The 143,161-nt window shown below is 38.2% G+C and overlaps 10 protein-coding genes and 4 long non-coding RNA genes across 26 annotated transcripts in view; 8 read left to right on the forward strand and 6 right to left on the reverse strand.

The window, feature by feature from the left end:
• Positions 1-6,741, reverse strand: part of LOC146455328 (uncharacterized) — a 13,448-nt gene extending 6,707 nt beyond the window's left edge. The window contains exons 1-10 of one of the 3 annotated variants that reach the window (XM_085094427.1): positions 6,349-6,741; positions 6,238-6,273; positions 4,621-4,727; positions 3,960-3,983; positions 3,089-3,212; positions 2,475-2,591; positions 1,666-1,786; positions 1,280-1,363; positions 411-687; positions 1-17 (exon numbers count right to left, since the gene is read on the reverse strand). The exon at positions 1-17 is cut by the window's left edge and continues 169 nt beyond it. In XM_085094427.1, coding sequence (XP_084950553.1) covers positions 1-17; positions 411-687; positions 1,280-1,363; positions 1,666-1,786; positions 2,475-2,591; positions 3,089-3,212; positions 3,960-3,983; positions 4,621-4,727; positions 6,238-6,273; positions 6,349-6,457 — 1,016 coding nt within the window. In that variant the 5' untranslated portion in view covers positions 6,458-6,741. Of the gene's footprint in view, positions 18-410; positions 697-1,279; positions 1,364-1,665; positions 1,787-2,474; positions 2,592-3,088; positions 3,213-3,959; positions 3,984-4,620; positions 4,728-6,237; positions 6,274-6,348 lie in introns of all 3 variants that reach the window. The other 2 variants (XM_085094426.1, XM_085094428.1) reach the window with 2 other exon arrangements.
• Positions 6,742-11,418: 4,677 nt separating this feature from the next.
• Positions 11,419-14,869, forward strand: LOC146455329 (uncharacterized). The gene is made up of 2 exons (XR_014859048.1): positions 11,419-11,797; positions 14,440-14,869. It is a non-coding gene; the product is annotated as an uncharacterized LOC146455329 (long non-coding RNA).
• On the reverse strand, positions 12,840-18,300 carry LOC146455330 (uncharacterized). The gene is made up of 3 exons (XR_014859049.1): positions 18,010-18,300; positions 17,950-17,970; positions 12,840-16,773 (listed from the first exon to the last, which is right to left on the reverse strand). It is a non-coding gene; the product is annotated as an uncharacterized LOC146455330 (long non-coding RNA).
• A 109-nt stretch (positions 18,301-18,409) lies between these two features.
• On the forward strand, positions 18,410-22,489 carry LOC146455331 (mitochondrial ribosome and complex I assembly factor AltMIEF1-like). The gene is made up of 2 exons (XM_085094432.1): positions 18,410-18,632; positions 21,472-22,489. The coding sequence occupies exons 1-2, from the start codon at positions 18,456-18,458 to the stop codon at positions 21,514-21,516; spliced, it is 222 nt and encodes a 73-aa protein (XP_084950558.1). The 5' UTR covers positions 18,410-18,455; the 3' UTR covers positions 21,517-22,489.
• Positions 22,490-25,087: 2,598 nt separating this feature from the next.
• LOC146455332 (uncharacterized) lies at positions 25,088-34,983 on the reverse strand. Its single transcript, XM_085094430.1, has 9 exons — positions 34,504-34,983; positions 33,874-34,177; positions 33,640-33,730; positions 31,842-32,063; positions 31,222-31,316; positions 30,735-30,866; positions 29,612-29,752; positions 26,677-26,955; positions 25,088-25,485 (listed from the first exon to the last, which is right to left on the reverse strand). The coding sequence occupies exons 2-9, from the start codon at positions 34,144-34,146 to the stop codon at positions 25,216-25,218; spliced, it is 1,503 nt and encodes a 500-aa protein (XP_084950556.1). The 5' UTR covers positions 34,147-34,177; positions 34,504-34,983; the 3' UTR covers positions 25,088-25,215.
• A 106-nt stretch (positions 34,984-35,089) lies between these two features.
• On the forward strand, positions 35,090-48,853 carry LOC146455333 (uncharacterized). Its single transcript, XM_085094445.1, has 8 exons — positions 35,090-35,425; positions 36,692-36,789; positions 37,072-37,195; positions 38,726-38,820; positions 40,232-40,363; positions 40,774-40,914; positions 47,586-47,873; positions 48,469-48,853. Exons 1-8 carry the CDS (start codon positions 35,173-35,175, stop codon positions 48,763-48,765), a joined length of 1,428 nt encoding a protein of 475 aa, XP_084950571.1. The 5' UTR covers positions 35,090-35,172; the 3' UTR covers positions 48,766-48,853.
• On the forward strand, positions 44,627-46,708 carry LOC146455334 (putative G-protein coupled receptor No18). The gene has a single exon (XM_085094446.1). The coding sequence runs from the start codon at positions 44,726-44,728 to the stop codon at positions 45,776-45,778; it is 1,053 nt and encodes a 350-aa protein (XP_084950572.1). The 5' UTR covers positions 44,627-44,725; the 3' UTR covers positions 45,779-46,708.
• Positions 48,854-50,117: 1,264 nt separating the features above from the next.
• LOC146455335 (uncharacterized) lies at positions 50,118-58,235 on the forward strand. The gene is made up of 3 exons (XM_085094421.1): positions 50,118-50,251; positions 52,300-52,662; positions 53,679-58,235. The coding sequence occupies exons 2-3, from the start codon at positions 52,329-52,331 to the stop codon at positions 53,741-53,743; spliced, it is 399 nt and encodes a 132-aa protein (XP_084950547.1). The 5' UTR covers positions 50,118-50,251; positions 52,300-52,328; the 3' UTR covers positions 53,744-58,235.
• A 101-nt stretch (positions 58,236-58,336) lies between these two features.
• On the forward strand, positions 58,337-70,523 carry LOC146455336 (uncharacterized). Of its 4 annotated transcripts, none has more exons than XR_014859044.1 (4): positions 58,337-59,181; positions 59,571-59,648; positions 61,009-61,068; positions 61,870-62,025. It is a non-coding gene; the product is annotated as an uncharacterized LOC146455336 (long non-coding RNA). The 4 variants fall into 4 exon arrangements; XR_014859046.1 differs by having other exon boundaries at positions 58,339-59,185; positions 59,578-59,648; XR_014859045.1 differs by lacking the exons at positions 59,571-59,648; positions 61,009-61,068; positions 61,870-62,025 and adding exons at positions 68,310-68,384; positions 69,434-69,493; positions 70,368-70,523 and having other exon boundaries at positions 58,356-59,181.
• Positions 70,524-75,471: 4,948 nt separating this feature from the next.
• On the forward strand, positions 75,472-78,195 carry LOC146455337 (uncharacterized). Its single transcript, XR_014859050.1, has 3 exons — positions 75,472-75,733; positions 76,513-76,587; positions 78,032-78,195. It is a non-coding gene; the product is annotated as an uncharacterized LOC146455337 (long non-coding RNA).
• Positions 78,196-92,288: 14,093 nt separating this feature from the next.
• LOC146455338 (BTB and MATH domain-containing protein 36-like) lies at positions 92,289-100,544 on the reverse strand. Of its 8 annotated transcripts, none has more exons than XM_085094408.1 (3): positions 100,409-100,531; positions 95,137-95,911; positions 92,289-94,303 (listed from the first exon to the last, which is right to left on the reverse strand). In XM_085094408.1, exon 3 carries the CDS (start codon positions 94,295-94,297, stop codon positions 93,509-93,511), a length of 789 nt encoding a protein of 262 aa, XP_084950534.1. In that variant the 5' UTR covers positions 94,298-94,303; positions 95,137-95,911; positions 100,409-100,531; the 3' UTR covers positions 92,289-93,508. The 8 variants fall into 8 exon arrangements, with proteins under 8 accessions (XP_084950534.1, XP_084950535.1, XP_084950537.1 ...); XM_085094409.1 differs by having other exon boundaries at positions 100,441-100,456; XM_085094411.1 differs by having other exon boundaries at positions 95,137-95,236; positions 100,409-100,424.
• Positions 100,545-102,864: 2,320 nt separating this feature from the next.
• On the reverse strand, positions 102,865-119,882 carry LOC146455339 (arginine kinase-like). Its single transcript, XM_085094459.1, has 7 exons — positions 119,729-119,882; positions 115,107-115,198; positions 113,451-114,605; positions 107,149-107,203; positions 105,658-105,717; positions 105,475-105,569; positions 102,865-104,670 (listed from the first exon to the last, which is right to left on the reverse strand). Exons 1-7 carry the CDS (start codon positions 119,730-119,732, stop codon positions 103,513-103,515), a joined length of 2,619 nt encoding a protein of 872 aa, XP_084950585.1. The 5' UTR covers positions 119,733-119,882; the 3' UTR covers positions 102,865-103,512.
• A 2,679-nt stretch (positions 119,883-122,561) lies between these two features.
• Positions 122,562-134,794, forward strand: LOC146455340 (uncharacterized). Its single transcript, XM_085094460.1, has 11 exons — positions 122,562-122,754; positions 124,797-127,465; positions 128,087-128,148; positions 128,300-128,442; positions 129,000-129,069; positions 129,683-129,726; positions 130,376-130,564; positions 131,240-131,357; positions 131,730-132,081; positions 132,948-132,994; positions 134,019-134,794. Coding segments are annotated over exons 1-11 (3,762 nt in total). The 5' UTR covers positions 122,562-122,687; the 3' UTR covers positions 134,020-134,794.
• Positions 134,795-136,174: 1,380 nt separating this feature from the next.
• LOC146455341 (cyclic AMP-dependent transcription factor ATF-2-like) overlaps positions 136,175-143,161 on the reverse strand; it is a 12,092-nt gene continuing 5,105 nt past the window's right edge. Inside the window, exons 5-10 of the mRNA XM_085094461.1 lie at positions 142,050-142,469; positions 140,486-140,682; positions 140,174-140,245; positions 139,623-139,719; positions 138,581-138,689; positions 136,175-137,972 (exon numbers count right to left, since the gene is read on the reverse strand). Of these exons, the coding sequence (XP_084950587.1) occupies positions 137,764-137,972; positions 138,581-138,689; positions 139,623-139,719; positions 140,174-140,245; positions 140,486-140,682; positions 142,050-142,469 (1,104 nt within the window). The 3' untranslated portion in view covers positions 136,175-137,763. The remainder of the gene's footprint in view (positions 137,973-138,580; positions 138,690-139,622; positions 139,720-140,173; positions 140,246-140,485; positions 140,683-142,049; positions 142,470-143,161) is intronic.

A 143,161-nucleotide genomic window follows, 5' to 3' on the forward strand; every position in this document is an offset into this window, starting at 1 on the left:
TCCACTATGCGCTGATCCTAAGATCAAATTGGATCACAGTAGTTTAATAACATGGTAAAAAAGAAGGCTCGCAGAGTACTTCAATCTCATACCCAGAGTCCTGCCAGGCTCTTTGGCCAGTGGTTGGTCACCAGCAGATGGTCTTAATTTGCGCCTTTTTCAAATACGGAAATGGTCTCTAATGTCCCCAGTTAATAAGAGGCATCTTAAAAGTAATTTATAAGAGCACTTCGTGTCTTCTGTAAGGCGCTACTATGGCACGCTTGTATATTAAAAAAAAAAAAAACACCAAATGGATGAATGAATGGCCCACTAAGTCGGGTCTACATGTATGTTTTAATGGACTAAATTTCTACAGAAAGACATACGATCAACTTAAACAACTACGTCGAATAATTAAAAACACCCACCTTCCCAGACAGAGCTTTTCTGTCTAAAGTACTCGGTACTGAATGCAAAGTACTCCCGCTATCCACAGAAGCAGTTCTCCTAATGCGCTGGGGGGCTGTTTTCCGAGAGGCACCTGCAGATAAGGGCTGCTTACTGGCCCTTGGAGAATGTCCCTCTTGTGAACGCCCGCTTCTTGAGGACCATGCCCTTATGTCCCCTCCCCCTCCCTCTGAGTCAGAGCTCTCACCATACGTCACAGGTCCTCCTCTGGGGCTGATGGGACTTCGGCTTTTCGTGCTTGTGTAACTATAACAAAGAAAGTGCTCAAAATAGGTACGGAGGTTTATACATCATGGAAGGTCCGACACATTTCAAGAATGAAATCTCAATGGCATAGAAGTAAACAAATTACATTACCAGTCACATTATGAAGACTCAAATGCAAAAAACTAAAACAAGTCAATTTTTAACCAGTCGTTTATAAAAGAGTATCAGAAAACTGCTTTGACTAAGTATTTCGTCAATGAAAAACGGCGCGCAGTTTTTTTTACTTCCTGCAAATAAACGTACGTCCACTGGTTATTTATGATAGCTTAACACTTGGGATATCCCTTTTACAAAACAGCAATTTGTGTGTACTCGGTTACTGGAACAATGGCTCCGGTAAAGTTAGGAACAAGTAACTTTTGCTTGGCAAATGGAAGAAGTTAAAATCCCTACGGCAAATGCGTGAAAATTTATAAAAATTCACTATATACAGATGAAACTTCACAACACTGTACACTACCATTGCAGGTGACACTAACGAGAATAAGTGAAGGGTTTGAAATTTTGTTACAAAAAATGCCATTGTCACATTTCAAGGCTGAAGGTAACATCTAAAACGAACCTGTATTTTGTTTTCCCAGTTAGAGGTTTACCGTCCATCACAAACATGTTCTCTTTTCCTCTGTCATCAAATGGACTTCCATTTCTAGAAGACATCCAATATTAACAGTCAATATTCTTTCAAGTGAAGTCCTGATGGTTTTCCCTGAAATCTTGCAACGTAGTAAGGAGTTATAAAATGTATAAAATTAACTTAGTGCTTGCACATTACACTGGTCATGCGTACTGTACAGTAAATGTAAGTACATGTTCCTGTATAATATTATTGATAAGTGCTACATGCAAATTAGTATTTTATTTCAGGCTATACATGCAGATGAAATGGATAACATTTAGAAATTGGGTTCAGCAGGTTTATATTTTAACCCTTTATTATCTCAGTCTAACCCGTTATACTTTTGTGCATCGGTGGGAGAAGACCTCCAACAACTCTGCTCTTCTTCTTCAAAGGAACTTCCCTTTCTTCTTCTGAAACTGCTTGTATCCCTCTCGGCAACATGTAAGTGATCTAAAAGATAGAGCAACTTCTCATGTTCATCTTAATTAAGGACTGGTCCCTATAAAAAGAGCCAGCAGTTCCACTCAAACTCAGAATTGTGGAAGTATGCATCTGACTCACAAATTACTGAAGTTAGTGGTTCCAAGCAAGGGAGAAACGCAACACAGCTGCACACATGGTAATTAATGTACATGTTTGTTTGAGATGACAATTACACTGTACAATTGTACACTATAATTTATGGATAAAGGGTCATTATTGTTGCACAATTAAGTTCATATCAACTTTCGTAGATCTTATAAAAAGTACTACACTGGGAATGTGCAGTTCCTAAAAAAATCCATCCCCACCCCATCAGGAAGGTCAATGGAAATTCCTTGGGGGAGGGGTGTCTTGGAAGCCAAAATCAAAGTATGAAGCAAAACTGGAATTTCCTGTGGGAACAGGGTGTTAAACAAAGCACCTTCCGTGGGGGGAGTATGGATATCTTCCGGAACTGCACAATCAGGAATTGTACACATAGTTGTATCTGTGGGACAATAAACAGGTTAGATTATCTAAATATACACGTCTGGCCAGTTAAAATTTATGAAGGAAGGTGGTTTATTGTTAAATTAAGGGCAATTTTGACTTTTAAGTGTACAGTCAGTTCAGTAATGGACCAATAACTAAAATATTAATTCAACATTTCTCCAACCTGGACTTGTTCTTGGTGACCTTGTTATGTGTTTTCTGTCTTCATCAATCAAACCAGCATCAGTATTCCTCTCTCTCATTATTCTCTCTCTTTCATCCCTGCAAAGCTTCAATTTTCCTGCAAATTATAATCAAAATAATGGAAGGACCCGGTTTAATAGTTGGTTCAGTTTTTGAGATTGACTTCATAAGTTTGCTGGGCGAATTCAAGCACTCAAATCACACAGCAAACATGGAACTATGACTGTTTCTATTACACAAGAACCAGTCTGTATGCAGGCCAAATTAGAGCAAATTCAGAGAAATTCATATGCCAAGGCCAAATCAATTCACTTAGGTTGGTTTTGCAAGTGGGCGGCCTTCAACTGTACTGCTGACTTTCCCTTAAAATAAGTTTTAATCATTGCATGCTAATTTAAGTGTAATGGTGTACAGAAATTACTTAGAAAAATTATACATGTAGTACTCTTCTGATAAGTCTGTGATAGAGGGTAAAAGCAGCTGCTATAATAAATACAAAACTTTTGTTTAGTGTGCAACTACACTTATGTAAGAATTAGGCCTTTTAGATTCCCAAATTTTACATGTTTTTAGTATACATACATATCAACTTACTCAGTCTCTGCCGTTCATGTTCTTGGAACACTTCACGGACAGCACGGTGAGAGTAGTCAGTATCATACAGAGACTTGAATTCTTCCACAAACTCCTCAAAGGACTTGTGCAACAATTCTACAGGCTAAACAACAACAACAACAAAATGATTGAGTTCTAAAAGCTGATTTAAAAAGTTCAATTGGGCTGTGTACTGTACATTTGTACAAAGAAAACTTGAGTTCACAGAAGTACAGTATTACAAAAAATGTACAGTTGCTGTAACTTACCGTGTACCTAAAGTTCCAGAGTAACTGTACATAAAATAGTAAAAAATTATTGAAATGTTCCAATTGAAGACCTGGCCCAGTGGATAGTATGCGACAGTGAACAGGATTGTAAGAAAAGTTGTTGAGAATTAATTTAAAGTTTTGATGACAATTTCATCAATCTTGACAAACAGAAGGTTGTGGCACATTTGTCTCTTACGCTTGTCAAACCACACCATTTCAATAAGAAATCCCTTACATGTACAATGTAGTTTTTTTGCACTTATAACTCTGATGCAGGCAAGCCCTTCTGAATTTACATGTATTTCAACCAATATTTGCAATGTCATGATGCACTACTAAGATCTGAGAAAAGCTACCTGTTATATTAATATGTTGTACAACTGTATTATTAAAATAACTGAGAAGTCAAATAATTTAACAAAGTTAATATCTTTGGAGAATTCTCGAAAAGAGCATCTTGCATTAATGGCCCCTTAACCCAAAACAGGTTGATTATTAAGAAAGTTTGTTGAACCTTCAGTTGAAGAACCTTTTTTACATTGGGTACTCCTGGACAAGCACAGATGTTAATTACATGTATGTCTGTTAGAGGCACATACCTTTATCCCAAACCGGCTGCAAGCCTAAAAAAAAGTTGGCCTTAATTAGAATTACATTTATTTTAATAGTGACTGCAAAAGTCATTGCACAAATGAAAAAGATATTGTCTCATATAAAGTTTTAACATTTAATTCTACATAACGCAAATTACATAACATTTAGCAGATCAGATTGCACATGCCGTCATTACTTAAAACCAGGTGTCAAGGGATTTTTAAGACAAATTTCACAGTACTGCTAGTAATTACACAACGGCGTAATAATGCCACTAAAAGCCGAATACATGTACACTGTACCAGCTTCAAATAAAAACTGAGGATATAATAAAAAATAAATTTAAGTAACATATTAGAATAAAGAATTTATTATGTTAATACCACCCAATATACATGTACATCACAAAATCCTTCAGTTTTATCTGACTGATGGTGACTTTTTTGAGAGAATCTGTACTTTTACAGACTGTGTATACAGTCAGATTATTTTGTGATTCTAGATCATACTGTATGAACAGTCGTGTACATGGGTCACACAGATAAAATTGTGTGGACCCAGTGCCTATTGAATGTCTCAAAACACACCTTTTAAGTAATTGTGCACGGTTAATAACAAATGTTATAAACTGTAGATTATGATAATGTTTAATAATCTTATGATTACCTCAAGAGACCGTGGACTTGTCAAAACATAGCGGCTTTGCTGAGCAGTAGGATCCTCGAAATTAAACAGATCAAGATGAAGATCTGATCCTTTAGATGAGGTTTTATCTGCAAGGGAATAATCATACATGTATGTCTCTGACAGTGTGATCACAACGAAATTAAACAATGAAAAAATTATCAAAAAAAAACAGTCACCAGTATTAGACTGCAGTCATATAACCAAATGAAGGCAGATTTCTTTCCTACCTACAGACTGTAACAGTCATTACCATCATTCTCAGGAAGTTCTGCTTAATGTAATGTAAATTTGACTGTTTATGTTCTGACTCTCACTGCTTTTTGCATAATGTGCATGTTATTGCATAGTGATTAACCTTGACAGGTATGCTCTACATGTTTCCCTTCTTTTAAAAAAATGATGCACATGTAATTAATGCTACCAAGAGATACATCTTAGCTAAGTGTAAAGAAATCAGTTTTATTGTACTTGACTAATTAAATTCTAACCTGAAACTCACCCAAAATTCAAATTTTGAATAAAGACATGTTTCGTTTAACCAAACTCAATCAAGCTCCAGTTGTTTGAGTTCAACTCATTTCAGTTTGATTTAAAATATTTGATCAGATACTCTACATGATATACAATGTTATGTACATGTACTGACTACCATTCTCAGAAAAATATTACAGTTGATTACATGTTAACCGCCACTCATGCACTGGGAAAGTGGTTTCTTAGGAGATATTATGGTCCCTCTCAAATATAGATATGATTTGAAAAAAATTTGACTGCAAATAATAATTATTTTTCAGACTTTGTTTGATGGTGAAATTAGCAATTCTTCTGCAAGCCTCAGGCATTTTCAGCCCTGCACAAGAAATGGAGACTCAGAGATAGCTTCGTCCCAAAAAAATCACACAGTGAGACCCATGAAATTTGACTGAAATTTTGCATTTGACACATTTTTTTTAAAGACCATTTGCCAGCCCTCATATTTTATATTAAATATTGGACAAGTGGTTGCTCAAGTAGGGACTTCTTGTTGGCAGGGCCTCTGCATGGTATTAACTGCTCAGAGAGGTTTTACTTATTTGGCAATTCGGCATCAGGTTCTAAAATTAAAGCACGGAATTAATGAGATGTGAATTTTCTGACTGTGAAAATAAGATGAGGTAAAAAAAGCCCGATGACCTCACTTATTTGGAATTACACTCGAAGACTAGTCTCACATGCAGGTTCCATTTTACTTTAGCTTTTAATTAGATGATTCACAATCTTTCAATCTACTGGAAAGAGGCAGAGTAAACATTTTATGCCAACATCTAGAAATAAGTGAATTCTCTTAATTAATAAAATAAGAAAGGCCGTGACCACCTTCAGTGCCAGCGTGTGGTCGGCCGCGGCTAAATGGGCTCTCTTGGCCTGATTCTCTGAGAGGCCTCTGAGCAAATGAGACGCCAACTATATGTAAGCGCTAGAAAGTCAGTGGGATGTTACCGAGGGCTGGGATTAACAGGATAAAATGATCAGGGACAGTTCTCAAATCGATCTACATGTATAAACTGATCACAAAATTCTAGATGTCAGCCTGACGTTAGCTTATTTCAATCTTACCTACGTCAAATCGAACTTGCCCAGATGATTTTTCTCCTGTTCAAAAATATGAAAAAGCTGTTATAATGAAAGCCCTGCACTTTTTCTACCAAGTGAACAATATCGATGTACCTTTTTCAGTTGATTCAAACAATGTTTTCCACTGATCGTCCGTTCTGTTGTCAAGACGCCGTTGGATGCTGACCGGGGAGGAGCGAGTTCTTCGAACTTCTCTGGACATTTCTTTCCAATTCTTACACCGCCTTGAACAAGAAGCTTACACCATCTCCCCGATCTGAAGTACTTTAAACTACCGGTACCTTAATATTACAAGATAAAGCTAATTTTACCCTTTTACACGTAATGTTTGTCTTTTCGATTGAACTTCCCTCGTTCGTTGAAAAACAACAATTGTTACCAGCTCTCCTCCAAAACGGTCATCGGCAAGTGCCAGGCTGCTAAGCATCCTCTTTTGAGCCAATACTCATCTTGAACAGCGGTATTTCTTAAAATTGAGGTCGAGTGGTCACTCAATCTCGTACCCAGAGTCTTCAGGCTTTTTGGTCAGCGGGGCAACGCCAGGAGAGACTCTGGGATAATGGAATTTCTTATCCCAGAAAACGTGGGATTCCGGTCTTTGTGCGCATGCTTAAGATTAAAGCGGAAGTCAAATGCCCCAAAATGGCAGCTGCGTTACTGTTATTGGGCCTGAAGGTTTTATCGGGCCTTGAAAGTGTTCGAGAAAGCCAAAATTGATTCTACACGCGATCAAAAGGAACTGGATTTTTTAACGTAAGAGCGGATCAAAGCAACTGGATTTTTTTTCATGTAAGAGTGAGCGAAAGGTGGACTTAATTCGACGTTGCCACAACAGACAAGTAACATATTTCTTTATTATTGTTTGTACTTACAAATAAAAAGGAACCATCACGTCTCCTCTCACAGAACTGAGCAGCTGACTGTGTATTAAATTTATGTTCAAATTACCTTCTCCCTTTCCCTTAACAGTTTATTTCCAAATGGGATTCAATGAACACATACATGTTACCATTTGAAAATAATTTAAATCACCCATTAATGTAAGTTATATTTACTGTTGTAAATTAAGTTTTTTTTCGTCTCAAAATTTTTTAATTTTATTGGACTGAATTGCGTGCACGCTTTTCTTAAAGTGCCGAATTTAAGAATGTCATATGTGTTCGAATGCAAGCTTAAGTACAATTTCAACATCAGCATATTTAATACGTACATGCCATGAATTCAAGAGCAGCTGTGAATTTTTTTTTCTGAATAAACATTCCCTTTGCCTAGCTTTTGGCAAAACTGATAGAGAGTGCTCACATCTTGCATGCTTCTAGTGCTGTAGAGTTGCTCCCAGGTATACTAATAATGTATCTAGAAATAAAATGAAGTAGTATAACAGAGATTGGATAATTGTGCCAACAGGCTTTGAAAATAAGCTAAGGATAGTGAGTTGTGTTGAGGTTTAATTTGTTAGCTATTCTGCCTAACCACAGAGTAATAATTATATATGAGAACTGTATGGAGCGTGGTAATCATGCTACCTCTCATGATTCGGTAAATTGCATTATAATGTGATTGTTGAGAGACTGTTGATATCCTCACTATGGTACTTCATTTAGTCAGCCAATTTCTATACCATGTATATAATCTCCTTAGTCTGTTCTTGTATACATGCAATCAAGGTAAAATAATTTAAAACTATCTTATGTGAGTTCTCTAATAAATTTGGGTGCAGTGTAGGAAGCACAGAGAAGGGGTCAATAGATTGGGGAAATTGGGTTTATATTAAATTGACATAAATTTTGGTGGGGCCTGACTTCATCTGGTTGTGGAGTGTACACTTTAACTAAGAGCTGAGTCAGATAGCTCAGATACTGACACACATTACCTAATGTATTCTGATTGATTAGGGCACATTACTGGTAAATTGATAATTTCTGAATGATTTGCCATTTCTTTTGAGTCGGCTCGATGGTGATGTGATCATTAGGTATCACACATTTACTTGACTTCAGGCAAGGGAAGTATTATACTCAACCAACACTCTGCAGCTGAATAGTATAATATAATCTCTTCTCTGATCTTGCAGCTCTTGCTTTGACGACAGATAATTACTATTGTCAAACTTCCCAATATCCTGAATGATTGGCACAGTGTTGTGAGACCTTTGCTGAAGTCTGTGTAAATTATACAGCGCTTGTGGGAATTTGTGGTCCCTTGACAATAAATTATGTTAGCTAAGAACTAAAACTGAAAATTGTCAAACGTGACTCTTAGTTCAAGCATTTCCTGGCCTCTGATTGTCTATTAGGCCACAATCTAAGTCATCCAGCATATTGCATAATGTTTGTGGGACTGGACCAAGCCTAGTGAACTGCATTGATCAAAGGTCTAGAACAATAGAAATACACATTCAAAATAATAATTCAAAATCATATAAATTTGTCATACCATCAGTTACAAAACTGTATCTAAAGATGTTTCAAATTTCTTTTAAGCTTGTTAACAGAATAAACAATAATGCTAGTGATGTTTCTTTAACCCATAAAATATAATGAATAGTAATTTATTAATTTTTTTTTTTTTGGGGGGGGGGGGGGGTCTAACAAGCATTGACTGTAAAACTTTATGTTTCATCTATAATCACTCTATAATTAACAGTTTTGTTAACAAATTATACTTAAAAATTCTATATACTTGATGAGATAATGGTTACACATAATTTTATTAGTTACCCCCAACAGGGAAGGGGAAGGGAGTAAAGGACCCATTGGAATCCTTGGAATGTTCAACATATATATTTTATAGACTTGTCATACTTTAGTAAATATTGAATGTAGTTTTTTTTGCAAGCTAGTATTGCAGTGTCTGAAAGTTTTTTCTTTTGTTTGGTTATCAGTGCAAAATAACAATAAACGATATGATTCACTAAGAAGTATAATTTCTATGCTAAAACCTGCTGGCTACCACAAATTTCTTGCTAATATTTACTAGCAATAATAATTACATGAATGAATATTACATGAAGAAATGATAGAAGGGGTTGTTTTCACCAAATTATTCAGTAAAATCCATCTACTGCCAAAATAATTATGTTAGTAAATTTGCCAATTACAAGTGGAGTGTTTGATAAGGATATAATTATGATGAAAGTGGTCACTTTCTGCACAAGGCTGTGCAAGCATTATCTACAGGTCATATGCCACACAAACTTGGGGTACTTGGCTTCCATGTTTATGTACAACAGGTACACTTGCAGTAGAATGAAATCGAACAGGGGCCTTCTCCTGTATCTCCTCAATAATAGCGTCCAATTAATTGAACCCTTCAAGGGAAAACTTGGTGTTCTTCCTTATAACATATAGCACAGAAAGTCACACCACCGCTCATCTATTTTTTTTAACAACAAATGGTACTTTAGACATGATTTCACACTTTGCAACAGCACAATTGCTTTGGCCTCTCAACAGGAATGTTTGTCTGCAAGGGAACCCACAGTTTTCTTGTCTCATACTTTGTCAATGGAGCATTTGCATGTTTTTTCAGATGAAGGGAAAAATAATATTTTAAAAAGGTTGGATTATTTTTACTTACATATATATTAATGTACAGCACATTAACAGAGTACAGTTAAACTATCATTACCTTCATCTTTATTTTAAACTCAGCTAGTGTACATTATTTGTTGAGTTATATAAAAACTCCAAGCAATATATTATGTTGTAACTTTTGTATATTTTAAGATTGAGAAAGCTTAATATTCATAAGCCTCATATTGATTTCTTTTATTGAGCCTCCACTCCACTACTTGAGTTTTTTCTTTTCATTGTTTGTCTGTGTACATGTGGGAAATAAATAAATGCAAAGATTTTAAGGTACTTCTGCATTTCGAAGTCCAGCTTCAGGCTTCAGTATTATCTACACCTGTTTTTTGACTTGTCAAGTTGGGTGGCTCTTCACTGTCACAGTGTGTTAATTGACTTTCTTGCAGAGAAGATGGTAGTAAGTAACGAACAACAAGTCTTTATTCTCAACTGCCCCTATACTGTAAAAGTAATCTTTAAATCTGTATGTACTATTACATTTGAGATTAAACTTTCATCTGAAGGTAACCTAACACCACGGCCCTTTACACTTTTTAGGACGTAATTGTTCTTATTTTGCATGGAACATGGAACAGTTAGAACAAAATCTGCCAAAATTCTCAAAACAAAATCTCTCAAAATTTAAGAAAAATGTTCAACACACCATTACCTCCGCCTCAAAGGGGCAATTTTTTCTGAATTATTTTTCTTTGGCAAGCTGGCCATGGGCCGTGACTGACAAAAGTGAAACCTTTGCTCTCGTGTGCGGTGTTTGATCATCGTAGAGATGTCTTCGGCGTTTCCCTTGTGGCAAAACCGAAAGGGAATTAATCGAAACGGCAACCTGAGATGGACTCCACTCCACACCAGATCAGTCATCTCCAAATTTTTATCCACGACAAGGTTTATAGATGTTGAAGAACTTCTCTATTTTTCCATGATAACCTTCACTAGTAAGTACTGTAAGTAACATGTTCGAAATATTTAGTACGTTGACGACACCAATGTCCTCCTCTAATACGTTTAATGTTTCCATACTTGCGAACGGCTTCACCAATTCGTTCTCCTACCGCTTTTCTCCCAAACTGACTGATATAATGATATTTTCCGAAAATAATTTTTTGCAGCAGCGACGGTAATCAGTTTAAACTGCTCGCATTTGGCCGTGTCATTTTACCGTCGTATGACAGTAGTGGCAAACTTCCTACGATAAAACGGCTAATGTTTAGTCGGCTCGAAATTGTTTCACTGACATAATTCAAAACCCGTCTTTGAATTGGAGTCCTTCTTATTTTAGGTATGAAAAAAATAACATAAAATAACCGTGACACACACATAAAAATTACAAAACAGCGAGTTTGACATTTCAAATCTCCCTCCAAAACAAGGAAGTTGGTTGGGGGGTTTCCGGTTTGGTTAACTTTCGCAAATGACCAACGGACTTCCTGTCGGTCTTCCATTGTTATGCAGACAACCAATCGAAAAAATTAAATTTTTCCATTATCCCAGAGTCTCTCCTGGCGCCGCCCCGCTGACCAAAAAGCCTGAGGACTCTGGGTACGAGATTGCTCCTGTCCCAGAGGGTTGAGAAAAGATAACATCGGCCTACGGGAGGTGACGTCATAGGGTGATTCTTCGGAGCAGCCACGATCCGAGATCCGATTATACCGGAAATTGACCTGTATTCACTCTCTTTTAGTAGTAATGGCGGACGACGTCGGTGAAATAAAGACTTCGAACGTTTGTTAGGATTCGTTATGGTAGAATACAGAGTTCTTTCTACTTTCGTTTCTCGGTGTCTGAACACTGATCTCAAGGATTTTACGCTCGATTTGTGGAAGAAACGTGGAACCATGAAAACAGTCAAGATTTGCTCAGGTAACATCGACCTACGGGAGGTTAACAGAGGTCTTAACATCGACCTAACGGAGGCTAACATCGGCCTACGGGAGGTTAACATCGGCCTAAGGGAGGTACGTTTTATAGCACCACGTTTGTATCGTATGTATTATACTGGCACAATCGTACACATGGAAAGCTTATTTGCAAGCATTAAAACTTACAATCTTGCAGGGGTTTTTCTAATCGTTGACCAGCTGAGTGTCATTTCATTTATTACCAACTCATAACATCCACCTACAGGAGGTTAACATCTACCTAAGGGAGGTAGAGTGGCCTACAGTGTACATTTTATAGTTTATGTTTTATAATAGTCAATTCATACGCATATAAGCTTACACTCTCGCAGGGAAACTTGGGATTATAAGGAGCTTTTCTATCGTTGACTTGAATTTCATAATTGTCATTTTTACCAACTCATAACATCCACCTACAGGACAGATGTACAGGAGGTAAACATCTACCTAAGGGAGGTTATGGTATTATAATAAGGAAGGATGGACTTGAAGAAAGCTTACGAATCTTAAGGGGCTTTTGCACTTCGTGTACATGCCGTTTTAGAATAAATTTAATATAAACATTTATTATTATTATTATTTTCATTATTTTTATTATTATTATAATTTTATTATTATTATTATTATTATTATTATTATTATTATTATTATTTGAAAAGCCTTTTAATCTCACTAGAATGAGAATAATGAGAGTTTTCTAATTTTTTTATTTACACTTATAACATGGAATATAATATATTATTATCAAAATTAGTTTGTGGCCAACAAAGACCTACGCTGGGCCATTTATATTCATCTAATGCAACACTTTTACAGCCGTAAAGATTTGCTGTGAGAGGTGTTATGGGTTAAAATAGAAAAATTGCAGGTGCATTAAAATAGCATAATAGCTGTTATGATGATTAAAGGCAATTGTTCTCTTGTTGTGGTTGTCATTTTTTCTTGGTTGACCCCATCAACCTGTAATTTCCACATTAAATTTTGCTAGAAGTGACTGTTTATGACTGTTGAAATGATAGATCATTTTTAAAAATATAACCCTTAATATGTCAGAATTTATTTTAATTTAATTTGTGATCTGACTTACAAGAGATTTGACTGTTTGACTGCTTCATTTTTTATTTGCCATTAACCAAAAAATACAACATAAATACATTAAAGATGATACACAATATTCCTACTAAACTATTTACAAGATGAAATGTGTTAAAGGCTAGGAAGCCTATATAGAAGCCTGGGGCTTATTAACTATCGGCTTCCTGGAACTATAGGATAAACCATAAAAGTTAATGGTACTGAATGAAAATTCCAATTAAATTTTTTTTAAAAGAAGAAAAAAAAAAGAAAAGGTGTGTAGCTCAGCAAAGAGTCAATTTAACTAAGAAAGAAGGAATTTTCTAAGTCTTTTGCCAAACAAACTGATACTTTCACTGTTTTGAATTTCATGACTAAGCGAGTTGAAAAACGTAGGACCTTGAAACCGAATTGAGAATTTTCAAAGATTAGTTCGACAATAAGGTATATAGAAGAGGTTGGAATTTCTTGTATTATAAGAATGTATCTGGCTTGCAAGAGTAAACATATCACGAAAATAATTTGAAAGTAAGCTTCTTTTAAAAAGATACATAAATCTACCTATTTGGTATTAATAAATGTCAGAGAATTTTAAAAATCTCCTGTTCTTTAAAAAGAACACCAGTATGCGCATCAAAAGAAACTTTATATAGTATTCTGATTATCTTCATTTGCAGAACAATAATCCAATTTAAATTAGACTGATATGTTGATCCCCACACAGAAACACAATAAATTAAGTACGGGTAAACTAGACTATAGTACAAGGAGTGTAAGAAGGTTTTGGGAAGGCAAAAACTAGACTTATAAAATTAATAATACCTACTGATTTTGATATTTTTCTAGAAACACTAAGAATGTGAGGTTTCCATGACAAATGCTCATCGAGGATAACGCCTAAAAATACTGTCTCTTTCACACGTTCAATTGCATTGTTGTCAATTGAATAGATATATCAAGTGTTTTCCTCCTTTGGGGTGGACTAAAAACCATAAAATTTGATCTTTTAAAGTTAATGGACCGCTTGTTTGCTCGACACCATTGAGTTAATTTAAGCATTTCAGAATTCAAGATTCCAGGAAGCAAGTTAAAATCTTTGTGGGAGAAAAATAATTTTGTTTGTATCATCTGCAAAAAGAATAAAATCCACGACCTTTGACACGTTACACAGATCATTTATAAAGAGTAGAAAGAGTAGGGGACCTAGTATAGAACCCTGAGTCACCCCGCACTTAATTTTGCAAGACTCCGAACTGACACCATTAAATTACACATATTGTTGTCTATTGCTTAGATAGCTTTCGAACCCTCTAAGTGAAGTGCCACGAACACCATAATGCTCTAATTTTGAAATCAAAATGTTATGATCAACGGTGTCAAAGGCCTTGGACAAGTCTATAAAAATACCAACTGTGCATTCCTTATTGTCAATGGCAGAAGAGATTTTGTCATATAAACAAGCAAGAGCATAAGCGCTAGCGGTGGAGTGATGCTTGGGAAAACCATACTGATTGTCAGAGAGAATGTTATGATTATTAAGACACCTTAAAAGACAATTGAACATTACTCTCTCGTTGCTTACTACAGTACATTAACAATATTGGTTTTATTTTATTTCTTTTCAGAATGCAATACTTAAACTGCACAGACCGCTGAAGAAACAGCTACTTCAAAGACACCTATGACTCATTAATTTCACAAAAGACATTGTGTACTCAATTCATAGGCATAGAAGCTTACTCTTCAGCAGGGAAACTTGGGATGATAAGGAGCTTTTTTATCATTGACTTGAATTTCATTTTATTTTTACCAAGTGATAACAATTCCACCTACGTATACAGTAGGCAAACATCTACCTGAGGGAGGTTATGATGTTTATAGCACCATGCAAGTATGTATTATAATAGGGAAGAATTGACTTGAAGAAAGCTTATGAATCTTAAGGGGCCTTTGCACTTTGTGCTCAAGGCCCTCAAATTTGGAATGACAACCCTCTTGATTTAGGCAATTCGCTTACTATCTCGAATTGTAGACAAAAACTTAGAGATTACTTCCATTACTTGAACTCTCGTATACATGGCTTAGCTTAATTTAATATTTTATTTGTTATTTATTTAATTGTTTTCATTTAAGTTATTATTATTATTATTATTATTATTATTATTACCACTATTATTAACATTAATATTTATCTATTTATTTATTTATTTGTAAACTGTAAAGTAATTGCACCATTTTCACCAATCTCCTGTATGAAGTGTGCCATATAAGCCCCCGGCTTCGGCATCTCAAATATCGATTTATTACTTATTACCATGCACTCTCTTGTACTATTATTATGAATAAAGAGCATTATTTATTATATTGTCTCAGTTGTTCAATAATTATTGTTGTCAAACAGAAGGAACAAAAAGAGAAAAGTCCAAATTCTCCCATGCCAAAGGTACAGTGTAAATTCAGTTCAATTTCTCTTCCCCAGCCAAATTAAATTCCCTTCTTCCCAGGCATGGTCCATGGTCAAATGCCATGTGGGGGGGGGGGGGGGGGGGAGAACAAATTTGACTTGTTCTCCAACTCATGACAAAGTTCCACTTGTATGTAGAAGCATAGAGCTTACTTGATAACAAATGACACGTCATGAGCTTAAAACATGAAAATGAAAACATTTAGGGGTGGTCATTTGGATCTTTTGAAAAGCACACTTAAAGGTTCATGGCATGGCTCAATTTCATTTTGACCTTTACTTGAGGTACAGATTTGTTGACTTACAAAATAATAGCTCTTTATGTCATATCTTTTTGACTCAGTAGCCATAAAGGTTAGCAACCATAACTGTAATTGAATATGGATATTTGAAAGATGCATTTCAATATCAGGATTAAGTAGAAGAAAGACCCTCAGTTATTTTTTGGGATTTCTTTTCACAACTGCTTAAGGACGGTGCCTACTAATAGCAAAGAATTTATGCACGGTTTATCACTATGCGGGAAATTAAGCAGATCTTGGTAGTGGGTATTGAAATCCAAAAAGGAAATTGGGGGTAACCACGCATTTTTTAGAGATAACTAAGCAACAATAATTATTCTAAAAAGCAGCAAAATACAAAGCAATGTATGGTGCTTTTTTCCAAATTGAAGCTTTATTATCTCTGAAAAATGCAGGGTTCCCCCCCAATTTTCTTTTTGGATACCAAAATCACTTGCTAAGTTCTGCTTTCTCCGCATAGTTTTAAAAAGCGCAAAAATATCCCTGTAATAGTAGGCACACCCATAGGAAACCCGAGTATCTCCAGATGCGCAGAACGTATGTGCAGTAACAATAGTAGGCACCGTCCTTAAGTTGTAGAAAGGACTAAGAATCTTTCTTCCAATTAAACATTACTAAAAAATGTTGGTCATTTTGTATCTTTCCACTCTAAGTGGTACATATATACCAATCTACACAATTTCCTGCCAGAGAGGAACAAAATTATGACCATTTGCATCCAATTCATCATTATATGGGAGATCCTCCATCAATTAACCCTACAAACTTCTCAAACTCATTAATAATTCAAAAGACAAAGGAAATCATGCACCGTGACGTGTTTGGAAAATCTGATGAAAAACTCCTTGTTTTTGCATCCTTAATTTCTCCTTGAAAATCAGTTTGTTTGAGAAGTCACATCAAACACTCGTCACAGTGTTTCATCACAATATCAAAAACCTCGAAGTTCGTCGCGTTGTATTTTCAACTCTCTTCTCGGTGTTTGATACGTGATGAAACACTGTGTCTCGTGTTTGATATATTACTTGAAATATCAAATTTTACATAATTTTGCCACATGACGAGAGGTCAAGCTTGACAATAACAGTTCAACAACATCTGTTGTACACAATGTCTTTTGAGGAATTAATGAGTCATAGGTGTCTTTGAAGTAGCAGTTTCTTCAGTGGTCTGCACAGTTTAAGTATTGCATTCTGAAAAGAAATAAAATAAAACCAATATTGTTTATGTACTGTAGTAAGCAGTCAAACAGTCAAACCTCTTGTAAGTGATCACAAATTAAATTGAAATAAATTCTGACATATTAAGGGTTATATTTTTAAAAAAATTATGATCTATCATTTCAACAGTCATAAACAGTCACTTCCAGCAAAATTTAATGTGGAAGTAGAGGTTAATGGGGTCAGCCAAGAAAAAATGACAACAACAACAACAAGAAAATAATTGCCTTTAATCATCATAACAGCTTTTATGCTATTTTAATGCACCTGCAATTTTTCTATTTTAACCCATCTCCCGTCTCACAGCAAATCTTTATGGCTGTGAAAGTGTTTCATTAGATGAATATAAATGGCCCAGCGTAGGTCAGTGTGTTGCCAAAAAATAATATTGATAATAATATATTTTATTAAAAACTGGATCATTGTATAATGCATTTGAGCGATTTGATTGGCTTAGCGGCCATGGTATATGAGCCATTATACCATGCCCGAGAAAAAGAGACCATTAAATTGTCTTCTAATTGTTACTTGCAAAGTGGAATCTGCAAAATCTAGCAATATTTTGTGATTGTTTTTAATAAAACAATTATTCCACTCATGCTTGTTGGATATGAGATGATTATAGCCAACTCAGTGCTACGCGCCTCGTTGGCTATCTATCATCTCATATCCAACACGCGCTCGTGGAATAATTGTTAAATATTCCATGTTATGAGTGTAAATAAAAAAATGAGAAAACTCTCATTAATCTCATTCTAGTGAGATTAAAAGGCTTTTCAAATAATAATAATGATAATAATAATAATAATAATAATAATAATAATAATTTTTTATAAATAAATTTATTCTAAAACGGCATGTATTCGAAATGCAAAAGCCCCTTAAGATTCGTAAGCTTTTTTCAAGTCAATCGTTCCTTATTATAATACCTACTTGCATGGTGCTATAAAAATCATAACCTCCCTTAGGTAGATGTTAACCTCCTGTAGGTGGATGTTATGAGTTGGTAATAAATGAAATGACACTCAGGTTAACGATCTGAAAAGCCCCTGAAAGATTGTAAGTTTTAATGCTTGCAAATAAGCTTTCCATGTGTACGATTGTGCCAGTATAATACATACGATACAAACATGGTGCTATAAAACGTACCTCCCTTAGGCCGATGTTAACCTCCCGTAGGCCGATAGGTCGATGTTAAGACCTGTTAACCTCCCGTAGGTCGATGTTACCTGAGCAAATCTTGACTGTTTTCATGGTTCCACGTTTCTTCCACAAATCGAGCGTAAAATCCTTGAGATCAGTGTTCAGACGCCGAGAAACGAAGGTAGAAAGAACTCTGTATTCTACCATAGCGAATCCTAACGAACGTTCGAAGTCTTCATTTCACCGACGTCGTCCGCCATTACTACTGAAAGAGAGTGAATGCAGGTCAATTTCCGGTATAATCGGATCTCGGATCGTGGCTGCTCCGAAGAATCATCCGATGACGTCACCTCCCTTAGGCCGATGTTATCTTTTCTCAACCGTCCCAGAGTCTCTCCTGGCGCCGCCCCGCTGACCAAAAAGCCTGAGGACTCTGGGTACGAGATTGGTGGTCACTAAGCTGATGTGCGCCTGGAGGAAATCGTGTTTTCTCTGTGTTCTTGGACGGCATTATGAAAATTCCATCCGCTGAATGGAGTAGCAGAGTTCTACGGCTGTACAGGCAGCTTCTGAAGGAAGGAAAGTCACTGCAGTACACAGATTATGACTTTTTTCGACGGACAATTAGGCGCGAGTTTGACCAACAGAGGGATGAATTGGAGATCAAAGTGATCAAGAAGCAATACGAGGTACTGTTGTCTGATTTTTAACGTTTCTTTTACGATTAGCTACGATATTTAAAACGAAATTCTTTCTTTAGCTTTTGGAGATAAGGGGGTCAAATCTATACAAACTGTGTGTAGTTTTGAAATAAAAGGAAATGTATGGGAATACCGTACGGTTTCACCATTTACATGAAATAACTGATTACACCGCAAATTGCCAGTTTCAGTGGTTGAGATAGCGGGGAGCGATAAGAGGTAAATTGTGATGCGAGTGAACAATAAAATGAAGCCTTTCTCATTTTTTTCCTGCTCGCAATATTATTCATTCGTGCACTGAATCTCACTGCTCCCGCCCAGGTGGAAATCTTATGAAGATCTTATAAGATCTTACAAGATCTTGTAAGAATCTTGTAAGATCTTGTGAGAATCTTGTGACAAGATCTTGTAAGATTCTTGTAAGATTCTTAAATAAGATTCTTAATAAGAATCTTGATAAGAAACTTAACAAGATCTTACTAAGATCTTAATAAGATTTCCACCTGGGCGGCCACTATCTCAATGCCTGCGTGCAACAGGCTATATTGCAAACTAACCTCAGTCATTGTGGTTTGCTGTCCAAATGTGGCTTTTGCAATTTAACAGGTTTTACAAGGTAAAATGAGTGCTTTAAGGTGATAAACCCATGAAATAAAAGTTGTCATGGAAATTTTCTCAAACTTTCTGTGGTTGTTAACTATTATGTATTATTTCAAGAAATGTTATAAAAAAGATAAGTCACAGTGACTGCGAAAGAGCTGCAATCCACTGAATTTTCTCCATAATCGCTTGCAGTATTCGCTTTCAAAAGTGAGTTTATTTGATCAGTTATTGTCATGTCTGGTGGTAACAGAACATACCTGCCAATCCCCAGAGTACAAAAATCCGGAGACTTCTTGAAATCTTCAGGGGCAGCCAGCAGAACTGTATCAGCAACAGCAAAGAGCCTCCGAGGACCGTGGCATCAAGGGTACATTTAGGGCTTCAGTGGGGGAGGGGGGTACCCTTGCACCGTGATTTCAACATTTCATTAGGTTCAACGGAAAAAAGAAAGGCACAATCGTTACACCATCCAACTGTTCCCAAAGAAAAAAGAAATCACGGTAGGTATTTCCCGGGAGATTTGGTGCTCTACCCGGGAGACCGGAAGATTTCATGAAAAACTTGGAGACTCGTGGGAAAACAGGGAGAGTTGGCAGGTCTGACAGCAGGTACATACAAGATGAAATAGAATTTAGAAAAACATTATACATAGAATGTATGAAGCATAATCGACAATTAAAGATATGTTTCTTGGCAGGGAGGCACAATGTGAAGCAGTATCAACCCAAAACTTTTCTTGTCTGCGAGTTGTCAGTATCACTATTAATTTTTATACCTGCGAGTGGTGGGCAAGTTCATGTTGCATATTGAAGTGTAAACAAACTCACCATGCAAACTCAAGCAAATGTAATTTTGATCAAAGATGCATTTAAAATAACCACCAAATCAACTAAATTTGATGTTAGAATGTAGTCTGACATAGTGAATTTGCATAACTATAGAAAATGTCTTGTGATGAAATTTGAAACTCAACCACCCAAGTTACAGAACACAAAAAAGGTCAAATATTCTGAGGAAACCTCAGGCAAATCCAAACTGTGCTTTCATGAGATTTTGCTTAACCTTATAAAAAATGGGAGGGGGTGCAGGGGAGGGGGATTGAGCCTGAATAACTGTTTTAATATTAGAGCAAACAGCATGAAACTTCACGACCTTTTCAGAAATGCATCTGGAAAAATAGTTTATGTGGTTTGTTAGTGTTTTTTGACTTTCATGTTATCATGGCAACCAATTTTTGACAGACAGTTTTTTTCTGAAAATGGAAAATCTCCTTTTAGAACGAGGAAAAATTACTTTTTCCAACTCTAACTTTGACGTTTTTAGCTCATATTAGTGTTCCTTTATTGGTTCTCATTACTTTTCATTCAATTTTGGTGCTTTCCTGAAATCCAGAAATCCAAGATAGCAGATCCCTCATTTAATAATAATAATAATAATAATAATAATAATAATAATAATAATAATAATAATAATAATAATAATAATAATAATATATAATTAAGCATTACACTTAGTCTCAATGCTTTACCATGACGTCATATAATATCATCATTTCCCTTTGCGGACCTCAAAGGAAACATATTTGGATGTACTATCTATCCTCCAAGGCCCATTGTCATAGCTTTTATACTTGCAAAGTTAAAGAGGGGGGTAAGGAATCCCCCCCCCCCGCCCCAGGCTACAGAAGACAAAAAAAACCTGGTCTAGATAGGGTAAAAGCACTGGAAAAAAGTACTGGAGTTGTCAACTCTCATTTCATGTTGCTTTGAAACAATGCTGCTTACATTTTCTTTACGAAATGCTTCAAAGGAAAAAATAGCTTTTTAAGAGGTATGAAAATTGTCTGGAACAAGTCTGACAGTTCTGCCATCCTTTCTCCCCTTGAGTGATGTAAAGCAGTCTCATTTTCTTGCCTATATAAAATGCATGATACTGTTGATTTGTTTTTCAAAAGCTGTGATAATTTAGGTCTGTCCCAATCAGATTTTCAGCCAATCAAATGCTGATCACTTGAGAATGGATTCCGTTTTTCTCCTGTACCAATACTTATTTTGTGCCCTGTTATCCCCCATAATATTGATTTATCAATTTATTTGATTGTTATCAAACACTATTGACTGATAAAATACATGAATTATGTCATTTCTATATATCATTCTGCAGTAATTCATTAGATGTTTGTAGATGCATGTTTGACATACTTTTGTAATTACCTTTACATTAGAAAGGAGCGTACTTTTTGGAATCAAAGCTGGGAGGACTGCAGTGATAGGATTATTTTACAAGTGAGGCAATGGATGCATCCCGTCTCACAGAAAGTCTCGCACAACAGAATTGTGGCCAAAGTTTGTTGTTGGAATTGTGCTGGCTAAGGATAACAAACAGTAACTGAAGTGGACACCATGGATTTGCAATGAAACAACATTACAGTATCACTCGAGGAATTTGAAGAAAAGAAGTGGCTTTTTGATGAGTGTGCGTCAAAGAAACTCCCAAAAAACAATATTTGTTTCAAATCTAAAATTTAAAAATGGTGCTGCTTTGTGTGTTGTATTACGGTAATCTCACTACTGGTGTACTTTGAAAAATAAGTGAAATTGTAAACACTGAAACGCCGAAAAATAAGCTAGATACGGAAGCAAATATCTGAACAAGGAACAAGTAGAAATAATGAAAACAAAAATTACTTGAAAAATCATTAATAAATCGTGATGTTAGGAGAGGAAAGCTATACAGGAACTATGTACTGTTTATCGAGATTGAAATGGAATTAATAAATGCAATGTTGATTTTTGAGGGAGTAAGTTGGAGCGGTCAGAAGCGCCCATACTAAACCCATATATGGGTTTCAGGGCTTTGAGATCTTTGAATTCCAGGCAGTTCTGGTGAATCCATTACCACCTCAACATTCCTGCCCCTGTTTGATAGCCTCTGCAGTTACCTGACGTTTACTGTTATTAGCGACAGCTTTTCCTATCTAAAGATTTAGCGAAACTCATTTTAGCGATTTTTTCAATCAGGAGTAACTTCGTGATTCCTGTGGGTTGAAAAACGCTTGCCAAGTTTAAAACTCTCATTAAAGAAAACTTTAAAGAACCATTCAGTGCGTAATACAACGTTGTAACACACATTTTGAAAACTCTCAGTATACTCTGAAGAACATTTAAGGGCCAGTTCTTAAAAGACAGTTTAGACGGTGTTTAATAAAACCACGTTCTAAGCCTTTTTCAATTTGCCAACAGTCATATCTAAACATTGTCTCCAGGTGATCTGGTGACGTAACTCAGGGGACTGGGGAGAGAAATTTTAATGCCGTATCCCACAAACGCGCGCGGCCTTCAGTGTTGTTTTCGAAGTTTATCATGGCGGAGTAACGCGGTCGGTTTCACTCAGTTTCATTTGAACGTCTACTCACCTCGCTTGACCACCTTTTGGTGTACATCGTTAAGTGTACCTGTAGTTTCTTGTAATAAATAGTCCACGGGTGTCACAATTTTGGCAATCCTTGGCAGTGCATACAGTTGAAGTTCTTCATCCGTAAGAAGTTTACACAATTCTTTAACACGAACGTTCCTAGAGTATGGGTTTTTTTCATCGTCAAGGAATTTTTCTGCACATTCCTTGGCAGTAATACGAACTCGAATCGTCACCAAAGAGTCTGGTTTATGCGATGGATTCAAGCGGAAGTGTTCATTTAAATTTTTCTTGTTCACGTAAAACTTGTCGCAGTTTTTATGAGGGCAGTGCAAGCGTACTAGGGCCGTCTCCGAATTGCAAGAGTTTTCCTTTGCTCGGAAAGCCATTTAAATGCCAAAGTACGAAACAAAACGACCTGACCGGGGTTGAATTGCCAAAAAAAAAAAGACAAACAAACCAACAAGCAACATAAATTTAAAGTCCTGAGTCACGGCAACACTGCCGACCGGCCGGCGTCTCAAAAGCCCGCCAAAACTGTGACACCCGCGTCTTCATCGAGTTCAGAATTCGAACATGGCAATCTAATTATAAGAACATTTAACAGATACCAGAATGGATCAAGACATTCTTTAGCAAATATCAATTTTAATAGTGACACAAAAGTAAATTAACACAGTTTAAAGTAATATTGGAAACCAAATTATTCAAATAAATCTTTCAGATTCATGCTCACGGTTCAATCCGTCCTCAATCGCTTATCGCTTCAGATGTCATTCTCCAATGACTCGAAGCTTTCAAGGCTTTACCTCCCAATTTCCTTCAGTAATTGCATTAGTCAAACATAGAGGATTATTCTGCATGCATTCTACATGTCATGTGTATCCTGCCAGGTGAGTTAACGTTCAAATGAGACCGACCTCACAAGGCTACAGGCCACCATGTTAAAATTCGAAAACAACACTGAAGGCCGCGCGCGTTTGTGGGATACGGCATTAAAATTTCTCTCCCCAGTCCCCCGAGTTACGTCACCAGATCACCTGGCTGCTGCTGACGGTAACAAGAAGGCTTGCATCCCAGACTAGAAAACTATTTATCTGCTTAAAATGAAACACTTTTAAACAGATTTGGAGGCCCACTGATTGTCTAAAGCCACGGCCTAAGTTAGACTTTGTTTAAATAATTGGCCCTAGAGGTTACTGACGAGATGGCTACCGACAAACAATCACTTTTCTTCTCCGTTATTTGTAGGTATGGTTCAGACACGTATCTCTTCGCGAAATAAAATGATATAGCGATGATTAAATTAGCGAGAAATAAAATTACCGATTCTGCATGAAATCGTTCAATTCGCTAAATAAATTAAGTTGCTAAGGCCTAAGGGTGCGTTTCATGGGCCGTATTCTGGAATAAGAATGAAAATAATGATTACTGAGAGCAATGGCTCATAAAAGGTTCTGGAGTAAGTAGAGTACAACATGGCTCTGGAATATATATAGTGTGCCAGCTAAAGTTTTGCAGATACATTTCCCAACTTTGCTTAAAACGAGAAATCTAGAGGCTATCCCGTTTCGGCGTTTTTATTCCAGAATAAGCTCAACCTAACGCCACTTAAAAATATTAACGTTATAATTAAGGTGATAGATTAAAGTACATGTACTCACCTGACTGGCTACGATTTTCAAGAATCATTAATCTACTTTATTGTCATATCAAGTACATCCTTTGTAATTTGGAATATCATTCATGTATCTTGCATGAAAAATTCGTCAAGATTGGTAGGTTTTTGTTGACAGCACAATACAACGCAAGATTTGAGATAATTTGCGAAAATAAAAATCTTAAGCTTGAAAAAAACGTCACCAGCCATTATGAAATATGAATTACTTTACCAAGACAGAAGAGCAGTACAAGAGATTTAAACCATGTACAGTGTGAGTGTTGTTAAGATTGGCTACTTTAGCTGGTTGCCTTTTATGATGCCCATGGATTAATATCAAGTAAAGTCAATATTTTTAATATGTGACCCATGTCATTAAACCTCCAGAAGCAATTCAAAAGTCTTGTAATAGTCCAGTTTCTCTTTTGATTTGTAGATGAAATCCTTGGCTCTGTAGAATGATAGAGTGATGGCATCGCTAGGAAATTATTTCATAACTTTCTGACTACCTTAGTCTACTGCTTCAAGATATATTACATCGAAACAGAGGCCTACAGAAAATGTGGACTCACTAGAGCCATAAACAGTTGAGGCACAAGTTATCAAAAGCTAAAACATTGCCATACAAATCTACACAAATGGGTCTTATTTTCATTGGCACATTGTGTCAGTAATAGATCAGTGGCAAAGTTGAAGACTGTGTTGAAGTTGGGAAAATTTCAAAAACTTTGTTATCTACAAATCAAGTGTCTAATCAAACGCGATCAGTCATTTCTAATATATTTATTTTTAATATTTTTCACAGATATTTTGTTTTATGAAAGTCTGAGAGCTTTAACCTAGACCTTCTAGGAATTTTGAAATGGCAAACTAAAAGTGTTATCCGTTTTGTTTTCAATCATATGATTCAAAGTAATGCTGATTGTCTGTTCGGACGACAACAGGTACATCATCAAACGTTGTGCAATGCGGCCTCCTTCGCCGTTTAATAATTTCATTCACTAGTTTCTTTTTGTAAATCTTCCAGTCTCTGTCCTCGATGTAGTACTTAAATGCCTCCTTCTGTGACAGAAATGCTTCACTCAGTTTTTGTTTCAGTCCTTCCAAAGCTTTTCCTCGGTCCTTTTTCACCACGATTAGTCTACTGATCAATACACAGTGCACCTGTCAAGAGTAAAGGGCACTCTGTTAAACTCATAAACCTTTTTTATCAGATTTTTTGCGAACCGGGACACCCAACCAGAAAATTGAACAAAAATGCTTCCAATAGTAGAGCAAATTCAAATAGTATTTTAGCACGGAACAGAAGCTGCTGTTGACTTTCCGAAAATGCTAGCTGAATTTATTTCGCACTAGAGACATTTTTGCTTCTTCGGAATTATTTCTTTCGTGTTTGAAAATGCGAGGTGACATTTCACCAAAGCCTAGAAAACATAAACTTTTCATCACAGATAATCCGAATTTCTGACATGATTATAAGGCCTTCAGTCAAATTGCTTATTTTTGTAACCTCAATTTAACCTCCGAAGACATATCCCCATAAAACTCCATTAATAAGCGTGCTAAAGAAAAACGTATTTTGGTAGGGTGTCTCTCAACACGTCCCTGTTTTACACGCATATCAGTGCCAATAAACCCTAATCTGATCGTTGATGTAGACCGGCGTGTAGTGTTGTTGTCCATGAAGCGCTTCCTAATCGTGACCTGTGACCAGGCCGGATTTAACCGAACAACGCTCTAAATATTTTCTTGATTGCGCCACTGATGGTGGTGCTTCAAGAAAATCTCACTCCAATAATTGATGGCCCTTGTAACATTAGCCCAAGAAGACAACTTTAATACCCGAAGGAGACTTTATCAGAAATAGATATTGCTATCTTCCGACCCTTCCAAGTTGGGCTGATCTGATCTTCCTAGGACCCAACGACGGAAATATAGTTTTTGGCTTATACGCGCGCGAAGCCATATTAAACGCTGGCGGGAATTTTACAGTAGCTTGATTCCACGAAACTTGAATCTCCTCGGAGGGTGGCCCTATAGCTACTTGGAACTTTAACATGGCTTAAACAAACAAAACAAAAAGTTGGCTCTCCTGGGAGGGTTATCCAAGGAAGCAGACAGGGTGGCCCTACCTCTCATGTAAACGAAAACGAAAATACAGTAGAGGAGGGTGACCCTCCTTGGAGGGACACCCTCCCTCCATGTTAACAGGCCCTATTCCCTAAACAGAAATACTGAAACTGGCAGTTTCAGCGTGAGAATACCTTATATCGGGGACCCGATCGACTTATTAGTGACTGGAAATGGATTGTTCTAGGGAGATCTTTTCCTTGGCTTAAGTTGTTCGAGACTCACCCTTCCAATTGAGATGATAAACGTTTTCTTTAAGTCTTCTCCAACTCCAAAGAAATCCCCTTTCTTAAGTACGTGAATGGTGAGGTATTTCTTTACAAGTCTTTTCTTGTTGTTACTCTCGGTGTCTTCCCCAGTGAAGTTGATGGGTGGAAGTTTAAGCTTGGTTTTACCACACGAGGATTCGCTATGGATCATTGTTATTTCTCTAACTACTCTACATTTCCCTGATTGGATGAAAAACACGTTGTCAGCTGGACCATCGATGTCGCCAATAATCAGCTGCAATCAGAGAAACGCGTGAAGAGTCAGTAAACGTGGATGTAGACACGAGGGGGACATGTGGCAGCGACAAAATAACGTGCCACGCACACGAAGGGACATGGCATCCCAGCACTAAAGGTTTTGTCCCTAGTGTGACTCCCTCGGGTGCGGGCTCATTTCCCGAACAGCGGCTGGTGACATGGCGTGGGAATAAAATCTCCCCAGAACAGGCCATTTCGATTCCGAGTTGCTGTTAACCTCGTTATGAAAGCGAGGGTAAATGCAAAGCTTTTCATATGAAAATTAGTTTTGTTTGCATATGAATGAAAACTAATTTTCATAATATAATATAATATAATATATTTTCATAATCTTCTCGGATAAGGACGATAAACCGTAGGCCCCGTCTCACAACACTTCAATGTTCATAACCCTGTGGGACGTTAAAGAACCCACACACTAATCGCAAAGAGTAGGGCATGGAGTTCCCGGTGTGCTGGTCTGGTCTTTGTGCTATTTCATGATTCATGGGTTGGGTGGGTTGGATGAGGTCGCTAATGGACATATGCTGATGTCCGATCTCACCCTTGCACTGTAGTAATGTAAACCGCATTTGAATATGCATATAGAAAATGCGGTATATAAATACCATTACCATTACCATTAATAAAAACTTTGCACGTAGCCTCGCGTTCATGATGAGGTTCAAAGTAAATCAGAAATGGCCTATCTTGTTGCACGGGTATATTAAAAAGGCTGGCTTTCATTAGGGATACAAGCATAAGGATAGGAAGCTACTCAGGACAGCAATGATATAAACATAAGTATAAGGAAATAAAGATTGATTTTTGTTATGCTGTTCTCACAAGGAAAAAAACACAACATAAGGAAAATCATAAGCCATGGGAAAACTAACAAATTTCTTTTTTCTGGTGCTCATTCTCAAGCGTTGTGTTAATTCCTAGTCAGAAACAACGCGTGAGAAAAATCACTCTGTTCTTATTCCTTGTGCTAATGCTTGGCTTATGTTGGCCTATGTCGTTGTTGCCATGTACAAAGAAATTTGTTAAGAGGTCTTTTAATTCCAAAAATAGAGGAAAAGTTCCCCGGGCTTTCCGGGAAATATTCTTCATCTGTATTTAACAAGTTAAGGTAACACCAGTCAAATGCAGTTATTTTTACTCTTTATGGAGCACATGCAGGGCTCGGTTCAGTCGAAACCTGTTGATTAAACGTTAATCTTCATCTCCCCTGTTAAAATGGTTTTGAAAGCTACTTTTAATCTGAAAGGTAAAGAAAAGTCTAAGTCAAAACTGGGAACAAAGTTCACGTTAACCCTGGGTTCGCTAAATCGCACTTCAGTTGAACAACTGGGCCCGGTTGTTCGAAAGCCGATTAACGTTACTCCACGCTTCGAAATTTAACCGAGGTTTTCTGCTCGCTCGTTAAAATTGTTTTTTAACTCTAATGTTAAGCTAGTGGTAAAGAAACGTCAACGTCAAAAGTGAGGGACAAAAATCTTTATTGTTGTGTAATTAAACTCGAACCAAAGTTGTTGTTAATCCAGGATTAGCTTAATCGGGCTATGAACAACTGGACCCAGGGCCCTGAAATAAAACTCCTTTATGTATAGTTAAATTGATCGAACTCTAAATAAATTAACTCCAAACGCTTTCAAGCCTTTTTTCAACTGTTTGGAAGCTATTATATTTACCGCGGGCTTGTGTTCGTGTCGTAGCGAACACTGGCCAGTCCAATTCGGCGGCCTTGTTACTCTTAAAATCAGTGTTAAATGCCTTTCAGTAGTCTGATAACTCATTCTTTGTCTCCCTGTTCACGTACGCTAATAAGATCGAACTTAATATGCTGATAAAAAAGAGAGACCAGCAACTGTTTCAGCTGGTTTTAAAAGTGGGGCTTCTGGACACACATAAATTTCAGTTTGCAATTAAAAAAAAAGCATTAGAAACACATAATTATGAGGAGGATTGGTGAAAGCTGATGACACTTCTGAAAAACGCTCGAGTCGTTTTTCATCTCTTGAATCAGGACGATGGTCGCAAACGTATCAAAGGCAATGGGCCTTTGACAAAAATACACGGTGATTAATTATGACAGGTTATTATTCGCGGACAAAAGTATTTGCTGGAATTTTTTTGTCAAATGAACTGACAAAGACCTCCAAAAACACAATGGAGTGGATGGCGTCATTTTTATAAGAACGCCAGGCCGAGATCAGTTAAAATTGTAAGAGCACAGTAGTTTTACACAATTATTTTGAATGGTGACAGTCTGGTCATCCTCTCTTGGTAGAGTACATGGTTTCTGGTCTCGTCTACATTTATTTACTGAAATACTTTGCCACGTAAACTCAGTTAAGAACTTATTTCAGACGAAAATCGCACCCCAAACGAAAAATCTCAAAAGGAAAATTCAGTTCCGGCTCAGGCCCTGCAAAAATTTCCGTCGGTGACAGGAAGTACGACCACTGGCTATCATTAATTTTACAAGTGGTGGGATTGATACTATAATAAATATCAGGGAGTGTCAGAAGTATTTAAAACTGAATTTAAACATTTCTGACACTTTTCGGTATTTGTTATAATCACGCAACTTTCCTTTCACCATTTATTGCTTATTTTTCCTACCATGAGGGACAAGTGTCACAACGTACCTCATTAGGTGGATACTCTCTCATCTTTGTATGTGTAACTATTGATCGAATCTCCGTATTGGCCCAGTCTTTTAGGGCTGGCTGTGAATTAAGTATCGTTAGCTTCCTCTCCCACTCGATTTGATGACTGTTACGCAACACCTGAAACAAGCAATCATGTGTACAAGGCTAATACTTAGAAACACTCCAAGCGATTGTCAACTGCCTTTGCCAAACCGTCTCCTTTTTCGAGTCTTGGACAATTATTTTAATCGAATAGGAACGCGTTTACGGACCTTTACGGGACACGGCAAACGTGAGATTCGCGTTTACTTTTTCTTGAAAAAATTAGTACACAGATGAGAATTCTGGCCTTTGATGCTAACGCAAAGCTACTCAATTTTACTGAGAAAAAGCGAGCGGCAAATATTCAGTCGATTTCCTGAACATAGAGTTCGAAAAGTTCTAAAATTCCCCGAAAATCCGAAAAAAAAGCTTTCCATAAAATCACGAAACCACCGAGCTTCAATCCAAAATCCAAATCTGTTTATTTTGCTCGCGCGACAGATACCCCTCGCCATCAATTTTAAAAGTTACAAATTAGCCAATGTGTGAAAGTAATTCTAAATCTTCCTATTAATGAATAACTAGAAGGGCTACTAGCTTACACATTTTAGGTTGTCAGTTATTATGTACATTAGAGGGGAGGGATAGCGCACTCCTTAGTGGAACTTGTTAGAGATGTCGATGCCTCTTAGTGCAGAGGTTTTCTTTGCACGTTTTATGATTATGCGGAAAAAGCAGATCTTAGAAAGGGCTGCAACAGAAAATTGGGAGTAACCGCGCATTTTTCAGAGAAAATTAAGCAAACAATACATAACTAAATTGGAGCTTAATTATCTCTGAAAAATACGTGGTTACCCCTAATTTTCTTTTGTATTCTAATAACCCATGCTGAGATCTTCATTTCCCGGACAGTCAAAAGCAAGCACCGTTCTTCAGAAACCCAAAGTCCTTGGACCACTTCGACTTCACGAGATGCGCAGAGTGTATGTGCAACAGCAAAAGGAGACATCACCCTTAGATGGAGCTCTAACCATCCTATAAACATTCATCTATTCAAGCTAACCATCTGTTTACTAACCTCGTCGAAGTCTGGTTTATCAACTCTCAGAAACTCTGCATCTTCTTTGCATATGATTGTTGCTGTTCTTCTGATGTTGTGAAGCAAAGCCAACTCGCCAAAAGCATCTCCTTCGGCCATTTCACCAATAACCTATAACAGTGGTGTGGCCAATCAGAATAGATAAGTCAGCTTTGCATTTAACTGTATCCGGCTGCTTAATGGCATTGCCGCGATCAGGGCTTTTCAAACATTCGCCAGCTATGCAAGATGGGACCAAGCTAGGGCAGCAATCAATAAGATAGTTTTTCGTATTCAGAGTAAGTGCGTCGAAAATCAGTACATTCGTGTAATAAGGAATTTCAAATCAACTTATCTTGATAGCATGTTTTTTTTAAATTTTTTTTTTATTGAAGTTCAGCAATGAAGTCGCGGCTTGTGGCTGACGTCGGTCGCATCATAGCTAGCGAATCGGCTTTGAAAATCCGTGCTATCTGCTGATATTGACCTGTTTATGCTGTTCACCAGTATTTCTATCTTGTTCCATCCGCTCCACAATCACTGAACCCGATACTATGAAGTAAAATGAAAGGCCAACGTGTCCTGAAAAATAAATAACAAGAGCGGATCAAGGAGACAACCTTTACGGTGGTTTAAGAGACTCTATATCAACACATCTAGAACCCAATACTCTGTATATTAAACGTGCTGTTGGTCACTACTCAAATCACAACCGTACCACTTTTAGCAAGTCAGCTGACCGGAAAACATAAAGCACACAGACAAGTGCAAAAAAAAAAAAAAAAAAAAAACCAAAAAGAATAAAGTAAAACAAAACTCAACATCAAATGTGCCTGCGCTTGAAAGAAATTAAGTATAGGTCGGCTCAAATGAAGACATTTTTAATTTTTTCCTTTTAGAATGATGTTTTTACCGTGTTAAAATAAAATAGTTATTGCTGATTACGTAAATTTAAACATTTTCTTCAATAGAACCTAGCTTGTTTGTCAATCAATAGAGCAGCAGGATATGATTATAATTCTATTACATTATTATGTTCGATAGGTAGTTGTACAGTTTCAGATGATCTATTTGTCAAGCGCAGCCTCACAGTACAGTGTAACATACCTTGCTTTATAACAACTCTTCCTGTCTCAAACATGTCGTAGTATAACACTTTTGCTAGTTCTCTCTTGACGTACATAGGATATCGGTCAAAACATTTTAGTTTCTTTACAACCTGCAGTACTACTTCAATTTCTTCGTCAGTTCTGTTCCAGGAAAGCTTTCTTAACGTTTTCTTGACATATGGCGACAGAAACCCACACGATTGGACGTGAGGTTTAAAGGCTAGAGAGAGAAAGATGGGAAAAGTAATTAGAAATACACCCTGATATTGTAAATGATTTGAACCCAGGAGACATGTCATAACTTGGCGTAAATTATCTGTGTGAGTGTAGTCTTCGGGAAGGACTGTTTGAAGTGACATTGATCATGACTAACGCTTCAACGGAAGTCATCTTCATAGTCAAGTAAATTGTGGAACGTCAGTAGATGGTTATCGACCTGATTGGTCAACGAAGTCGTGATGTTATTGGTTGTTTGTCAGTGAAGCCATGATGTTATTGGCTGTGAAGACTGAAAAAAGTGATTGGTTCGTTTCGATCAGTCTTTTGTAAGTCAAACGTCCGTTAGCCTATTGTTAGTAAAACTATGTATTGTTTGTCTGTTTTGTTGATGTTATCAATAAGTCGTTTGCAAGGTGCTAAGTTAGTAAACCAGTGAGTCGTTGATAATAATTTGTACTGTAGCCGGTAATGCACTTGGCAGAGTCCCATTCGATTCTGTGGATGATGATGTTTAAATGCAAAGTTTGAAAAAAGGTGGCTTTGAGCCCCTCCGGTAGAATTTGTTTAAACGTTGCAAAAAATTGTATCTAAACATTCTGATTAAAGTTCCATAATAAAAAAATGGAGGTCACCGAACTCGTTTTTGAGTTATAACCACATAAATGTAAAATTAGGGTTGGTTTTTTTTTACAGGTTTTACTGTTGCTATGGTAACCCATGATGTGGAGAAAATCACCATAACTTGTTCACCAATGTTTAAGCATTCTTTGGCCACCATTGTTGTTTTTTGCGCCATGTCGTCGCGTAGAATGCCCGGTCACATCCGGGAGTTTTGCAAGCATTGGTAACGCTTGAGCCACCTGGTGGTCTTTAAAACATGGCAGAATTGTAGGCTTTTGACAACTTTCAGTAGATCTTTGCCTCTTGTTGTGGCTGATCTGTAACGATTTCTAAATGGGTACCACCGGAATCGAAATGACAAGAAACATCATATTCAAGATCTTACCTTAGATTTTCACCAAGTTATCGCATCGCTGTGTTTTTTTCCGCTAAAAATCAAGCTGAATCTCGCCATTTTTGTATGAGAAGCACGTTTGAGGACTTTCACGGATGGCTTACGACCAAAGTTAGTGGAAAATGCGAAGGGTACCACTGGACATGTTGTCCTCTATAGCATACCATCAAAGCCATAACAGTCGTTTACACCAAGGAATATCATGCAATGTGTTTTTCTTCTTCCTTTGAATTTAGGCCAAACCCTTGAGGGGAGGTCCGCGCGAAGAAACTTTCGAGAAAACGTCTTGAAAACTCGTAAAGAAGATTTCACGGATCGAGCGGCCATATTTTTTGTTTATCATGGTGCGAACATCATGTAACACGTCATGTATTGTCCCTAACTTCATGTATGGTTCATACAGTGATGCAACGGTAAAAAACGGCAAAACACTGACCCCCACCCGGACGGGATATTTTTGGTTGACCGCGCCTGACTGGGAATTCTACGCGACGGTTCTAGCTTAGCAACGTATACCGATTCCTTGTTAACAGATTTAAGAATATGTAGTGTGCCTACGTACCGTTTACATTGAAACTCAACCTTCCCTTTCCGTCTTCTGATTTTGCAACAAATCCTCTGGCTCGGGTGTGGTCATCTGACTGCCGCACTTCCTACGAGGCAAGCGCATGGAACCAGCAGAGAAAAAAACATGAACCACTTCATTCAGTATAACAGTTCGTGACAGACATTCAATTCAGTTGTGCTAAATTACAAGGATGTGAGATTAATTATTTTTCTTAAAATTGGTTTTCACCTTGAGTACAGAAGACCATTTTCTTTGTTTAGTGATGGCCTTGGCGACCTTTTTGAAGCTCATAGCTCCCCCGGCTTGTTTCTGCCAAAGTGTAGGCACGGCTTTTGGGACTTCATTAGCACTCGGTGTTGGTGCGGCTGTAGGGTCGTAATTTTCCTCGTCAAATTCTGGTAAGAGGTATGGGTTTGTGATACTACTCGGTCTTCGACCACTCGGACGTACATCAGTAGCTGAAGGCTTCTTTCTCGATGATCCAGTTGTTCTGTCCTTCATTGTCGCTTTAAATTCCCTAACTTCCACTTTCCTGTGAAACAATGTGATATTTGAGAGCGTCTTTTCAGGACTGTTGTAAAAGAAAAAACTATCCCGTCGATTGTAATAGACGCAAATAGCGTACTCAGCTAATTTGAGCTTTACTAAGCAGAAGACAGTAGCTGGTACCAAGCTACGTGGTTGCGTAGCATTCGTTTTCGTTTGACATGTCGCTTTTATGTTTGTACTTGTGCCTGTGCTTGTGTGGCTAGTGAAAACCAGGCTTTATGGAGCTCAAAAAACAATTGTAGGATTTACAATTTCTCGCTTAAAATTTAGGATCTTGCTATATGGAAAGGCTAAATTAATCCGGCTCACCTGGAAAAGTTAATTGTCACTGGAGTGCCGAGTATTCTGTGCTCACAACGGCGTGCCGCAGTTCACTTGATTTAATACTAAATTATTGCGTTCCAAAGTTTTGTGACGAAGTTAATTAAAGCTGCGTACGCAATTTTCGTCGCTTAAATAAAAAAAGGACTTTTTGGGTATTTTATCACGAAGCTGTGGCGTTGGACCTTTTTAACAAAAAATAATTTGAAAGAGACCGGCTAGTTTATCAAGTCTCAAGTCGAGTTAATGAATGTTGTCTTAAACGTCAGTGAAATCGTATCAAAACTGAAACACTTGCAAGGAAACTCTTATCCTGCTCTTTAAACTAATGTGTCCTTGAAAATAGAACCAAATCAAGCGCTAGTACAACTTTATGCTGCCTTTGGTCATTGTTTTTCGTTAATACTCTGATAATTCGGAGCGTTTCTACACTGTCTAGTTTTATAGCCGCGTTCGAGAAGAGAAAATCCTGCGTACCTATTGCGCATCTGATGTGTCAGAACCTGAAGTATTCGTGCGCGCGCAATTACTGAATTGTGATGTAGTAACTGTCATTCTTTCATCCTGTGTCTACTCTTCACATACACATGTTTTGTTAAGATAACTCTAATTGACACTTAGCACTCTTTGAGCTAGGAAGAAGCGAAATTTGTCACTATGTATCAAAGTGAAGCTTTGTCTTCCTCTTCGAATGAAAATTGCAGTGAAAAAGAAGAGAAAGTTCAGGATCCCAAGGCAGAAAAGAAAGTGGGGCCTTTGGAGAGATTTCGAAGCCTTGCACGCTCGGTCCAGTCACAGGGTCGGTGGACAAAGGCTTTGCAATCAAAAATTGCAGAGGAACACAGTAAAGAATTCAACATCAGCCAGCAAAGCGGTGGACATACTGAAATTTTATCTTTCAATGTCAGCGGTAAGAAATTTCTTTCTCTTTTTGTGCATGGTTATACTCATTTTACTTTTAAAAGCTTTAGCAGACTTGGCACACTGTTTTTCAACCTACTATCTGAGGGCCTTTCTAAACTAGGAAACATTGCTGGATAAATATCATATCTTTAATGGGTAAACTGGCAAACCTGTGCCAAATTTACACACTGGAAGCGATGTTGTTTAGTTCAAGATGTAAAATTGTCTTTCCGTGGTATATTGTTCTTATGCAGTTAGACTAGCGAACGTTTGCGTGCGCACCATTGTTTTTTGCAAGGTTTCCTGGTTAAGCCAGGCCATTATCAAAAACTGCGGCGAATACAGTCCACCGCAGTCCAGGAACGCGTATCTTGAAATGAAAAGAAATATGCGTACGTAAGTTTGGATTGGGAAATCACTCGAGGTCACCGATATTGCTTTTTATTTTCCTGGCTTTAGAATTGCAATAATCGTTCAAAATTGACCGGTCAAACTTTCAAGGAAATTCAGTTTTTTTTTAAATAACTGATAAGTCACGTACAAGGCTTACAAACCTTTCGTTTCAAAATATATGTAGAATTTTATTGTCAACATCATAAGTAGTAACATATATACCATCGTGATACATTTGTGTTTTGGTTAGCAAGACAGTAATACGTTCTACATTTCCATTCTGTGAATTCCGCATTTTCTCGAACATTTCAAGACAATCTAAAGCAACTGACAAAAATAAAACCAACGCGAAAATAAAAGGCATAAAGAAATTTACTGCGATCTCCATCAAAGCTTTTTCTGTCGGTTATGAACATTAAATAAAATTACAGTAAAATTGCGAAAGTAAAAACCCGCCGAAAACAGGGAGCCCCAAAGGCTAGTTTCGAAAGTAACGAGGGTCGTTACTTTCAAAATTTTACGGTTATTACTTAGAGCGGTTTTCAATTGGGTGTCAAAAGTAATCTCGCGTTTGCTTTGGTTTTGCATTACTACGCTCTGTGATTGGTCAACAAAACTCGCGCCACTTTCTTAACCAATGGGAATCCAAACCAAAACCATTCGTGTTTTGGCCGCACGCGTTTTCCCGCGCTTGGCGCCGGTTACATGTATTTGCTTCGAATTCTGATTGGCTCGTAGTGTTGTTTACATCTGTTGCGATTGGCCAGAATAATTGCTTTGGTTTGGTTTTACGACACTCAATTAGAAACTGCTCTAATTTCAAAGCTAGATTCTTGCGATTCCTTCACGGCTCTTTGTAATCATGATCTTGTTTCCCTAGCATTCAAATCAGCTGTTCACTCCTGTGGAAGCCTGTCCAAGAAAGCCAAACTTATTTTGATGAAAAACCGATTGCAAAGAAAACCCGATGAACTGCAGGTATGATGCTTAAAGTAATCTGAACCCGTGTTTTTGCTACTCGCGTCCACGCTATCATGTCTTTCAAAAACTGTCACTGTCACAAGGAACCCCAGCGAAAAGGAAGACAGGAACTTGATGTATTTGACAATGGTGTCAACATGGGTCTCCGAACTTGAAAATTTTGGTCGAACTCTTTATCAGAATGTTAAATATCAATTGTAACCAAAACTGCTTTACTTGCTTTGGTGTACCTCTAGGCCTGATACTAGGATAATCATCTCACCTCCCGATTATTTTCAGATAATCTACAGCGTCGTGGATAAACTTAAATGCTTCAGTCGTTACACACCGCTGATTAGAAGAGAGCTAGCCGCGGTTGTGTATTATCAACAGTTTGAGGACGGGAGAGTGATAGTTCAACAAGGTTAGGAAAATAAGAAAGATAACTAATCAAAATGTAACGATTCTGGGACAAAGAACTTAAATAAAATATCACAGCTTCAATGAACGTATGAATGAGCTGAAAAATTGAGAGGGACTGGAACGGGCGATCTCGCTCAATTTCGTACCCAGAGTCCATGGGCCCTTTGGCCAGCGAAGGGTACAAATCATTGTTGCGCCGCTAGCACCAAGGAAATAAAATGAGATGATGGCCTCGTGTTGTCTTCCATTTCCTTACTAGCTAGGGCTAACGCTCAGTAGGATTTCCATAGGTTCACTTAGCACTTTAAGGTGGCTCCATACGATTTTCACTTATAATATGGCGCGCGATACGTTACACATCGAAAGCCAGTTTTCTCCAGTTTTGTTTCTACCTATTCATTGAAATCACTCAAAATGTAATTATTCAGAACAAAACTGTGTCCTCGAACCCTCGCTGGTAAAATAAGTTCTTTGAGTCTGGAGTTAAAACTACTCCAACACAGGCGTTTGTCAGCGTGTATTAGGCTTTGATTTTTAATTTTTTTCAATTTCCTTCGGTGAAATCTTCTAAAACTCTCACAGGGGATAAATCCTGACCAGGAAAATTTTTTAAGAGCAAAAAAGGCAGGGGTTACAAAGGCAGATTCCTTGCTTTTTGCAAATTTGTGGTTTTTACGATTGCGTAAAAACTTGTCTCATAAATTTTTGTAAAAATTAAGCCCTAATTAGAGCAAATTATTTGAAATCTCTGTGCCAGTTTTTAGGAAATTTCACCGAAGGAAACGCGAGAAAATCCAGATGGAAGTTTACATTTTCACGGACCATAATGACATCTTACAATAGAAATTCGCCAAGATCGCTAATTGGGCATGCGTGAACTTCACATCAATGGGCCTGTTTTCGTGAGCGAATTGGATGGAATTTGCGACTTCGGTTATCTTTGAAGGCACGAACAACATTACTTCGGTTTATAAAACTATGATAGAGAATACTTTCTTTGAAATGCTTTTGTTTTCTACGCTAGGCCTATAATTTGAGCAGTACAATTGACTTGTTCGCTGTTTTGCTTGAGCTTGCGGCAGCTAGCGCGCGCACATTACAAAAGCTCGCATAATCAAGTGCGCGCGCGAGCTTAAAACCCTAGGGAGACACCTTAAGGTACACAACAGAGTTAATTCTCTGATCCATCATCTTTTGGCCAGCGGTTGGACGCCTGCTGATTGGCTGCTCTGTTAACTGCTCTGTCGTTCAGTTGTATTACTTACCGTAGGATTTCTGCGGTGATAAACTTCCAGTTCACCCAGAGTCTTTCCAGGCGACTAACCGCTGGCCAAAGAGCCTGAGGACTTTGGATATGAGATTAGCGAGTGCTCCTATGGTGGCTCTCATATGATAATACATATAAATCGAATGAATGGTCAGTAAACCAAGTGAATAAAAGAGTGATACCATGCCGATAAAAACTTAACCTTTCAACTAACGCAATTGTCGTGATTCTCTTGAATTCTTGTGTCATTTTTTTCCAACGCAGGTCATCCTGGAAGGTCGATGTATTTCATCGTAAGTGGAACTGTTTTAGTTCAAGTAGCAGAGAAAGACAAATTCACAGGAATCACCAACAAACAGGTTACTGCCTCCATTATTTGTTTTGCTGCTAAGAACTTTTTCCAAGAAGATTGTCTCTTGATTTAGTTGCAGACTCAACACATGTGTCAGTGAATTGAAGGCTGTGTGAACAGTTATTGTCAAAGCAAGCCAGGATATTCGGATTTTCCTGCTAAATTGATCTCAGAATCGGAGATCGACAACTCAAAATGGATGAGACCAAGAAATCAATTAAATGTGGTCTCCAAACAGAACCTTTTCCGAGATTTCCAAAAATACTGTAGAAGATAAAAACCTAATCAAATTTTAGTTTACAAAATCTGACAGGCTGCAGCTCAGTATGGAAAATTTTTGTTTTGTGGAACAATCTCCATCGTTCATTAGTTGATTGTAATTCAGTGTATACCGTTAAAAAAGCCCTATGGAAGCCATTTTAAGTAGTGACTCATTTTTCTACAGATTTAATATGTTATGCTTTTGATTAGTGAATTATCAACTCCTTATATTGCTTGAGTATTTTATTGTATTTTATTCAGTTTTTATTTGTTTAGATAGTTTTTTTATTCTTATGTGACAGTGGCGGATCCAGAGGGAGGGTCCGGGGGTTCTGTTACACCTGTGGGGTTTTTTTTACTACTTGTTTGACACTAAAGTTCTTGCATCGACAGGATAGCATATCACTATTCAATTGGTTGATTTTTTAAAAATTGTTTTTCCATTAAATTAAATTCCAGGCATATTCAAAAATGTATTTTTTTTTGGGGGGGGGGGGGGGGTTGGGTACCCTCTGGTGGTCTGCTTGCCTCTGCTCGCAAAGCAGTATTGCCTGACCTGCGTTCACAGAAACATGTGCTCTACTCTACTGAAAAAAGCTGACATAGCGACAACTCGGCCCCGCCATAACCTCGTTCTTTCAACCGGTCAAATCCAGTGAAATTCGAAATGAAACAGTACACTCCCTGCTAGTTCTGCCGAAGCTGAGCGTTCATTCGCCGGCTTGTGAAGAATCAAATTATATCTCAGAAACAGGATGTCTGAGGAGCGGTTGACGGGACTTGCACTCATGCACTTGCATCATGACCTTAATATTGATATTGACGACATCTGTACAACCTTTGTTATCAAAGCACAAGAGGAGGATTCCAAGGGTGCATCCTTAACGAGTAGAATTCATTTACACGGTAAGGGGCTAGGAAACTGACGTTAAATTGATTATAACGTGTAACCGGGAGAGGGGGAGGGGGAGACTATGGGGTGTGGGGGTTAAGTTATTTGCTGCAAAAAAGTTTCAACAGTGTTTCTGAATCAAAGTTTGGACCCCCACCCCCTATCAAAAATTCCTGGATCCGCCCATGCGTAAACAGTTATAAACCTTATCATAAAGATGTAAATATGTCGCAAGGTTTGGTCATAGGTTTTCTTGTATTTTCAGATCGTAGCGGAGATGTTTGCTGGTGACTCGTTTGGGGAACTGGCACTACTTCATGACATCAAAAGAGCGGCCACTATTATCTGTAAAGGACAGGCTGAGTTCCTGACAGTAGACAAACCAGATTTTGACATGGTACTTTCTTGTTAAATATAAGCGGCAATGTCTCGTTATTGTGGCTTTGGTTAAACATTTAAAGAATAAAATTAGCGAAAATATTTTATTTAGATTTCGCTGATTTCTATAAGCTTTTACTGTAAGATGATTCAAGGTGAGAAGTAACTTCGTGAAAGATGATCTCGGCTTCAATTGACTTATTGACAGTTCGTTTAATAACTGCGCATGCGTAGCGTCGGTTTAGAAGAAGATGAAAATATTCTCATTGAATTATCATACACGCGGCTATTCCATATTCCACTAAAACTGTGCTTTGGTGCTCCTGTTTATACAAGATATCCTTTTCCCGGGAGCTAAGCACTGTGGGCAAGAAGAACCAGTACGCAACTCTCCTGTGTCACTAACCACATTGTACTTTTTCTGCCCAGGTTTTGAAAAAAGGACATCAACAGGAATGGGAGACAAGAATTTCGTTATTGAAGTCACTGCCTCAGTTCAAAGACTACTCTTCAAAAGAGCTACAACAAGTTAATAACACAGCTAGGCTTGTGGAGTATCCCCACAACACAGTGAGTCTTCTTACTCATTGCTCTTTCACGTTCACTTTAAATTAAATTATTTTTATGCCAGTCCTCTTCTGACCTGAGCGCTGTCAAACAGCCTTCCTATTTGAGAAAGATGTGTCATTCAGTCAGTGAAACAGGTATACTCGGTAAAAAGAAATTCGAGCGCTCCTTTCAGGAGTCGAACCTAAGACCTTCCGATTACTAGTTCGGATGCTCTACCACTGAGTTTTAAGGAGACTCGTGGGAAATAACCCATTAAACTAGGTTCATGTATCAAACACCCTGCCTACTGATGGGATTTTAAATGATATAATGTCACATTTTTTTCAGCCTTCCTCTTTATTTTTCACGACCTTAATCAGGATGAAAATGCTAAATAGAGTAGTTTTCAATTAAGTTTAAAAACGCCAAACACAAAGTTTGACTCTAACCAGGAGCTGCTCTAACTGAATCAAAACAAAAGTAACAACACAATGGACCAAGTAGAACTGGAACCAAACTCAATTAAATTGCGTCAAGCTCAAAGGACGTGTGAGAGCAAGTCACGAACAAACAAACACAAACAGCCAAAAACACAAGTTACGATTGAGTGCGTAGTTCGACTTCTGATTGGAGAGAAAATGGCGCGAGTCTCCTTAACCAATGACAAACTATAGTAAAGAAAAATAAACAAATGGACATTAATCTTCGAAGGTAGATTGAAAACCGCTGTAAATTTTAAATGACAACGGTAAAGACCAAGACAGTGGATGATATGCTATTCACTTCCCGATAGTCCTCAGGCAGTGATTTCGAACGAGATTTTTTTCATCATTTTTTTTTTTCAGAAATTTAAGTGACTTATTTGGCTGGCTATCATAGAATGCAAAGCAGTCAGTAGATCTTGCGTTGTTCGTCGTATTAACGCGCGGTCTTTGAAAGGACTGGAGCGAGCGAAGAAATAGAAAGTGAGACTGAATTCCGTCACGTGTGTGAACAGTTCTCCCCTTAAGTTTTCGGCTCTTTACGGCTCTCCAGTTCGCGCCTTCTGCTATTCGCTTTTCCCCTCCGTGAATTTCAAGAGAAATACCTAATAGTTTTACAGTCTAGTCTATAAATAAATGTTATCAACTCAGTGAACTCCCCTTAGTTATTAGTCTACTAAGCCTTATATGAAGCCTATTCGAATAAGATATATAGGAAAATATTTCGTATTGTTCATATTAGCTACAAAAAGAACGAATGCTAATGAAGGTTGTTTTATCAGTATTCAGAATAACGTATACAAATGTGACATATCAGTGATTATTGCATTTCTCCGTCTATGTACGAAACTAATCTATTAAATCTTAAAGGTTTATCCAGACTCACAAGTTAGCCCCCGTGACCTTTTATAACAATTTTTGTTGAATTAATTATATTGCAGTTTACCTAATTCAACTGATAAGATTGTGCATTTTCTGATAGTGGATTTCTAGTTATTTATACTAGTATTCAAACAATAATTAATACATCAACCCGTTTAATTTGATTATTATCACTGTTATTGTTATTTTGATTATTACTGAATTTTTTTTGAAACGCCAACTCTTTTAATTTTTTCCGCGTTATGCATTGCCTTTGCAATACCATATTAAACAATCTGCTAATATTTCCTGTGAAGCTGATTTGCTCTCGGTAAATTTGAAATTAAAATGCAATTTTGTTTGCTCCAAAGTAAGAAGACAGTCGATTAAATTGGTATGAAACAGGAAATTTAAATAATAGATAACATAATTAAATAAAGGAAAAGATTGCACTTCACCAGTCTGACCTCCAACACGCGACATTTAGTACTACATTTTGCTTTTAGCTTAACTGTCCTTCTGTATTTACAGTAACCCAGTGCGAGCAACACTGCTCGTAAGCGACCACCTCTGTTATTAATTTTTAATCACCATAAAATCTTAATTTCTTCAATTTTTCCACAAATTATTCGCCTTTATGACCATTCTGAGAACCACAAAAGGAGTTCTGAAATATTTGTGGGACTTTGTACTAAAAGGCGTTGCTGGATTGCTCAAGTTTGTGAAGAAATTATATTCAGTCAAAATAATTAAAAATTTTAAAAACCATAACATTCAGACAGATTACTCCCTGCCCCCATCAGAATGTAAGGACTGAAAACATAAGGCATCAGTTGAAAAACAGAGTAATTTCTACCGTGAACCACCGACTTAGTTTACCATTTACCAATGGCTTAAGTCAGAGACCAAATTTATACCCCGGTTATGAACATCGAGCTACTTCATGTCGGCGAAGTTTTCACATCCACGAGTGTTTTTGTTTCAAAACGGGAAAAACAACCCAACTTTCGCTTTATTTATTAAAAAAAACTAATAATAATCAATGCCATATGGCAAGTTGTATTCAGGGCATTTATTTTCACGAATAATACTCAAAACGTACAGAGATACACTTCATATCGAGTCAAGTATCGACCATGTCAACTCCGAGGGGAAGAAAGTCGAAGAGTAAATTCAAATCATATTACGTTTTCAGACATAATTTTTAATGTTTTCAATATTTATTTTATTTTCTTATGGAGAGAGCAATTCGTGGTTAAGACTGTTTTTGTAATGTTTGTACAGAAGGCGGAAAAATCTTAGTTCTTCACGCGGATAAAGCTCAGTGTAAGTTATAGACGCCACCGCAAAATAAACCTTTAGATATTCACAGATTCGGCTGCAGTTTCTTGGCTTTTGCCAAACGTTGTTTCAGTAATGTCAGGCAAAATGTCTGCTTTGCATACGAGCAAACAATATTCGGGTTATGAGTAACATGATGCCTTTGAACATGGCCGACTCTAAACGCGTTTCTTTTGAAATTTAGTAAGTCTATAGATTAATATAAAAATCATCGAAAAGTGAGAATCGGGGAGTTTCCTTAATCATGTTTAATTCAAATTTGATTTTGTGTTTACTTACAAATTTTATACATATTTATTTCATTTCCTTTGCCTGTATTTTCTCAGCAATTTAACAGATGCAAATCGCGATTTTACGTTTGTATTCAAAGATATTTTCGTAGTGAGATTATGCGATATTTTGTCTTTGCACGATATAATTGCCATATTTGGATAAAACCATGCCGTCTTATTAACTTTGCGAAAAATGATTGATAACTTTGTCTTTAAATGTGACAATACTTCATTTCAAGTCAATAAACTGTACGGCTTTGCGTGGTATTTGTGTGTCGGACACCATCTGAACAAACTAAAAATCATGTTCAAAATACATGTGGCGATCGGCAGTATTTGAAGGGTTAATTAAATTTTTATATCAGAAAAATCCAAAACAGGTTAATAGAAATTACGAAAAATATTTTCATTGGAAACCTATTTCGTTCGATCTACGGTTTCTCTCCTTAACTTTCGTCTCACGGAATGAAGGCTGTAACTGCACCACTTTAGAAAATATTCTTATTTGTTTTACACCTGTCTTTCAAAACACACAATGGCTTGCCGTATTAGTTGCCGCCTCAATGGTAGTTTATTTTCTCTAGTTTTCTGAAGCCATTATCTACTCCGTCCTAAGTTAGGCTACTTTAGGGCCACTCAATTTTCACGCGGAAAGCGTTGAAAAGGATTTAATGCGATCGACATCGATAACACGATGAAAAAGGACTTACTATCACCGACGATCACATAATTAGATTCACAGTGCCATAATATAAATGAACGAAAAAACGTCAATAATTTAACAAAGGCGATCAACTTTGGCCGACGGCTTGAAGGCACGTGTACATATATGAGTGGGCTCCTATCGCCGCAAGCTCTTTAGGAAAAGTCACATCTATGGCCAACGTTACCGCAAGTGCAGCCGACTTGTGTCGACAACCGACCTATACGTCTTTTGTCGCCCAGGCATGCTTCCTTATCGTCATTGCCATCACAACTCTTTTGGGGAATCTTTCGGTGTGCCTGACTGTATTCTTTAACAGCAGCCTTCACACGTTCACCAGTTATCTTGTCGCGTCATTGGCTTGCTCGGATCTGATGGTAGCCACATTCTCGCTGCCTTTTCGCATCCATCAGACTTTACACAACACCAGATGGTGCCTCAGTGAAAAAACTTGTGTATTCTGGATATGGGCTGATCTATTCTGTTGCTGCGCTTCCATCGGGAACTTAGCTTTGATAAGTATCGATCGGTTTCTCGCCACAAAATATCCCCTGAGATATCAGCTGATAATGACTCGGAGGACATCTTGGTTTATGCTGTCCTTCGTTTGGATTTACTCCCTCATCGTGTCGTCCTCTGGTTTAACGAACTGGACTTTTCCGGGTGGCGCGCTCGTTGGAATCAATGACGGCTGTTACAAGCCTGATCCTTACTTTTATACGTTTGCTGCGGTTGTAGGATTTTTCTTCCCGCTTCTGGTCATAATTTGTGCTTACTGCTATATTTTCAAAATCGCCATGCACCATTTCCGCGCGATATCAAGATTAACAACATCTGCTTTACCCAATGTACCCCAAAGCACCGAAACCCAACAAACGATCTACAAACAGCAACTGAAAGCTACTAAAACTCTAGCTATAGTCGTGGGTGCTTTTGTAATCTGCTGGCTACCGACTTTCATAATTATCTTGGTTAAAATGTGGTGTCAAACGTGTTTAAAAAATCAACCTGATAATCCTGAAATGCATGGTTTATTTTATTTTATTAATATTGCGTTTGTCTACACGTTACCAAACATCAACTCTGCGATAAACCCTTTTATTTATGTTATTTTTAGCAAGGATCTGCGACAAGCTTTTATCAAGACCTTTAGAAGTCTATATCAAGAATTATGTGATATTAGAGCGCGAACAAACTTGGAAACTACAAGTCTACGAAGCACGTAGGATTCATGCGATCACAAATTTGTGCGGAAAGCTTGTAAAGCTGTTTTCAATTCCATAACTCTTACGCCCGAAGTTACTGGCCTGCTACAAACCCATGCAATCAAAACAATTCATCGAGGAATTCTGAAGTCTTTATAAATTAAGACTTGTGTGATAAGGAAGAAATTAAGGAAACCCTAAAAATTTAAGAGCTTGTCGTTTAATCCACATGAGCTGGTTTTGATCACGGATTCGAGAGCCTAATAATCAGCGTATAAGTACGTTTGGCAACTGAGAAGTGTCCCTTTTGAAATATTATTGAGTATTTTTATTAGTTCAGTAACAAAAGCCCATATAACAAAGGTACCACCCTCACAACTAATAAAGTAAGATTATAAGTTTTTACTACCAGAGTTTGGCTTTGCAGTGCATCTAGAACATTTGCAAGTTAATTTCAGAGAGGAGTATTGCTTTGACGGGAATGATTCGAACTTGTGACGGCTATTTTATTTGCACTCCACCGCAGCTGAGCTATCAAGCCCTGTCAGTGGATCCACTTACGTCTTATATATATACGGATTATCCCATTAAGTTAAGTAAAATTAACTTTACTGACGCACACATTTGGCAAATAGAAAGCGCTTTGTGTTTCAAAAGTGGACCAGCTGTTATCAGCTACCTTCTTGTCACCAGTCCTCTAATAGCTACAGTGTAACTGAACACGCGGGGGATGATGGGAAGAAGGGAATAGTTGAATAGACGCCCGTATCAGATACTTCAACCTCTGCTTTTTTTATGTTTTACATTGGAAACGTGGCCGTGATCTAGCTTTATTTCCCTTCAAGCAGGAACATATTGTCGAATGCTGTCGTACCGCTTTCTTATTAAGCGGTTGGTAACGATATTGCTTATCTAATTAGTCGCTAAGTTTAAACTCCGTTGAAAAAAACAAACAAACAAACAATAAAATAAAATAGTTAAAATTAATTAAGATCAAGAGAGCCAAAAAATACTTACCTTCAAGCGTTAATATTTTTACGTTTCTTACGATTGTGCTTACTTGAGTATGTTATACCCAGTTTCCTAAAACGTAAACTATTTTCTACTGATAAGTAGTCAAAGCTGTGATTTATCAAGACAAGTTGAGCCGAAAATGAAAATTGAGATGCTTTCATTATTGGAAATTAATATTTGAGTCGGGGCAACTGAAAAATTGACATATGGTCCGGAGATATATTATCAGTTTAAAAGTTTAATAACTTTAATCGCCATTTGGTTACTGGTACAATACTCACAAGGCTATGTGTATCAGTTCATGAAGATCCAGGAAATAGAATCGCTATTTCGAATCTAGCACTTGCCTTCCCGAACTATCTGACAGTTGCTACACCGAGTGGAGTTATAGCACCAATTTGGCACTGAATTCATGTGCAAAGAGAGTGAGTGAGATCATTGTTTCAGTAATATACTCAATCACTTTACGTATGGCAGAGGTCATGGGTTTGAATCCCGATCAAATCTGATCTTCTTCAGGCTTTGTTTTCGCAACTGCTTTAAAAGTTGCGTACCGTAATTAACTGCGATGGTCTGTCGTTGTCATCCGCAGCGTCAATTTGAGAATTCAAGTGTATGGATCTTATATATTTCCCTTCCAATATACTCAACCATATAAACAAGAGATGAACAGGATAATTTTCCTATCCATTTTGAAAGTGCAGAATTTCAAACCAAGGTTGTCTCACTATCTCGTGCAGGGAACCAACGAGGCTGCTGTTATCTTACGGTGAGTCAGTTATTCAGACCGTGATTACGTTTTCCTGTCCAACAGGTGATTCTTCGAGACACTCGCATCCCTGGCGAGTTTACTTACTTCATAAGATCCGGAGAATGCCAAGTTGTACGAGAAATGACGCTAGTCAGAAGGAGGCCTGCAGTAGGGAAAAGAAGACTTATCCTACCCCCCATGAGAGCTGATGACAGTATTCATCCTACGTTCAAAATAAAAACCTACGATCACGTCAAAAAGTACTTCCTCGTTGTTTCTCGTCTTGGTGAAGGAGACTGCTTTGGAGTTGGGGAGGACTTGACTAAAATGAGCATTATTACTGTTAAAAAGGTAGGAGTGCTTTTGTGAGTTAAAAAGAGCCTTTTACATAAATTGTCCCGTGGACAACTTTGTGGATAATTCTTGGCTCATTCCGTCATTCCTCATTCCTGGGCCAATCAGATCCCTCGGTCGTCCTAATTTGACTCAGAATTTTTTGAGTGCACTCTACCAGTAAATAAATTTGTGTCCGACGTCTGGGTGATACCGAAGCAGTAATTTATCTCTTGGAAATGACGAAAAGTCCATTGTACTTGTTGTATACTTAGTGACTTAGCTCTTGTATGGAAGCGAGGCTAGCGTTAACTTTGTTTTGGTATTCACTCAAAGGTCTGGCCCCAGTTGTTCAAAGAACGGATTTTATCCACTGGATAATTCGCTATGTGCAAGATTTTCCCGATAGCCGTATAATTTGTGGTTAAAGTAGAAGCATATGTCAAATTTAAGTATGGGATCATGTGGAAAGCTTGCCAAAAGTGTTAGTCGGAGTACATTTGCTGCGCTGGATAGTGACTTATCCAGTGGATAAAGTCAATATCCGCTCTTTGAACAACCGGGCCCTGGTCAATAAACACATAGCTGTAACATGATCAACTACGTTTTTCAGGTTGAGATCGTTTTGGTGCCAAGAAGTGTTTTAATTAAACATGACCGAGGACGCAGCTTAGAGGAAATGAGGCAACAGCTCGATCGAGAGCTCCCCTCACGGAGCCAAGCTTTCCAGAGTTTTGTGACAGGCGAGAGATGGCGGCATTACAAGCTAGACGTGTTAGATAAATTGCGGACCAAAAAATGGGTCTTAAACCCAACGACATTAGAGGACGTTCCTCAGTCGGTTAGGAAACTACATTCTTATCAGCATGAATTTTATAGGAAGAAAAATCACTTACCACCAGTTCGGTAAATTACTAAAGCGGAAAAAAAAGGAACGTCTCATTTTCTAAAAAAGGAATGCTTGTTTAGTCAAGCAATGAACATTTCAATAAAACGTTCTTACTTGCTAATCACATTGTTTGTTAATGTATTAACCTTAACACAAATGGAATATGGTTGATCTTCGTATTTTTGTTTCCTCGTCGATCGCAGCCTTATCCCAGATACCGCCGGCGTTCCTACTGGTCAGCACCTGGGCCAGAGCTCGCGTGAGCGTTAGGTCACCACTAAGAATGTCCCCGCTCACTCTGGGAAGGAGGTTGCATTGTTCACGGTAGAACTAAAATGAACTCTTGTTATCAGTACGTTGTCTTTTTACCAGTCTACTCGGCCTTTTCTCTGTTTCTCTTCCTGTTTTACGAAGTTAAGTATTTTTTCCCTGACAATACCGTAACGATTCGATTGATTTACCCTCCGGGGCGCTAATTTACTTTTGGTAGCTCAAGGGAAGGCGCTTATAGGAGAAGAGTAACATGACCGCAGTGCTTATCATCCAAGGGTGAATAAAAACAATTAGTAAACGATAACAGGAAATGTTACACTGAGAGCTGTAACGACACGAGTTCGCATACTGTAGCCAGAGTAGCATTTTCTGTTCTTTTCTTTGTCAATGTCTTCAACAATTATAATGTTACTTCCTGATAGTAGAATACTGATAGAATTCAATTCAGTTAAAATAAGGAAAGCTAAATGAAAGCAGTTATTCTTGTGATATCATACTATGGGTGGGTGGGGGGGGGGGGGAGCACCTATTATTGGAACAGGGGGCGTTTATAGGAAGAGGGGGGCTTATTGGGAAATGTGGTGGGCTATTAACAAAACGACACTCGACCAAAGGGGAGTGCTTATTGGAAGAAGGACGCTAAATCGAATCATCACGGTAGCCATATAGTTACAGTAGCCATATAGCTAATTGCTGAGTGCTGAGTGCTGACTGTTGTTATCTTAAATTTACCTTGGGTTATCCCTTCCACGGGTACCTGCGAATCGTCCCTATTCAATTTTTACCCTGTCAGTGAATCATTATGCTACGAAAAAATCATTCTTATGAAAACTCATGGGCAATGCTTTCGTCAATTGGTGTCTGTCCTGCGGAATTTCACAAAACATAGTTCACGGCCAGTTTTTAGATTTTGGGCCATCATGGAAGTGAAAGAATTCAGTAGTTTCCAATCGGAGTATTTTCGGGATGTAAAATTCCCTGACCATTCATAAAGTGAATTTTTTCACAAGTGTTAGAATGTATTTGACAAATTTAAAGAATTTAGTATCTGTTTGATCCCAAACTTGGATCGGATGTTCAACCCGGAATTGTGAATAACTCGGCGAGTTAATTATAGCAATGACATCATCACAGCACGTGTCTACGGAAACTTAAAATCTCTCGCTATTGTATAGAGTTTGCAAGCGAGGAAATTGAACATCACAGTCATCGCGTTATCAAGCAATTTACCAAGGTGAGTGCAGTTTACTTGGTGTTATGTCTACATCAGCTAATTTGTTAAGTCATAATAAATAAACTCAAAACAGCGTGAAAATTATTTGGGGCGAATCGAAGAATGTTTGGCAAAGTAGCAACAGGTGTTAGGTGAGACGCACCAGTAATTTACCTGCTAAGCTTTTTGGATTTCTTTCAGTTGTGTTAAAACTTAAAAATTGAGAAAAAAGAATAAATAATAATTTTCTCAAATTATAAACAAAAATAATTGAGAAACAATCCACACAAAGAGAAAACCTTATTAGGAAGAATCTTTTAGAAGTATTGCAAATTTACTGTCATGATTTATATAGCTATAGAACGCTACACAACATGCTTCTTGGTATTTGCAAAGCCAACAAACGGATTTAGGAGCTCATAACACAGTTTTATTAATTAGTGTGTGTATCAGCCGCAGGTAGAAACTGTACAGGCATAAAGGTTTTGAGATTATTCCATACAGTTCGTGGATCATGTCTGCAGATTTGGGGAAAGCGTTTACCAAGGCGCGTAATCAGCGGCGACTGAAAAGCCAACAAACACTAACACAGAATACGGCCATTCAATTGAACCAACAGGGATCTGAGTCCAACTTAGCAGAAAAGACTATACAGCTGTTTGTGACACAAACTGTCATTAATGAAAGGGGTACGCGGCTTTTTCCATGTCCTTGTTGGCTGTGATCTGCGGCCAGGTTGTTTTTTCGTTTCGCTTGACGAACCATTTCCGCGGGAAACGCGAAACAAAACCTAGAGCGACCAAATAAGAGGAAATAAGAGGGCTGATAAAATTAGGCATAGTTACAGGGTATGTTAGCTGTTTCTCGATCGTAGTTCAAGTTTGATTATTTTAAATATTTCGTCTCTCTGTTTTCACTACAGAAGAAATAATTTATCTACTTGTACTAAATCCCTGTTATCGTTTTGTTTCGTTGCACCCCAGTATGCTCATTGATCAAATTTCACAAAAATATCCTTTCCTCATTACCCGGTAAATTAAAATTCAACGAAACTAACCTTTATCAGCTCTCGTCGCTTATATCAAAGACATCCCGAAATTTTAATATTTATTACAACTCAGTATTGTTCGAAAATCTTGTCCCTAATCTGGGAAAAATCTCCGAATTTTCTTTGTTCTCGTTTCGTTGTCAAGCCAGTTAACAAATTTAACAACTGAGTTAACAAATTAAATATTTCTCGTTTAGACATCGTTTAACATTGTTGGATACAACATGCTGGAATTACATTTGCCCGCTTTGTTGGACGGAGTTAGCTGTTAAAAATCATCCAATACGCTCTAACATCACCCAACATGGCGCTCAATAAGGGTGCATGAGTTAATAGCAGTTTTCACATTCATCCGAGATAAAAATAGGATATCTACCAATATTTTACACTTCGGATATGGAAACAATGACATCATCGTCCATGATTTGTATCCTATAAAAAACGCACCCTCTGATTAAAGGAATATAAAAAGTTTGTAGTATATAAAAAGACTAAATTTCTCTAAGATGTTTTCTAAAGGAAACAAAAACCTTTTATTACTCGTTTCGGACACACGAGTTGAAGAGAACTCCATTCTCGTCCCCAAACCACTACAGTTCAACCTGTGACCAAAACATCGTCGGCACTGGGGAGATGTTTGGTAAAAGTTCTTGCCTTCCAAAGCTTGCACTTGTGTTCCGTTCATTTAGACACACGGACATTCTTTCTCTTTCCCAAAGGTCGAATGAAGTTTAATCGCTGTCCGGCTGGTCACCTCACGATATTAATGATCTGATTTCAATTTGAAAACACTCAATCTACCATTTACGTTCCAATAATGGCATTCTACTCGTCTTTCCCGAGGTAAAATGCTGCGATCGTTCAGTGACAGGCCTTTTGCTGTCACAGCGCCTACATTGTGGAATGCCTTTTCAGCCACAATACGCAAATCAGGAACCCTTTAAACATTTTAAAACGGCTCTTAAAACTTTTTTTTAAATAAGCTTTTAATGAATAGTATAGTATATATTTTTTTTTGCAGATGATAGCTATAACAAACTGAGAAGAATCATGAATCACTGGATTGTCATTCCTTTACTTGCTTGCACCGTTTTCGTAATCGCTCGTTCAGCACCACAATGGGGTCACATGCCATACGAATATTTTCACGAGTTCTACGACCATTATGGCGAAGACATCCAAAATAACATCGACCACATACAGCGGGTACATGAAGAACACCATGAAAACCAACACAGGGTGCACGAGAAATTCCAAGAGCATTATTATGACATCAGAGAAAAACTGCAAGAAGGAGATGAGAATTACCACGAGTCACTTGAAAGGACAAAAGAGGATCAACGGTCAGCGACTGGGGAAAAGAAAAGTGCTGTTCCTTTGAAAGGTAAGTGGCTTGAAAGCATTACACTTATACAGTTTATGCGTTTAGTATAAAGATGAGATGACGCGTACAGAATAGTTTGCTTTCAAACAAAGGGTGTGCGTGTTCACTTCAGGTTTTTGTTACAGCTGGATCTCAACAACCGGGTGACATGAGACATGAGCCCTATCTAGAAGCGGGAAGCGGGGGTGGGGGCGTCGAATTCTTCCAGAAATTGGAATTTTCCCCTTCTCCATGAACTTTGTTACGAAAACTTTTACATTTTTAGCACATTTTAGTGTTCTTCTCTTTGTTTGGATTACGGTTTGTCCTTTCTGGGCGAATTCAGTGAAGTCTCGGGGAAATCCTGAAATCCAAGATGGCCACTGTTTGGAGATTATGCCATAGCCCCTACATCACATGTATTAGCCAATCATTTTTTTCCATGTGTTTTTTTAAACTTTAATTTTAGGAGCCGTTTCTATATTTTTGTTATCTCATATTTACAAGTACGCTGTCTTCATATCATGTATTAGCCAATCATTTTTTTCCATGTATTTTTCAAACTTTAATTTAAGGAGCCGTCACTATATTTTCTTTCAGTATAGCTCTGGCCCTGAGGAAGACTAATTCTATTAGTCGCAATATTGGCCACTAATAAATCTGCCCTTTGCCGTAGTGCCAGTCTGCATTCAGTTTTGTATTTTCATAGCCCCTACGTCATATGGCGTCATCACTTTCCGTTGTGGACTTCAAAGGAAACATCCCTAGACTTAATATTCAATCTCCAAGTTTCATCGTCATATCTCTTAAACTCTCGGAGTTTTGGAGAGAAGGAAGAATCTGCCCTTCCCCGAAGACGAAATAAAGCCCGGTCTGGTAACGGTTCACTTTGACTGCAACGTTTGGCTGAGACAGTTTCTATAGCAGTAAGTAAATGAAGCAGAAAGGAAACACCTCTAGCTCAAGCAAAAGAGTAAAAGGATCTTTACCTGACGTTAGATTAAATATAACACATCTTTAATTTTTTCTGTTTTCAGTTAAACCACAGATTAGTAAGAGAGAAGCCACATCATTTCTGCGAAAAATAAATGTGTTTCGTTGAACGGAAAATACCAAAAGGAGCAGAAACATACTGTGGACACGAATCACAAATTTAGCTGACTCTTACATCTCGCCGAACAACGTAGGATTCATGCGGCATTGCGATGGTTGCGTTTGATCGATTTTAGGTAGTTTAAGAAGCTATACAACGGCAACGGCAACGAGAACCGGAGAACGTCACAAAACAGTAGGATTTAATGAGATAAACAATGGCCCTGGACGTGCGTTATAAAGTTTGGTACAGTTTTTCGCCGTCCTCAGCAAACAACAACGTGAAATCCCTAAATTCAAGGTTTTGTGGAGAAGGTGAACACATGATGACAAATGTTTCATTCACTGTCTTATTTTGAACGCGGTTCCTGGACAGTTCAGCCACACTGTACAAATTGAACGAACTGGAATAATCGTTAAGAAGTGCAAGTAACGCAAACTTATTATTCAAGTGACGATTTCGCTGGCGTTCCATCGTGGTTGTTTAAAGTTCCTTTTGAGTGACGCATTCTGCACTTAGTTGATCATGTTGACACAATAGTGTGGCATGGTGTGACAACTTATACCGACTAAGATGGATTTCAAGCGATGGAAAAGCGATTTAATTGTTACACATTCAAGTTCAGAGTCTCATGGAATTTTAAGAGGAATTTCGGTAGCTGAGGTTGTTGGTAATATGTTGCATAAAATTCCACTCAGAAAGTAGTATTGTGGGTCGGCAAAAAAATCGAGACGGGGTAGGGGAGTTACTCCTCGGATTCTTTGGTGGGGATGTACTACGCTGTTCACTAAATTCTGACGCTACTTAAACCAAAATATGTCATTTCTGTATCTCTTTTCATACCAGGGGCTCTTTCCATTTGGCAAACATCTTCGGTTAGAAATTACAGAAACTTTCCGTGTTGTGGAAAGTTTTCTGAGCGCCCCTGGTCTCTAAAGTTCACTAGCGCGGTACTGGAAAATTAATACCACGTGATATGAAGCTTTTGTTGTTGTTGTTGTTGTTTTTTTATTATATCTCTTGTTGTTGTTGTTTGACAACAAAACATGTTAATACGTTCTAGTCGTTCAACTGTTTTCAAACTCCGTCAAATCAAAATGTTTTGTTGTAATAAATTAAATCGTGAGCACAATGTTTGACTCGCTTACTTTGCGCTACATGGTAAAACTACGGACAGATAATGAGCTGTACTAACGTTTTTTTCGACGGAAAAATGAAATTACTTTTTACTCAATGTTTTACCGAAAATCTCCCTCACGGAGTATTTTCAAACACACCCGTTCTGGATTAAACACTTATAACGGTGGTGGTTCTTGGGAATGGACCCGGGGAACCCTCCCCTTTTTTTAGACCAAAAACGAGGCCCACAGAGCCGAGTTGCCGAGGGAATCTTTCGTTTCACCGAGCGCAGCGTGAACACCGTTCGAGATCAGGGTCCGTACTCACCGCACCTCTCTCAGGCTACAAAATGAAAAATTAAAAGGATTCGAATTTCAAGATGATTTCATAGTTCAATTGTTGTAGTTAGCTCTTCTGAAGAAGCCTTGAAGTCCAGCTATATGTTAAAGAAATTGAAGAAAAGAGAACAACCACACATAGATGTTGCTGAACAATCCCTGATTCAGACAGGGATTACTAACAACAACAACGACAACACCATCTTCATTTTATCCCAACCGAGCGCTACAGCTGAAATGACATAAGGCGGTAATTGCTTCATGAGATGTATATTTTATGCAAATTTCGGCAAAGATGTGAACATTAGTATCATCAACAACTGTTACACCCAGTTCGACTAACTAATGAAAAAAAAAAAAAAAAAAAGAAAAGGAAAAAAAAAAAGACGTTTTAGATAGGTTCAAATTACGGTCATATCAACAGAAAGCTAGAAACTTCATCAGGGGCGTAGGAGTTTCAATATTATTATCCCCGTATATCAAATCAAACATTCGGAAATCGAAAGTCACGGTGAACGACGCCATCTTGGATTGATAAGCGATGAACTGGAGGCAATTAAGGTTTCCAGTTACCATATATTTCCTTACAATTGTCTTGCAAAATAGATGGGAGTTCGTCCTCAAAGTCTGATAATTCGCGTCCGTGTATTTTTTCTCTTTTCCTGCAAAATTGCAAGTTTTAGCTTGAGGTATTCGATAAAATGTACAAATTTAACGTTCACAAATGCACGAAGAAATTTACAGATAAATGTATGGAAAAATTAAAACGCGACTGGGCGCTTTCATCTTTAGTTAAATCCCAATCCATAAATTCGCTTCCTAATTTTGAGTTTCACCGCAGCGTTTTCGATACGCCAAAATTTCAGTTTATGAAACATAATTTGTGGAATAATTCAACACGATTTGATCCCACAAACTAGAACTAAGGGTGCGTTTCTTTGGGAAAACCCGAATCCGGATTTTTGATCCAAGATCACTAGGATCATAGTGCATCAAAGGAACCGACGAATCCTTACCCAGAGTGGATTCGTCGGTTCCTTTTCACGGTCGAGCATAGAATGATCTTTTTCATTTGGTCTCATAATCAAACTCACTAAAACTGATTCTGATGTTTTCGAATTCCACCGAAAAGAACCTTTATCGCGTTTTATTGTTACGAGTTAATAAAGCCAACATTCTAGAAAGCTTGATTCAGTCGAAATTTTTAAAAGAACCGTATTTTAGAGGATGTTAATGAAGCTATGGATTTGACAGTAATGATGATTCATACAAAAAAAGAGAAAGAAAGAAAAAAAGGAAAAGAAAAATTCGCGGTGACAGTGAAATTTCAATAGCTGAATCTCAAACTGCAACACTCATTCAGTGAAACATTTTCATAATCTTCACCCTAATTGGACGCTGACGGCTAGTATATTGTTTCGTTGAAGATTCACAGGAAATTAACCAGCTGGTCCATTTTAGGATTGATGTTTAGCTGAATGTCCTTCAAATGAGTCCCTAAGTTTTCGCATTGGGTAAGAAATCTCGAAAAACTCAAGTAACACATATCACAAAAACTTCTTATACAAAGGTTAATATATTTCGATGATGATCTTGTCTATCAAATCTTTGCTTTTCTCATCTGAATAACTGGTTTATTAATATATTTGGGAAGGAACGTGGAATGAGATACTTATGCAATGCTTCTCGTGGTAGATCGTCAATATCCCAGCCGTGGTTCGTGTATATGCTTTAAGAATCAGGTCATCCATGGGAAATTTTACGGTATAACATTCGAATGCAATCCATGAAAACTGGTATCTATCCGGCGGGTAATTATAAGAGCACAACATAACAAATACATGAATACGAGACCATTCGACTCAACGGTTTTCTCGGTTCATATTTACTCACTTAAACTAGGAGTCAATATTTAAAATTACGATAAAAAGTTCTTCGGAATAAAACTTTTGTCCAATTGTTTTCATTCATCCGGTTTACAAGTTTCAGCGCGGGGCGATGTAATAACATATAGCACAAAATGTATCTCAAAACACCGTTTCCTAATTATGTTTTATCATCATTAACGTTATGCACAGACAAGAGATAATTTAAGCGGCTTTTGATAATAGTTAGTTGCCTGATTAGCGTCTGTCTCGGCTGAATCAGCCAATCCTGTGACGTCGGTCTCTCTTACAAGCTGATGACGGGGAAGACAGCTAGGCTAAGTGAGCTGAGCAAACGTTACTCAAAGTGTGCAGCTGGCGCTCTTTCTTTCACTGTCTGCTCTTTTTTCCCACATCACCGATCTTTTCTCCTCGGCCCTTAAATCTCTCTTCCTATACATCCGGCCTCCAAATCGCTATAAATGTCCGTAGCATTGCTTTCCCAGTAGTCTGCATGGATGTGTGCAGTTTTCTTACCACTTTCTGCAAGCGGTCGTTTGCCACAGAAGTAAATTACACATAAAGTTAAAATGAACTACAGATAAGCTTTGGTGTTAAAAATTGAAAAACAAAATTATAGGAAAGTAACTTGGAGAAAACTGAGTGAGTTAGTTTATTTGATACGTTTTCTGGTATCATCGTTTACATGTTGTTATGGTTAACAATTATTCACCAAAGTGGAGGTGAATAGTAATGGATATTTACCCAGCTGCGAAGCGACATTGAGATAAATAATTGTTTTAGTCGTTTTCATCGTTTATATTGTAATTATAGTGCTCGACAGTTTTCGTAAACAATACATTGTATTTTAATTAATTTTTCGCCTTAGAATATGAGGTTTGAAAGATTAAATAACTTACCATGCAATGCCGTCAAACCAAAATTTGTTGCCATATATTTTTGTATGTTTTGTAATAGCCGTCTCTTTAATCGAAATATTTTCCTCTTAAGTGACCGTGGCGAAACGGGAAGCCATCTTGTTTCTCTTCGGCTGCTCGGAGGTGAATAGTACTTGCCTAATCACCTTCGAGCTAGCCAATCAGCACGCGCGAAAAGCACTATTCACTTGTGTGGTATACACTAAGTATAGATAACATGTTATTAGGAGAACTATAATTCATTTTCTTCACTGATGCACCTGTCATTGTGATGCCTTTTCCCCCGTGTTTAGCGTTTTAGGAAAATCAATTATATAATCAATTATCTTCCGTTTGTTCCGTTCTACCAGTGAGGTGCGATGCTGATGATACCATATGACAAAACATGTGTCTTTACACATTTCCTGATCGCTGTCATCGTTATTCGGCGCTATGTTTCAAAGGATAATTTGAGCGCCTTTGAATAGTTATCAGTGTGCAAAGCGACATTAACATCTGAATTATCCGATTCTGTACTAGCGGTCTCTGTTACAAGCTACACCGCTGGGGAGCCAGGTGCGGTACTTGCCAATAAACCCAACTCTCTGTTTCGCTGTCTCTTCACCTTCCATTCATAGCTCAGATCACTACTCCTGGGTCTTCAGTGTTGTACAGCCTATCTCCAGATATCATCTTTTTCGGTAGCAGTGGTTTCCCAGCATTCACGAAGAAGAAGCTAAAAAAGATCTACAGACCTCCTTGTCTCACATTTATAACAAGCGTCCTTTGAAGCCGCTAAGATGACTGATTATAGATAAATTAGGCCAAAAATTGAGGGCAATGCATACAACAAATGCAACTTAAAGAAGTATTAGTCAATTTATTTAACACAAATTTTTCTGCGCCTTATGATCTGAAATGACCAAATAAATTTGTTGTTAAAGGAAACTGAAGTCACTCTTTGTCATATTTGAGAACTCACCGAACTTGCTACAAATACTCATCTACGTTCATCTTGTTACGCCAAGCATAAAAAGGTTTGAAGAGGTAATACCATGTACAAGCAGAGGATTTCGTTTTTCGTGTTCGTTTTTGCGTTGTTGCTGCTACTTAACCAGATCAGCTGCACAAGGTGTGCACGACGACGGCGGTTTCGACAAACACTTAATTATGGTAAAAGAAGCTTTACTCTTGGTAGATTCTTAAAGGTGTGTAATGGATGTTGCCTTTCTGCTTAACAGATTTTCATTTTTCTTAGCTAGTAACATTCTATCATTTATGGTGTGTTTTAGTTTTTATTCGACTCTATTTTATATCAAATAGCACAGCGTTATGTCCAGATATTTTGTCCAACGTGTTCCGCAATATTGCTATACCTAGGGGTAGAGCGAGAATGTAGCATATCTTGTCCAAGGAAACAACAGGATGAACTGGTGACCAGCTTCGTCCGACTCGCTATGAACCAACAAACAACTGCGCCTATTAATATCTCTTTCCAACTTTTATTTTGTTTTGTAGGGTTGTTGGCCGTTTGAAAATTTTGAAATTTGAAGCTGAACACGATATGATTCAGTGTATGTTCTTTATATCCCTGCAGAATGAAGATCAGCCTGGAAATGTCGGTGGTTATGACGAAAATCCTCGTATTGAGAGAGAAATGTTTCGTCAAGAAGAGGTGAGAGGAAATTGTTAGAGAGATGAACTTGCCTAGCTATCGAATGAGACTTTACTCAGTAGTAGGCGCAGAGGTATAGCGTGAGGTCTATAGTTTTGATATATGCTTGGCCCCGGTTGTTCAAAGAGCGCATAACTTTATCCACTGGGTAAGTTGCTATCCAGCGGAGCAAATGTACTCCAACCAAAGCTTTTGGCAAGTTTTCCACACAATGCCATTCATAAATTTGACTTATGTTTCTACTCTATTCTCAAATTATAGGATTATCGGGAAAATCTTGCACACATTTTATCTGCCGGATAGCGAACTATCCAGTGGATAAAATTATCCGCCCTTTGAATAACTGGGGCCTGGAGGATAATCAACAGCTGTCCGGCACTGAAAACATTTTACCTACAGTGTTCCCTTCTCGGTCTACATTAACATCATTTTAATTAACATTTTTGCTGGTTTCAAGAAGACGTCAGTCTCTATCCTGGTCTGAATGAAAGTCCTTGCGAAACTAGTAACAAACTGATCAAATTCAGTCATGTTCGTCCAAATCATTAGATTTCCAAATTTTAGTTAGCGTTGCTCTTTGGCACTTGAGATCTAAATTTGTGAGAAAGCGTGCCTTTCGATTTTATATTAACTTCCATTCCATTTAGTTATTTTACTTGCTACCGACTTTCAGATATGTCCAACTCCTTACTTCATTGCTTTTCGCTTTTAATATTGTGAATATAATTCCTTCAGGATAAATAAAAATGTCCCTTGTTTTAATTCGCTAGGTGTTTATTGCAGAACGAGTATAAACGCACACAAAATAATTAATAAACAAAACTACATTCAGAGGGTCTGAAAAATGACCCAGTTTAATCCCAATGAATGCAAATAAACCTTCGTTAGGCAAAACTCTGGGACTGAAATCTGAATTTTCTTTTCTCTTAGTCTTTATTCCCCTTTTTACGAGCTTACGAGAAACTTCGAGTGATTTATAGAGCCACGAAAAAGTCATTTAATTACTAAATCCTTTGTAGTTTGTTTTCTTTTGTCCTTCCCGTTTGGGTCCGATTCAGGGAATGGCTACAAACATTCAGAGGTTTTGCTGACCGAAACATTTCTATTTTTGATCAAGGAGAATTAAAAAAAGTCTTCATCTTGAAGTCTTGCAATTCAGTGTGGGGCCCCGTAATGGAAGACGCATCTCTGTAGCAAGTCCATGCCAATTGTGTGTTGATTTGCATTGGCGAATCTCAAAATAAATAAATTAAAAATAAATAGATAAATAAATAAATAAATAAATAAATAATCTCATTGCACCATCTTAAGCACAACACTGAATAAGGATGCGTGTTGTTGATTCCTTTTTTGTACAAAGGTGATGGATACGGATGGCAGTGATTACCAACAGCGTCCCAATTTCCCAAGTAATGAATAGGTGAGTAGAGGATACCATCGAGCAAGCCTACTGTTGTCATTTTTTGTGAGTTCGTCCGTCGTAGTTTTTCGTGAATTTAATGCTAATAATATAACCTTCTAAAAAAAGGCATGGCATGTCTCGTAGTAAATTAAAGCCTTCAGTTATTTAACGCATTTCTAGCCGACCGCTTACACCACAGCCTCAATATAATCACCCTGAAACTCATAGGATCGTTGAGTAATAAATAGTTGTAGTCAGAAGTTGTACTCAGTAAATTGCATCACAGAAACTGATTGAGTTGTCGGACATATTCAAATTTCACTTTGACAAATGAGAGCCAACCTTGGAAGCTGGAAAACGGTGGCAAGTTTAAAACCGTGTTACTGCAGGCCGACTCAATGCTAGAGACTACATTACCCCTAATGAAGCTATGAGATCGTGGCATAATACGCTCAATTTATTGTTTATATCGCACAAGGGACAGTCGCATATAACAAAACTTGCGCTTCAACAATTTATGGTTTATTTTGTGTATTGGAATACCATCGTGTCGACGCTTTTTGGTAGGTGTGTTGGAGCAGTACTAATGCATGTTTTGTACGCCTTATTTAGGGTTAGTATAGATCACAAGTTAGGGGCAGTTTGTTACCTAAATCAACAAATATAAATAAATAAATAAATAAATTTAAAATAATATCTAAACACAATCCTTCTCTCCGAATTTTTTTTCTATTAAACTTGTGTGAATTTCGAAAAACTAAAAAGTGGCATTGGCTGTCTCAGAAGTATCCTAAAGAGTTATTACGTTTTTTGTTCTAGATTTAAAACTGCAGTCATCAAAACTGACTTCTCAGGAGCAGACACGTGACGATTAACGGATGTAGTGTGTTACAAAGTTAACTTTCATGGGAAAATATAATATTTTCTCTTTTCATTAGATAATGTTGCTTTAATAAACCTCTCTTTTGGCTTGCAGTTATTTGTGTCTGGTTTTTCTAAATTCTGTTTCAAATAATAGCGAAAGAAAGACTGTAAAATTTTAAAGCTTGATGGTGGAAATGGTAAACTGTTGAATCGAGACCAGTACTTCCCGTCCACCAGTCGGAAGTACTGTGTTCGATTCCTGTCAGGCGTGCCTGACATGAACATTCATCTTTCTCATTTTACTGGCTCTATATCTAGCTGTACGACCCCACTTGTGTCATCTTTCTCATTTTACTGGCTCTAAATCTAGCCGTACGACCCCACTTCAAAATTTCAGGATTTGGAAAGTGGGCAAAAATAAGTATTTACAGGAAAGAACACGAAATTCTGTCAGGTTGAAATTTGGGATATGACAAAATTGGAAAATTTTTGTCTTATTGAAAATTCCTAAAAAAATGTCTGACAGATTTTCTTAAAAAAAAAATGTTCGCGTTTCCGTTTTAGTGTTTTCCGGCAAAAGCAAAAATTTGAATGTAGGTTGTACGGCTAGATTTGGAGAAGTTAAGTGAGAAAATATGGTTTTCGCGACCTTCCCCCGGTGAGTAAGGCATTGCGCATGCTTGTTTCAGGGAAAACCCGGGTTCCAGCGCGCACGCGCTCCAACTGGTGAGCGCATGCTGCCTTCGTCTTCAGGCGTTTTCCGCAAAATCACAGCTCTGCAAAGGCTTCAAGGCTGTTAAGGACCGGCAACCATAACAAGACATTTTTATTTCAGTTTCAAGCCCAAACGCAATTTAACTACTTTAGCACACTTCTGGAACCTACCCGAAATACGGGGAAATTTTCTTTCCGAGAGCCGCCACTTAGTTTTTGAACACAGTTTGCGCGCGCTTTACAGGTTCAATTACTGACGGACGCTATTGAGCGCGCGCTTTAAGCAATAGCAGGCTCCTGGCAATAGAGCAATTTTCAGTGTTTACATAGCCTCATCTAAACACGAGGGGGGTTGAGAGAATTCGAGACAGTTATGCAAGCTCTCGACTGCGCCTCGGGTTTGCATAACTTTCGAGAATTTCCCAACTCCCCGAGTGTTTATATGAGGCTATGTAAACACGGAAAAAAGGCCTCTACTGCTTTTGTAAAATATTTTCAAAAATAATACGACAAATGAAGGGAAATTTTGTTTATTTATTCCTTGATTGAAATAGATTTTCGCAATACAGGTTCTGGACAATCATATTTGCTTCTAGCCAATAAAAAAGGCGCATCTGACAACACACGAACCAATCAAAATTCGCGTTACAAAAGTCAAAATCAAGTTGAAATTTCTCAGTGGCAAGCGCTAGCGATTTCAGCTTTGAATCCTCGTTAATCTTGCAGAAAAATACCGGAAGTCCGGTGAAAAATAGAAGAAATGTTCAAAACATACGATTCCGTAAGGAAATAACTTCAAGATGGGGAGTTTATTTGGGCTGAAATTAAATAAATGCCACTGGGCTTGTTCGCTCTTGAAAGTGACGTGATCTTGCCCGATTTCGCAGCCTGAGAACATGATTGAGGAGTTGAATCGCTCATCGTACCTTGCACGAGTAGCGGATCTAGATTGTTGAATTTTTTTGCTGGTAATAGTAATAGTGAAAGTAGATTTCTACGCTGAGAACGTCTCAGGGAAAATACAATTTAAGGAAATTTGACAGCCAAACACGGCAACCGGCCGTACGAAGTTTTATGTAAAACATTTATAGTCTGTAGTATATAGTTTTGTGTTCGTTTTCGTGTACATTTTTTGAATAAAGAATGTCCTTTAGAGTATTTTATTGTAGTATTCAAATGCAAAATTAACTTGAAAAACGTTTACTGCGTATTTTGTTGCATATTTTGTCGTCTTCGCTTGCGCTTCACAGGCTCGACAAAGTCGTCTAGCTAATGATCAATGCGGAGACAGGCAAAGCACTTCTTCCATTTACTTTTTTTCCTCGAGTTCAATGGGGAAGAGATAGGCAAAGCCCAATCAAAATTTGGGAAATTTTTCTCCATTTCGTTAACAGTTGTACTTGACATTATTTTGCGAGTCTTGCAAAAGCTTTGAAATGTTTTCAAATTGTGCCGGGAGACAAAGAGAGCGTGACGTCACAACCGTGTTTACATACTAGGCTGATGTAGCAACAGAATGGAAACGTCAGTTGACAACGGCGCGCGCATAAAGAATGCCCATGTATAGTCGAAATAGACTCGCGTCCAAACTATTCCGCGCGCTCTTGCGTCCTCAAATGACGTTTCCGTTCTGTTGCTATATCAGCCCAGTAACTCTCATCTAAACACAACTATCGACCAATGAGAGCGCGCGTACCATCTTAAATATTTTATAAAAGGTTGTGGTAAGCAAATACGGCGACGATAAAGCCATCCCTCAGTTTATTGTCAAATGGATCACAAAGTTGTGTTTTGTTCTTAAAATAACTCAGTTTCTCATTTATCAACCTTTTTTTCAGTATCACCGAGCAGTGCAACCGACCCAAAGGCCATGCATGCGCGTGCGCATTTGGCCCAAAAATTGTGACTTTTTGTTTCAGTAAAAATGAACTGTTTTCTAAGGAATCGCTCATTAGAATTGTAGGAAATTTTGACAAAACAGTAGTTCTCTAAAAGCGTTACTCGCATACAAACCAAGGGCCAAATCTGACAAAGGGTATCTTTACAAAGCAATAAAATGCAAAACCAACTGTTACAGGAGATCTTTCTGTCAAAATTACATGAAAGCAGCTTCATCATGTCAGTATTTTGTGAATTTTCCTGGAGACAAAAATGATAAAAATCCTAACGAGTGCATTGTCTAAATATAAAGGAAACTTGTTATTTGTGGACGGTTAATAGCTCGCGGCGACACCATGGCAACGGTACCTAGCTCAGCAACAAGTATCAAAATATTTTCCTTCCTAGTTAGTCTTGCACCATGCTTATTAATTTCGGACGTCCAGAAGTACGTATTTTGCAAATAATGTTAACTAACATCTGTGTACCAGAAAACTTTGTTCGGCCACCTTAATGGAACGTCGTGGGATGGATTCCCGTTGGGTAGTCAGACTTCTCTTAAGAGATAAATTCATCATGGATCATAGCTTTGACAAATCAGCTTTCATTGGAATTGAACTTCCACCTTGGAGGGGGGAGGGTTGGGTGGGTGGTGTTAATGACGGTGATGTCATCTGATTATACGGTATCAACAATTATTAAATTCTCAGCCTCGGGTATTGCATTTCTAGCGTTCTGATTGGTTCACCGAATCCCGGTTATCAGCTCATATACCGTAGTTTGACCATATATGGAAAACGATTGCCCCAGGTGTCGCTAAGCTAAATTTTTTTTTCGGCGGGAAGCGAAAGTTTCTTCGGAAAAATGTAGAAAAAAAAAAAAAAAAAAGAAAAAAAGAAAAGGATGAAATACCAAACAATGCCATCTCAATATAACAACAATAAAAGCCACAAAGTTCGGTTTGACACTATTTAATGGTACGTATCTTTCAAGTTTCCTTTACAATCAGAAAAATTGCACGATTTTACGATTTAGATCACATAAACTTAACAACAACAACAACAATAACAACCGGTTACCTTTAAAAATTTCAGGATGGATTGCAAATCCTGGCGGTAAGAGGTTAAAACCAATCGAAGAAATTTCTCAAGAAGAGCTTAATGCCTGCCTTTCTGTTTCTACGCATTTACGTGGACTCCAGTTACAAAAGTTCATCTATGAAATCGGTACGAGCGGCGGCTATAATGTTCGTTTCCGTCGCTCGGCACCACTCAGCAAAGCATTTGCACAAACGTGCACAGCTCTTACGCTTCTCGACTAGCTTGACGTTTAAAACCTTGCACTGAATGCTTGTCTCAGTGAAGTTGTACCTCGTACACTTGGACTTGCCTAAAGTGTTTTAAAACGTCTGCGAGGAATTCAGTTCAGCGTAAAAAAAGCCGTCCTTGATCCCTTTCTTCGCTCGGCTCAACACAGCAAAATATTTGCTCAAATGTGCTCGACTATTACGCTTCTCGATTGGCTGGAACTTCAAAGGCACTTAAATGCTTGTCTCAGAAAGGTTGTTACTTGTACACCTGAACGTATCTTGAATTTGAGATGTTCGGCTTTGTCCGATTTACTTTGCTTTCGATTTTTCATTCAACTCCATTCGCAAAGAGCTGCGCGTGTCATGTGATCATTAAGTTTCGCGCGCTTTGGTCGGAAGTTGCCTCAACATCCGGTCGTTTTAATTTAAAAGAAATTTTTACTTAAAATAAAGTTCAGTAAACTTCAACACCAATACCCAAATGCGGAGAATTTAATAAAACAATTATTCCATTCGCACTTGTTGGATATGAGATTAGTTATAGCCAACTCGGCGCGATCTCATATCCAACGCGCGCTCATGGAATAATATTGTTAATTATTCTACGAGGGCGTGCTGCCTGTCAAATGATAACCGCTAAATGTTAACTTAGAAAGAGTTTTGGGTTGGCTTTGTTGACGCAGTATCTGGCGCCATTGAGACGTCTTTTGACATGTTGAGCAAGGCGTACGTGACATCTTATTTGGAGCACCACAGGGTTGAGCTCATCACTGAGTCACTGCCGAGTGCTGCCTTTTTCCTCATGTTTAGTTGCTTCGAGACCAAAAGTTGATAACACAATTTAAAATTAACAAAAAGATATTTTGGAGAAAGCAACTGTTTCCTGTTTATTAATAGTTTGCGATATTGATAATACCGTATTATGCAAAACGTGTCTTTTAACTTCTCCTGTAATTATTTTTAGTTTTAATCATCAAAGGATACTCTGGCCGGCGCCCTGAATGGTTATCTGTTTAAAAGCGTCCGCCTACACCTGAATTATCGGATTCTGAAATAGCGGTCTCTGTTACAAGCTACACAGCTGAGGAGCCAGGTGTGGTACTTGCCTTTGAAGCCATCTCTCTGTTTCACTGTCTCTTCACCTTCCATTCATAGCTCATATCACTATTTCTGGGTCTTCAGTCCATCCTGCTAACCGATGTCTTTGTAGGCGTTAGTGATTTCCCAGCCTTCATAGAGGTCTATGTACAGATCTCTTCGACCGGACATTTCCAGGTGTCTTCAAGCCGCCAACATGAGTTATAGATAAATTGGTCCCAACATTAAGGGAAATGTACATACAGCAAATGGAACTTAAAGGCCAAGTATAGTATAATTATGTATTTAGCACAATTTTTTGGCGCCTTATGATCTGAAATGACTAAATAAATTTGTTGTTAAAGGAAACTGAAGTCACTCTTTGTCGAATTTAAGAGCTCACCGAACTTGCTAGAAATACTCATTTACGTTCATCTTGTTACGCCAAGCATACAAAGGTTTGAAGAGGTTATACCATGTACAAGCAGAGGATTTCGTTTTTCGTGTTCGTTTTTACGTTGCTTCTGCTTAACCAGGTCAGCTCCGAAAGGTGGGGGCCGCCGTATCGACAGCAACCTTATGGTAAAAGAGGCCATATCCGTGGTAGATTCTTAAAGGTGTGTAATAACTGTCGTCTTTCTCCTGAACAAATATTTTTATTTCTTAGCTTGTACCATTGGTTTGTTTTCATTTATATTTAGTGCTCTGTTGACTGAATTCCCGCTTTAAACTCCTTTTCAACCCAGAGGGAAACTTTTGGTTCAGGTCACTCACAATGTACAAGTATTCGAACATTTTGAATCTCTGAATGAAACTTTGGCAATCCAGGAATCTATTCTTAGTGTTGAAACGCTGGGAATATATTGATTGTTTTTGTTCTTTGATATTTCGAATAGTAAAGGTTGGAATGTATGGCTTCATTCAGTCTAATCGGTTTTAAGTACTGAGTCTCTGTGTTGACTACCCTGGTGCCCGATGATTCCTCGATCAAATCAGAAAAACTAGCCGGAGCACTTTAAAGTGGTATATTTTCCCGATACTGACTGTTTGGAAAAAGGAATTCGAACACGGTTTTTTTAAAGCTCTTCTTAAGTGTTGTTTAACTATCCAACATTGGTGGAATGATTCCCCTAATAATCATTTGTGTTTTTGTATTTCCATCGACTCAAGAACTGTGCAAGAAATTCAACATTCTCTGGTTTATAAATGTTAGACAAATTGAACAAAAGTCGGTAAGGAAACATGATGAACGGGTGATCAGCTCCTTCCGACTCGCTATGAATAAACAAACAACTGCGCCTACTAATACCTCTTTCCAACTTTAATTTTGTTTCGTAGGGTTGTTGGCCGTTTGAAAATTTTGAAAATTGAAGCAAAACACGATATGATGCAGTGTATGTTCTTTATATCCCTGCAGAATGAAGATACTGGAAATGTCGGTGGTTATGACGAAAATCCTCGTATTAGGAGAGAAATGGTTCGTCAAGAAAAGGTGAGATGAAATTGTTAGAGAGATGAACATGAGACTGTACTCGGTAGAGGAGCGGAGGTATTGCATGAGATTTATAGTTTTGATATATGGCTGGAGGATAATCAACAGCCAGACATTCTCTGTTCCCTTCTCGGTCTACATTAACACCATTTTAATTAACATTTTTGCTGGTTTCAAGAAGATGTCAGTCTTTGTGAAAGTTGTTGCGAAACTAACAAACTGATCATATTTGTATACGTCAAATTTATTACTTCAAATTTCAGTTAGCTTTCCTTTTTGGCGGTTGAGGTTGTCATCTTAATTCTAACCATGAAGGTGCAACAGTGCGCAGTTTGAAATGAGTTTTATTGCTAAGACAAATGCGGTACTGCGAAAGTGAATACGACATGCAATGATTCCAAGCTGATACTGTTCGAAACTGATTTTCTTGAAAAGAAGTTAAACACTTCTCATACCCAAAAACTTCAAAAACTTAAAGATAATTTATGTTTACACAAACAGGGCTCGTAATATTTAATCCCAATGAATGCAAATAAACCTTCGTTAGGCAAAACTCTGGGACTGAATTCTGAATTTTTTTTTCTCTTACTTTTTATTCCTCTTCAGTTTTACCGGCTTACGAGAAACTTCCAGTAATTTATAGAGCCACGAAAAAGTCATTTAATTACTAAATCCTTTGTAGTTTGTTTTCTTTTGTCCTTCCCGTTTGCTTTCGATTTAGGGAAAGATTACAAACATTCAGAGGTTTTACTAGCCCAAACATTTCTATTTTTGATCAAGGAGATTAAAAAAAGTCTCCTACTTGACGTTTTTTTAAGTTTTGCTATTTAGTGTGGGACCCCGTAATGGAAGAAATATCTCTGTGGCAAGTCCATGCCAATTGTCTGTTGATTTGCATTGGCGAATCTTGTAAATAAATAAATAAATAAATAAATAAATAAATAAATAAATAAATAAATAAATAAATGAATGAATAAATAAATTCATTGCACATCTTAAGCACAACACTGAATAAGGATGCGTGTTGTTGATTCCTTTCTTGTACAAAGGGGATGGATATGGATGGCAGTGATTACCAACAGCGTCCCAATTTCCCAAGTAATGAATAGGTGAGTAGAGCATCGAGCAAGCCTACTGTTGTCATTTTTTGTGAGTTCTTCCGTCGTAGTTTTTCGTGAATTTAATGCTAATAATATAACCTTCTAAAAAGATGTATGGCATGTTTCGTGGTAAGTTAAAGCCTTGGTTATTTAAAACATTTCTATCCGAACGCTTACACCGCAGCGTCAATATAATATAACTCATGGGATCATTGAGTAAGAAATAGCTGTAGTCAAAAGTTGTACTCAGTAAATGGCATGACAGAAACTGATTGAGTTGTCGGACATATTCAAATTTCACTTTGACAAATCAGAGCCAACCTTAGACGTGGGAAAACTGTGGCAAGTTTAAAACTGTGTACTGCAGGCCGACTCAATGCTAGAGACTACATTACCCCTAATGAAGCTATGAGATCGTGGCATAATACGCTCAATTTATTGTTTATATCGCACAAGGGACAGTCGCATATAACAAAACTTGCGCTTCAACAACTTATGGTTTATTTTGTGTATTGGATTCAACAATTTATGGTTTATTTTGTGTATTGGAATACCATTGTGTCGAGGCTTTTTGGTAGGTGTGTTGAAACAGTACTAATGCATGTTTTGTACGCCTCATTTAGGGTTAGTATAGACCACAAGTTAGGGGTAATTTGTTACCTAAATCAACAAATGTAAATAAATAAATAAATAAATAAATAAAATTAAAATAATATCTAAACACAATCACTCTGTCCGAATTTTAACAAGTATCCTTTGAAAAAATCCTGTTTTTGTTCAAACGTATATGACTTCTATCAAACTTGTGTGAATTTCGAAAAACTAAAAGTGGCATTGGTTGTCTCAGTAGTATCCTAAAGAGTTATTACGTTTTTTGTTCTAGATTTAAAACCGCAGTCATCAAAACTGACTTCTCAGGAGCAGACACGTGGCGATTAACGGATGTAGTGTGTTACAAAGTTAACTTTCATGGGAAAATATAATGTTTTCTCTTTTTGTTAGATAATGTTGCTTTAATAAACCTCTCTTTTGGCTTGCAGTTATTTGTGTCTGGTTTTTCTAAATTCTGTTTCAAATAATAGCGAAGAAAGACTGTAAAATTTTAAAGCTTGATGATGGAAATGGTAAACTGTTGAATCAAGCCCAGCACTTCCCGTCCACCGGTCGGAAGTACTGGGTTCGATTCCTGTCAGGCGTGCCTGACATGAACATTCATCTTTCTCATTTCACTGCCGGGATTAACCTTCACAAATCTTCTCTATTCACCATCATGGCTGTAAGCTTCCAACAGTGTTGGTCCTAACAGTATACAGGACGGGTGTCACATGTGAGTTAACCTGTCAAAGCAAGATGTAATGTACTATGTAAAAATATTGTTCACCGGGGAGGATATTCCCTACTGTCTTTGTTTCATGTCACATGTGAAATTTAGTTCGCCACCAGTCTCCCAGCAGCTCAGTGATTTGAACATCTGAACGATTAAGGTGACTTAACACAGTTTTCTGGGGTGAAAGAAGGCCTTGAATCGGAGTTTTCTTGCATTTTTTTTAGCACAATAAATACATTAAAGATAATTTTGAGTCAGAAATAAAATTTGAAATGTTTAAAAAGGGTGCAATACTGTGGAGTGAGTCTTAAGTGGGGGCCTGTGAACTACACCTTTTAGAGTCGTCTGGCTCTAAATCTAGCCGTACGACCCCACTTCAAAATTTCAGGATTTGGAAACTGGGCAAAAAAAAGTATTTACAGAAAAGAACACGAAATTCTGTCAGTTTGAAATTTGGAAAATGACAAAATTGGAAAATTTTTGTCTTATTTGAAAATTCCTAAAAAAATTTCCGAGATTTTGCGTTTCCGTTTTAGTGTTTTCTGCTAAAAGCAAATATTTGAATGTAGGTTGTACGGCTAGATTTGGATAAATTAAGTGAGAAAATATGTTTTCGCGACCTTCGGTGAGAAAAGCACTGCGCATGCTTGTTTTAGGGAAAACCCGGGTTCCAGCGCGCACGCGCTCCAACTGGTGAGCGCATGCTGCCTTCGTGTTCGGGCATTTTCTGCAAAATCACAGCTCTGCAAAGGCTTCAAGGCTGTTAAGGACCGGCAACCATAACAAGACATTTTTATTTCAGTTTCAAGCCCAAACACAATTTAACTACTTTAGCACACTTCTGGAACCTACCCGTAATACGGAGAAATTTTTTTTCCGAGAGCCGCCATTTAGTTTTTGTGCTTGCGTGCTCCCGGGATTTCCTCAGCTATCTCGCGTCACTTTGCATGCTTGCGATGCTTTCGTCTTGGGAGAGCGCGCATATTACACTCGCGTAGTACAAAAACTGTAGTAAGCCACCTGAAGGTGTCTGAACACAGTTTGCGCGCTAAGCAATAGAGCAATTTTCAGTGTTTACATAGCCTCATCTAAACACGAGGGGGGTTGAGATAATTCGAGACAGTTATGCAAACCCTCGATTGCGCCTTGGGTTTGCATAACTTTCGAGAATTCTCCCAACTCCCCGAGTGTTTAGATGAGGCTATGTAAACACGGTAAAAAGGCCTCTACTGCTTTTGTAAAATATTTTCAAAAATAATACGACAAATGAAGGGAAATTTTGTTTATTTATTCCTTGATTGAAATAGATTTTCTCAATACAGGTTCTGGACAATCATATTTGCTTCTAGCCAATAAAAAAGGCGCATCTGACAACACACGAACCAATCAAAATTCGCGTTACAAAAGTCAAAATCAAGTTAAAATTTCTCAGTGGCAAGCGCTAGCGATTTCAGCTTTGAATCCTCGTTAATCTTGCAGAAAAATACCGAAAGTCCGGTAAAAAACTAGAAGAAATGTTCAAAACATACGATTCCGTAAGGAAATAACTTCAAGACGAGGAGTTTATTTGGGCTGAAATTAAATGAATATTACTGCGCTTGCTCGCCCTTGAAAGTGACGTGATATTGCCCGATTTCGCAGCCTGAGAACATGGTTGAGGAGTTGAATCGCTCATCGTACCTTGCACGAGTAGCGGATCCAGATTGTTGAATTTGTTGCTGGTAATAGTAATAGTGAAAGTAGATTTCTACGCTGAGAACGTCTCAGAGAAAATACATTTTATGCAAATTTGACAGCCAAACACGGCAACAGGTCGTACGAAGTTTTATTTAAAACATTTATAGTCTGTAGTATATAGTTTTGTGTACATTATATGAAAAAAGATTGTCTTTTAGAGTATTTTATTGTAGTATTCAAATGCAAAATTAACTTGAAAAACGTTTACTGCGTATTTTGTTGCATACTTTGTCGTCTTTGCTTGCGCTTCCTCGACGAGGTCGTCTAGCTAACGATCACTGCGGAGGCAGGCAAAGCGCTTCTTCCTTTTACTTGTTTTCCTCGAGCTCAATGAGGAGGAGATAGGCAAAGCACAATCAAAATTTGGAAAAGTTTTCTCCATTTCGTTAAAGGGGCAATTCACCTAAACGCCATTTTTCTGCCACTTGACACGGCTTTAACGGCAATTTCTCATTCACGTTTCAAGCAATCCAAAAACCCTATCATTATCCCGTGAATCTGTGTTGTGGGGTATTTCGTAAAGTTTTGGGTGATTTTTGGATATATTTGGGAGGAGTAGTTTTTTTTAGAAGGATTGGTTAAATTAAGAGAAATAAGAAATATTGAAGATTTAGTGAAGTTTTAAAATTAGAATTCGTACTTAATAATTAATAGACGGATACCAAGTTAGTCCACCAACAACGTTAACCCGGGGTGCTCTTGCGTGGGTATCAACTGTCTGTTGGTGTTCCAAAAATCATTTTCTTTCTTCTATCCCTTCTTAAAACCTCTTTAAATTTCATTCAAATTTAGGTAAATTGCCCCCTTAAAGGGGGACAAGAACATAGCTTTCTAAACATTTACATCGAATTTACAGTGCCAGATACATCCATGTGAAGTGGATGCGAGTTAAAACGCGCCTTTTAACATGTTAATATAACAATAAAAAAAAAAAAAATGAAAAATAATTTGAGCAAAATGCTCCCCCGTCTCTGCTCCCCCCTACCCCCCTCATTGGGGTAGAGTTACTGGGCGCAGAGTCTCTGCAGAGTCCCACCCTCATCGGTCCACCCGCCGAGGGAGCTCCGAAAAACTGATGATGCTGAAAACATTATATAAGACGCGACAGCGTCTCTTGCTCCCATGTGGGACACATTTTCTTAGATGTGCACGAGGCGCAGCCTCGTTTTGGTGCGAGGCTTGTTCGTCCTGTAATGTCATGAAATTACTGTTTTCATTCACAACTCTGGCAGAAGTCTTAAACTCGTGGATTTCTCTACGTCTTTTAGGTTGATGTCGATTACATCAACAATTTTCTTTAAAATGTTCGTCTTGAGGGGGCAATTCACCTAAACGCCATTTTTCTGCCACTTGACACGGCTTTAACGGCAATTTCTCATTCACGTTTCAAGCAATCCAAAAACCCTATCATTATCCCGTGAATCTGTGTTGTGGGGTATTTCGTATGTTGGTGTTCCAAAAATCATTTTCTTTCCTCTATCCCTTCTTAAAACCTCTTTAAATTTCATTCAAATTTAGGTAAATTGCCCCCTTAAAGGGGGACAAGAACATAGCTTTCTAAACATTTACATCGAATTTACAGTGCCAGATACATCCATGTGAAGTGGATGCGAGTTAAAACGCGCCTTTTAACATGTTAATATAACAATAAAAAAAAAAAAAATGAAAAATAATTTGAGCAAAATGCTCCCCCGTCTCTGCTCCCCCCTACCCCCCTCATTGGGGTAGAGTTACTGGGCGCAGAGTCAGAGTCCCACCCTCACCGGTCCGCCCGCCGAGGGAGCTTCGAAAAACTGATGATACTGAAAACATATGCTTATTAATTTCGGACGTCCAGAAGTACGTATTTTGCAAATAACGCTTACTAACATCTGTGTACTAGAAAACTTTGTTCGGCCACCTTAATGGAAGGTCGTGGGTTGGATTCCGTCGGGTAGTCAGACTTCTCTTAAGAGATAAATTCATCATGGATCATAGCTTTGACAAATCAGCTTTCATTGGAATTGAACTTCCAGCTTTGAGGGGGGAGGGTAGGGTGGGTGGTGTTAATGACGGTGATGTCATCTGATTATACGGGATCAACAATTATTCTATGAGGGCGTGTTGTCTATCAAATGATAACCGCTAAATGTTAACTTAGAAAGAGTTTTGGGTTGGCTTAATTGACGCAGTATCTGGCGCTATTGAGACGTCTTTTGACATGTTAAGCAAGGCATACTTGACATGTTATTTGGAGCACCATAGGGTTGAGCTCATCCCTGAGTCACTGCCGAGTGCTGCCTTTTTCCTCATATTTAGTTGCTTCGAGACCAAAAGTTGATAACACAATTTAAAATTAGGAAAAAGATATTTTGGAGAAAGCCACTGTTTCCTGTTTATTAATAGTTTGCGATATTGATAATACCGTATTATACAAAATGTGTCTTTCAACTTCTTCTGTAATTATTTTTAGTTTTAATTATCAAAGGATACTCTGGCCGGCGCCCTGAATGGTTATCTGTTTAAAAGCGTCCGCCTACACCTGAATTATCGGATTCTGAAATAGCGGTCTCTGTTACAAGCTACACAGCTGGGGAGCCAGGTGTGGTACTTGCCCTTGAAGCCATCTCTCTGTTTCACTGTCTCTTCACCTTCCATTCATAGCTCATATCACTACTCCTGGGTCTTCAGTCCATCCTGCTAACCGATGTCTTTGTAGGCGTTAGTGATTTCCCAGCCTTCATAGAGGTCTATGTACAGATCTCTTTGGCCGGAGATTTCCAGGTGTCTTCAAGCCGTCAACATGAGTTATAGATAAATTGGTCCCAACATTAAGGGAAATGTACATACAGCAAATGGAACTTAAAGGCCAAGTATAGTATAATTATGTATTTAGCACAATTTTTTGGCGCCTTATGATCTGAAATGACTAAATAAATTTGTTGTTAAAGGAAACTGAAGTCACTCTTTGTCGAATTTAAGAGCTCACCGAACTTGCTAGAAATACTCATTTACGTTCATCTTGTTACGCCAAGCATACAAAGGTTTGAAGAGGTTATACCATGTACAAGCAGAGGATTTCGTTTTTCGTGTTCATTTTTGCGTTGCTTCTGCTTAACCAGGTCAGCTCCGAAAGGTGGGGGCCGCCGTATCGACAGCAACCTCCTTTTGGTAAAAGAGGCCATATCCGTGGTAGATTCTTAAAGGTGTGTAATAACTGTCGTCTTTCTCCTGAACAAATATTTTTATTTCTTAGCTTGTACCATTGGTTTGTTTTCATTTATATTTAGTGCTCTGTTGACTGAATTCCCGCTTTAAACTCCTTTTCAACCCAGAGGGAAACTTTTGGTACAGGTCACTCACAATGTACAAGTATTTGAACATTTTGAATCTCTGAATGAAACTTTGGCAATCCAGGAATCTATTCTTAGTGTTGCAACGCTGGGAATATATTGATTGTTATTTTTCTTTGATATTTCGAATAGTAAAGGTTGGAATGTATGGCTTCATTCAGTCTAATCGGTTTTAACTACTGAGTCTATGTGTTAACTACCCTGGTACCCGATGATTCATCGATTAAATCAGAAAAACTAGCCAGAGCACTTCAAAGTAGTATATTTCCCCGATACTGACTGTTTGGAAAAATGAACTAAGGGTTTTTTTTAAGTGTTGTTTAACTATCGAACATTGGTGGAATCCCCAAATAATCATTTGTGTTTTTATATTTCCATCGACTCAAGAAATGCGCAAGAATTTCAACATTCTCTGGTATCTAAATGTTAGACAAGTTGAACAAAAGTCGGCAAGGAAACAACATGATGAACGGGTGAGCAGCTCCGTCCGACTCGCTATGAATCAACAAACAACTGCGCCTACTAATATCTCTTTCCAACTTTAATTTTGTTTCGTTGTTGGCCGTTTGAAAATTTTGAAATTTGAAGCAAAACACGATATGATACAGTGTATGTTCTTTACATCCCTGCAGAATGAAGATACTGGAAATGTCGGTGGTTATGACGAAAATCCTCGTATTAAGAGAGAAATGTTTCGTCAAGAAGAGGTGAGATGAAATTGTTAGGGAGATGAACATGTCTATTGACTGAGACTGTACTCGTTAGAGGAGCAAAGGTATAGGGTGAGAGCTTTTGATATATGGCTTGAGGATGATAACTATGGCTAAGATTAACTCCGTCTCCTCCTCGGTCTGCATTTATGGTGTTGTAACATGTTTTACTGATTCCAAGCAGATGTATGAAAATTGTTAAATTAGTTGGTAAATACAAAGATCAATTTATATTTCTTAAATTCATGGTTTCAAATTCCAGTTAGCGTTCCTCTTCGCTACCTGTTGTTGTCTTCTTAATATCAGAGCGACAGATTGCTTCGAAATGAGTCCATGTTCTCCATTTTCTGGTTTTGTCGTTATTCGTTTGTTTGTTTTTTGTTTTATTTTGCTTTTTTTTTTCCAACTTGCTTGTCACGTGATCAAATTGACATTACCCTTGTTTGAATTTCCCCGCGCTTTTGCCTTCGTTGTACGTGCAAAATAGGCTAATTATTTTTTATTACAAAACAGGTGATGCTTCCCTTTTTGTAAGGATATATTACTGACAACTCACGAAAGACTACGACAGTATCTCTCTTAACTAATAAATTAATAACCAGGATATTTAACTGATCGTTGAAATGCTGAATCGCTAAAGTCAGGAGTTTTAGAAATAATAACTTCACCAAAATATTTCAGTTTCGGAACTGGCCTCAAGTCCTTGCACATCTTTAAATTCACTGTGAAGAACAACTAGAGTTTCCTTTAGCCAAATGTCATGACGAAAATGGGGGAAATTATGAGAAAATTAACGGTGCGATTTCCGGCCTTAATATTCTTGACTGGCCAAATTCAAGGCATTATATTGGTTAGGACCTTTTGGAAGTAACGAACCTGATCTTGGCATAATACGCCTAATGTAGTATATGTCCCTGATATCATGATTAAAAGGTCTGATTACACCAAATAACCTAGAATAATTAACAATTATTCCACGAGCGCAAGTTGAATAATTGTTTTATTAAAAAAAAACAAAAAAAATTGGTAGATCTTGCTGATTTCGGTTTGCCAGAAGGCAATTTTTAAATGGTCGCTATTTCTCAGGCATGGTATAATAACTCATATACAATGGCCGTAAAGCCAATCAAATCCCTGAAATTGCATTTTACAATGATCCAGTTTTTAACAATGTGCTTTAGACGTTTATCTCTTTTTCTGTTTTTCAACTTTCAACTTTTCTGGACGTTCGGGGCACAAAATATTGGTCGTAACAACGAGGTGGTGGTAAGGCGGGTTCCACTGTATCTTTTGAAAAGACCCTTAATATCCAACAATTCTTAAATTCTTTCCGGGTAACTTTGAAATAATAAATCTTCACCAAAAAAATCCTGATAGTAGAATAACAAATTTGGCTGTCCTGAAAGTATTCCTAAAAGGTTATTGCCTCTTTGTTTCCTAGATTTAAAGCAGTCAACAAGATACACCGGATTGACCTCACCCAGGAAAAGACGTGGCGATTAAGAAACATATTGTATTAGTTAATATTAACTTTCATCAGATAATGGAATGTTTCTCTTTTCATTGGATCATGTTGCTTTGATTAAAAGATTTCTTTCGCCGGGCTTGCGGTTTCATTTGTTTGGTTTTTTTAAGTTTATGTATCTCTCAAATCTTGTTAATTTGAGTCACATATAATTGTTTTTAATACTTTGTGTTGGCTCCCTTAAATAATTATTCTGAATGGGCATGAATCCGAGCCGTTGATCCAGTTGCTGATTTCACAATAATTCATGGATTAACGAAAGAAAAATTTTGAGTTCAGTTGGTAAAGAAATGACAAGTAATTCGTTTGCCACTTTTATTAGTTTTCTTCCTCGTACAGTTCGGCAACACTGTGATGTATAGTCATATAACATGCAAAGATATATTGTCGACGTCATCTGTTGGTAAACGATTTTCCCATTACTTTTATTTCGTCTTGTTTACGTGACACTTTCACCCTATCTAGGCCGCATTCCACACACCCACCTCCCTTCCATCACTTCGCAAGCCATAAAAGCTATGACACTGAGACTTAGAGGATAGTAAGCCCAAATATATTTTCTTTGAGGTCTGCAATGGGAAGTGATAACGCCATATCACGAGGGATTTACGTTAATTTCTGAAAATGTTGGCCATTTTGTATCCGCCATCTTGGATTTCTTGATTTCTTGACCTCAGAAAACCATTAAAGTTGACCAAAAAGTGATTAAAATGAAAAGAAAAGTACAAAAATGACAAGAAAACACAAAATTTATTGAAAGAAAGTTAACTTTTTTTTTTACATTAAAAACAGGAATCTTCCGTTTTCTGAAAATCAAGTCTGTCAAAATTGGTTGCCATAGCAATGAGTCCTAACCTACCACATTATAAATTATTCCTAGATAATGTCTTAATGTCTTACGCTTGCAATTAGGGACCTTACGAAAACAGGACGGCGACGGCAACGACAACGCCACAAAACAAAAGGCTTACCGTATTTACTCGAATAAGCGCCGCGGCGCTTATTTAATTTTTCGTGTGTCCTGTGCGGCGCTTATTCGAGGGCGGCGCTTATTTGAGGGCGGCGCTTATTAAAAGGCTCATACCACAAAGCCAAAACATTTTGATTGTACAAGCAAACGCTGACAATCTCCTTACTGCAACAGTTACAGGGAAGAGAGAGAGGGAGGTTGGGCTTCTCTTACCGGCAAAGTTTACAGCCTTCACGCAAGAACTGAAGAACGCGAACATTTTGAAGAGAGAACTAAATGAAAGAGCATCAAGATATACTCACTTCGAACTGAAAACATCACTATTGATGAAAATAAATTCCCATTGTTGGCTTAGAACCGCATTGCAGCGATTACAGTGTATTTTTATCATCTTATGGAAATACTCAAATAATCGCCGCACCGGTGCTGCGGCGCTTATTCGAGGGCGGCGCTTATTAACCATTCCGCTCCATGTGCGGCGCTTAATCGAGGGCGGCGCTTGTTCGGGGGCGGCGCTTATTCGAGTAATTACGGTAATGACCAAAGACAATCGCTCTGCACGTGCGTTTTATGTTGTGGTACACTTACCGCCGTCCTATGCAAAAAAAACAACGTGCAATGACCATTGCGAGGTTTGGTGGAGAAGGTGAACACACGACGGTGAATTTTTTATTCTCTTTATTATCTTGAGCGCCCCTCCTACCAATTTGGTTCCTTGCTAGTCTGTCGTTTGTGTAGAAGCAGAACGAGTTAAACAATCGCGAAGTAGCACAAATGAAATAAAGTTATATTTGCAAGTGACGTTTTCGTTGGCGTTACCGTAAGGTTATTCGTAAGGTCCCTATTTTTAAGTCTTTGATGACGACCTCATTTTCTAAGCTACAGCGATAGTACATTGAGGTAAACAATCTCTTGTCTTGATAATTCGTACCAACAAAACCCGTTTATTTGTTTCTGTGTTCTTTTTGCTACGATTCATTGAGATCTAGGTACTCTTCTTTCAATGTATACTCATCACCCACCAGTAGTTCCTATTGTTAGTTAAGAATTGAAATTTACACAGGCCGTACAACATGATTAAAAACTTTGCGCAAATGAATGAAGAACTTGTGCGCCGGACCTATAAACGTATATAGTGTGCACGAAAGCAATCCATGTACTCCTCCCTCCGGCTCAACATGAACATGCTATCCGTAATGAGGTGTATAAATGTCGAAAGATATTGAACTTGTGTTTTTATGGTTGTCTGACATTTGTTAGAAATTCGGGACATATTCCGGTTAAACTGAGCTTCTGCTTAGTCTACTTTAAAACTATTTTCCCTTCAATCTTGGGTTAGGAATCCTTCTGAGAATTCGTATTCCACTAAACATTTCTGATCTTTCAGACCCGCAGTTCTCTATAGTGAGTGGGGCACCATGATTGGACTTCACTGCGGAACAAAGCTAAACTTACCTGCTCTTTGCAAAGCTCCCTGGGTGAATCAGTTTTCTGATGAGGAATCACGTCGAGTTACACTCCCTAACCGTGTAATATTTTGTTATACTTCATTTTTACTAAATTTCGTTTGTAGGTTGGCGTTCAGTGCTAGTTTATTAAGTGAGTGCACGCGATTTTGATATAATGTTTTACATACATACAATATTTATTTTCGCCTCAACTTATCTGGCAGCGCGTTCTTCTGGATTCTTTTAAAACCGGTAAATATCCTACATGTAGGGTGTTTATTATTACACGAAAAGTAGCCTCAAGTCGTTAAGCATGAAGCACCGTCATGCACGCGATGCAACACTATACAATGTCTTAATTACTTTATATCATTAAATTTAAATGTTATTAAATGCGATTATGTAAAGAGATAGCCTGGTTCCCACTTGTGTACTAAGCATAAGCATAAGTAGCCTGTGAACAGACTTCTAAGTGCGGTATAGGGCGAAAAAAAATCGGCGAGCCGGGCAAGCGGAGCGCGGTATTTTTTATCTTCGTCCTATATACCCCGCTCTGGAGCCTGTCACAGGCTAAAGCATAAGGAACACTATGTAAACCGGTCACTGACATTAGCACAAGCATAACCACAAGAAAATCAAAAGCACTGCTCGTCTCATGCTAATTCGCACAAACTTTTTCGCATGCTTTTGTCTGCACCTATCTCACAAGTGTGAACCAGACTTATCTATCTATCTTCGGAGTTTTAAAGCCACGCAAACTTGCCACTGGACTCAGGAGATGGTGGAACTTGAGCATCAGGGAAAATGTCTACTTCGCCTGTTTCTGTCGTAACTTTTCCGTCCACTTGGTAACTCGCCATGAATCTTAAGCTTAATCTGATCTTTTCCTGAAAAGAGGAAAAGTTAGAAACAATAGTAATGGTTTCTTAACCCTGGTCACAACTGAAGACTAATGGCAGCACAATTGGTTTAGAAGAGCCCAAATATTTGATACAGTACGTTTTTACATGGTTTTGGTCAATGAATGTGCTGAAATTCACTTACAGTTACACTTGAATTTAAAAAAATGAGAGCAGACGAATTAGACGAAAATCGAACCCGATTCATGTGGCAGTGGCGTCAGATCTTTTTAATCAGGCCGATTCACACGCTAAACCAACAGAAAAAGAAATCGCTCAGCGAATTGTACGTGTTAGTTGGCCCATGTGATTGAACCTATTAATTGGGTCGCTAAAATTGGTACGTGTTAATTCCCTTTGATTTACAAAACTCAAAAGAAACTATTGGACATCGGTCCTATTTTGTAGGTGGAAAATGTGCCTTACCGTACTAGTAAGTTGCAGATAGTCTCTCGAAACTGGTTGAAATTGGCATTAGCAGTTTACTGTCTTGTCTGCTGCGGACATCTAGGGTGTCACGCTTTAATCACAGGATTACCGGTTTTCAAACGAATTGACAAGAATGAGACACAATAAGCATACCTTTGTTCGATTGCCTATCAGCATCACTTGGGTAATGCCGGTTGCTGGAGAGTGGAATGGTTCACAAGCTGGCAAATTATCGGCTGATGGACGACGAAGCTTCAGCATAAACGGCTGCAAAACAAAGCAACTTGCTTGAAATGTCTGTTTTCAAGTTCAGTTAGTACAGTTATCACTGTCAGTATCAGTTGAGGACAATTGAACCTAGCTAGTTTTACTCAACTTTACACAACGCCTTTCCTAGCTGTTAAAGAACTGCCCCCTTACCTTTGGTACTTCAGGTCTGAAGCAAAAATTTTCAACAGCTGACTGCAGTGAACTCGTAATGGCGATCACAACAACTACCAGATCCTCTACAGGCAGTTTTGGAGCATTCTACGAAGTAATCAAATAAGTAGTTTTATTGCGAATAAACTTTGGCAATGGGAAGACAAATAGAACAACGCTTCTTATATCTGAAAGGACGCATATATTAAATGATCAATGTAAACGGTTGAACATCAGAAACCGAGTAGCTGGTGTATTTAACATTGCTTTGTTTGTGTCCCGGCCGGGGTCAATTTTAAAAACTTACACAGTCTTGTCGGTTTACAAATCTTTGCCGTTGGTTTGACGTGTATACAAAAAGAAACTCGGCAAGTAAACATTCAAAAGCGAGTGCAATAATTATCGCTAATAACTTCTAACAATAGTTTGCGAGACTTGTTTTCCGCATGCGCGTGTAATAACAACTGGAAGGGCCCGAATTGTCCGTTGCAAGTGAACACGCTTTATTAAATTGTTCCCCGGATAAGCGAACTCGTTATCCCGATACTCGATTTTGGAAGGATATTCCTTGTATAACAAACTGAACTCAAAAATCCGAACTAAAACTTTTGCTAATATATATTAATCGCAAATACAAGCTAATTATAAATATGAGTTTACGTTGATGTGTTTGTTGAAAATAATCCACTGCTGCATTGGTGATTCCAATCGTCATTTCTTCAAACCGAGCGAAAATGTTCGAAAATCGTGGAGTGGTTGGTAGTTTGCTGCGGTACAGGCTAGGACTCAGAAGCGGGACAAAAAAAAATTGCGTTACAGTCTGTAGTCTGAGTACCGTCCTACAGACTTTGAGTGACACTAAATTTCTAAATCATGTGCTCAAATGTACGTATTATGCTCGTACGTCTTTGTCGGAATAATACTTTCCCCTTTCCCCTCTGGCACAATTAAGGTAACCAGGCCTGTATCGCCCCGCAATCGCTTCAGAGACTCCTTACAAACGATCTTACCGTGCAACGGTCCCGTGAAGTTTTGCCCGAGTGTTGGCAAAGCAAGGACTCACCTCGTTCAGTTCAGCGAAATGAAAAATGATCCTGATGCCATTTTTATCTAGGACTGTTAGTGGTGGATGGTTAACTATAAAACCAATGCAGTAGAAAATGAGTTCAATTGTATTCTATTTACCAGATTTGAAAAAAAAAACAAGTAAAAGTAAAAAATCCGTATAGGTTTTCTGAGGTATAATTCGGCTTCCTCGTTACAACAACAAAGATAACATTACTCACCATAGCATCCATAATAAAAGGAGAAAATAAACTAAAGGATTGTACACAGGTGTATGATAATAAATTGGTGCCAATAGACTTACTGAGGTATGAGACTGATCATGAAATACAATATACCCATCTTGCGGTGCAAACGGACTCACATGTCAGTTTACGAACATTGACAAGGAATTCGAGAAATTCATGTCATTTGATTAATTAGTAGACCTTAATGGTTGTTAGTAAAGGGTTCAAGCTAAATGCTAGCGACTACTTACCTGGGTTTATAGCATCCAAAAAATTGTCCCGAGAAGGAGTTATTGTCCGTCTTTGTTCCCCTCCTTTTAGCCGGTGTCTTATTCTTCCTGGTTGAAAAGGCTCTTCTGTCATTTGTCCTGAGAAAATGGTAATAATAAAATGAGTTACGATTCAGTTACAATAACCTTAACTGATAGTCTTTAACATGGCATTTATATTGAGTTCCATTAACAAAATCTCAGTCAATTCGATGCCAATAAAAAAACTTTTACTTTAACTCTGGTGCATGTCAGGAGCAAAAAAGTTTATGCTAAGTCAATCCATTTGCATGGATCGCTGTGGGGAAGGTTAGGCCCGTGATACCAATTCAATTTCAGTTTTACTTTAAGAATTTTAGCTGCAGTCAATCTTGTACAATTTCACTCATATTTTCTGTAATAAGGTATTACTATACAGCATCTATGATATCAATCTGTGTTGTGCCATACTAAAGTGCCGCCTTGATTACAGGGTCAAGGCGATTTCTATGTGATCGTATAAAACCTGTTCTCGCTGGAAACGTCTTCACTTGTACATACCGAGGGCCAAATGACTGTGGGCTCAGACATTTGCTAAAGTTGTCTTACAGTATAAAAGAATACGTATTTTTTTGTTCTCCGTTCGGGAAGCGAAGAAAGTTCGTTGCCCCTTGTGAAACGAAGATTGCGCTGGCTGTCAACGTTTGCTGACTGTATTTAAACATGGTGAAAAACAGTGCGGGAGCCGTACGATGCACACATGCATCATTGAAGACAGAAAACGGTTAGGATTCACAAGTACCTACAAGGAGTAGTTACCATTACGAGGGATCGACGGGAATCGAGCCTACACAAGGGATCTATACAACGAAAAATGCAGGATTTGTAGTCACCAACGAGATATGTATGCGAAGATAATCGGTGTCTTCAGATAAGGTAGAATAGAACTGCGCTCAGCCAGTATCATACAACCTGACCTTTTTCTTCATCTCCAACACTTTTTACTGGTCGGACAGTTAATATGGAACTTTCATCACCGAAAGGACCCATGCTTTCATCAATCATCCGCCGTGGTTTTCGGTTGTGGACCTGATAATCACGGCTACGAACAATTTCGGGTACTTCTGATGCTGCCAGTAACAATTCTCCAGGATCAAACGGTTGGTCTCCCTATAAAAATGATAAATTATTAAATTATTGATTAATTTATTAACAACATTTTCATCATTTTCCAGAACTGCGCTTCAACTGCCTACAAGGAGTTTGATCCTGGTAAACTGGTTTATTGATTCCTGCAATGAATTCGCAGTTAAATGGCATAATTTTCTCCCTCCTTGAGGGAAAGAGCAGATTTCATTTGAAAGATGAAAATCCAAGTTCTCCAAACAGGAGTCGAACCTATGACCTTCTGCTTACCAGTTCGTATGCTCTACTGCCTAGCCACAAAAGACTCATGGGAACATTCATGTGGTAACGTTATTCACACTTTAAACAACAGGGGACTTATTAATAAATGATAAATGTTCTATTTTTTCAGTTAGTGACCCATGCATTTGCTGGAAAGTTCCAAACGATAGAATAAAACTGTTTACCCAAAAAACTGGCCAAAGTAATTAATGTCCAGGAGATGAGATAGAGTAAATGGTTAATTTGGGAAAAATACAAGAATTTAAAAAACAAAACAAATGCCATAAATCAAATGAAGAGATTATACCTGATAAAACGGAGATCTCTCAAGAGGCGCAGGTGCTTCTGAAAAGGAATAATAAAGTTTAAGTTGCAACAACAAATTATAGCTTATTCGCTCCAGTTTTCTTCCGTCATCTATAAATGACGGCAATATCGAAAGAAAAGGAAAATTAGAACAACATTTGTAGGTTGTAGGACCGTGAGACAAGTGAAAAATGATGTATTGTAACAGCAATCAATGTTTTTGAAACTCGTCCTTAAAATTGCATTCTATTCCTGTCAGGTAATAAACAGTAAATAAGGACAGGCGAGCACCCTTCCAATTTACAAGAGAAAAGTCCCGGGATCGAGATTGTTATGGTTATGTATATATTCATATCATAAGCCTGGTTTCCATGCTTTGGACCGGCGGGCCGGCAACCAAAGCATTCTGTCGAAAAAGAAACTACCTTTAAGAGACAAAGTAAAGCGAGAGATGACGTTCATATCCTTTCAATCAGTGGAAAGTTTAATTCTTTATATGCCAAAGAACTAAAAGGTTTCCCTTTCTTTCTGTAAAATAATCTAAACTGAGTGAAACAATAGATATCTCTTTAGCAATGGTATACTAATCGAGTTGTCTGTTTGAAGGAAGGCATTGTTAAACAATGAGAATGTTACTTGGTGAATTGGTACATACAGTAGTTATTTCCACCATGTTAAGGTTTGTAATTGCATTTATGAGATCCTCTCAGTCCCCATGTGCTTCATGGGTGTATAAAACGCAGCCTATTGTAACAAAGTTTACAACAAAGTTTTCAGTTCCCAAATTTTGAAGAACGATTCTTTTGGCTAAGTCAGGCATTCTGTATAATGTTTGTCTCACCTGGCACTTCATCGTCATCGTCTGTGACTGCCTCCTCGCTATCTTCATGCAGCTCCTATCGACCACGAAACCATATGTTATTTTTAAAGCACAAACAACCACACTTTATAGTCCGGCCGCATTTTATTCGTTCACGTACTCACATGGTTCAGTAATGAACCCCTCGTGATAATGAACATTTGCCATTTTAAGTACAAAACTTACCTCTGGAGTAAAAGGATCGGTTGGCGAAGAAGAACGCTTGACGAACGATCCTGCCTCGTTTCTACCAATTGCCTCTTCATCATCATGACTGAGTTTGGATTCAGGGATAATTGATCGGGATCTTTTGTCGTAGTCTTGATCATAATTACTGAATACAGTTAATCTCTCCTGGATCTGTGAGGGTAAACGCTTTGAAGAGACCTTTTCTTTAGGAAGTGAATGGTATATCCTGATTGGTCCTGTTTGTTTTTGCTGCATTTTGTCTTGTTGATTGAAGCCGGTCTGTGATTCCAACGATATAGAGTCTTCTGGACTTTCCTGTGGCCCAAGAGGAGCCGTTTTTCTGGATACAGTTTGTCTGTCGCTGATGATCTGTGGGGGTAAACGCCTCAGTGATGGGACACTTTCTTTAGGAAGTGAATGGTGTTTTCTCCTGATTTCTTCTTGTTGGTCGGAGTCGCTTTGTGAATCCAGCGATAAGGAGTCTTCTGAACTTTCCTTTGGCAAGACAGGGGCCATCTCTGCTGTGTTTCTGCCAAAGGGTCTAAACCTTGCTCTTGGCGGTATAAAGTGGTCTCCGAAGGTGGAACTTTCTTCATCTAAACGGCGGGGTTTCCTGGATTCTTGTGAATTCCGGCGGCCTATAACCGATCCTTTTTTCGTCTTTTTGACTGCTCCATCACCTACCTCAAGTGGATTAATTTCAGTTCCTTCGATATTAACACAAGGCCAGGGCTGGCCTGCGGGTCTACCAGCCATTTGAGCAAACTTGAAGATGGCTTTATTTACTTGGCAGACAGAAGCAATAATTATTTGGCTGAGTTCCCGTTGATTTTTCTTAAGGAAGGCTTTACCGAGGATTATCTTAAAACTATTCTTGACAATCATCATGGAGTGAAATTCTTCAAGATGCAACATACACGACAGCAAAGCTTCCTCGGGATGCTGTACGTTCTCAAGTATTATCGCCGTGACAAGAGTAACCATTGCTGTAATGCGAGCCATCGGGCGAAGATGATCGTCATAGAACGCTTCTAATGCTTTCTCTCGGACCGTTTTGATTGCATTTTTATCCGTAATATGCAAGTCTTCCAGAAGATCGACCAAAGATTGAGATGCAGGTGCTTGGGATCCTACTGAACTGCGCTGGCTGATAAATCTTTGCTTGATGCTTAATTCTATAAATCTGGTATATACTGATTCAACAGAAACCACCTCCCGTACACGTTTTGAGCTTGCTGCCGCATCTCTGTCGTGGTTTGATATAAGGCAATCAACAATGTCATTTAAAACCTCAATTGCGGGCGAATCCATAACGGCGCGTTCAAGAATTGAAGAAGAAAAAAACTGTTGTGCAGTGTAATCTGCAAAAAGAGGCATTCATTCATGCACGACTCTGCAAACGGAAAACAAAATTCCACACATTCCTGCGGGTCAGTAAATTATGTTTCCAACACGCAAAAATATATAGTTCAATGCCTCACAAAACACTTTCAAGTGAGCTAGGACAATGAACTCATCTAGAGAAAGCGGAGCAAACTGTCGAAAAGTGCATCTTGCTCCATCGGTTGCAGAGATTAATAGCAAAATTTGTCAATATATTACAACAGTGAATGACAGTAACATTTCGTTTCTCTAAATGGCTAACACCCATGAACACCTATGATTTTTATTTTGTCTTTTTATCTAAAACATAACGATTTCAATAACCCTCCGCGAACAGTAACAGCTACCTGCAGGTTAGTGTAACGGTACGTGTTCGCTATTTTCTACTAAGTTTTCTTTCTTTCTTTGCTAGCAATTATTGGGGGCCGCCGGTGCTACTGATTTTCCTTTGAAATTATTGTATACCGCTTTGTTTGAATACCAATAAAGAAAAAGATCTTGCTCAATATCGAAGCTAAATGATGATTAGACAGCTCTATAACACTTAACAGTATGTTTGGGACTCTGTTAATTTGTTTGGTGTAAGCGAGATTCAGTCACCACGCGACCGTGAAACGTTTTGCACAAAAAATGCCGAGGTAAGGAAAACTTTTACTTTGCTACAAAAACTTCTTCAACTAAAAACTTGTTTGTTTGTCCACATTTTTCAGAACGTGTCAGTAGCGTTCTATAAGCCTGAGGCAAAGTCGTTGCTAATGATTCATTAAGATGCAAAGGTTTCAAGTGGCACTTATCCTTTAGCGTTTGCCGTGTTAGCCCCTTTTTTATCCCCTGGTATCCGCCTATAGAAGAATATGATATTAAAGGTTTTAAAAACATTTTTGTTTCATTTAGTCTTTACTTGACATATAGAAACAACCCAAAGAGAAATTGAGAGAAAAACAGTGTAAATAACTTTTGACAGCCACTTGATTGAGTTCGCTACCATTTGTTTTGTTTTGTTTTTGTTTTGATATTGACCATAGGGCGTTCACCTTTTAATGAAGCACTGACTTGTAACGTTTGTTTGACTCTAACTTGCACTCAAAACTTTGTGGAATTTACCATGTTTCCGCTTTCTTATACTGATTCACAACATACAGTCATTTCTTTTGGCAAGTGATGGCTTCTCTGGGATTATCAGTTCTTCAAAGTGCTATTGGCCTGCTTGTGGGTAAAGGCAGGGATTGGGCAGGCAAACAGCTGTCTGGAGGCGATGTAACAGATGACATCTTTCGTAAGATGATCGTGCGTGATACAAATGAAATCATGCGTCAGGTGGACGGATTAGCAAGAAAGGATCTAAATACAAGTATCAGTTATTTCAATGAAGGAGCAAGTTTTCTTTTTAAGTTAATGAACAAGACAAACAGTCCTCAATCACCAGAGGCGGTTCTGAATGTGGCGAAAAACTGGACATCAACTGTTTTAAATGATTCAGATAAAAGGAAGTCTGCCAGGGCAAAACATTCCTTTGAGGACGCTCACAGAAAGGCAAGAGAAGCATTCAATAATGAAGCTCTAAGCCCGTCAGATCGCATACGAGCAATGACTATTCGTGTTGCGGCCACAATTCTGGAGAAGCTAGACGACCCCGAGAACGCCTTAGAAGAGTGTGTAACGTGTCTTCAGGAGCTCCACGCCATGCCGGCTGTTCGGAATAATTTCAAAGTAGCGCTTAAAGGAGGCTGGAAGGACAAGTTTCAACACAGTAAACGTTGGAAAATTATTTCCACTGTCTGTCACGTGAATCATGTTGTAAATGACATCAAATGCATGCTTAAGATCGGTAAAGATATCGAGATGCCTGATATTGTTATTGGAGTTGGAGAGCCAGTTTGCCCATTAAATAACCAAATAGTAAGGGCAGAACTGCAAAAGTTACATTTAGGTTTTGGGTTACCAGCGGCTGAAAGGGAGCAAGATCTGAATAATAATGTTACCCGGGATAACGTGACAAAATCGGAAGGGGAACAGCCTAGGCAAACACGTATCTTAGACCTTGATATAATACATGTAGCTATTGACATGAACAACAACACCTATGTGTGGGTCGAGCTTGAAAAAGGAAAGGGATCTGCTGAGTATAAGCAAAGATCGTATAGATGTTCACGTGTCTAGCAAGCTAACTTAATAAACTATCCAAGCGAATAAGTTCATGAGAATTACTTTGACAACAAGTATGTTTATACGACAGAAATTAAGCACCCGAGTTTAGCGAAGCCGCCAAGCACATGAAAATGAACTGGTGACTTAAATTGCCATTTTTCGAAGAATTAGCTGAACCTCGACTTAACTAAGCCACAGCTCATTTCTCTAGTATATACGGCCCTACCGACAACTTAGCAACATTCCTTAAACATGAGCTATATTAATTTTTGATGTCTGCTTGTCATGCTTAAAAGCAGTTTTAGCTGTAGCTGTATTTATTACGTCAAGCATACAAGTACATAATATTCAATACCTATTTCCATGGACTCCATTTTCACCCAATTTCTAATTTCTGAAAGGATCTATAATTTCAAGCACCCTTTGTTTTTCTATAGACTCTCTCACCACGTATAGTTCTAGAAAATTAACTGTAAATTGTATGATGTGATGGAAGCAATAAACTTAATTTTTTTAAAGCTGAATAAAGCCTTATACAACAAAAAATCCTAGCACTGAATGTTTTGACACTGGCTTAAAAACGTTAACGAACGTTTAAAATTACTAGAATTTTCGATCGAAAATCTTCGATCTTCATCAGTGTGATTGAATTGAAATTGTGGTGGTGAAACTATATAATTTTATGGTGGTACTGATTAAGCAGATATGAACAAAGCCTGCGAGAGGCAGCAAGGTAACTAAAGAAGATGTAAATATTAGGAATGTTAATGTGATCATTTCTTTTATCGGGTCTCCGGCTGAGGGAGTGCTGCCTCTTTTAGTCATTGTCAAACCATTCAGTATTTGTATGAGTATTCCTGACTGCAATTTTAATATTCTTCGATTAAAGCCTTACTCACGCCAGAATATCATATTACAGCTACAATGTATTAATTCTGTTTTTGAGCTAGGCTGAAACAATCAAGCGACCAGCGATTTGCTTGCTAGCTTGTTATGCAGAGTGATGGGCTGGAGGCCAGAAGAAGAAAATTAGCTTCATAGAGGAAGGTGGAGGGTCACCAAAAAATACAGGAGTCAGATGACTGGATAGGCATGCAATTTCCAGAAGCGAAAGAAGAAGAAAAAAAGTGCAGTCCATTTTTCTTTTCTGTTGGGAGGGGGAGGCGGGGATATACATGTATGTGCAACAGTTGTATTTCGCCAGCCCACTCCTCTCTTCCCTGGTCTATAAAAATGAATGGTATCTATTGTAAAAGCAGTGGATAACTGACTACTATCTACAGACAACAAAATTGCAAGCTACAATCACAGTTTGAGAGGTTAGCAAATATAAGAGCAATCCTTCATGAACATAGGTTTGTCTCAGAGGGTAAAAGGTTTACTAAAAATTACATGGACCAACAACTTCTGGCACACTACTAAATGAATACATAAACTTCTCCTTATCAGTGATAGATACAATTTGATGTTGCACTGATAGTCAATTAATAAGTTGGACTTCTTCTACTGCTTTGAAAGCAATTTCCTTCTTTTCGTATATCCTTTTGGATAATTTATGTGTCAACATGTTTTTTTCTTCTTTTCTTTATGCATTAATATAAAATTCAGTACCAAAAAATCAGAATTTTTGGTATCATTTTCAACAAATTCTAACTCTGACTGACATGAAGCAGAAAAAGTTATCTTGAATAATAGCATAACTACTCCATGATCAATGGCATCAATTAGTAATCAATTGCTAATCAATGACTAACCAAAGACAAAAAAATTACTCATTGATGTCGTTGTATACGTGTCATCGATTACTCATACATGTTATTGATTACTCATCTATGCAATTGATTAATCATTGATGTTACTGTTTACTCATTGATTACCTATTGATTACACATTGACCAACAATTTCCTATTTATCCAGTAGAATTACCTACTAAGAATTTCCTGTCATAGAGTCAAATTATTTTCCAGAAATACCATTCTGCTGAGTGGAAATCATGCTTCTTTGTTATAAATGGTGTTCTTGGTCTTATATTAATCCTCCTTGTACAATTAAAATACTGGAAAGTTTGTAAGGAGATTATATGCAAAGACAAATGAATTTTTATAACTAAAGTTAAAATTGTTCCTGTGATGTTCAATTTGTTATCTTTTTTGCACATTCAATCATAATACATGTACTAATAATTATTACTTTAATTATTAAAATAATTTCATTTGTACCCACAGTCAAAGATATTGATATAAGTACAGTCAACTCACTCATAAGCGACCACCCTTGGTGCACGACAAAGTGGTCGCTTACGGGAGGTGGTCGCTTACGGGAAAGATCAACAAAATAAGCATAATTTTACCTTAGCAGCTAAATTAGGCAAAAAGAAACTAATTTATTTGATTTTTTCACATTTATTCATTCGTATTAATTCCTTCAATCAGTACCCTTAACTTCTATGGTTTATCCTATAGTTCTAGGAAGCCTATAGTTAATAAGCCCCCGGCTTCTATATAGGCTTCCTAGCCTTTAACCCTTTTAATATTGTAAATAGTTAAGTATGAACATTGTAATAGTAAGAATATTGTGTGTCGTCTATAATGTATTTATGTTGTATTTTTTTTTTGGTTAATGGCAAAATAAACGAATTGAATTGAATTGAACGTTTCGGAACAGATCTGTCCCGTTTACCTACAGATCTAATTATAGCCATCTTCTCTGTCTGTAAACTGTTATTATCTGTCAGCAGTCCGGGGTAGGGTCATTAAAAATTGAACTTTTGTCACTTCTAAGTAATGATTTACTAACGATCATACGTGATTATGTTGGGAGGTCGCTTACCGGAAACAGAAAACAAAAGAATATGTGTTATTTCTGGCCTAAAAAGAAATTGAGTGGTGGTTGCTTACAAGAGAGCTCTTGAAACAGTATTTAACTGAGAAACAAAACGGTTGTTTACGAAGTGGTCGCTTACGGCAGGTGGTCGCTTACGAGAAGTGGTCGCTATGAGAGAGTTGACTGTAATCAATGCAGCAATCAACGCCTAATTGATGACATTAAACATTATGACATCATGATTAATTGAAGACAAACAATTTTGTGGCCTATTGAAAAATACAATCACATAGGTTCAATCAAAACAAATTTCCATGACTGGTCAGCTACATTCAGAAATTATATGGATTTGAGCAGTACTTTAACTTACAGTGTTAATTTGCAGGTATTAGTAAAAGTAGTCTGCAATACCCCACAAGCAGGGGAGAAAAATCAAAAGTTGGTATCTAATACACTCTCATCAGTATTAGCCCAAAATTTTAGCAATTGAGGCTCAAAAGCATTTTCTCCGGAGTATGGCAGCAAAATCATTTCAGTTTATCGAGGCTAATAGAAACAAAAATCTCTAAATCTAAACTGTACGAAATGGTTCATATATACCTCTAAGGCGCTGTTGTAATAACTGCAGGATAACATTAATCTCATTACTTTCATGGGCTGTCTCTTCTACAAGTCTTAAACAGTCACTAAGCGCACGTGGAGAGAGTCTTCCTTCAGGGTTTTTCTTGTGGTACAAAACCTTTGCAAGCTCTCTCAATGCCCACTCACAAGCATCCTTCACTTCTTTCCTCACTGAATTCACCTTTTGTTCTCCAGCCAGAACCTTGTTTTCCAATAACTCCACTCGTCTCTCAGCCAGCTGCTTTCCATCCTCTGGTGCAACCAAAGCATACTTTTCATGACGTCGCAGTTCAGTGATTGAGATGTGCTTGGCAATTTCAACACACTGCTTGCACAGTTCCTCCATGACAAATTCATTAGCCAGAACAAGAAAGTCAATTGCTTGATGTGGTGTCTTTTCTCTGTGTAATAGATACTTTTCACAGCGCTCGGTGAGCTGTTCCATCTGGTACTCTCTTGCCAAGGACAGTAAGTAATAACAGTTGTCTTCGTTGATTGATTTAGAAGTTGGGTAGATAACAAGCAACATCTCCTTTATTTCAACAGCTTTTTTCCCTGGAAGTGATATTTCATTCGATGATTTCTCTCTGAATTCTGAGCAGAACATTTTTTCAAACACAGGTGACCACATGGACAAAGTACCCTTATGAACATGGAACTTTTTTTCCTCAACAACAAGAACAACATCACTTAGATGCCAAGGCTCAGAGAAATCTGGTTCTGATCCTTTGGTCTGCATGATTAACTATAAGAAGAAAATAATATTGCAGTGAAGTGTGGATTTAATAAGCATTATTTTATCCATCTTAAAATAAATATGCAATGGATTTACACAGCTGGGCCTGGTTGTTTGAAAGCGGATTAACGCTAATCCATGATGAAAAGTTAACCGAGCTTTTCATCTCACTCATTAAATTTGTTTTTAAAACTGATTTTAAGCTCAAGGAAAAGTCAAAACTGAAGGACAAAAATCTTTTTCAAATTATAGCTGTTGCTAGTGTTTGGCTTTGTAATGAAAATTTGACTTGGGCAGTTTCTATTATTTACAATTCTTTGCAATTCAGTGTGGATGTGGGGTGAAACGATACAAGCTTCTTGGTAGAGGATGTCCAGAAGTCCTGTATGGAAAATCAGGTTGAAAGGAATTCATGCAAAATGCAGTTTAACTGTAAAAGCTTTCTAAAGTTTACCTCTCCCATAAACCATAACCCCCCCCCCCCTACACACACACACACATTCCCATGTTAGAAAAAAACACAAAAGAAATATGTAAAACCTCAGGCATACCAAAGGTCAAAACATTGGTCAGTGTGTGTCTAATTAGGAACATTTAGTCTTCTGAGTCTGCAAAAGCATGATGTGGGGATACATGACACGTTACTTTCCGTCAGTTGTGAGGAAACACTTTGGACAAAGCTAAATTAACTTTTGTTAAAAATTCATCATTTAAAATAAGCCCCCTCCCTATCTCTATTAAGCTCTCCTCCCAAATAAACTGCACCCCCCCCCCTCCCCTTTCAAGTTGTTCTGACAAAGGGCTAATGCTTGGAATGCCACTCTTTACAGAGGCCAAATTACCTTATAACTCAGGTGATAAACCCAGATATTCGTTTTCCACTCCCCCACAAACACAGTACCATTCTCAAGGTATGAAATTTAAATAGGCCACTAGATGGGGCTTAACAAGGCAATTTTACAGTACAGTATGTTTACCAATTTACAGTCTTATCACTACAACAGACTGCAACAAATTAAAAATTCAGCCTGAAACAATAAACATCACTGCGAGGGTCTGGGGAATACACCCATTTATTAAAAACTGAATCATTGTATAATGCAATTCGAGGGATTTGATTGGCTGAGCGGCCATGGTATTTGAGCCATTATACCATGGCCAAGAAATGGCAGCCATTAAGTTGTCTGCTGGTTCTTCTCTCACAGCGAAATCAGTAAGAATTAGCAATATTTCTTGATTGTTTTTAATAAAACAATTATTCCACTTGCGCTTGTTGGATATGAGATGATTAAAGCCAACTCGGCGCTACGCGCCTCGTTGGCTATCTATCATCTCATATCTAACGCGCGCTCGTGGAACTATTGTTAAATAAACTCTTCAATTTATTCCCCAGAGCCTTGAAGTGATGTTATTGTTTCAGGGTGAATTTTAATATATTGAAATTGGGCTATTTCAAAGTATAAGCCAAAAAGGCAAAAAATCAGATTTTAAAACAAGGGTACACATAGGCATCTCATTTGGCTTACTATAATTATTTTGCATATTTTAGCAAAACTGATGATAAGAACTAAGGATATCAAGCATCGTTACAGTCAGGTTTCTGAGTGCCATAGTAGGCTAAAAGAGGAATAAAACACCAGTCTAAGTACACAGGCTCTAAATTTAAAGATATGTATTCTGTAAACTGCGACAATATCTAACTTGTTTCTAATCACATTTGTAATGCCTTTCCTAATACACCTTGCTGCAGTGATGATCAACAAAACATATTATTAAGCAAGCCAAAAGGTCTAAAGTGCTCTGTTTCTGCATTCCACAAAGTGAGCTCTGCATAAAAATTATTTAACTTTTCTTGTTTACCTTAATTTTGTAAACCCTATTCTTGAGTGTTTCTTGCTGTAAATGTGTGCATGTATCTAATTCCAGAAAATATTGATGATCCCCCCACAAAGGGGTCTGGAAAAACCAGGGGGTGGGGGTGGGGGGACCTCAAAGGACAAAAAATTTACAGGAAAGTATGAATTTAAATTGGAATTTCCAGAGAAGTGAAAAGGGGGAGGGAAGGGGGGTCTAAGAGAAAACCTCTTCCATCAGGGAGGTATGGATATTTTCTGGAACTACTGCACACAATGATGATTTGCAACCACTAAGAAGCGAGCCAAGGGATCTGAAATGCCTTGTTTCACAAATTTCAAAACCCATAAAAAAAGCATAAAATGCAAGTCTAATATTGTCACAGTCCACTGGGAACTCACTTTACAAAATACTATAAACTAAATTCGAGTTTGAGACGACGTTACAGCTTTAAAATGACAGCTAGTTGGGAGAAAATATATTCTGAATTGGGCTCCGACTTGCTTTGCGACTCCTCCCAATACGGAATATATTTTCTCCCAACACTGTCATTATAAAGCCGTAATGTCATCTCAAAATCGAATTTAGCTTTTTATTGCGATGCACTGAACATTTTGTTGGAGAGAGTAAACGGATAAAGTACATTGTGCGCTGATTGAAAGAGAAATCTTACTTCAGTCAAACTGTAGCCATGGTAATATCAGTACGTAAAATTTTTTCTTGGGGCGGATTATTTGAATTTTTGGCTTTAATTTTTACATCAAAAAAAAAAAATGCAAAAATTTACAGTACATTAAGTACCTACCATTGATGAAATAGACAAGCTAGTAGGTTTAAACATTTTACCAGCAAATTTTATTGCAAATTTGTTACCGCTGCAAGATAAACAATAACATGAAAACCGTGATGAATGAACCTCACAACCAGAAGCAAGAATAAAAAAAGCAACCATACGAAAACGAAAAAAGAGCATTGTTATCCTAGCTTAGATGCCATGGAGATTTAAAAATTTGAAACAAACCAAGCCGCGAAGAATACTGAAAAAATTTCCGTCTGCCATTTGGTGCTTGCGCTAGCTACGACGAGAAGATCAAAATTCACAGACCTGAACCGTGAAAGACAACGCAGCAGAACTCTTGAAGCAATTTTTCTAGAGATAAGAGACACCAGAAAAGAAACTTTCGGCAAAGAATATGAGCCAGCAATGTTGACAGCCTACGAGAAAGGTATTAGAAGGTATTTTCCGGAGAGGTGCGAAGGTGAAATTTTCAGTATATATTGGCGATGGTAAGTACCAATTTAAACAAAAAACTTTGAGCAAAGCGAAAGCATCTCAAAGCGTCTGAAATGGGGAGTAGTCCAAATAAATCAGATCCTTTTGCTTTAAAAATGCCATAATTTATTGGAATTTTACCGTGGCCATTTCACACTCAAGTAAAGAAAAAGTCTTTTAAGTAAATTTCTCTTCATCGAATTTATAATCACTCTTTTTCGTTTACCTTCAAGAAAAATGTTGTATCCGCTGTATATGGTGCATGTTCATCACACAAAAAATATTGTTCCTTGAACAGTGTCAGAAGCTTTGTAACTCAAATAAAAAGAAATAACCCTTTAACCCCTTGGAGTGCCAATTGGCACATAATTCCATAAACGTTTCAATATTTGACAGATTTCTATGAATTTTTGACACGGAGATGGTCTTGTGAAGATCTACTCATTAAAAGGGTAAAAACTTAACCCCCTCCCATATGTGATATGGTTGACCACCCCCATAACTTTTCAACTTTTTTCCCCTAGAAGTTGTGGGTCTTAATACATAGTCTCACATTAATGAACATGTTGAGAACTGCAAAATAAGCTATAGTTTTGAGGTATATCTAATATACACAAGGATTGGGACGTTTTTGAACTTTAGAATTTTTACGTTTTAAGGCCATTTATCTCAAAGCCATAACTTTTCTCATTCATAATAATATATCAGTTATGAACTACACTCGTGAGTAGCTTTAAAATGGTATATCATACATGGACATTGAGTCTGTAGTCTTGGATCTGGAGAAAATGTCATTTTGCCTTAGGGGTTAAAGGGATAAACAACACCATCCAAGTTACGTCGCATGTTCATTCACAGAAGTAAAATTTTGATCTGTGCGTGCCGAACCCATTTAAGTGCCGTGCTGCCATGCTTACATGACAGTTTTTAAGCCAATCAGAAACCATAATTTTGAGACGATATTATCCCAAAATAACATCGCCTCAGCACAATAAGAAGATCCCCCTGGATCACAATAAAGATCTGTAATAATTTTTTGTGAAAGTGCACACCTTGGAACTCTTTGCTTGCTATTTTTTCTTCAGAAATTTGTTATCAATGCAGCAAAAGAAAATTTAATCTGAACAGAACTTTTGCAGATGTCAAGAAGCAAGCTAAACATTTTATAGGTCTACACAGAGCTTGTCTCACACTTGCAATGGATATCTGTAATTTACAAAATGGAGAGCTTGGCATGGTATCTCTTACCTCACTATTGCTTGTTAAGAAATCCCCATTGCAGCAAGGGATATTCTAGAAAAGGGTTCGAAAATGTAAAGAAACAAGATGAATAATGTCACGGTCTAAGAAGAACTGTCTTGTTTCAAAAAATAAAGATTACGAAATATAGAAACTGTGTATTTCAGGGCGTGAACAATCGATGAAATCGATATCAATCGATTAATTATTGTTAATTGGCATTGATTGGCATCGGTCAATCCACGCAAAAGTTGTCGAAAACTTCATCGATTGGCACTCAAACCAAAGTCAGGTTTCTGCCGGTAGCTTCAGTGTGCGCAGAGCGTATGGTATTTTTTAAACCCCAGTAGTAATGTTTGAGATTATATAAATTTAACCACGAAAACAGTGTAAGACACAAACAAATACACACCTCGCTCTCATCCATATGTCTGTACAAACACCCAAAGAGATGAATTATCCAGGTTCCCAAGAGTGATTTACAGAGTAAAACCCTGGTCAAAGGGGCATGATAGTCAATGATAGTTGATGATAGTCGATGATACATGTAGTTAAAGCGCGCATGCTTGTTTGACCACCAACTATCATGCGCTATCATCGACTATCATCAACTATCATTCACTTTGAGCGTGTTCAAATTCTTCATTATAGTTAATGACAGTTTTTCCTGTTTGACCACACGCATGCTACTTGATGATAGTTCTTCGGTCAGCTGTTTTCTCCACCAGCGGTCACAAGATTAATTTTCAGTTACTTCTTCCAACAACTGATGGAAAACAAAGCAGGCAGATGCTTTCTTTCGCTGCAAAAAGTTCATCCGTGCGAAGTTTTAATTGCGATGTTGACACTCGGCAGGTGCCTCACACTAGAGGCTCATGGTAAACTATCGTCAGTTATCACGAGTTTCTTTGAGCCGTTTGACCACCCGCTTGATAGTTGATAATAGTGGATGATAGTTTTGACCATCATCAACTATCATCGACTATCATGCACCGTTTGACCAGGGCTTAACACAGAACAAGTTCGGCGGACAAAGCATGATTGCAACCTCGTTCCCACCTGAACACTTAAGTTTAGACCTGCAAAATGGGCAGGAAAGTAAACAGGCCCAACAGGTTTAACAACTGACATTCCCATATTGCTTCTCAGTAGTTTTTGTTATTAATAATGTCTCCAATAAAATGGCAACAAAGTGTGTTTACTTACTGTATTGGTAATCAAGGAAAGTGAAAATCAGAATTTTTTCCTGTATTGGTAATCAATGACAATCGATAACAATTGACAGTCTATGTTATTTAATAGATCTGTTTTCATCGATTGTTATTGATAATCGACGACAATCAATAATCACAAAAACTTACGAAATCCATTGACTTTCGATCACCAATATCAATCGGTTAATTGATATCGACTGTCATCGATCATCGATTTCATCGATTGTTGATGCCCTGGTATTTCCGGTGTTGTATTCTCCTTTAGGACCTACCCTTTAGCTTACCATATACAGAAATCTGACTGGTATTCAATTCTGCAGGTTTAATCATCGTTTCGTTTTCAAAACACGGACGGCTTCTCATTAAACAGGATTAAGATACATCGACCTCCCTCCAAATTCCAGACGAAAAATTGTTCCTTAATAAGCCCGGCCCTCCCAAAGCGGTTGAGTTAAAAGGAATTTCAATTTCTAACCTTGCATCGATGATTAATAAATAACGACAAATCCCCATTCAATTATACAGTGGCCGTACCTTCTAACTGAACAAAATATTCCAAAACTTACCGTGGAGAATGTCTACAACTCTATCTGAGCAGTTCAAGAGAACGTTCCTTGTGGAGAAGTACAGAAAGTGCCTTCGTTTCCGTGACAAGTGGCCGATTTCTATCCGCGTACCAAATGCGCATGCTTACTTGACTGCGAACCAAATGGATCAAGGGCTCAGCAGAATAAGGTCACGTTAATCTAAAACGAGTCACGCTATTTTCAGCGCTGGTAACGCGAACGGTGAAGCATGAAGGTTGTAGCGAAAAGTAATTCCTTAATACCCAAAACCTAAGACCGATATCATAAGACCAAAATCTAAGACCTAAATCTATTACCACAAACGTAGTAAGGTCCCTTATATTTTTGTTTGTTTGTTTGCTGTTGTTGTTGTCGTTGTTTTTTTTTTTTTTTAACCAAGGTCTTAGTTAATTTTTGCTTTTTGTGGAAAACCAAGGTCCTTTATTTCTTCTCATTTTGTTCTGGGTCAATACAGTCTGTATATGAGATGTTAGTCATTTGCGTTGTTTCTGACTTTCGATTCTGACTATGCGCGAAAAGCACATGTATTTACTTCCAAAAAGAAAATGGTTGGGGGGATACACATTTTTTCAGAGATAATAAGGCAATGAGACTTCTAGAATACCTTAATACATAATCATACATGGCCTTTTTTTTCCCAAATTGACGCTTAATTATCCAGCTCTGAAAAATGTGTGGGTTTTCTTTTTGGATTCCACTGAACCCTTGCTAAGATCCGCTTTTCCGGTCTAGTCGTAAGCCGCGCAAAAATATATTTGTTTTAGTAGGCACCGTCCTTACTAAGAACCCCAAATTTGTCAGACCATACTGAGATGCGCAGAACGCATGCACATTAGAAAAGGAGGCATCGTCTTTATTAACTCTCTATCAAGTGCCCATCTCTATACGGTGAGTACAGAAACTGTGATCGCCCTTGTGCAACTTAAATTTCTAGTTGCCTAGAACGTGATCAATTTTCAACTCGTCTTAAATTGTTTTCCTTGGTAATGGGTTAACTCGTTATTTCTACATTCAGCTTCCCTTAATCACTGAATTGTGTGCAGTAACATTTAATTGGTAGTCTGCTGCCCCCCTTCAAATTTTTGAATTGTTCTCTACAATTTGCTGAAAGGAAAGCTATTCCCTACGGTCAAAACATTTTCCATATGATGAGCCCAAGCCGAAATCAGGTAATCCCGCAACTCTTCCCCGAACGCAACAATTTATTTTTAAAGGCAATTTCATTTTAATATGAATTGGTAGGTTGCAGGTTCAAATTCCGTTCTAGTTGTTTCAAGGTAGCCCGGAGGGCCTGGAGTTTCTGACTCCTTAGCTTGGCCACACTCACTGGTTTGTCTTTTTCCAGTTGGGAGTTTATATTTACCCTTGATACGCTCAATTTAAAATGATTGTTTCCAGCCTCGATCCTAAGCCTCGACGCACTTATCAAACTGAGCTTGCGAGAGGAGAACTTGGGACCAAGAGCGATAGCGTGTCTTCCCGATCAGTAATATTCGACCGCGCGGCAAGGAGGACTGGAGACGAAGCGAACTGGGCAGTCGTGCTGACTACTGGACTGCACACCACTTCTTTGCTAACTCATTTTCGAAAGCAAACTGGCAATTATTTATTTAATTTCAGCTCTTAAGTTTTTTCTTCATAAATTTATCTCAATTTCATTGTCATTTTTTATGTATCCACACAAATTCGTGTTTTTCTGCACCCGCTTCACCACAGAACAAAACCAATATAAAATGATACGACGCGGTCAGGTTCAGGTGGGAATTCTTTCACTATTATATATACACTAATTTTTTGACCCAGCAGGCAAAACAGAAGAAATTTTAAACGGATAGTCTTCAGAGTCTTGATTTTCGCAAAAACGAAAGTCCTTTGATAGAAAAAAAGAACCGAAAAGAAATTGAAATAAGGGGTGTTAATTATTTACTGCTCAATCCCCTCATACCCATTGGTCTTAGATTTGAAAGGTCTTACTAAGACCTTGGTTTTAGAAATAAAAAATAAAGGAGTTTCACGTTTTGGTCTTGGACGATGGTTTCGTTGAGTTTGCCGGGTCTTACATTAGTTTTCGGGGGTCTTTTCTCCGCAATAACCTCGGCTCGAAACCTTCATAGCTACCTTATTACTTTTCCGTGCTGTGCTGGGGGTGGGGGGGGGGGGGGGGGGGAATCAGGCCATTTCATTTGAGAGAGTAACAATTTGTACGCCAGGAGCAAAAATGGCAACCGTAAGTGGGTATAGCTGCGGTATACAAACACCTGTGAGCCCCTCATCAGCTTAGGAGATTCGAAAATGACATTACATTACTTGTCCACACCTACAGCTTGGAGAATCATGATCTCTTTGTTATAATAGCAGAAATCTCGTGCCAATAGTGGCATGTACAAGATTTACTAAACCAAGTCGCTATCACTAATGCGTTATTTTTATTAATTTCACTCCATATCGCACTCTGTTGTTTAACTACACTGAACAGTTATACAATCAATTATATCCCATTGCTAGTTCAATAAACAATCTTGAGTAAACACTGACAAATATAACTAGGATTCCACTCAAAGATGTTGATATTCATTCTGGTAAAATGCCATCATTTTGGAAATTTTCAGCGTTTTATCCTTAGTCTCTTCGAGGTTTTGAAAGCAATCTACAAATGCATAAAAAAAGCATATAGAGCTTCCTACAGTCAAACTCCATCAGCTAATGAAAGATGGTAAATTCTAACTGTTTTGTCTGTGGAAAAAAAAAAACAAAGTGTGCCGGCCATTCCAATCAAAGCTATTCCTTCATAATATACTGAATACTATCGTTTGTTTCTTGATTATTTCTCAAAATTATGTGTGGTCTTTTTTCTTAAACACTTTTACAATGAAAGAGCTATACGCGAAATTACTCTAAGTTAGCTTTCCACATCCAGTAAGCACGCTATTGCAAGACTAATTCAGCAATCTCAGTGAAAAAAATTCTTCAAACATTTGTCACACAAAATACAATGTTACCATTTCAACTAATTAAAGTCATTTACACCAACCAATAACATCCGGTCATTTTCTAAGCCGACTCTTCCATTTCGATCAGCTTGTTCACGCCGTCAATCACAAATTGGACCAGTTGTACCTCCGAGTAACCGAGTCGGTACTTGTTGGAGATGTCATAAATGGCACCCGAGGAGTCCGAGTGCTCTCCGTACAGACCACGGACCTGTAGGTGGTTTTCCTTTGCCCATTCTTTGAGACCATTCTCTCCCATCTTGGCCACCAGTTTCTGCAGCTGGATCAGCACTCCCCCACGGAGACCTGTCCCCAGATTAGTTGGGCAGCACGTGATCATGCCAAGGTGATTTGTCTTCTGAAAGGTACGGCCGTCTAACTCTTGAAGGAGCTTCTCGATTGTGTTTACAGCTTTCACGAGAGTTGCGAACACAGATCTGGCATCACCGCCTTGCTGCATGGAAATCACACGGATGTGATCGCCTTCGTTGAGCCACACAGCAAAGTTTCTGCTCTCGTTGAGATAAATCCCTCGCCCATGTGGCCACCATCGATGGTATCCACTGTCAGCTTGCATCTTGTCATTGCCTTTGAATAACAAGTGCTCTCTCACCAGTTGCTGTCGCTCGTCCTCAGTGATCTTCACCAATGAATAATAACGCCCCGCCAAATCTCCCTCCAGTTTATCAAACACTCTCAGCATCAAGGCTTCTATCGCCAGCTTTTCATCTTTGGTGTTCTGCCCAGGAGCGAGATTGAAGCCAGAGATGTTCCTAGCCACTCTGATTCTTGTAGAGATGATCTTGGTTGGGTCACTGATGTTGCCTTGGAGATTTTCAATGTTCATATCAGTGATATGCTTGTCTTCTGGTTTGAAACCACGGTGATACTCTTCAATGACAGGATCAAAGAATTCCGCGAAGACAGAATATGAGTCGGTGTCTCCGGCATGACATCCCATCAGGGACTTTTCTTTGTTTCTGACTCCAGAATTCACTGCTCGGGCAATGGTGAATCCTGTTGATGTCTTCTTGTCTTTCAGCCGCTCAAAGACTTCCCTTGTGAGGTACTTGGACATAATAGAACTAGCTCCAGTTAAATCAGGATATTTGTTTTGTTCAAGATCTGGGTCAAGCTGCACATCATTCTGTTCCGACAAGTTTATGTCATCTCCCAACTTCATAGAGTTATCCTGGACTATTTTTGGCCGGCCTGCATCCTAAAAGCAATCCAGAATCATAACGGTTAAACGGCGTAAAATCCATGTGATCTTCGCTTGACTCACAGGCAACCGTAGTATTTCAGACAATTAAGGTTATTTACAGATTTGAAACTGCAGTTCGTCGTGTATATATCTCAGTAAAGTAAATCAAAATGAAATGTATTTATCCCGGCTTACGTTATGGTTTCCTCAGTTGTTCTGTAGACTCAGTTTAGAGCAAAATTTCGGGTCTTTTACCGAGTGTAATTTGCAGATGATTGAGTGGAATTGTTTATTATGAATGGCATCCATCGGTCTTGTCAGACTATGGAATTGCGTGCGTGGAATTGTAGTGGTTTGCATAAGTGAGGAAACAACGATCTCAACACACTCAAGCGCACAAACGGATCAAGGATTAGCTTTTGTAACTTCAATTTGTCATTACTACAAACCGCATTTAAAAGTTGTCCTCTGACATTATAATAGGTGCCCATCGGTACAGCACAAAGCACCTTTATAGCTAGAATTACTAAGAAAACACACGCTAAAATAATATTGGGAGACTACGAGGGCAATCTGGCAGACACTAGTCAAACTTCTGATGTAACGGTTATCATTTATAAAAGAACAAAGGACACACAGTGGTCTAGGAACACATCTCACAATCCACTTTACGTACTGTAGGCGAAAAGACATTTTATTTTTAAATGCCTCTAATCTCATGTGTGAAGCTTCCTTGGCTGCTCAATAATTTCGATGTTTCAGGTCTAAAAGAAAATATTCAGACATTCTCAATAGATCTCAATACGGTCTACGCCTTACTTGGTTTGAAGCCATTTCGGGAGGTTCTTGAATTTGTGGAGGATCCTGCACTTCAGTCCTATTCTTCTTCCCCTTAAAAATGCCGCTGCAGCAATCTACAGAGAAGGGATTCGATCAGGTCGATCAGTTTAAATTATATGTATTGACAAAGCTTTGGTATGTGGTAAATTTTTTGTCACGAACATGTTTGTCTGTTTTCGAAAAATATTATTCGCAGTTTCGGAATAGCAACTTCACTTTGCTCTGCCGACGTATGGCGGTTTTAACGTGCAGTGAATACGGACCCCCGTAGCATGAGTGCCGATTAGCTCGTTAAACAAGGCACAGTTCCACCAAAGTTCCAAACCTCTTAATCGCTCAACAATTGTCTGTAATATTTCTTACATGTAAGCTATGTTGACTTAGATTATCCGATAAGAACAGTATCAGAACAATTTAGTAACGCAGCTTAAAAAAATTTCCTTCTTTAGTCACCTCTTCATTTCAATTGTTCCCAAATGTTGGCTACGTATGCCATCTGTTTTTCGTTTTAAAGAGATTCCTATTTTTGCAGTGTAGTTCTTCTTTAATCACAGCTGCTTTCCCCCCTTGTTTTTGAAGCATCAAGGGATACCACGTATTTTGAAGAAGGCCAATTTATAGATGTATGAAGTCTTTTGTTTCAACGCTATTTTAAATACTAACGTGAGTCGAAAGCTTATGGTTAAATTTTAGCCTGATATATACAACAGGAACAAGATGATCTCTTGTAGGCATTTCTGCAGCGAGGGGCACAGAGGATTTAAAGACATGAAGATACAGCAAGAGAGGATGAGGTATCTCATCCTTGGATACAGTTGATTGACAGGGTCAACAGAGAGAAGGAGCTCAGAGACAAGGAAGACCCTATGGACTATGTAACGATGATTCTTTTCTGGGTGCCGCAGATGAGACGCGCAATACGGAAATAAAATCGCAGAAGCGCTTCTGTCTACTTATTGTTAACGCGCGCACATGCTTGGTCATGAGGTAAAGCGTACTCTTGTATTGTTTATCTTTATAGTAGTACATGCATGGTGCGGATTTGTAACCGTCTCCTTAACCCTGATGAAGGCTGCTAAATACAGCCAAAATTTAGGTTCACCGTTAAAACAACATCTGTTTGTCTTCATTTGTGATAAATATATTTATTATTCAACACATTGTAACACTGCTCAAATATGATCATGATGCACTGAACTTCGGCCGTAGTCAAAAGATATCCCGCGACATACGTAACTGTACGTGTGTCGGGGAAAAATGGCAAAATAAAGATCGTCTCCAGCTTTTCTGCAATAAAACTGTGCTTTGTTATCTATGCGTTGAATACTAAAACAATTATCATGCTCAATCTTGCCGAATATCCACTTATTTTAGCCAACCCACTTATTGTAGCCGATACTCGATATTCCGGGTCGATTTCGCAGGCTAATTGTTACATCAGTGTATAAATATAATTCTAGGCCCGACGTTTATGAAAAGATGGCCGATGAAAATTTGAGTGCTTTTCGTCAAACGAGACGGAATCATGGGTTCATGGCCCTGAGTAGGTTTACAATAATGCAAAAGAGAGAAGAAAGAGAAAGGAGAGAGAGAGGAGAGGGGGAAAAGACTATGCAACCTTTCGTTTCTATACTGACAAAAAACCAGTCGCACCGTACTCGCCGTCAAAGAAGCATGAGTTGAGCGGACCTGTTTCCAACTCCCTGAGCTAAAAGAATCGTTTAACAAGGGTAAACAAATCGTTCAAAGAGAACCAGAAAAATCTTTTAAATGCCTAAATTGCTAAATTTTGGTCGGCGACAGTCAACGTACCATAACACTTAACGTACCATGTAACGTACGATAGTTACCCTGAACGTACCATATTGTAACTTGTGTGACGGTAAAAGGCCATATTTTCACTTTGATTCTTAGTATTCTTTACAAATTTTATAATTAGAAAAATACAAGTTATCTATAAACGTTAAGTCTAGTTTGAAATTAAAATCGATCGGAAATCATGTATGCATTGGGTTTGCTATCATTAAAAATTAATAAACTAAAATACGATGAAAGCCGCATCAATCATTCAAATGATTGATCCAGCAGATTGAACTCGTCTAATGCCGTCTAAGACGACTTGTACTGGTTGTCGCACACAATCGAACAAATCGAACTCATCAAAAAATACGATAAAATAAACGTTGGCGAGCCGGCGAGTAAATCTGATCGAATGTTCGATTTCTTAATTCGGTCAGTTACTAAAAACCTGTCTACCTGGCTGGATTTTGCGAAATGACTTTTTGAATTTAATTAAATAGAAAAAAATCGAACGATTTACTTCGATCAGTTGCGATAATCCAACTTATCATTAAGTAACATTTCGATATCGTTCACGATTGATAAACACAGTCGGAAATAATCGAACGACTGTGTTCGGTATTGAGTTCGATTATCAGTAATTTCCCCGTTCGTAAGGTCTATCAGACTTCGACCGAAACGTTGTTTGCTCGAGTTTGGAGTATAAGAACCGTATGTCGGGCGAAGCGAACTGATCCAATTCAGAACTTAAACAACGTTATTTCAAATCCTTTACCTTCACAGAAACCCTTTGAATGGCCGATTGCGAGAGGAACTGAAGGACGTTATGCTCCGTCGTCAAATGTATTTTGCCACTGACCGAGTCAACGTTTCCTGATGAAGGTTCGAGGTCTGGAACCGAGGAATCCACCTGCATTTCCGCCAGAACCAAGCGGGGGACACTATTTTCTTTCTGTCCACTCTTTCTCCCCGTTTCCTATTTTTATATACTTTTTATCTGAGCATCTGGGGACGAGAAAGGCTGAGAACAGCCACGATTTGAATTCTTCTAATTTGTCTAATTTCTCTGTTCTACATTTTCTTCTCGTGCGTAGCAACAACTCTCTCACAGTTTGAGGGAAGCTTTCCGTGACTGAAAAATAATAAGATTTCTTGGTGTCAGCATTCCTTTTCACTGAGCTGGGCTGGGTATCATGAATGTTCTCACTCTAGGGCAATTTAATCCTAGAGTTGTTCTTCTGTTATTCTAAGTTTAATTCTATAGTATGCACCCTGTTAGTAGAGCGTTTCTTTTGCTTACTGGATTTTGGCGTTCTCGAGAAAGACTCTGCATGAATCGGGTAAGATCTTTATTGAGCATGCGCTGCATGTTGCCAGGATACAGTGTCGAACCCAGGCCTAATATGCCTAATAGGCGTGCGCTTGCCGCTATTTCAAGTCCTCCAACTTACAGCATTTTTAAGCCGAGCCTTTCACAAGAATTTAACTGATCAATTATCAGGGCAGCGAGAGAAGAAACCACCAACCGGGTGGGAAAGGACGTGAAACGAAAGTACATCTGACCGCTTGGATAACTCTTTCATTAACGGAATCGCTAGCTGAAAAAATTAACGATTTGCTGTGTCCAATGGAAGAGATACGAACGTATCTGAGCCGGAAACAAAGGACTTTAAGGCAGTTTACTGCTGTATTGACAAATCATGTAATCGGTGGAAAATACCAATTATATTAGGAAGAATTTTGTCGAGAATAACTGGTGCTTGGCTTCGAGCAGATCTCGCCGCAATTTTGATTTTTCATGGTACAGCGGGCTCAATGATAACCATCGGTTTTATCACTAAACGGATACTCGCACTGGAAAAACCAGTTTGACGAGAGAAAACAAGATTGACTAGTCCAGAAGTTCGGGCTGTGGCCGGCTGCGGCGGCTTCAAAGAGTTGACGCGATTCAGGCAGAGCCTCCTTTTCTCCTCCTCAGTAAAGAAAAAGACATAAGGATCGAGGCTCTGCTCGCAGGGTTTTTAGTATGTAACTCGAATATTGGTGAAATTATCCGAAAATCTAAACGGGTAATCAAGCACTATATCCGATCGGAGCAAACTGAGACAACCTAAGTGTAGCTTAGGCGGCACTGAAATTTTAATTCTACTCAAACCCAGTTGTTAACTATTTTTTGCAACCAAGATGTGTATTTAGAGTATAGACAAAAAAAAATAAAGACTTTCTAACCAACTATAGGTGTGGTTTGTTGTTAGAACTTTCAGTTATAATAGGCCGCCTCGTCACGGTTTTCGACGCCATTTTGACGAGTAGGCAAACAGGCTTGAAATAACAGTGTTTGTATGGAAATCCGATTTCAAGTAATTTTCATAAAACATCACTTCTGAAAAATTCATGAATTGGAAACTTTTGACATTAGGAAAAGGATTTTAAGAAAAAAATAGGAGGGATGTAGCTGTGCCAGAAAGCGTTCAGTCGTGTTTTGAACTTTCCATACATTTCCCTGTATTTTTTCCCGCAAACTATTTTAGTAGCAGTTCACGGCTGGTTCGCTATACAGACAAATGTATGGAAAGTTCAAAACACGACTGGACGCTTTCTAGCACAGCTACATCCCTCCAATTTTTTTTTCTTTAAATCGTTTTCCTAATGCCAAAAGTTTCCAATTCATGAATTTTTCAGAAGCGATGTTTTTTGAAAATTATTTGACATGGGATTTCCATACAAAAACTGTTATTTCAACTGCTTGCCTACTCGTCAAAACGGCGTCCAAAACCGTGATAAGGCCTATTATATGGAAGAAAGGAGTGTAAAACGGAACGTTTAAAGTGACTTTACGTTCCTGCACTGACTGTCTGAAAGTCCCTTTGACTACTGCCGCAAAAAAAAGGTTACGTCACTTTCTTTGTTGAGATTTATCAAACAATTGACTCCACATGATCCACATTCATTATTTATCCCGTCTGAGATGAACCGAGGCGTATCCAGACGATCTTTCGGCTCATACGTAATAACGAAAACCCATGACATCAAACTCAAACTTTCACTCAATCATGCTTTCTTTGTTCAAAACTTCAAATAATCCCAAAACTAATCAGTTTTCTTGCTTAAAAGCTGGTTCACGAGCAATCTTCGGGTTCAGATCCAAGCGCGAAATAAAAAAAAAAGATTGAACACGTTCTTAATTTGAGTTTGAAAGGGTCCTTGCAATTGGTTGCCAGGGCAACAGCTTGACGAGTTGGAGTCTGATCTTTTGCACGCTTCTTCTCGTTTTAGCTTGTGCAATCTCAATGTCGCCATAATATCTGAGAGATTGTTTTATCATTATTTCTCAGTTACATTAAATCTAAAAAAGCATAAGTTTGTCTTAGCCGTGTTTAAATCATTTGGGCGAGGGACGCGCTCATGATTTGACACAATAAAGACCGTCACTGATAAAGTTATAAAAGCTTCGCTGCTTTTCGTGAACTTCGTTTGTGCGTTATTAATGAAAATACAGGTGTTAAACTTACTCATTAAGCTTTCTTCTCACTTCCTCGAGCAGTGTCATGCACAACTTTTTCTTGTAAAAGCCGTCGTCAGTTTGCAAATGAAACCGACTAATTTGAATGCAGCAGCGCTGACTATTTAATCCAAGGAACTCTCTTGGGAATTAAAGCACAAAAGCTGAGCTCTTTCAGTAAAAACACAACAAACAGTAAGCCTTTAATGATTGCGCAGTATTAAAAAGTATTTTGTGATTGGTTTGTCGCGATACGTTCCTTAAGGACGGTGCATAATAATAAAGAAGTATTTTTGAGTGGTTTATGACGATGACGGAAAAGCAGATCTTAGCAAGGGTTATTGGAATCCAAAAAAGAAAATTGGGGGTAACCACGCATTTTTTTTAGAGATAATTAAGCAACAATTGTTTTAAAAAAACAGTAAAATACAAAGCAAGGCATGGCGCTTTTTTTCCAAATTCAACCTTTATTATCTCTGAAAAACGCATGGTTACCCCAAATTTTCTTTTTGGATACCAGAGGCACTTGCTAAGGTCTGTTTTCTCCGTGTAGTTTTAAACCGTGCAAAAATATCCCTGTATTAGTAGCCACCACCCATAGGAAACCCGAGTATCTCCAGATGCGCAGAACGTATTCGCAGTAACAAAAGTAGGAACTGTCCTTAAGCCCAGTTTGTAGATTTAATCCTAAATATCGATGAAGCGTGTTGAGTTAATTGGACGTACTGAACAAAATTCACTAACAAGACGCTGTGGCAGCATTACTCGCGCTTTGTTCAGAAAAAAAAAAGTTTTTTTGCTAAAAGAGTTGGGTTTAAACCTCTTATTAATATGACGCTTCTTCTCAGCCCGTCTGGTCTGAGCAGATTGAGCTGCTACCACACCGAAATTTTGTACCTGGGAACGAAATTGCAGCTCTCGCTGTGCAGCTGCGCACGCAGATGAAGCATTTGCCCTTTAATCGAGAAGAGTTTGGAGGGGATGGGGGTGGGGGAACAAAAATATCACTAACAGCCAAATTTGAGGGGAAACACCAGTGATATGCGTGCGGAGGAACACATGTCGCGGGGAAACACGTATCACTATAACACGGCGCCAATCTTCTCTCTGAGGCCCACCTGATGGCTTGTCAATCAAATAATATATGTTCTGTTTAATGATCAAATATAATAGTATGTAACTATCTAATAATAATAACAATAATAATAATAATAATAATAATAATAATAATAATAATAGAGTTAAAATATTAATAATAATAATAATTGTCTGCTTATATTTTGATGTTTGTTGTTGTCGCTGCTGTTGCTGCTGATGATGTGTTGTCCTTTTCCTTACCTTTTGCTTGTTGTTGTTGTTGGTTGTTTGTATGTTGCTTGCTTTTTTGTGTGTGTGCTTTTTTTTATTATTTGTTTTTCGCTTTGTCCTTCTTTTATTAAGCTTGTCCTGTTTAGATCTCTTGCTCGGTTCAGTGCATCTTTAACATACCTTAATTTACACAAATGTAATTCTCTCCTGTACATTAATCCTAGGCTCTATAAACATCTCCTATATCTTCTAATATTCAATAAAGCTCAGTGTCATTTCCTTGTTTACTTTAAAGTAGGTGGTGGTCAACTAGAAAGCCTTTGCTACTTTGACCACCACACACATTTTATAATTTGTACTGTATTTATTTTTATCTTGTAATTATCTGTTGTAATTCTTTACTTCCTATGTTAATATTGTGTAAATAGTGTGAAATAAATGAACCTTGAACCTTGAACCTCTGGAGCCCGCGCGTTTTAGGTGCTGTTCAAAGGCTCACACCCCTTCAAAACGAGATTGCATGCACGCTTGCAAATGACACTTGAGCTTCCCCTTGAAAATAAGGTCAACTGTTATTTAAAATTTCAACAATTAAACGGACGTGTTGTTTTCATTAGCAATTATATTTCTAATGCTTCCTTACCCTGCTAACAGAGCGTTTCTTTCTAGCAAGTCCTTTTAAAGCATGTACGAAGTCGTTCGCGTCTCTGGTATTTCGCATAAGCCAACTACGCATATTTTCGAAGACAAACGTACATGCTAAAAGACTTGCCAAAAAGAAACGCTCTGCTAGCAGGGTAATGCTTCCTTTGTAGAGGCGGGTAAAAATTACTTGAAAGAGGAATTTCTGATACCAAGAAGATGACGTACTTGGGCAACGACACAAACCAAAAATGCATTCGTACAACCACAGAATTAAGCCTTTTTTCACTTTCAAAGTGTGTTTGGAATAGAATAGAAACCACAAGGACATGTAGTCGGAAAAAGTACAAACTTTGAAATAATTGATGTTTAATAAATTCAGTATGCATTTCATTATACCAAAACATTTGCAGTACCCGAGATTGTCAAACGAGACGAAAAGAAATCTACTTCGGCATCAGTTTATCTATACTGTAAGGTATGTTATTTCTCTTGGGCTTTATTCCGTCGGGTTTGCACTGCAGGTGAAAGTGCACCTACGATTTGGGTTTTCAAAGTGTTACTATAACATAAATGATATGATCCCTTTAAATAAGACCAACGCAGCACTCTTGAAACTAGAAAATAAAGATAAGTTCTCCAATAATCCACACTGACAGTATTTCCATCGTTTACAGCCATCGAAAACTCCAGCAGCTTTTCAAGCCGACTCTTCCATTTCGATCAGCTTGTTCACGCCGTCAATCACAAATTGGACCAGTTGTACCTCCGAGTAACCGAGTCGGTACTTGTTGGAGATGTCATAAATGGCACCCGAGGAGTCCGAATGCTCTCCGTACAGACCACGGACCTGTAGGTGGTTTTCCTTTGCCCATTCTTTGAGACCATTCTCTCCCATCTTGGCCACCAGTTTCTGTAGCTGCATCAGCACCCCTCCACGCAGACCCGTCCCCAAATTAGTTGGGCAGCACGTGATCATGCCAAGGTGATCTGTCTTCTGAAAGGTACGGCCGTCTAACTCTTGAAGGAGCTTCTCGATTGTGTTTACAGCTTTCACCAGAGTCGCAAACACAGATCTAGCATCACCACCTTGCTGCATGGAAATCACACGGATGTGATCGCCTTCGTTGAGCCACACAGCAAAGGTTCTGCTCTCGTTGAGATAAATCCCTCGTCCATATGGCCACCATCGATGGTATCCACTGTCAGCTTGCATCTTGTCATTGCCTTTGAATAACAAGTGCTCTCTCACCAGTTGCTGCCGCTCGTCCTCAGTGATCTTCACCAATGAATAATAACGCCCCGCCAAATCTCCCTCCAGTTTATCAAACACTCTCAGCATCAAGGCTTCTATCGCCAGCTTTTCATCTTTGGTATTCTGCCCAGGAGCGAGATTGAAACCAGAGATGTTCCTAGCCACTCTGATTCTTGTAGAGATGATCTTGGTTGGGTCACTGATGTTGCCTTGGAGATTTTCAATGGTCATATCAGTGATATGCTTGTCTTCTGGCTTGAAACCACGGTGATACTCTTCAATGACCGGATCAAAGAATTCCGCGAAGACAGAATACGAGTCGGTGTCTCCGGCATGACATCCCGTCAGGGACTTCTCTTTGTTTCTGACTCCAGTATTCACTGCTCGGGCAATGGTGAATCCTGTTGATGTCTTCTTGTCTTTCAGCCGCTCAAAGACTTCCCTTGTGAGGTACTTGGACATAAGAGAACTGGCTCCAGTTAAATCAGGATATTTGTTTTGTTCAAGGTCTGGGTCAAGCTGCACATCATTCTGTTCCGACAAGTTTATGTCATCTCCCAACTTCATAGAGTTATCCTGGACTATTTTTGGCCGGCCTGCATCCTAAAAGCAACCCAGAATTCATCAGTGAGTTAAACGTTCCGGTAAAGCCCTGTTCATTAAGGTTATTTCCGACCAAATCGAAATCGTCTCAAGGAAATAAAGAAACGACCATCTCAACGGACCTGTTAGTGACCATTTTCAGATAACTTCTAGATTTATCTGAGCTAAAATTAAAGTGCTCTTCAGTCATCTTGTCAGGCGTCCATTGCGGGTACCCGGTTAATGTATTGCCCGATTGTTAAGAAAACGCATTGCTTTCGAAAATTATATTCGTGACCAGGTACCCGCTTGCCTTGTACACTATCCAAACGTTTCAGATGAATACGATGAGTTTTTAAAAAAAAAAAATTAAAAGAAGTGATGGATTCTAAGGGTAATCTAGATACCAGTAGTGAGCCTCATAAGCAACTGAATTGACTTAACTCAGTATTAGTGAAGCCTACTTTTTAAGTGTTTAATTATTTCCGTATTTCAGACATTCTCCATACGGATATGCCTTACTTGGTTCGAAGCCATTTCGGCAGATTCCTGAATTTCGGGAGAAACTTGAACTTGCCTATTCTTCTTTCTCTGAAATATCCCGCTGCAACAGCCTGCAAAGAAGAAACAAGCTTTTGTTATGTAGCTAATTTACAACAGCTGACGTATGCGCGTGTTCTTCACTCAATAGTAGTTATCTGTTCCCAATATGTTGTTGTTTGTAACAACTTAACATTTTGTTGAGGTGTAGTTAGTACAGAGTATTTAGAGATTTAGTTTGCTAAACAAGACACTGTTTAAGCAAAGTTCGAAATCTTCCAAATCGTCCGACACCTGTGAGCTACTAGGAATTTCATATGAAAGTGATTGTCACGATTTTTATATTGTTAGTATAGATGTACAAGTTTCATTGGATGTTATTTTTGAAGTTCGTTGTTCTGAAAAGAGTCACAAGATACATTGCTTGTGGCATTGAATGACCTTTTGGGAGTCCTGAGGGTAAGTTCTGTTATGGATTGCTTTACCAAGGTCACGTGGAATATTTTTTATGAAAAGCATTGTGGTTGTTTGCAAAAGCTAAAGTCATGTATCTTTGTAAGATTGTCTTCTGATATTGAATGTATGCTTCCTTGATGAAATAGTACTAGAAATAATGTTAGGTGTTCAACTGGCAGCGTTTAACAGCGTACACACCATTCAATAGTATTTAAACGTACAATCGTATACTTTACTTTCCCGATCATCGGCAAGATAAACAAACAAAGCGGTGTCAAATCATGCGCTCAATGAATGAACCTGTTGACAGCACGTTGTGAACTAGACGTCTTTCCCCGTACTGTTCGGAAGAATAGAAAAATCCCAGGAAATTCGGTTGAAAATGCGTATAACAACATAACGGCGTTCATCAGCGTATTAAACGTTGAATGGTTTTAAAAGGTGCAGTTGTAGAACGTACCAGATGTATTTTCCCTATCTCAAAAAAAAAAAGAAAAAAAAATCAAGCAATGGCAAGCGGTGCATATTAAACGGTGCTCGAAAATGGACGGAAATTTTGGTTGACAATGCGCCCAACAACGTAGCAGCATTCAATAGCATCTTCAACGTTCAGCACTATCAAAAGGTGCAATCATACAATTAGATATGCAGTGCTTTTCATATCTCCCAACTAAAAACACACAGTGGTATACTGTATGTATAAACGTGACTTCACACATTCATATAATCGTACTTAGTCGATCTAACACAATCGTAGAACGCATACAAGGATTCTGATATTCGAATATTTTATGAATTTACACCGCTTATACCATAACAGAGCGTTACAACCGACACATGCACTCCTCCCAGAACATTGTGCTGCCTCAAAATCATTCGATGAGAACACTAACCATCCGTCACTTGTCATCCCCTATTGACTTTGTTCTTCCATCTTTTCATTTTCAAAACTATGCATCTGTTTCTCTTTGTAAAGGGAACCTTTTTATGTTAATGTACTTCTAACCCTTGTGAGTTTGTGGAGTAAATTCTTGGGATGTTGTTTTCAATCAAAGCCCATATTCTTTACATTGTTTTAGATCATTCTGTTCAACCAGCCTTACCTAATAAGTAATTAAAATTACAAGATAAAGACGACTTGGAAAAACGGATTAATCAAGAATTTCACGTTAGATTTAGTGAAAGCTGATTTTATCTAAAAACTCAGTGGGTAAAACCACACAAACCAATTTTATTTCAGATCGCGTTTTCCAAGCACACTTCTGAAAGCCTGGAAAATCATGCTACTTAAACAAGCCTCGACAGATATTATCATACCTTTTCAGGTGAAGTCAAGTGTAATCGAATGAGTGCATAAACTAACGAGTAATACATGCCAAAGTGCATGCGATCTATTTGTGCAGCTATTCAATCTTTTCTTCATCAGTTATCAACAGGAGAAACATATTATTCCTGCACAAGGCAATGAGGTATTGCAGGTTCTCCGACTCAATAACGTATCTAACACCGCATGATAAGGTAAGAGAGGTATGCCAAAAAGACAAGAAAAAGACAATTTATTGACCCTATTTTAGAAGGCTTTTGTTTTAACCCTCATGGCAAAGATGAGTCGAAGACGCAATTTTTATCCTGATATATAAGTTTTCTTTTGTCCCGTTCATTTGTTTAATAATGTGAGATTTCATTTCCTGTACTGGCTGAACGAACAAAATGAAAGAAAATTCATTAAAAGAAGCAGGAATCGCTAAAATAGTTAATTGCTAAATTCTCAGGTTTTGAGTGACAGTCAACGAACCATATCACGACAAACACAACACAACAAACGTTATGTCTGTTACAAATCTAACTCAACATAAAAGCTATAGCTAAAGCTTAAGGCTAGTTCGAAATTTAAATAAACATTATCTATGCATTGGATATATTATCTTTGACAATTAAAACGCAAAATGTGATGAAAGCATCAACATTGACCCGCGCCCAGCGAAGACCCAATATAATGTAATATCGAAGCTTCTCGATAACAATCGAACAAAGCTTCAACGTTGGCAAATTGAATGAAAACGAAATTTCGATTTCCAAGTCCTTAATTCTTCATTAATCAAGAATAAAATGTCTACATTGATTTGGAAGAGACACAACTGATAGAAATACTTAACGAAATCGAACGATTTGCTTCGATGAGTTTCAATAATTCACCTTATCAAAAAGTAGGATCCGAGATCATGTTCGATTGCTGAACATAATCGGACATAATTGAATGATTTGGCTCGATACTGAGCTCGATCAACGTTAAGTTGTATTAACTCCGATTGCATGAAGATTTTTCAATTTAATATGCGAAGCGAACAGCACTAAACCCATTCAGAAATAAAACATCCTTCAGTAATCCAAGTCATTTACCTTAACAGACACCCTTTGAGAAGCCAAGGAGAGTATAACTAGAGACTGTATAGTTTTCTCCTCTCAAATGTTTTTTGTCACAAAGGTCAGCGTTTCCTCCAAAGCGATCGTACTTGACCTCCTACACGGTCGGATCGATGCGAGGTCTGGAACCGAGCGGCTCTTCACATGTAAGGCTCGTCACGCCATCTCTATATGACGAGCCCAAAAGGAAGCTGCTTCTTTGACAGGCTGGTTAGACTATTTTCTGGTTTTCTGGGAGAGTCTCACTGTCCACGCAAACGGATGTTATCAAACCTTACATTAAACGAAGGTTTCTTGGTTTCAGCTCTTAACATTGAGCAGTTTTAATAGTCTGGAGACGTGAATTGGTTAAATTCTACAATAGTCAGAATATTTTAGTTATCACCAGAAAATTTTGAATTGCGCCGGGGAGAAGTACAGTATCGGTAGCAATAAAAATTTACTAAATTTGTCGCTTTATGAATGTAGGATTTGGACTACGATCTATTTTTAAGTTTATTCAACCCCAACTGCTGGCTTTAATTTCACTACAAATTAAATGTATTAACAAATTATGACTTTTTAAGGCAGTATCTGCCGGACTTGGTCTTAGAAAGTTTTAATATAGGGAAAAGAAAACAGACAAAGATTAACAATGTGTACTCAAACGTCAGTTGACAGAATCATCAGGAAAGGAAACCTAGCAAGTTTTAGAAAGAAACATTTGCATTCACCGTTACCAGTACGTTTAATCTACTTTTATTGTTGAGATTTTACAAACAATGGCCCTTCACATGATCCGCATTTAATTATGCAGTCTGGCAAGAACCCGCCGAGGCGACGTCTGGTTTAGCATGCGTCTGGAATCTCATCTTACATATAAGGACCTTCTAGAAGGCACGAGTACGCTGCATGGATTGTCGTTCCAGCTTATAATAGTGAAAAGCACACTAAACTGACAAGCTTTCACTCAATTCTACCCACAATATGTTCCTAACAATTCCGATAACAACAGTAAACAGTGCAAGCTCACTCAAGCTCAAAATTCAAATCTATTTAGCATATAAATGTTGAGTTGACTTTAAATAAACACATGAGCAATCATTTTGGCGGCCGCAGGATTGGATCTTGACAATTTTATAATGAAGTAGATTTCCATGCTGAGTAATACTGACATATTCACTCCTGCAAATAGCCTCATGAAAACCTCTAATGAAAGATCGTTTCAATGAAGAAACTTTCTCGGATAATTTTTTTAAATTTGCATTCCGAATCGGGCACCGAATTCGCCGGTCTGAAATCAAAGCGTCAGCGCCAAACACTAAGCATCGGTTGTGTTCTAGACTTTCGTAGAAGTCCATTTTAGTTAAGTCCTTCGCTTGTTTTTGTCACTCATGTTCCGTGACTTGTATAACTGAGCCTAGCAGTTTGAATGTTTCCAAAGCCCCCTGTAGGTTACTAGGGCAACACTTTCACGAGCTGGATTGTTGTGCACGCTATCTCGTCATATTACCTTGGGATGTCAATAGGTCTTCACTTTAATGGATACACACGATTAGCTTTCACCCATTTTAACTCTCTAGCAAGAATCACCAAGTCGTTTTATGATTGCTTGTTAACTTAGCACCAGTTTGGAGAAGGACTTCTAGTCACGCCATGATCACCATTCGACACAATAATGACAATCAGGCCGTGTAACAGGATCATTCTTGCGTTATTTAGCAATAAACAGTTATTAAACTTACTCATTAAGGCAGATTTCCTTAGGCACTGTCTTGCATAAGTTAACGTCTTAAAACGGCTGCAGGCTGAAACGGACGTGGTCCAAGGAAGGGGATGGGAGCACAAACGTTCAGTTCCTTCGCTAAACAGATAATGCTCGAGCGTCTCTCTTCCAGGTTCCCCTCGGCCAGGAGCCCATTACCGTAATGGGCTCCTGCCTGGGCCTATTCACAGCACATGCGCACATGCGTAACATTTGATAAGACGCCTCCAAACTGAAGTCTGAGACTCCGAATAAACTCATTCACGTATTACAGGCAAAGGAGTAGGGTTTTTTTGTTTGTTTGTTTTTTTACTGTAATTCTCACTAAATACGCTGCGCAAATCTATACTTGATACAAAAAATATGAACTTGACCGAGCAATGCGTCATGTGACCTCAGTCCCGCATCTCATCTACCGACAAAAGTTCACCAGACACGTGACTATTTCAAACGACCCTCATACCTTGCAATAGGTCAGTAGCGTCCAACGCAGTCATATTTAGGGTACAGTCGTATTACCATCCTTTCCACAAACGGAGCCGTGGGAACAATACAACACCCCTGACATTTGTAATTTTTGAGTCAACAAATGTCGAGAGCATGGGATGCTCGCGAAGGCAGAAGCTTTCTTTCGCTTCATAATCTTCTTTGGAAAGGAAGGGACTGCTTAGCAGGCTATTCAAGAAATTATTCTCGCGCCATGTGCGTATTCAAGGCAAGTGTTCTTTTCGTGACGTCTTTTTACTCATCATTGGATTGCATGTTATTTATTGTTTGCTGTAGTAAACTGATTGTTTCCTGATCATGACTCGCACCAAACATGAGAACTCTCGGCAGCTTCATTTCTCAAAACATATTACTGTGAGGGCAAACATCCGTTCAATTTTGCTTGCTTGTACTCGATTGTAGGGCTCGTCGTTGACTACGAAAGCGGCACCAAATGAGAATAAAAGTATTTGCGAAGAAAGACAACTTAATACTGAGCTGCATAGGTACAAAAAAAAATTTAAAATAATTGAGAGCGCAAAACAAAACGCGCCGTTTTTCCTTCACTGGAATGGGGGGACGGGGTGGGTGGTCTTAACTTTTTGTTTGAATTAATTCCAGGTTGTCTAAGGTTGTATGTATTTTCGATGTTTCCAAAAAAGGTTGGATAGGGCTTGGTATTGAGATTAAAATCGATCAAAGCTGGATATGAAAAGCTAAGAACTATATGAGGTGAAAATACTACGTCTCTCCTGTGTTGGCCCGGAGGCGAACAAGTATATGTGACCGTGGGAAGTGGGGTGGGGGAAGCGAAATCAATTTCTCTGTCTCGTGATTTTTATTTGCCTTGTTGTTGTTTTAATTTTTTTCTTTGAACAAATATTCTAAGAAGAGGACATTTAGGACGCCATTAGAGAGACATTTCTCCTTCGAGTGGTGAAACTGATTGAAACAACTTCTAATGAAAGGAGCATTTTGCCGCCGAGTGACCGATTGGCAATATATTGAAAATTGAGTTCACCCTGAAGACTCAAGTGCACTTGAACCGTCACTTAGATCCTTACAAAAACAGGGAGATCACACTGGGTACTTCAAGTGCACTTCAGTGCGACTTATCGGCGGCATCCTAGCGGAGAGGTTGAAAAGAATAAGCTGCTTTTGCCGCAAAGCAAAAGGTTGGTATGCTGTCGGCGAAAGCGTATTTGGCTTTAATGCGTGTGAAAGGGCCCGGAATGATACTCGAAAAAAGTGAAGAGCTACAGCTTGAATCTCCCTCATCTTACCATCAACATTGGGCTTGAACCTTCTCAATTCAGTGATTTCTCTGAGAAGAGACGAAAATTAACAATTATTTTTATTTATTTCATCATATTCGAGTGTGCTTCCCACCCTATTTGTCGACCCTGATGCAATCCTTTTACTCCGTGATCGACTTCCTCATCCGGTTTCTGTATCGTTTGATTCATATTCATACTGAGGAATCGCTAAGAGTTGATCTCAATCGATTTCTACGAGAAACTATCAAAATTCCCAACTCTGATTATTTCAGTTTACATTGCGCACAAATCCATAGTTTCCAACTCTACTAATACTAATTTGACCCCCATCCTTTTTATTCTCTCGGTGGACATCTGTATCTGGTTTTAATCCTCTTAAATTTATACCTGAGAATCAGCTAGAGTCAAACTTTTTAACGAGCTTGAATGCATTCAAAACAACAGATGAAACTCGTGGCCAGTCGCAAAGATGATGGCTGATCGAGCTGTTATTAAGTCTCTTATGTTTGCCGGTGATTGAGCTATACATAATAATTCAAAGTATCTGGAATTAGTTGGAACTTTCCCCGTAACACTGCAAGGCCGCAAAATAACAAAATAGCGGGCGAAAACACAAAGGAATTGATGGATGATATAAGTTCCTCGCCAATTAAAAATGTCTTAAAAGGGGTCTTTAGAAAAAATATCCTTCAGCTAATTACTTTTCTCTTCACTTCATTGGTCTCACGTTTTTAGTTTATGTTTTAAATAAATCCTAGAAACAGCGCGAAATAACATTCTTTGTTTTACGTCTCGCTAAAGAGTCTGATGGATATGCAGGTGTCACAACAGCATTAAAAACATTCTACGCCAAAGGAAAAATATTGAAGTCCTTATTTTAAATCACAAAGCTTACGTTTTCCTCCTTGTTAAATTAGGTTAGAAGCACTACATTTGGTTCCTTACTAGCAGGTAGATGTGTGAATATCGCGGGTTGTCTCCATGGTGACTGGTACCTGTCGTCACCTGTTGTTGTGGTTGCTAATGGAGCTGCCATCAATCAAATAGCAAACCAGAATAGATACACACTACAAACCGCTGAACCAATTGGTGGACACGCATCTCTATGTAGAAGCATAATTACAAAAATGTCGTCTATGTTGTTCCGCAATTACCAAACGTTTAAGCACTAGTATAATGGGAAAATCGAGGCTGGATTTGCTGTATTGTTTTGCCCTGTTTTATTTGATACCGCTATTTAAAGGTAAGATTTTAACCTAACTATACAGTAGGTTTGTGGCTTCAAGGTATGCTTAGTGTCTGTTGTACTTGCACAAATAGAAATAGAGATCTCCAGTGCTATAGAACTGCGCGGCACGATCGAGATTTTTGTTGTGAAAACAATGTAAATGAATTTAATTTTAAGTGACGCTGCTGCTGAAATCCAAACGATGATATGTTAAAATTCTTTCATCACAGCAAGACAAGGGAGTGAAGATTTGTCCGATGTTTCGCTTTCATTGAAAAGATCTTTTAGAAAACGAAGATTAGCAACCAATAATATCACCGGCTCTACAACTTGATAAACAAGAATGGAAGCTTTCTTTAATATTAGTTAGTTTAATAGAATATGCAGAATTAAAGCACAAAAAACACTCTCTAGTTCAAAAATTGTAATGAACCTGCATTAGCATATTTTATTTAGCTGCCAAAAAATGAATTTCCATCCACAGTTTCGCAACTAAGTTGTACCTTTCTACGTACGAAACCTGAGCCAAGGTCTTTGCTTTTCTGTTTCGACTTCCGTCCCAGTAATGATTTTCTGTGTTATGTGCAGAATCTCAAGGCTTCAATATTTACTATCCGACTGATATGCGTCCATCTTCACCCATTTTAAGCTGGTGTTAATTGTGTCCGAGGCAGTCTTCTATTTCGTATTCATTTTTTATCTTCTAATAACGCCCGCGAAACGAAAATTAGCGCCAACTTGTTTGTTTTTAATCCTGACATGAAGTTCAAAAGACCGCGTAGGCTATGCAAATCTTTTTCTTTATTTCATGGTTGTGTTTGATTTTATTTGTTTTTCATTTCAACGTCTTGTATTTACTATATTTAAGTCTTTTAAAGGTTTGACAACTTTAGTTGCGCATGCTAAATTGTTTAAATTTTTCGTCATGTTCAAATTTAGTGTCTTACCTTATTTATGGAGCATCCTCTTTCCGACGACATTGACGTCAAATAAAAATAATTTGCATCACGGTAGAACCGTGCACAGTGTCTAATAAGTCGTCATTTTATCTCAGTTTATATGGCCTCGTTATAATCGCGTCGATTAATTACGAAAATCGGCATGAGATAATTTTCCCCACTGGCGAGACAGTGTATGCGTCGCGGAGAAGAAACGAATGAAGAAGGAAATAGAAACAAACCGCGACTGGTTTTAGGACGAAAGTATAGACAGAGAGATCTCCATGATTTATTTATTGTCTGTTATCAGGTACAAAATGCAAATTATGCCATTCAACCTCAGTGTTCGCGCCGCTGATAGCTTTCTTAACTCTCGGTCTTCAGCAATTCCCAGAATGAGTAGGCCATTACCTAAAGAGCTGGTCGAAAAAATTGGTTTTTGTGAAATTTCTTAATATTTTAGTGTCATTACAATCGAAAATACCTTAGTAGTAGAAATCCCTTCGACAGATGATCGATGATAACAACAGCAACAGCAACAAGCTCTTTCAGAAGTGACCACTTTGAAAGGTGGTGTTTTATTAGCTTCCTACCTTGAAACTGTTTCTCGTACTGGAAAAAAAGCGAACTCATATAGATGCTACAATTGTAGCTAGCTATTCTCGTCGGATTGAAACGTGAAACATTACTGACATAGCCACATTACATGGAGGTACTTCACACACACACAGATACGGTAGAATTCGAAAAGTTCATTTTCTTTGCGGCACGATAGTCACAATGCAAGAACCTCAATTCCCGTGTGGCGGAAAATATGGATTTAAACTGAGTCCGGGCCAAATCGGTAACGGCTAGCGTTGCGTGACTTGCTGCTCTCAATTTCTCTCTTAGTAAGCAATGATATGATATTAGGGCCCTTCAGATCAAATCAGTCACGTCCCCAATTGTTTACCAGCAGATGCAGAGATCCTAGAAACACGATTGGTTTGACAAGCAGTTAAACGACGCAAGTTAGGAATGAAAAGTTGTACCGTCGTACTCAATCTCGTACTCGTAGTCAAATCAGAAGCCCCTATTAAGTATATTAAATGTGTGCGCTGTAATTTTTTTTCCTTTCAGAAGACGAACGTTCAAGCTTCCTACCTATTAAACTGTTAGTTGATCACGAGTCAACCAGACCCAGTCCCACCAAGATACCAAACAACATTTTCAAGGCTTCTCAGGAGCTTGAGGAAGACCTATCATCTACAAATAGTTCCGGGGACATATATTTGCCTTCATTTATCAATGAAGAAAAATACTTGCAATCAACTTTAAGAGCAGCAATTGGAGCATTTACTGACTCACATGCATTAGCCTTCTCTGAACTATTTGAAGTGGGCAACAAATGCTTCCGTATGTTCGGCATAGCAAGGAAAAGGTCAGCTTGCAAAACTTTCACACCACATTCTTGCTCTGAATGTGTTGGTGTACTCAATACACCAGATAAATACTCTTTTCCTTCAAAGTCTAATCCAGCAAGTCTGTTTATGTCTTTAAATGTCGACTTGTGGGAAAAGTTTGCAGACTTTTTTATTCTGATAGTTTACTTAGAAATTTTATTACTCATCACTTTAAGATGGAAAAAACTCTCCACAACGAAACGAAAAGTCAAGATCTTTGGTAAAAATTCAACGAAGCCCGTTTTCCCCAGCTTATCAAATTTCAGCAAGACTTGTGGAACTTTAATTGTTTTATCATCGTTCTCTAGTACAGGAAATTGTTCATCGATTACTTCAATCGTGGTGGCTTCTCCAAACTATACCACATTTCACACTCGTTGGACATCTGAAGCCATTGTTAATGGTTCAACGCTGATGCCTTCTTCGCCATCATTTGACAGTAGTTTTACAAGTTTCACACAATCGAGCAGTTTTTCGACAGGTGTAAACAATGTATCAACTGAAACTATAACGCCACTTAACAAGTCATCGTTTACTCCTGGAGGCTCAATCACTACATATTCAACATCATTGAATTCAGACTCTTCTCGTTTCACTGTAATAATTTTGACATCGGCCACAGTAGACAGCCCGATCAACAAAACTCCAACACCAAGTTCTCTTGCAGTGCAAACTCTGTCAATGACAACTCTTACTTCTTCTTCTATAACACTGGATAGTTCCACTAGTAAAACACATCCAAGTATATCGCGATTTGAAACCATTGTGTCTTACTTTTCTGTTTCAAACGAATCAGTAACTTTGACACCAACCATGATGCAAAGCTCCAAATACCAAACTTCACCTGTTGTGTTTATCGAAGCGTCATCTACTTTGCACAGAACATCGAACGCTGGAGTAGCACTAAGCCAATCGACGTCTGTGACACTACACTCAAATGAGGGTCCTTTTCCTTCGGAAACTGTTGTTACATCATCGATGTTCAATTCTACACAAGGCTTGTTGTCTGCCAGTGAATTTGTCAATTCTCTGACAAGTTTGATGTTGAAATCAACAACTGTTTCTTCAAGTGAATCTCAAAGCATTGATCTAGCTGTGAATTCATCGCTAAGGTTGACAGTGCCAGAGACATTTTCCTCCTTGACTTCATCGACACTGTTATCATCAATGCCGCCAACGCAAAATTCTTTCTCAATATCCACTGCATCATCCCCTTTGGAGTCGTCGCTATCCTTTCAACCATCTTCGATTAGAACAACTTCATTAAACCTTATGATGTCATCAGAGTTATCAAACTCATTCCCATCAATACCGCCATCTTCAACAGCATCAATGTCATCATCATTAAAATCACGACAACCATCATTGCCGTCAACATCGTCATCATCATCATCATTGTCACTGCTTTCGTCATTATTACCATTGTCTTTACCATCTCCGTCACCATCAACATCATCATCTCCCTCATCATTGCCATCACCATCATCATCAGCACCATCAGAAGCATCATCACAATCCTCATTAATATCACAGCCATCATCATCACAATCGCTCTTACTATCATCGTCACCGTCACCAGTGCCATCTTCATCCTTATCATTGCCATCCAGACCATCGCCATCATTATTTCAATTGCCAACACTGTCATCACTGGCAACAAGACTGAATTCACGGCCATCGCCATCACTGTCACCGCCATTACCGTCACAATCATCATCCTTACCATCAACGTCACCAACATCATCATCAACTCCAACAACAACATCAGCAGCAGCGGCAACGCCATTTGAATCACCATCAAACACCTCATTAACATCGGAGCAATCATCATCGCAATCGCCTTTGCTATCATCGTCACCACCATCAATATCATCATTACCACAATCCTCGTCATCAACATCATTATTTCAATGGCCACCATCTTCACCACTGCCAACAACACAGCATTTATCATCGTCAAGATTGTCACCTGCAAGCTTAACAGCCGTCACTTCATCAGAGTTGCTAGCGATATCATCGGTGCTCTCAACATTTTCTACAATTTCAAGGAACGTTTCCTCACAGCATCAAACTCCCCAAGTTTCTTTGCTTGACAATTCAAGTACAGTTAACTTAACGTCGCAAACAACTCATCAGGCTATCGCCTCTATCACGTTTAGCGAAATCTCCCAACAAACTGTAATGAGTTCTGCATCGTCATCAGTGACACATTACCAGCCCAGTGCTTCAGACGCAACAAGAATTATCAAACTAAATTTTTCATTGTTAAATGAAGACTTCCACAGCGACTTGTCAAATGAGAGTTCAGCCCGGTTTATGAACTTGTCTCAAAGAGTAAATTCTACGGTAAATATTTCATATCATTTTACTTTAGGATTACGTTAGGTCGGAACAGAACACATATCATACCCCAAGTATTATTCAACCACTCCTCTTATTTATCCATCCATACGAGAAACTGAGTATAAGTCTCATTAAAGAGTGTTCAAGAAAGATGCATAGTAGAATCTATAGTTGCTTAAATTATTTCCATTTCATGGTTGAGTATATTATTGATATTTGATATTAAAATCCTAGCAGTATGCAGGAGTGTTTGTCTCATGAACCTAGTTTAATGCCCTTAGCTCCCACGAGTCTCCTGTAGCTCAGTGGTAAAACATCCGAACGAGTAATCGGAAGGAGCACTCAGATTTCCTTTCTCTAAGTATGCCTGTGTCACTCACTGAATAATGCATCATTCTCATATATCATATGATTGCTACGAAAAGGCGTAGTAAATCTTTAATAGTAATTTTATTTAATACTTTATTTTATCTATTTATTTATTCATTCATTCATTCGTTTATTTATTTATTTATTTATTTACGTAAACAAACAAGCTTAAACAAACTAAAAGATGGAATGACGCTTTGGTTGCGTGATGGCGTCGTTCTTTTAACTTTATATTTTCTTTCTATTGTACCTTAGCTTTGGAAATTGTTTAATTCAGCAGTGGAAGGCCTGGAGGAAATTAAAATTCTTCAATTCAGGTTTGTATCAAATGAAAGTAACTTATGCTAGTCTTCTGAAAGATATCAAATGTAGGTATTCAGGATTAAACGAAACGTTTCGTTTCTAATGTTGCTAGGTGGACATTTATTCAGAAACATGACTGATTTTCACTTTTGCCTTTCTGTTTAGCAACGGAAGCGTGAAGGTTGACTTAGAATTGCTGGTCAGCAACTCCTCCAACGCCACCGCACAAGATTTCAAACAAACGCTGATTAGAAGCAACGGTACTAACAACGACGAGGGATTTATTTTTGGCAAAATTATCGCCAGAGGTGAGTATCTTTTGGCAAGCTGAGAGAGAAAGGACAAATGACAGAATGGCCCAAAAAACGTCGACTAACATTTACACCTCGCTTGTAAAGACAAACGTTCCTGGATTCATGAAACCAGTGGGGCTGTAACTATTTGACGCTACTTTCACAATATAGCTGAACTGTTTGTTGTTCTCATTTCACATGTTCAGATCCGAACAACGTGTCTTATGCACTTAACTTTAATTTGCCGATTCCTTTACTAGGGTATCTTGAGAACACGTACTTTTAAGCTCGCTTTGGTTGTAATTTGACTGTTTACAATAGTGTTACTCAGCATTTTGATAAGGGGGTTAGTTTCTAAAGAAACTGTGGGATGCGTCGGTGAGGGAGTGGAATCGAATGTTTGGTCTTATCAACAGAGTTGTTGAGTTAATTGAAGCTGACGCTTCGAGCATTACTTAGCTCTTCGTCTGAGCGAATTGATTGTGACGGGTTTTCTGGATCAGTCATTTTCCCTGAAAAAATGGCGGTTACGTCTTATTTCCGCTGATTTAGTTTGATTGTTTATATTTTAGAGACATGTACTCTCGGATTCTGTTTGAATTCAGGCAGTTGTAACGACGGTGATGATGGGGCGACTTGCAGGTTAGTGAAAAATGTCTGTTTTTCTGGAGTGACTGCTTTCTTTCCTCCTTGTGATTGGTTGGTTGAGGGGACTTACATTATATAGGGAATTGTCTGAGTGGCCCTGCGAACAACAAATCTGAATGTCGAACAAAAAACAAGCGTTGACGCGATAAAAAGTGCACATTACGCGTACTATATTCGTCATTTACGTTCAGAAAGTCTTTTCTCTTAACATAGCGCAAGCAAAGGCCATACGTATTCCACTTTCATGGATTTGGATTTTTATTTTCTAAAAGGACTGTCGGTAATCATCAATGAATACATTACGAATAATTTATCAAATCGAATGTAAAATAGAGAACACGGAGGCCGCCATATATATATATTCGATATATTTTCTCACTGAAAAATTCTCAAATTAACCACCATCTTTCTCTCTTGCAACATCAGAGTCGAAACATGACTCGGCAGCATTTATTACAATGCTTTTACTAAAACAGTAAAAGCATTGAACCCCTGACACTGCTTTTGTCAGGGGTTCAAGATATCCTTGAGTGTGTGAAAGGTGGACTTTTAAACTATGTTTGTTAATAAAAACAAGAAATGCTTTTTTTTTCTTCTCATCATCAAGGTGTTCCACTGGATTTGTGGGATCAAGATGTGCTCAAAAAGCAGGTCAGTTTTATACATCAGTCAATTCCAAGATCTATAGAGTGCTCATCTACTCCCGCCGGACCCTTGAGCATAACCAGTTTTTGAAAACAAACTGGGAAATGCCCCACGGCCGGGACAAACGAGCTGGTTAAAAGTCCCCCGGCTTAGTTAAAAAGACGTTGATTCCTTCGCTTCTGTGCTTACCTTTGTATAAAAGCTTTTTCACAACAAACTAAGTCTCGGAGTGACCGTTTGTTTGGTGGATCTACCATCGCGTTTATGTCCCCTTTGTCGTTTCAGATGAACTTATCATTGAAAAGATTTCAAAGCTACAGTATTGCTAGGTGAAAACGAAGGAGTCGTCAATGCCCCTGTGAGACTAATGTCCGACCCCGGGACGGACAATGTTGAAAATGCAGGGCTAATGCCCCGGGGCCTAGACACTGTTGGAATTGACTACTGATACATTAGCATGATAAAATTATCAAAGCGATATACACTTTTGATTTCTGCATTCGAAAGAAAAATCATAACTGAAACGTACAGAATGCAATGAGCCGCCATTTTTCAATAGAAGACGACCGTTGCCAACCAAGAAAGTGAACAAAACTGAAATCGTATGCAAAACCGCAGCGTGTAATCTCTAATTGGTATGTTTTTTCTATTTTAGTAATTGCAGTAAACGGAAACTATACTCAGTGGTCAGATTTCAGCAAGTGCAGCAAAACATGTGGAGGGGGACAAAGAAGCCGAAGCCGCACTTGTACCGACCCCTCACCACAAAATGGCGGAAAAGACTGCAAGGAACTGGGGAGAGATGTAGAGTACGTCGATTGCAATGTCGATGTCCGCTGTCCAAGTAGGGATTTACATGAATTAATTATGCAGTGTGGTTAATTTTGCTCTTGTGTAGAAATAATTATCTCTTAACCTGATGTTGATAACTTAATGTTCAGCAAAAGCTGTCTTGCATACTACTGACATCTGGACAAAGCAAGTTTTCTTTTCATTGCGAGGAATGCATGGGTGAATAGGACTGTTGATGGACAAGGGTGGAGGTCCTATGCTCTTTTGTGGGTGAGAAGGACTGATGATCATGATGGTGACGATATCGACGACGATGTGGATAATGATGATGATGATGATGATGATGATGATGATGATGATGATGATGATAGGGAGTCTGAAAATCAGAAACCTTATCATTTGCTAGGTTTATCTCCTCCTTCCCATTTATTAGCCCATCTCCTATCTGTCTTTCTTTTCCTTTCTTTTCTCGTGGATTAAGGCTTAAAATTAAACGTTTCTCTCTTCATCACTGATGTTTATTTGTTTATTTTTAACAGCACAGTTAGAATAGTTTAAATCAAATTGAGAGGAATCCTACGACGTTATCAAAATTGGAATTCAAAATGGCTCGTAAACATGCATACTGGATTAAGTTAATCCAGGTCGGCTTCAAAGATCGTGTCACTTTTTTCAAACGTCTCAGCGCCACTGCCTGATGTATAATGAATGACTTGTGTTTTTTTAGTTTCAACTGAGATCTGGATCGCCATTGGGGTATCCTGTGGTGTTTTCCTACTCATTCTCATCTTGATCGTTCTCTGCTTTTTGAGAAGACGAAGAAAACAAGCCGATCAAAGAAATGGGTAAATATAATTGAATTATTCTCAAAAAATATCATACAGCCGAGACAAATTTCGGAGAGGTTTGAGATGGAGAGACTAATTAAAATACATGCATAAAAATTGAGTTAATGCGATAGGGAAGCGATAGGTTACAGGGCTTAAAACCGAACTGCTTTGTAAAATCTCTCCAACGGTAGTCGAACAGACCTTCTAGGTATTGGCTGAAATGTTTTTGTACATTAGGTATATTCATCATATATTGTCCTGCTTCCAAGCTAAGAGGAGAGACGTGTATCCGCGCATAAGCAATTGCAATTGAATATAGAGGCTTGATCGGTGCTGAGCTTTGTAGTCACCCAAGTTTACGTTGCATTTTTGTTCCCCTCCGCTCAGAATGTCAAGCTCCAAAAACGCGTACAGCAATGGCCACAATACCATGATACCGCTAGAAGTGATATACGAGGACAAAACAGTGCCCAAGACCTCCCTTAAAGGGCAATCAAATCCTGAATTTATTGGAGATAATGACGATGATGACAACGACATATACAAGGCACAGCTGCTGTTGTTTTTGAAGCAGTCCCATCTGATACGGCCTAATATCTACCCCGATGAGCAAGACAACAAGTCCGAATTATCGTATAATTCAAGGAAGATGTCTGCCATATCTACGGCCAGCGACAAAAATCAAGAAGACAAAAATGGACCAACAGAGACGGCTCAAATTCCTGAAGATAAGCCGGAGGCAAGTTGTTTATATTGTATGTAATGTACTATTCAGGCAAGATATTTTGTATAATATAAGGTTGTAATTTAACGACAGTCAAAACTCGACATGACTGCACGAGCAGCAGATACGGTCAAGCAAAATGATAAAATACTGTCATAGTTGTCTCAAATAATCGTCCTCTCATTTTATTGCCTCCTCAGCGTCTTCTTCCCTCACCAAAATTATAGAAATCCCTAACTCCTTTTATATATAGGATAGTCTGTGTCACCAACACTACTGCATTCGCTATCGTAGGATGTCATTTATGTAGTCAGTTGCATTGTTTTTGGAGTTTCAGTTGGTTGTATTACGATATACTAATGCTATATTCCTAAGTTCACTCATTTTCGACATTCTGCAAGCACCTGCGGGCCATTAGTCCATTATCTAAGTCTACATTTTAAGGAAACGTAGAAATAATCGCACCTTCATATAATCACCCCGTTTTGGTCTCGAAAGAAAGAATATTCACCTAGGGCGATTGGTCATTCGAGAAAAAGCATTAGCATGAACTATTGTTAATTATCAAATAATCAAACTGTGCAGTTTGAGTGCTCACCAGAGTGCACGAGACATGTGCAACAGAACTGGAAGTTAAGGACGAGGTTATCTAATGCAAAGCAACAAAACATTCGAAAAAGCTTTCAAATACAAAACAATAATGGCAGTTTTTTTCGCAACAGAGTCTTATTGTCCAAATTTACGAGCTGCTGTTGGCTTTCCGAAAATCCTAGCTGGCCTTATTTTTTACTTTGTATGACATATTTGCCCCTCCGTAAAGTAATTATAGAAAACTCTCGGACTAACAAACATTCGTTAATTAAAATGTGCTTTTTCTGCAGGGCATAACAATACAAGGAGAAAAAGTACTTCCTACAACTGAATTGTGGTAAGTACGATAAATGTACGAAGCATACGTGGGATACTTATCGATGGTAGTAAAGTACGCAAAAATAAACTGGGAATGGCCGGTGAACAGGCTTTCAAAGTGGAGCATATGGCGAAGAGAACGGAGAGCGAATGAGAACGAAGCGAGCCGAGCGAGTCGAGCGCGGTCAGCTAGTTCGATTTTTCTCTTCGCCCTATACCTCATTTGGGAGCCTGAATCGGATGATTCTGATTATTGAATCTGATGACTCAAGGTCTAGGTCAAGGTCTAGGTTATCTTTCGCGAATGTTAGGTAGTTTATAAGTATCTTCGTCTAGTTGGTGGATTATTTTGGTATTTTAACAATAGCTCTCGAAATAGACATGCTTGGCAATTCTTGCTGACCTTGGCTTGGACCACCGTGTAAATTCTAGTCTTTCCAAGATTTTCATTGGATACCTGCTATTTTAATGTGTGGCCTTGTAGTTTTATCTGGGTTTTCTTAGTTGAGTAGTAAACAAGATTCTGTAAGTTCCCGCAGTCAGTTAACCCAAACATGTTTAGAAATTAGAGTATTTTAAATTGCGAACAGTCGAGCTTGTTGTTAGTGTTAGTTTTCAGTCCTCAGAGTTAGATGAAGGTTTTCAGTTCTCTGTTGTAACAAGCAGTTTATCGAGTCAAGTAAAGAGAAACCTGAAAATGTGATCAGAGTCTTCTTAGAGTCTTGGTACCTCCTGCTTAAAGCCAAGGGAGTGATCAACACTTTGTATCAGGAGGGACCTGCTTTGTATCGTAAACGAGCCTAATGGGTTGCAAATGCTGACCAAAAGGATCGCCGTCTCTGAGGACTGGAACAACAGAAAAGAGTGATGTTATTTAAAATTTCTCTTAGATTTAATTTACTGCCTTCAAACTTTGACCCATCAGTAGAACAAATTACGACAGAATAATTTACATTTGTTAACAACAATTATTAGAGTAAGTTAGAGTCTGCACTGAGAGCAGCTTGAATAAATATTAAAATCATTTTATTTCTATTTTTCAGATTCCCTCACTGTGGTCAAGCTGCCACAATAAAGTATTTTAATTTAAGTTTGTAATAATATTAAAACCACTTTGGAACGGTGGAATTGCAATTCGCTGAATCTGCGTGTATACTACGTACCGTATTTCTATCGGTGATATTGCTTTAATTAAGAAATAGTCATGATCGCAGATAGCGACTTTAAACGTATTTAATAGTTAAATTTTTACAGTTTAAGTGACTTTAAAAATTATTTGTATTGTATATAAAACAAGGATACTTTTGTAACATTACTTCGTAACAATTTCGCTGTTAACTCTCACGTGATAGAGTGCTTGGCGCTCTTTCTTTAGCACGCGGGCTGAGATACCTGCATGTCCCGGTGATAGCTAACAAGCTCGGTAAAACTGAGTAAAAATAACCAAATGTATAAGCCAACTGGGAGTCTATAAAGTCTGCCATCGATTTCATTTTTGTCCCTCTAAGTGAAGCAAGCGACCTACCTAAGAGCGATGCTATTGAGTCTGATAGCAAGTATGACTGTCACAGTGGGGGCAACCTGTAAGAACTGGTAATTTTTTTGCTTGTTTTAAATCAGGGGAACCCAACGCTCATTTCAGTGGAACGAACGAACTGGAAACACAATTTCTCGTTGGATGCTCCTGTTAAATTCGATAACCGCTCGAAAGTTCCATTGTTTGATAATACTGCACGTGCGTAGTTTACTGTTACAGTAGTTAAATATCAGTTTTGCCCCTTCAAAACGTTTCAGTAATAAATGCAGTAATTCTGTCTCATCCGTTTTCTAGTCTTGACCAAGAAAGGGTTTCAACATTAACATATTCGGGTCGGGTCCGTTTCTCAAACATGTCAAAACTCCCACAGAATTCTCGGGCCCGGAAATAATTTTTCAAATCCGTTGTGTATCGGATGGTGGTAGTTCAAAATAGCCCATGGCCAGCGTTAGGTTAATCGATATTTTTAATCGATTTAATGGGAGGAAAAAACTTAAAAAAAGGCATATTCAATGGTTTTGTGAAGTTATAAATTTGCCTTTGGCTTCGTATGGCCAAAACTGGGCCTTTTTTCCCATTCCTTAAGGACTTTCCAAAATAAAAAATAAAAAAAAGGATCGATAAAAACTGATTATGGCTTTTTCTCCGTTTGAGAGTCATTTGATATTTTACTCTTAGTGTTCTGGCAACATTTAGTGAACCAAAGAAACACTTAGTGTTTGACCGGGCTTTTTTTGTCTTCCGGGACCGGGGAAGTGGGGGGTTCGCCCCCCGCCCCACTCCATAACTTCGCAATTATAATAGCTATGACAATGATACTTGGAGGATAGATAGTGCGTCCAAAGATGTTTCCTTTGAGGTCCGCAACAAGGAATTGTGACGTTATATGACGTCGCAATTACGTCATGACTGCCAATTGGCGGCCATCTTGGTTTTCTGCCGGATTTCCCCGAAACTTCAGGAAAGCGCCGAAATTGAACAAAAAGTAATCTGAAACCAAAAGATGAGGTAGACATAAAAGCTACAGTAAGAAAAGTTTTTTTTCTTCATTTTAAAAAAGGGATTTTTCATTTTCTGAAAAAACTGCCTTTCAAAAATTGGTTACCATGATAGCATCAAAGTCAATGAACACTAACCGACCACATGCCTGTTATTGCAAACGTATTAGGAGTAGTTAGTAGCTTGGATACCCTCTCTACCTGAGGAGACTTCCATGAAAGTAATGGACGTGAACCTACCCTCCCGCTGCATACAGTGGCGTAGGGATCCCCACTTTTTCTGTGCTGCTGTCATTTTGCAGGAGGAGAGGGGGAAGGGGTGTTTGTGTGACATGAAGCACCTTCAGTAACCCCCAGCAGTATGTCGCCGGTACCCCTAAATAATTTCTCGTCTTAAGAGGCCTGGACCCGGTTAGTCTCCTCTTATGATATGTTTTCTACAGTCGTTCCCAGTTTCCAAGGATTATCTCGCGTTCACTCTATGCTCCGTTTCCTCAAAAAACTGCCTTCAGCGATTCCATATACATGTAGCACTAGAGAAAATCCCGGCTTCAAAACACAGAGAATGGTTGCAGAAAACTCCCACTTCACTTTATGTAATCAAGCATTGCGGCTTAGGGGGGAGGGGAGGGAGGGGCTGGACCAAAACTACACATCTAACAAATTTGGTCGAGAATCTGCAGTTTATTGAGCAACAACACAATGCAGATATGATAAGGCCATCTTTTTCGATGTGAATATTTTCTGTCCAGTTGGTCATATTATTTACAATGTTCATTAGCAGTATCAATAGTTATCTTACCTAATAATATACCGCTTAAGTTGCTTGGTAACTAAAGATTCCAAACAAATTAAATGGCTAACTGTCGAACCCCAAAAGTTCAAGTCAGTATATATCTGTTTGCACTCCCTGTCACGCCCAGTTGTGTTTCAATGTTTCATTGCGGTTATGCACTCCAAACGTTACAAGACTTTCTCAAAGTTCGTTTTTGTGGGATTTCAGTCGCCTTGCGACTCCATCCCTCGCTGCTCAATTTCGACGCCATAATATATGAAGTCGACTTGTGGCAAGTCTATATATTTGAGAACAAAAAAGCAACTTCAAAAAGCCACAGCAGCAGACAAAGCGTACAATTTAAACCAAAATGGTCCAATATTTTCCTATTTTTGACCAAAGTGGCTCAAAAACCAAACCCCTTGTACCATACACATCTCTTACAGCTTGTGTAGGCTAGCACTCTTCCCCCGGTCCCCAAACACACGCGCACAGATTATACATATGGACAGACAAGCGATCCCCGTGAATAGCTATCGAATAGCCACACAGCAATGATTAGAGTTATAAATTAAACAACAGCAAAGAGCTGTGTTGAAAAATGCGTAAGGAACGGAATGATGATAAAATACGAAAAACAAGAGTAAAAATCCGATTTACTACCACTAAACTCACTAGAAAAGAAAGTTCCTGGCCATTGAGCACGATAAAAGACAGCGAAACAATATGCTTTTGCAATTGTTATGATATAATATTTCCTTCGCTATTTCCTTCCTTGTCTAACGCGGTGGATAAAATCCTAGTGACGCCATTCATATAAAAGCTATTGAGCAGCGCATTAATGTTGTACTTTCCTGTGGTGCTGGTTGGCTGTACAAGGTGTCTTAACTTTTGATTTCTTTCCCGTCGATGTTATTCTCAACCGCTTTGTACATTCTCCCAAACGCTCTCCATGTATTTCTGACAGACCTAATTTGGAGAATTTGTTCCAACATCAAGGTAATCATTTCCCTTATTCTGGTCACTAATGGGGCTTCAAGAATTAGCATTTGACCGTTGGCAATCTTGCATGTACAGCTGTAGGGTCAACAACAACACAATTTGAGGACTTCCGGAAAGAACATAACAAATTCGCAAAACACCTAACTTACGATAAAAACTACGTGCAAAATTAATTTACTTCGTTACGTAAAAAAATGAACAAACAATAAAACACTACAGAAACTTAGTGTAATGACCTTTATGTACGTGTGGGTAAAATGAAACACTCTGTTAGTTATCTCAGTAGATGCTACATGTACACTCAGTTAAACCATATCGAGCTTTGTTTGAACTCTTCATAAATATACATTAATTACTAGATAATAATAAGTAACAGCACGTCTTATCATATGATGAGGTCTTTTAAATCCACTTGCACTACATGACGTGCAACTATACTGAGCTCAAGCTCCTGGTCTACCTAACTTATCTCCTCACTACACCCCTATTGGGTTACTGTTTGTCGTGATCACGCCTTGTGCATTTGAAACACTTGACATGGTGGTAGCGGCGAGACTTTCTAGTTCCAGGGTTGCTCGGTGCGCCATTTGCGTAAGAGCACTGGTAGCGACATCTTCAGCTGAGGAAGGTTCTCCATGCGAGTTCCCTGTTATAACTCCATTCGTTTGCTCAGCAACTTGATGATCTGTGTGTTTTAAAAGATAAGCACTAAGAAAAAGGAACTACATGTACATCTCACTCATTCTCATGATCTCCCTTCAACATGTATTGATTTCAGTTCTGTATCTTCTCCACCGGCAATGTTTGATCGTTATCATTACTCCATGTATCATTATGATGGTGATTATCGACTTCCATCTTCTGACAATCATTTGACATGACTATCTGACCAGCACCCTGAATACTGTAAACTCCCACGGCTTATCACAACATTATTTTATAATAACAACTATGTTCATAGTCATTAAGTTTTAATCGGTAATGTTGCAGGAAATGGAAGCCATCAGAAACAAATAGCAAAAATGATGTCAAGCAGTTGAAAAAAACTTCAGAAATTATTTGAAGGGGTACAGTAAGGGTATGAAATGCTACACTTAGGTGTATTTTCAATTGAAATACAAAAAATATATATATTTTCAACAATTATTATAGTATAAGTTACAATTTAAGTAAGGCTAAAAGTCACCTTGATAAGGTTAAAGAAATTGAATAAGCAGGGTTGTTATAGGCTTAACAAAAGTTCCGCACCTTTTCACTGTAATTAAAGTACATGTATGTTGCTACCATACTTACTCAATAATTGTGAGTTTCGTTGCTGTGCTATTGTTACAGGACAGTCTTTGTGTGCCAGAAGGAGTGATTTTAACTGAGCAACTTCTGTTCGTAGAAGAGTAATTTCACTCTAAAATGTATAAAGGACAAAATGTCAGCCTAGTTTCCTAAAACATGTTTTCAATCAAAATGTCACTGTATGATATTACAACACTGTACCTTTCAGTCACCATGCTGCATGTACACTGAACATCATTATGCACGACATGTGCATTATTTTATTTCAAGCAGTTTCCAAAGTATATATAGTGGTACTTTTTTTAAACTTTCTTCACAAAATGATTGTTAACTATAATATTGTGTAATCATATTTCTAACTGAGAATTATTATTTGTGTTGAAACCAATATACACTGCAATCCAGTTCTTGTACTGCATGTTAACCAAATAATTTTCATTCTTTTTTTCAACACCAACTGCAAAATTTGAGCTTAAAGCTCAACTCTAATCACTAACTCATTGGCCAAAATGTCTGTAAATTATTAAATGACTATTTTTTCTCTGATTGCCTCAAGAACACTGCACAAGATTAATGAAACTTCCAAACAAACAATTACAATTACAATTGCAGGGCTTGGTACATAACCAACCTCTAGTATGGTGAATTTCAGATCGCTCTTTGCTGTTTTAGCTCAGATTCACCAGAGTTTTGACAAGTGGCCTTGAATTACATACATGTTCTTCAGGAAACGTTGCTCCAATGTTTTATCCGCTGCTTTGCACTTCATTTTACAATAAAAATCTGTAATTAAATGGGCAAGATTTCTGTTTTTATCACAAAACAAAGAGCAAAGGAGCAGATAAGACATTAAAGCAATAATTCCAGACGGAATTCAAGGCCACATGCAAAAACTCTGATGAATCTGAGCTAAGCAACAACAAGCAATCTGAAATGCACCTCAAGTCAGTTATGCAAACAAGCCCTTCAATTAATTTACATGCTAGTGCAGATTCCAACATTTGGAGAAGATGCAGTAACTTCATGTAATGTATATACACTGTACCTGTAGATGAGCATTTGTATTACTAAGATCTTCAGCTTTTTTCTCTAACTGTTGCACCCAAATTTTCCTTTTTTCTCTACACCTAGTGGCTGCAGCTCTGAAAGAAAAGTGAGCATATAAAATTAATCCCAGGTCAACGGCGGTTATCCCAATGTACAGTGTGTACAAAGTCATGTAGGTAACTAATAAGAATACTAACAACAATAGTGCCACTTAAAATCATCAACAACATTTTGCCATCCTGTAATCCAAACTCAACAATACACATGTATTAATTTTTAAAGAGGAAAGCATGCTCAAGAGGCTGGCTGACTTTTGCGACACAACCAGAAACACAGCAGTGCAGAGTTTAACTTGTTGGCCACATTTTATGTTAAGTTACATTTTTATACAAGTCAAAGTTTTGAATGATTCAGTTTTTACATGGCACCCTCAAGAACAACAGTACACGTAGGTTAGTTACTTAGCTAGTTCATACTACAGCTGTGGATTATTGTAGCAGCTGAAGGAACTACAGTGTAATCATTATATCATCATCAATATCTACCCACCGATTTCTTTCAAGGAAGCGTTTTCGTCTCTCATCAGGATCCAACTCATCTTGTGTTCTTCGTGGACGTTTTCTGTAAAAAAAAAAAAAAAAAACCATTAAATTTTTGGAACATTAATTTATCATTGACTGCTTTGGGTAACTTCAGGCTAGTAGCAAAATACAACTGCCAATTGACTAGCATGTGATAAGGCTGCTCAAATGTCAACCCTCTTTATAATAGCCATACTGACACACTAGGCATGCAAACACAAATAAAGACTGAGACAACTAGTGCCCATTAGGTAACTGAACTGCAATGTACAGTACTTACGCAGCTCCTGTGCCTCTTTTGTGGTCCTGTGCACTGATACTGGTATTTGAAACTATTGTGGTTGGATGCTCTGAATGATTGATGTGATTTCCTGAACTTGACATGCCATTATGCTGCGTTACCATGTCAACAGCTTCGGTCATTGCACGATGGATGATGTTGTTGGCTTGGTGGAGTTTAAGTTGTTCCTTGAGGCGCTACAAAAACACATTGACAGTTACTGCAGGCTGTCAGTAAGGGGAGTCAGTGTATACTGACTTGTTAACCATTGTATCTACACAGACAAGTTGTTGGTGACCCCAAGTTTATATTTTGAGTACTTTTTATAGCAAATAAGACCAGTAGATAAATTATTATTAACGAGTCATGACGAAAAAAATGCAAGGCTTTATTTTCGCCCAGACACCTTCTCAAAACAAACTTAAGAATTCGCTGGCCAGACAATTTAGAAAGATGCTCAAACAATGTCCAATGACCAACTATAATTAATATAATTATTTCCAGCATTGCATCCCATCAAAATAAAGTCCAGACAGACATCCGTTCTACTGGGAAAGAAAAATTATCTAGCCTTGCAGACAGAAATTTCAAGAGGGTACAAAATGAAATATTGGTTTTAAACCACATTACATGTGCATTTGTATTTTTTTTTTTTTTACTTTCTTAATTGATCATTGTCAAACAATATCATTTCCCAATGTTCAGCACTACTAGAGCTGTCATTAAGATTTGGAGAAGTTAGCTTAACAAGGAATGTCACTGGTGATAAACCACAGAATGTCTCTGTTGCTTTTTACTGATGCTCTCACATTCTGCGTAGGCAGATTCTGTTGTTGCCACTCAAAATACATGTAGTCTGTTATCAGGGGCCAATGATAGCTTCAGATTTTCAGATTTCAGATTTTTTTGTTAATGCACTATTTTAAAAGCTTACTACAAAAGGAAATTACAATACATCACAAAAGTACGGTAACATAAAGACAACATTAAATTAACAAACATCAAAGGTAAAATGTGTGCAGTGACCAAAGGAGCTTAGGCTCTTGAGTTTAGCTGTGGAGGATTGGCATACAATGCATTTTAAAACAAACATGTCCCATGAACCTAGTTTAATGGCCTTAGCTCCCACGAGTCTACTGTAGCTCAGTGGTAGAGCATTCGAACTAGTAATCAGAAGGTCTTACAGTAGGTTCGACTCCTGATAGGAACACTCAGATTTCCTTTTTCTGAGTTTGCCTGTGTCACTCACTGAATAATGCATCATTCTCATTCATTAACCAGACTTAAAATGTACCATCACGTTTATTATATTGCACATTCAGTGTGTGCTTCACATAGACATTCAAATCCTAGCAGTATGCAGGATGTTTGTCCCATGAACCTAATTTTTATGGCCTGTAGAGCATCTGAACTAGTAATCAGAGTGTCTTACTGTACATGTAGGTTCGACTCCTGATAGGAACACTCAGATTTCCTATTTCCAAGTTTGCCTATGTCACTCACTGAATAATACATCATTCTCAAATAGATCTTTGAAACTTAACCAAGACATTAGAAAACAAACCTGTTTGGCACTTCCCATGAAGGATGGAGGACTGCTGGCACTGGGGCTGCTAACAATAGCTGGAGTAGGTATGGATGGAATGGGCATAGCACTGCTTGCAGAGTTTGCACGACTGTGGATGTGACTGGGTACTGGAAGAGCAGAAGGCACCTGGGCATCAGGTGCTGCTATGGAAGCAGGTATTGCAGGTGGGATATGGGCAGGAACTCGTACCAGCACTGACACTGGAGCAGATGAGATGACCGACTTTTTAGGTTCTCCTGCTGCTGTTGTTGTTGTACTCGGGGAAGGGGTAAGTGGAGGTGGTGCCAAGAGTCCTTTAGAGTCTGACTCCTCAATTACAATTATGTTTTGTGAGGGAGTTGCACTGTTGGGGAGCGAGGTTTGAGCTGTAGGATGAGCACTTGACGAGTTTGAAGGCTGTGAAGTGAAACAATTTTTAGTGATCAGACAAGTTACTGAGTCATGCGGTGGTGTCTGATAAAACAAAGATATTTTTGTATGGTTTATAACTACGCAGGAATAGCAGGTCTTAGCAAGGGTTTTGGAATCCAAAAAGAAAATAAGGGGTAACCACGTATTTTTCAGAGATAATTAAGCTTCAATTTGGGAAAAAAATTGCATACATTGTTTTGTATTTTAGCACTTTTTGAAATACAGTATTATTACTGTATTGTTGCTCAATTATCTCTGCAAAAATGCGTGGTTACCCCCAATTTTCTTTTAGGATTCCAATAGCCCTCGCTAAGATCTGCTCTTTCCGCATAGTAATAAACTACGCAAAAATACATCTGTATTAGTAGGCACCCTCCTAAACTACTGTTTTAATTGCATCATATGCAATTATTTAAATCTAATTATTTTTTACAGCATTTCAGAATTCTAGATGACTTGTAATCGTTAAGTCCTATTTTATCTATCAATTTAATACCTTATTGTAAGGTACAGTTGAATATTTTTATAGGAACTGTGCAGTATAAATTTGTTATTATTATTATAATTTAAATTTGTTATTGAACATTTATTATTATTATTATTATTATTATTATTATTATTATTATTATTATTATTATTACATTTAAGTATACTTCATAACCTGTTAAGTTCCATAA

Source organism: Pavona decussata, unplaced genomic scaffold (genome assembly GCF_977016875.1).
Source record: "Pavona decussata unplaced genomic scaffold, jaPavDecu1.1 SCAFFOLD_280, whole genome shotgun sequence".
Classification (NCBI taxonomy): Eukaryota; Metazoa; Cnidaria; class Anthozoa; order Scleractinia; family Agariciidae; genus Pavona; species Pavona decussata.

What these genes read in the sequence shown, in the direction of transcription:
- LOC146455331 (XM_085094432.1), top strand. Translation starts at nt 18,456, where the DNA reads ATGAAAATTCCATCCGCTGAATGGAGTAGCAGAGTTCTACGGCTGTAC. An exon ending in TGATCAAGAAGCAATACGAG is followed by an intron (nt 18,633 to 21,471) that starts GTACTGTTGTCT and finishes CCTTTACATTAG; the next exon opens with AAAGGAGCGTACTTTTTGGA.
- LOC146455332 (XM_085094430.1), bottom strand. Translation starts at nt 34,146, where the DNA reads ATGAAGGACAGAACAACTGGATCATCGAGAAAGAAGCCTTCAGCTACT. An exon ending in AAGAGTTGTTATAAAGCAAG is followed by an intron (nt 31,317 to 31,841) that starts GTATGTTACACT and finishes TTTATTTTTCAG; the next exon opens with GACACGTTGGCCTTTCATTT. An exon ending in CTGGTGAACAGCATAAACAG is followed by an intron (nt 30,867 to 31,221) that starts GTCAATATCAGC and finishes CCACTGTTATAG; the next exon opens with GTTATTGGTGAAATGGCCGA.
- LOC146455333 (XM_085094445.1), top strand. Translation starts at nt 35,173, where the DNA reads ATGTATCAAAGTGAAGCTTTGTCTTCCTCTTCGAATGAAAATTGCAGT. An exon ending in CAGGAATCACCAACAAACAG is followed by an intron (nt 38,821 to 40,231) that starts GTTACTGCCTCC and finishes TTGTATTTTCAG; the next exon opens with ATCGTAGCGGAGATGTTTGC. An exon ending in ACAAACCAGATTTTGACATG is followed by an intron (nt 40,364 to 40,773) that starts GTACTTTCTTGT and finishes TTTTCTGCCCAG; the next exon opens with GTTTTGAAAAAAGGACATCA.
- LOC146455334 (XM_085094446.1), top strand. Translation starts at nt 44,726, where the DNA reads ATGGCCAACGTTACCGCAAGTGCAGCCGACTTGTGTCGACAACCGACC.
- LOC146455335 (XM_085094421.1), top strand. Translation starts at nt 52,329, where the DNA reads ATGAATCACTGGATTGTCATTCCTTTACTTGCTTGCACCGTTTTCGTA. An exon ending in AAGTGCTGTTCCTTTGAAAG is followed by an intron (nt 52,663 to 53,678) that starts GTAAGTGGCTTG and finishes TTCTGTTTTCAG; the next exon opens with TTAAACCACAGATTAGTAAG.
- LOC146455339 (XM_085094459.1), bottom strand. An exon ending in CCGAAATGGCTTCGAACCAA is followed by an intron (nt 114,606 to 115,106) that starts GTAAGGCATATC and finishes GGTTGCTTTTAG; the next exon opens with GATGCAGGCCGGCCAAAAAT. An exon ending in TCGAAATGGAAGAGTCGGCT is followed by an intron (nt 107,204 to 113,450) that starts TGAAAAGCTGCT and finishes CGATTCTTTTAG; the next exon opens with CTCAGGGAGTTGGAAACAGG.
- LOC146455340 (XM_085094460.1), top strand. Translation starts at nt 122,688, where the DNA reads ATGGGAAAATCGAGGCTGGATTTGCTGTATTGTTTTGCCCTGTTTTAT. An exon ending in TGTCGATGTCCGCTGTCCAA is followed by an intron (nt 130,565 to 131,239) that starts GTAGGGATTTAC and finishes GTGTTTTTTTAG; the next exon opens with TTTCAACTGAGATCTGGATC. An exon ending in TTCCTGAAGATAAGCCGGAG is followed by an intron (nt 132,082 to 132,947) that starts GCAAGTTGTTTA and finishes CTTTTTCTGCAG; the next exon opens with GGCATAACAATACAAGGAGA.